At 40.6% G+C, this 109,549-nt stretch overlaps 1 protein-coding gene and 1 non-coding gene across 2 annotated transcripts; both read right to left on the bottom strand.

Annotated features, from left to right (window-relative positions):
* Positions 1–14,725: 14,725 nt before the first annotated feature.
* LOC128047117 (U6 spliceosomal RNA) lies at positions 14,726–14,832 on the bottom strand. Its single transcript, XR_008199305.1, has one exon. It is a non-coding gene; the product is annotated as a U6 spliceosomal RNA (small nuclear RNA).
* A 12,150-nt stretch (positions 14,833–26,982) lies between these two features.
* On the bottom strand, positions 26,983–83,655 carry KLHDC10 (kelch domain containing 10). The gene is made up of 10 exons (XM_052638898.1): positions 83,403–83,655; positions 51,468–51,554; positions 35,996–36,217; positions 34,474–34,628; positions 33,188–33,336; positions 31,504–31,588; positions 30,574–30,640; positions 29,899–29,946; positions 27,954–28,093; positions 26,983–27,337 (listed from the first exon to the last, which is right to left on the bottom strand). The coding sequence occupies exons 1-10, from the start codon at positions 83,566–83,568 to the stop codon at positions 27,128–27,130; spliced, it is 1,329 nt and encodes a 442-aa protein (XP_052494858.1). The 5' UTR covers positions 83,569–83,655; the 3' UTR covers positions 26,983–27,127.
* Between the last annotated feature and the right edge of the window lie 25,894 nt (positions 83,656–109,549).

Raw genomic sequence — 109,549 nt, 5'->3', positions numbered from 1 at the left:
GTAGGCGTTAGGAAAATACACAGCCAATTCCTTGTACTCTCGGGAATCTTCCTTAATGACCTGGGGTGAGGTCGATGCACTTAGCAGCAGCATATTGGCCCAGATGCTACAGGGTCCACTGTGAGGAGCTGGGAGAGGTCAGCTGGCCCAACCATCTGTCCAGGTGGCTTCAGTCACAGCACTCCTCAGGTTATAGAGACGGCCAAGCAGCAGAGGGCTGGGATCTCTAGCAAAAAGCCTTTTGGGAAGGATCTGGGAAGGGGCGGAGGGAACTGGTGGTTGTCTGGCCACTTGGAGTGAGAGCAGGTTGCACAATCAGCACCTGTGCTTCCTAGGCCCCAGTGACATTGCCACGTCTCACTGTGTATGCCAGTGGCTTTGTGCTGAGACTGCAGGATTGTTAGGCATTAGCTCTGAGCCATGTCTCTAATTTGATCCCTGAATGGTTATCAGTAATTCCATTTCCACACCAAATGAACTGCACTGGCCCGGGGAATAGGTTATGGATTCTATGGATGGTGGCACCTCAGTCAGCCTTAGGAAGAAGAGTCCAGTATGGCAGTATAGGTATGGAGAACAACCTCATGTGTGCCCAGAATCCTGTTTACCCCAGACAGCAGTGACCCCAGAGATATTACACAGCAAAATCAACATGCGAACAATCTCAGCCACTGCTAAGGATGAAATGTAGTTTTAACTAAATCCTTTCATGCCCCCAAAGCAAATTGAATATTCCACAGTCCATCTGGCTAGAAGAGCCACTGGCTTGAACTAGCTGAGACTTGGGAGGACTGAGCTCTGTCACTGTTGGGGCAGGGCAGTTAACCTTTTACACTGATTTCTGGGCATAAGAAAGATATTCATACCTCAGTGATCACTGAGAAGCTGAATGAAAATAGTGGATGACAGTGTGCTTTAGGGTAAGGGAAAAATGGACTTAAAAAGCCTTTCAGGGGACTTCCTGGTGGTCCAGTGGCTGAGATTCCGTGCTCCCAATGCAGGGAGCCCGAGTTCAGTCGCTAGCCAGGGCACTAGATCCCACATTCCTCAACTAAGACCTGGCATGGCCAAAGAAGTGTTGTTGTTTTTTTTTTAAATAAAAAAGTCTTTCAGAATAATGTTAATATAAAACTAGGGAATGGCTCTTTGGCATTGTAAAGCAACCCTCTCATTCTTGGACTGTGCTGAGATGTATATAGATCTTCATGCCTTGACACACTCACACCCACCCCTACTCTCCTAGCCCAGCCGTATCTGCCTCCTGCTTCCTCTTTTCTTCCCCGACCCCAGACCTGGCCATTCCCCAATCAGAGACAGTATTGCCCTTGTATCTTGAAGGTTGGGGTTTCTGGTCTAGCAAGAAAACACTGTCTCCCTCCTTTACCATTTCTAAACTAGAAGGAAAAAATAACAACCCTGAATCAGACTCTGCTTTCATGAACTGCATCCCACAGGAGGAAAGTCAGAAGGTGGCAATCTGCTCTGTTGGGGGCAAAATTTGTTTTTTCAGGAGTCAAAGCCAGGCATGATTCTTCCTCAAATACATGGTGTGTAGACTGGAACCAGGAGCTCTGTGATAGTTTTGGCCGGGAATACAAGCATTAACTGGCTGAGCTGCAACTCCAAAGAAAGGCCCCTTTTGTTCCTAATGGGGAGGGTATCATCCACTGGACACCCTGAGGGTCAGAGGAATAGTCCCGTTAACTTGTCAAAGTGAGACTTGGCAGAAGGGAGTCTGTACTAAAGCCATCAGTCCCCAGACCTGGTGGTTTGAAAAGGTGTTTTACGGCTTCCACCTCAAGTTAGTTAACCAACATTAAAAATAAATTCACTACAATGCTCTGCTTCCAGTTAAATGCTCTGCATGAATTCTTTAAAGTTTTTTTATGCCATCTTGAGAATTCCTGGAGTTCACTGCCTTAAAGTGGTGGTTAGACTCCACTTAGACCAAGTGCCTTGGATAGAACCTGGAGGCAAAGTCCACATCCTAAAATACAGTGTCTCTTCAATAAAACACTAGGGTTTTTTTTCTGTGTAGCCAGAGAAATGATTTTTCATTTAAACTACTGTATGTAAGTTGCTACTTTTTCCCACCTCACTGTTGTTCAGTCTCTCAGTCGTGTCCAACTCTTTGCGACCCCAGGGACTCCAGCACACCTGGCTTCCCAGTCTATCACCATCTCCCTGCTCAAACTCATGTCCATTGAGTCAGTGATGCCATCCAACCATCTCATCCTCTGTTTTCCCCTTCTCCTCCTGCCTTCAATCTTTCCCAGCATCAGGGTCTTCTCCAATGAGTTAGCTCTTTGCATCAGGTGGCCAAAGTACTGGAGATTCGGCTTCATCATCAGTCCTTCCAGTGAATATTCAGGGTTGATTTTCTTTAGGATTGACTGGTTTGATCTCTGTACTGTCCAAGGGGACTCTCAAGAGTTTTCTCCAGCACCACAGTTTGAAGGCATCAATTATTTGCTGCTCATATGCGTCAAAGAGCTCATTTCCAGCTTTCATATCCATACATGACTACTGGAAAAAAATCATAACTTTGACTATATGGACCTTTGTAGGCAAAGTAATGTCTCTGCTTTTTAATACATTGTCTAGGTCTGTCATTGTTTTTCTTCCAAGGAGCAAGCATCTTTTAATCTCCTGACTGTAGTCACCATCCACAGAGATCTTGGAGCCCAAGAAAATAGCCAATCAGTTTCCATTGTTTCCTCATCTATTCACCATGAAGTGATGGGACCGGATGCCATGATCTTAGCTTTTTGAATGTTGAGTTTTAATCAAGTTTTTTTCACTGTCCTCTTTTTCCCACCTCACAACTCTTATTTTCCCACACATCCTACCTCTCCACTCAACCAACCCCAGGCTGACTTGACCTCTTGACCCTGACCTGGCTCCTGTAATAGTGGGGCTATGCTAGAACAAGTACCCAAGGAAAATGTTGATTGGACAGAACTCCCATGAATGATGAAGCTTCTGTTAGACTGTGACTTCCTTATCATTCCTGAGGGCAGGTGCATGTCAGGTGTTCAGTAAATATTTGTTGAATTAACACTTGGGTTAAGTACACAGAATTCACTTGAAAAGCAATCTTTTTTTTTTTTAACTAGAATTTTTTTATGAGTGTGCTTTCTATGCTAAAGACCATCATTGGGAATGCGGGCAGAAGGCCCACATGTGGCCTCTACATGTGACCTGGGCTTCCTCATAACACAGTGGCTGAATGCCAAGGGCAAGTATCCTGAGAAAAAGGGGCGTAGGTAGAGGCAGAGCATATTACTTTTTACAGTCTGGGCTTGAAAGTTCTGTGTTTCTTCCACTGCATTCTGTCGATCAACATAGGTACAACTGAACAGTTTCAAAGGGAGAGGACATAGGGAGAGCTCTCTGGCCGGAGAGTCGAAGTATGGCAGAGAAGAAAGGAAGCAAGAACCTGGCAACTGGCAGTGGATCGAAACTTGTAGAAGGAAAGGCGGAGGGCCAGCTCTACATTTCCATGCATTCCTTTGTGCTGGGCTCTATGAAAATTGATTCAGTAGTAAAGAGTAGGCATGGCGGTGGGAGAAATACCATCTAGATATATATCTAGTTACACAGATAGTAGTTTCTTACTAGAAAGCAAAATTGGTGGCATCGTGCAATCCCTTACAGCTGGAGCTGTATTGGGAGTGGCTGTAAGGTTTCAGGGCTGGGAACACTCTGATCCATTATCAGAGTGGATACCATTATCCCGTTCCCTGACACACTGTATAGTTTCCTCCAAGCCTGTGTGTAATTGGACCAGAGCATGTGTTCTCTGAGCTGCTTCTCTGGAATCTGCTTTCTCTAATGAGGAAACCAAGATAGCTTCAGTCTACTACACGGTCAGACTCTGTGCTTCCTGGCCAGGACAGTGCATACCCTAGTTACGTATACTTCTAACAAATGTACAAATGGATAAACATTTACCAAGTGCCTGCTAAGAACTGAGAAGAAAAATGCAGTGATGTATCCCCTCAAGGAGCCTACAGATGAGAACCAGAGAGGAGACTTGCAGACTTTTGAGATCAATGCCCACAAAGAGGCCACACATCAGGGCTCATGAGGTTGTGGTGAACATGCAAATTACTACAAATCTTTCGGAACAACATGGGATTAACTATGTGTGTGTTTCAGCCACTTCTGCTGCATAACAAATTACACCCAAACAATAATCATTGGTATCTCTCTCTGTGGATCAGGAATTCAGATAGGATACAATGGGGATGGCTTCTTTCTTCTCCACAGTGTATGGGGCTGGATGACTGAATCATCTGAAGGCTGTTCACTCCCACGTTCAGTGGTTGATTCTGGGTATTGACTGGGGACATCACTGGGAAGGCAGGCACAAAGCCCACATGTGGCCTCTACATGTGGCTTGGGCTTCCTTATAACATAGTGGCTGAATTCCAAGAGCAAGTGTCTTAAGAAAGAGGGGGAGATAGAGACAGACCCTATTATTATAACCTGGGCTTGAAAGTTCCATGTTTCTTCCACTGTATTCTGTTGATGAGATGGTTGGATGGCATCACCGACGTGATGAACATGAGTTTGAGTAGGCTCCAGGAGTTGTGATGGACAGGGGAGTCTGGAGTGCTGTAGTCCATGGGGTTGCAAAGAGTCTGACATAACTGAGCAACTGAACTGAACTGATTCTGTTAATCAACACAGGTATAAAAAAAAATGAATGGTTTTAAAGGGTGAGAACATAGATTCCACCTCTCAATGGAAGGATATCCCACATCATAGCATGTGGGATGGGACATATATTGATATGACCATTTTTGAAAAATACAATCTGCCACAGTGTGCAAGGGCTTCCCAGGTAGCTCAAACAGTAAAGAATCTGCCTGCAATGCAGGAGACCTGGGTCAGGAAGATCCCCTGGAGAGGGGAATAGCAACCCACTCCAGTATTCTTGCCTGGAAAATCCCAAGGACAGAGGAGCCTGGCAGGCTACAGTCCATGGGGTCGCAAAGAGTTGAACATGACTGAGCAACTAATACTTTCACTTCACAATGTGCAAAGCCCCCCAGAATGTTAATTTTGTATTAAAATATTTTATATAAGATGTTAATGCTCTTTTAGCACTCTTTGGCTGGGAAAATATTCAACAGAAAAAAAGTTATGTCTAAGGATATTCACTGTGTGCATTTGTTTATTTATCCATCCACCCAATAAATACTGATTGAAGTAGTTAGCTAGGTGCTAGGAATAGAAGCCTTAAGATTTCCTTTTTACTTTGAAATAGCTTTCTAGTCTATTACTAGCTCGGCTATAACAAAACCCATCAAACGTCAGTGATAGATGGTCTTACAAATTATAGTACATCAACTCTGTAAGACCCTTGGAGGTGGTGGTTTAGTTACTAAGTTGTGTCCAACTTTTGCGACCCCATGGACTGTAGCCCATCAGGCTCCTCTGTCCATGGGGTTTTCCAGGCAAGAATACTGGAGTAGGTTGCGATTCCCTTCTTCAAGACACTTACAGAGTTATTTTGACCTCTTTTTAAAACTCCTACAACTTTGGAAAGACTGTGGAAAGATGGGGGGAATGTTGGGTGGAAGTGAAAACAAATCAGAATTGTATGTCTACTATGATTACAATTTTGTAAAAGTATGCCTGCAGGTCTCCAGAACTAGAAAAAATAGCCAAATGTGAAATCAACTTGTCAAAATAGGAATATGGATGATTGTTTTTCCATTTTCAGAACTTTTCTCCATGTTATATTCCTTTTACAGTCACAAAAGTCCTGAAAAAAAGGTGACACGAAGAGGATCCTGTAGGTCAAAGGATGAAAAAGCTCTGCTGAGCAAGGAGCTGAGGAAAGGCTTCATGAGAAAGGTGGCAATCGAATCCCAGGAGGAGGAAGAAGCAGAAGAAATCAAGACATGAAGACAGGAGAGGAAGAGCTGTCTTTGGAAAACTGCAAAGAATCCAAATAAAGATGTACTTAGAAGAGCATGGGAAGATGGGACCAGAAGGAAAGGTGGACCCTAGTGACTAGGCTAAGGATTGCAGACTTTATTTGTAGAGACTCTGAAGCTTTCTGAGCAGAGGAAGCCAAGGTGGTGCTGCAGGAAGATGACTGAGCACAGTCTTGAGGATGGACAGAAGCTGGAGCAGCTACAGGCACGGAGACCTGCGAGGAGGCTGCTGCAGTAAGCCAGGGTCTGGATGCCAGGGGTGGCAGAGAAGACTGGAGAGCATTTGTAGAAGAAAAATGGTCACAACTTGGTAATCTGATGCACACAATGCCAACATTTCAGTTTAGGTTATTATGATATGAAGATAGTGGCACCAACAGAAACAGAGGAAGAGGAACTGGTTTGGAGCAGAAGAGAAATCTTAAACATGTTGAGTTTGAGATGCTAATGGGACATCGAGATGGAGATAACAACCGATAGTTGGAAATACAAGTCTGTTTCTCAAGAGACTTCCACGTTTGGCAGAACAATTTGACTGTATCCCTTTCTCTCAAATGTTCTTACCCCAGCTATTTGTAACAGCTCCTCCTTGTCTTCACTAAGCCCTCTCCTCAAAAATCACCTCCTCAGACCCTTTCATGTTACCCTTGAAATTGCATCCCTGGCACTTATCATCCCCATACCCCACATGCTCAGTTCTTCTTCATTGCATATACCTGAGATTTTACTTATTATCTGCTCCCCCCACTAGCATCCTCTTAGAGATGGAATACTAGTCTCATCTTCCTGTTTGAGGAACTATACACTAAAGGGCACCTATGTATCAATTAGGCTTCCCAGGTGGCGCAGTGCTAAAGAATCTGCCTGCCAATGCAGGAGATGCAAGTTGGATCTCTGGGTCAGGAAGATCCCCTGGAGTAGGAAATGGCAACCCACTCCAGTATTCTTGCCTGGGAAATCCCATGGACAGAGGAGTCTGACAGGCTACAGTCCTTGGAGTTGAGAAGATTTAGACATGACTGAGCAACTGAGCACACACCACATTTATCAATTCACTCCCAAATAAATTTCTACTCTGAAATGATAACAACTGTCATGGAGAGGAAAAAAAAAAAAAAGAAATGATAACTAATAGCATGTATTTTTTCTTCAGATCCTAGTCTAAAAGTTTCAAACTTTTCTGCAATGTTACAGAAGTAAAAACACATACCAGTGCGGTGGTTGCACACACATCCCACTGACCAGCACTTAATCACACGGACAGGACTTCCCTGGAGGCCCAGTGGTTGGGACTCCATGCTTCCAATACAGGGGGCACAGGTTTAGTCTCTCGTTGGGAAAGTAAAATCCCATATGCTGCATGGCGTGACCACAAAAAACATCACACAAACATAACTAACTGCGAAAGAATCTGGGGAAAGTTTTTTTTTTTTTCCTGGCCATGGCCAGCTAATAATCCTAGCACTACAGAAGAAGCAGATGATGGGTATCAGACAACAGTAGTAGTCTTTCCCTGCAGGAGATGTCTGAATCAATCTCCAGAGCCCTGGCTGCACCTAACTCCAAGAACAGTAACTGTGGATGCAGAACTCCTGGTTCCCTTGAACAATTTAACTCTCATCAAGTGCTTCCTTAATTGCCTCACCCTCTCTGCCTTGCCCGGGTAAGTGAAAATGAGGAACTGTCCAACATTTCTGTATTCCAGATGCCACAATTCTATAAAACAAAAAACACTGCAGACTTGTCCATGGTTCTCCTTGACCAACGTGTAGCCAGCATCAGCGTCACAATTGCTGGATCCAGTGTAAAATAAAAATGTGGGGCCCTTGCACAAAACTTATCAAGACTTTTAAGACAGCCACAACAGAGCATTAAACCCAACACAGGGCCGTTCAAAGTGTGGGGTTCTGTATGACTACCCAGGTCACAGGCCTGTGAAGTCATTTCTCTATTTAGCCTTTAACAAAAGAAAGGAGTTGTTATATATCGTGAAACCCACAGGCAAGTAATGTTGGCTTTTCAGCCTGCTTCAGCTTTTAGGGGAGGTTTTTTTTGTTTTTGTTTTTGTTTTTCTTTGTCATGGCCCTGAAACTGCCCTGGGAATCAAACAGTTGGACTGTTTGATTTTACAGAAGCCCAGAGAGGATCTTGGGGCTTCCCTTATAGCTCAGTTGGTAAAGAATCTGCCTGCAATGCAGGAGACCTGGGTTCAATCCCTGGGTTGGGAAGATCCCCTGGAGAAGGGAAAGGCTACCCACTCCAGTGTTCTGGCCTGGAAAATTCCATGGACTGTCCATAGGGTTGCAAAGAGTCTGACTTTCACTTTTACTACTTTCACTTTCAGAGAGGATCTGTGAGTGCCTGGGGTGCGGCTGGGTGCTGGTACCAGAGTCCACTCTAGAAGTCTGCCCCCCACACTGTGTCCCCTGAGAGCCCTGATTGCATTGCAGGAGGGGGTCACTTTTCTCATCAGGCAGGCTCTGTGGTGTCAGGTCACAGACACAGTCAGTCTTGAGACCTCCCATTGCTTACTTGGGCTAGACTCCTCTTCCCACCTCTGGTCAAAGCAGAGAAAAAATCAACCAGAAAGTCACCTTGTTCTTGATTCCCTTTAGGGAAGTACTGCTAGTCATGGAAAGGCTGAGTGGCTGGCCTGAGAAGGAAGAGCTTGGCCACTGCGCTCCCAGGCTCCCTCCTCATATACCTCCTGGCGGTGGGTCTGTGCCCCTCTAAGTGGGCAGAGAGGTTACAGGAGGGCTGCCTGACACAGCAGAGGGCTCACCCTGACGGACACTCGCCGGGGTGAGGTATGGGCAGACAGACAGTCATCCTGGCGGAGGCTGGAGCAGGAGGCAGCAAGCTGGGGAGGGCAGTGTGGGGGCTGCGCAGAGCAGAAGCAGGGGCAAGGACAGATGAATGCGTCACGGAGAGCAGGCGCGCGAGTTGTCAGATGGGCACGCTTTTCTCCAGGGGAAGGAAGGCTGTGCGAGACGCGAGAGGGAGGAGAGTGGAGTGATTAGCAAAGCAGGGATTGAGTCACGCGTCCAGTCCCCAGGGCAGCGTGTGCAGGCTGCGGGCTCTCCCGGGTGCAGACGTGGTGGCAGGCAGCCCAGCAGGCTTCGGGAGAGGTGCCAGGCTTCCTGCGGGGCCTCGCGAGGTGGGGCCTGGAGCCTGGGGTCTGATGGCCACCTGGCTCCTGGCTGGGATCCAGAGTCCGTGGGCATCTTTGCCTCTGGGCGTCCTCGCTGGCCTCAGACACCGTCCCAGTGAGCAGGCCTGATGTCCCTCCCCCGCGCCCCCTTCCCCTCCACACTCTAAGGATTCGGGGTTTCTGAAGAGCTCGAGGGAGGCAGAAGTCCCCCTGAGGCTCCCTCCCAGCACCACTCTGGCCCAGAGGACAGAACCTGCACCCCGTGGGTGAAGGAGAGAGCGTCCAGGTCTAACACACACCGAGGTGCTGGCGATGGTGGCCACACCACCGCGCGCAGACCCTGCCTCTCCACGACTGCTAGGCCTGTGTCCACTGGGTTTCTGGCGCCCTGGGGAGTTGTGGTAAAGAAACCCCACTATTGCTCTTCCCCGGAGGCTGGAGAGCTGTGAGTGGCTCCCCATGCCACCAGGCCCCTCATCGCCCGGGTTCCCGGGTCCCCACAGCCCCGGAAGATGAACGTCGTGTGGCCCTGTTTCTAGAATTCCCTTTTAAGAGCCGATGGCCCCGCCCCCCTGGGCTCTGCTTATGGGGGCTCATCAAAGTTGGGGAGCACGGAGGGCCGAGGCCGGGGGTGACAGGGAGCCCACGGGGAGGGGCTGTTGAGAAACGCAGGGCCGAGCGCACTTCTGAAGCCGTGCCAATGTCTCCTCGAGGACCAGGGAGTTCTTCACACCCTGGCCTGGTCACTGATGCTCGCCCCTCTGCTGCCAGAAGCTTCTCTGCCCTTGCTGAGGAGGGGTGGGGATGGGGTGGGCGTCCAGGAGGAGGAGGCCACATCTCTCCGGCCCCAGCAGGCGAGGGCCAGACTCTGTCCCGGGCTTGACCCCGCACGCGGCCCTGCGTGTCCTCTCCCTCCTTTCGCGTCCCTCGCGGAGGCATGGACCGTTCTGAGGCTGGGGCTTCTGAAGCTGCTTTCACCTTCCGCTCACGTTCCCCGCCTCCATTTTCTCTGTCTGCAAAATGAGATCAATACATCTCGGCTGTGAGGTAAGAGGCCCTCCCAAGGCTTAGCTTGGGACGGAACAACAGGCCCGCAGCTCCAGGCGGTGACGTGCTTTCTCTCCAAAGACAGAGCGAGCCGCCGCGGAGCGGGCCTCATGCTGCTGCCTCGTGCGTCACCGGCGTGGGGGGGCCAACTCCCCAGCCTCGCCCAGAGGCCGGGACAGGGGGGAATGGCGCGCGCGCACGTGTGTGTGTGTGTGTGTGTGAGAGAGACAGGGGGGAATGGCGCGCGCGCACGTGTGTGTGTGTGTGAGTGAGAGAGACAGGGGGGAATGGCGCGCGCGCACGTGTGTGTGTGTGTGTGTGTGAGAGACGGGGGGAATGGCGCGCGCGCACGTGTGTGTGTGTGTGTGTGTGTGAGAGACGGGGGAATGGCGCGCGCGCACGTGTGTGTGTGTGTGTGTGTGTGTGTGTGTGTGAGAGACGGGGGAATGGCGCGCGCGCACGTGTGTGTGTGTGTGTGAGAGAGACAGGGGGGAATGGCGCGCGCGCACGTTGTGTGTGTGTGTGTGTGTGTGTGTGTGTGTGTGTGAGTGAGAGAGACAGGGGGGAATGGCGCGCGCGCACGTGTGTGTGTGTGTGTGTGTGTGAGAGACGGGGGGAATGGCGCGCGCGCACGTGTGTGTGTGTGTGTGTGTGTGTGAGAGACGGGGGAATGGCGCGCGCGCACGTGTGTGTGTGTGTGTGTGAGAGAGACAGGGGGGAATGGCGCGCGCGCACGTGTGTGTGTGTGTGTGTGAGAGACGGGGGGAATGGCGCGCGCGCACGTGTGTGTGTGTGTGTGTGTGTGTGTGAGAGACGGGGGAATGGCGCGCGCGCACGTGTGTGTGTGTGTGTGAGAGACGGGGGAATGGCGCGCGCGCACGTGTGTGTGTGTGTGTGTGAGAGACGGGGGAATGGCGCGCGCGCACGTGTGTGTGTGTGTGAGAGAAAGACGGGGGAATGGCGCGCGCGCACGTGTGTGTGTGTGTGTGTGTGTGTGTGTGTGTGTCTGGCTGTCTCCCTGTGTCGGTCCTTGGTATATGTGAGGTGTGTGTGTGTGCCCCTGGTGTATTTGGGATGTGTGTCCCTGGTATATTTGGAGTGTGTGTGAATGTGTGTGTCCCCCTGGTATATTTGGGGTGTGTGTGTATGTGTGTCCCTGGTATATTTGGGGTGTGTATTTGTGTGTTCATGCGCGTGCCCTAGTATATGTGGTATGTGTGTGTTGTGTATTTTGTGTGGTATATGTGGAGAGGTGTGTGTGGTGTGGTGTGTGGCTTGGATTAGAGGCTGGGACAGGGGTGAATGGTCCTAGTATATCTAGGACCCTAGTATATCTGGGATCTGTAGGGGGTATGTATTTCGTGTGGCGTATGTAGAGGGGTGTGTATGGTGTGGTGTGTAACTTTTCTGTGGTGTGGCATGTGTGTCTAATGTGGGACTGTGTACACAGCTAGTACTAAACCGTTTATGAAATAAAAAGAGGGCAGGAGAGACTCTTAAGAGGCCATGGGGGTCCTCTTCCCTGCGCTGTCCCCTCAGCACCTTGGTCTGCCCCCCCCTTCATTAGATGAATGTTGGAGAGGAAGCAACTCCTGACAGACCTAGAGCAGATGTGGGTGCAGCTGGGGCAGGGCAGCAGGTGGCCGTCCTTAGCTGACATGCCCTGGGTTGAGAGCCGGGTTCGGCACGCCCACTGCTGGTGGGCTGCCAGGAGCTCTTCTGCAGGGAGCAGGACCTGAAGCTGCACCCCACCATTAGACCCCCAGGCAGCAGGATTTGGGGGAGGGTGCAGCACAGCCTCAGTGCCCCCCTCCAGGATTATATGCCAGGCAACCCTCTGGGAGAGCAGGAGGAATTCGAGGTTTTCAGGGTCAAGTGTCTTGACAGGCTCTTAGCCTCCCTCTCCCCAATCTGTTGTTGTTTAGTCACTTAGTTGTGTCTGACTCTGTGACCCCATGGACTACAGCACGTCAGGTTTCCCTGGCCTTCACCATCTCCCCAAGCTTGCTCAAGCTCCTGTCCATTGAGTCAGTGATTGATGCCATTCAACCATGTCATCCTCTGTCGTCCCCTCTCCTCCTGCCTTCAATCCTTTCCAGCATCAGGGTCTTTTCCAATGAGTCAGCTCTTTGCATCAGGTGGCCAAAGTATTGGAACTTCAGCTTCAGCTGGAGATTAACTCATGTTATAGCAAACACATTTAGGTTTTGCATACAGAGCTCCAACTCCCCTGCTTACCAGCTAAGTGGCCTTGGGCAGGTTTCTTAACCAAGTCAGATTTTTAACTGAAGCCTGTGAAGCCCAAAGTCATACAAAAACTATTATGAGAGCTTTCTGGAAAATGGAGACTGACAACACTTCCTACAGGGAAGAGCTGTGAAAGTCATTCACGGCTCACCAAGCCCTCTGGACAACGAACTCCAGGGCACCTAGCCAGCAGCATCTCCATCATCTGTCCTATCTGAGTCCTCTCCCAATCCTGATCTCATGAAAAGGAAACCAGAAGGGCTCTATTACTTTGCTTCTATCTGGCATCTTGAGATTTAAGGACTTTAATCAATAGAACGTTTAAGAGTTAAATAGTTAAAATAACAAGAAAGCTGCCAGCTGGCCCTTCCAGTGACCTTGCCAGAATACGAGGGAAATGGATGGCACAATCTCAGTTTGACTTCCCTCCCGGGGAAAAGTGAGTGACTGCAACACTTTAGGATCCAAGTTTACCCAAAGATAAGCTATGGTCCCAAACAGCTTATATCTAAAGTATCATCTGCGTCCTGCATCCCAATGCCCCCACCCCACCCCAGCCCTCCTCCATGCCCTGTTCCAGGTCCACAGTTCCAACATGGCATCTTTGGGAAGGGCTTATGGCACCACAAGAGGGCTCCCAGGGAAGAAATGTGGAAAAGTCTTAAAAAGCAGGAAGTCAACAACACTGGTTGAAAAGACAAGAAAAGGGGTGAATTTTTTCCTCAAGTCCAAGTCCAGGATTTCCCAGGCCTCTTCTGGAGGTCATCCTGCTGTCATTGGGGGAACTTACAGCTAAATCTGTGAAGGAAAGATAGAACAATCTTCCCAGCGGTGACGGTCGAGGCAGGAGCGGGAAGGAGTGTTCCTTTTTTGAGGAACCACTGACAGGAAGCCTGAATTTGGAGACTGGGAGGCCGCCCCTAAACTCCCATGCCCCCCCCAACCCCAAACCTCAGCTATGGCTGACTAGCCCCTGCCCCACCTTGTCCTTGGAAAGAAGAGGCTAAGGGAGCAGAAAGAAGGCAGGATTGAAACTCCAGGCTCTGCTCTTGGAAGCACTACCGTAAGGAAGGGGCTGGGCTCTTCTCTCCCAAAAGAGTTGTAGGTGATGCGGCATTTTGGGGGGACATTTCCCCACTGAAGGACACACTGCAGCCTTGCACCGCTTGGCCAGCTTGCCCTCTCACCTCGCTGCCCCTCAACTCCTTTCTTCAGCCCTGGAAGCTTTGTCGCCTTTGACTGGTAGGACACCACAAGCCGGCCCTGGAGGTCGTCAGCGTCTCGGCCACTCATGCCCTTTCTGAAGGAACTGACCGTCAGTCATCCTCCCAGGGAGCAGCTTGAGCTACAGAGGTTGGGGTGGCCTGACTGTGGTGGGAAGAAGTGGTGGTGAGGAAGAGCTTGCTTCCTGAAGCATGAGAAGGAAACCCCGGAGAGAGAGCCTCATGAGGTCAGCAAGGGCTTGAGGTGGGAATGGGGCGGCAGCTGGATGGATGGTGCGGCTCCCGAGGCTGGGACCAGAGCTCCTCCCAGGCTGTAAAGTATGACATCAACCACCCCGGAAGAATCTAATCAGATACCTGCTGACACTGGCACTTTACAGGTCACTCTTTTTTCTTCTTGGGCTAGGGTCTCATAACCTTTGGAGGGCAGTTTCTCTCATTTCAGAGAGGAGGAAAGCAAGGTCCAGATCACATTCTAAATAGAATCATGAAGACTCAAAGTCACGTTTGGTTTAAAGCTCATGTAACTAACCCCCGGGGCCTGGCCAGCTGGGTCCAGGTGCAACCAGGGTGTCAGGGCCCACTCAGCTGCTGGCTTGTCCTTTTCAGGGCAGGCTCTCCAACAGGCGGAAATCACATGACCCAAGGCTCAGCACCACCCATGCCAGTAAAAAGACACGGAGTCTTCTTTTTTAATCCTTTAAGAGAAAGTATAGAGAATACTCTTATACTTATTACTCAGATTTGTCTAATACCTACTACTCAGCCCTGAGTTCGTGTTGCAAAAAAAATTTTTTAAGAAAAAACATAATAAACTGTAGTATATCCAGATAGAGGAATATTATTCAGCACTTAAATGAGCCATCAAACTATGAAAAGACATGGAGGAAACCAAGTGAAAGACGCCAATCTGAAAAGGCTACACCCTGCATTACCCCAACTATGACATTCTGGAAAAGCAAAACCATGTAGACAGTGAAAATATCAGTGGTTGCCAGGGGATGAGGGAAGGGGAGGTCCATTGGTAATGCACAAAAGATTTTTAGGGCAGTGACATTATTTTGTATGGTACTGTGATGATAGATACATGTAACATGTATCTCTTTTAAAATATGAAACACTTCACAAATTTGCATGTCATCCTTGAGCAGGGGCCATGCTAATATTCTCAGCATCATTCAAATTTTAGTATATGTGCTGCTGAAGCAAGCACTGTAATATGTATCTTTAATTTTTAAAAAGTATTTTTTAATAAAATACATACAAGAGTGAACCCTAAGGAAAACTGAATTATGCCTGCTTGTGACGTGTCATCCTTTGCAACAAAAGTACCCCTCTGGTGGGGGACGTTAATAGTGGAAGAAGCTGTGGCTATGTAGAAGCAGGGAGTATATGGAAAATCTCTGTACCTTTCTCTGTTTTGCTGTAAACCTTAAACTGCTCCAAAAAAAGATAATCTTGTAAAAAACAAAAAGTACAGAAACATTAAGGACAATAACACCTAAGTCTTGATGACACAAAGCCTCTACAGTGCCCCTATGGAAGTAGTTCTGTAGGTCAGTCATAACCACATACCTCAAACCTGGTGACTTCAACAGAAATTTTCACATAGCTCTGGAGGCTACCCATTCTGGATCAAGATTTGACAGGGTTCATACCTCTCTCCTAGCTCTGGTGGTTGGCTGGTAATCTTTGGTGTTCCTTAGCGTGCAGATGTATCTCCTGTTTCTGCCTTCACATTCACATGCTGTTCTCCGTGTGTCCGTTCAAAATTCCCCTTTTTCTAAACACGCCAGTCATGTTGGATTAGGTAGGACCCATCCTAATGATTTCATTTTAATTTACCTCTGTAAAGACCCTATCATTGAATATGGTCACTTTCTGAGGTACTACACGTTAGGACTGCAACATATCTTTTTTTTCGGAGCCACAGTGCAACCCATAATGCCTGCTGAGGACACAGCCTTGCTCCAACATGTGGCAGCTGGTTGAGAGCTACGTTGCTATGGAGCCATTCAGACAGTGTTTATAACTAGCCCCGGCCAAGCGGATTTTATTCCATCTCAGAGTCTCACAGGTAATTTCACAAGCAGACTGCCACTCACACCTGCTCTCCCATCAGAGCAGCCTGTCAACCTGCAGTGTGGTGAGACACATTTTCCAGGTGTCACTGGACAGTTCTACACGTGGCAGGTCAGCCTGCATTCAACAAGCACAGACAATTCTCCACCAGAGGGTCTCAGGGAACCTGGGCACTCTCAGAGCTTTTCTCTTTCCCATCTGTCTCTCTTGCACAGAAGCCATGCCAGACATTCCACCAGTGAGAATTTTCTCAAGATCTATTGCCCAAAACACACTTACTGTCTGACACAGTCGTTTTTTGTATCTTTTAGAGTCCCTTTTCGCACTGCTGACTCCAAGAAAGCTAATTAATTATTTTAGACACCACTATTAAATTGACACAGTGATTAATCTGATCATCCTCTTTATGAAATTACCTCTGAAATGCTAACTTCTCGTCTTCTGAAACTCACTGTGTAAATTACTCTGAAGATTACATAGTACCAGCTTTTGGCTCTGTAAATCTTAATAGCAGTTTTTTGTTTTTTGCCGAAAGCAATAAAAGCTGTCCCGAATTTTTCAGGTCAATCAGGAAACAGGTGGGCAGCAGGAAATTGAAGGTGACTCACGCCACAAGTGGGAGTTTGACTGATGGATTGTTAGAACCTTCTGTTGCTGGTTACCATCAGGGGACTTGGCATCAGTTGAGTCAGTGAGCAGTACACAGGCAGCCTCGTGAACCAGAGGGACATGTGGAACCCACAGTTGCAGGTGTCAGGGCTCCAGCAGGAGAGAAGAACTAGTGTTCTAAGAGTGGTCGCTCCCCCCACTCTCCTCACCCCCTCCACCGCCTTTCTTGCATTTTCTCTCAGTGCACCCACTGAGTCTCTTGGTGTCCCATTTGGGCTCAAAGCCCACAGAGAGCTGCCTCTGGCTTCCCACCCTGAGCAATCCCCAAACTCCTAGGCCTGGGGAAGGAGCAGAGAGCACACCTTAGCTACTGCCCTCCACCATGCTTTACTCCACCCAGTGGGCAGGCTCCTGGACTCCAGGCTCCATCAACGCTGCCCCACAGAAGGAATTTTAAAGCCTGCAGAGGCTCTCAGGCCTGGTAAAAATAGCAGTGTCAATCTTCATTTTTTTTAAAATCTTCATTTTTTGTAGTAAACCCTGAGCATCCCATGTGTGCCTTACCAGGAGAGTGTTAGACGTCACATTGCCAGTCCCTTCTCAGGCTGCATGTAAAACAACTTTTACTTGTTTTGAGAACAGCTGAAAGACAAAACACACTGAACCTGTATCAGGCTTCCCACTTCTTTACCAGTGGCAAAGAATCCACCTGCCAATGCAGGAGACACAAGAGACGCAGGTTCGATCCCTGGGTTGAGAATCCCCTGGAGAAGGGAATGGCAACCCACTCCAGTATTCTTGCCTGGAGAATCCCATGGACAGAGGAGCTTGGCAGGCTACAGTCCATGGGGTCTCCGAGTTGGACACGACTGAGCACGCTGAACCTGTGGCCTCATTTATCCATCCATCAGCCCATCCATCCATCCGTCAGTGTATATTGAGCAACCTACTGCATGTAAGGCTCTGCTCTAGGCTGTTGGGGAAAACAGAACGAGAACATGGCAGAGATGATTCCTGCCAGTATCAGTATCCAGAGATGATACCATTAATAGAGAAGTTGGACAATAAATAAGATAAATACTAAGTAAGATGGTGTTCCATGCTTTCGGAAGAGGATAGCGACTACTAGTGTGGGTGGCAGTCTACAGTTTTAATTAGAAGAGTCAGGGAAGGCTGAGTTGCCTCACTAACCTCACCCTAGCCCTGGTTCTGCCTCATGGAGAAGATGACATTTGAATAAAGAACCGAAGGAGGTGAGAGGCTGAGCCATGTGGAAACTGGAAGGAAGAGCCTTCCAAGCAGAGGGGAACCTTCCAGTGCCAAGGCCCTGACACAGGAGCATGCCTGACTGGTGGAGGAACAGCAAGGAGGTGCTGTGGCTGTAAGAGGGTGGCAGGAGTTGAGTCAGAGAAGTCTGGAATCCACGGGCCATGGAAAGAGCTGAGTAAACTTGCCACTCGGGTGTTTAAAGGAAGAAAGCATCTCTGTCTTGTTCCCGTGGTCCCCTGGGGTTCTGGCCTGCCCTGAAGGTGTCTATCGGCAGGCAGACCACAGCCCAGGCTAAGAGAAGGGGGGGGGGGGGGGGAGGGGGCAGCGTTTCCTGGGCTCTGAAGCCCCGCTGCCAGGATTCTCCATGTGCCTGAGGAAACTGAGGTTAGAGGGCCTCTCCCTGCGGCTCCCCCTGTAGTGTCACTAGGGCAGGCCTCGCCTCTGAGCAGGTTCCTTCTGCTTCACTGGGGCAGGCAGTTTACCACCTACAAGCTCCCTCTGTCGGGGATTTTTCTCCCATCCCTGCGCACGCAGGTTGCGAGATAAGAAAGTCCGTTCCCAGGAGCTGCTGGGCCGACTCCTCTGGTGAAGGTGAAGCGGTTAAGGATGCCCTCAGGTTGCTCCTGAGGGCGGAACACTGTGAGGGCGGGCTCCGGTCAGCAGCTGGAGCGAGGCACGGTGAAAAGCAGTCCCCGTCCTCTGAAGGCCTGAGGGGAGAGGGGGGCACTCCTCTGTGACCCCCACACCCGAAGTCCTGTGTGGAAGTTAGCCTGTTATTTCATTACTCTCACCCCTTCAACAAAAGGATGACTTTTCCAGTCATGACGCCACATTGAGGCATTAAAGCCTTCCCGGGGTCTGAAGGAGGGACAGGAAGAGCCCAGGAAAGCTTCTGAGGGGAGCAGGGCAGGGAACGCAGTGTCCCCCTAGCTCTCCCGAGCAGGCTGTTCGTTTCAGACAAACTCTTGTCTTTGGGCCTGCGATCGCATCTGTGACTGCCCCTCTGCTGAGCTGCCCCACGAAAGGATCTTTCTGGAAAGGGATAGCGAAGTGTGAATCCGGGGAGGCTAGGAGATCTCTGGCAGCTGTTTTCTGTTCAGCTCTGGGTGTAAGGATGCGTGACAGCGCCATAGCTGTGTGTGTCCCCTGCCCTCTGGCTTATCTGCCTCTTCCCCCCGGGAGGGCCCAACTCCTGCCTCTTCTCCTCCCCTCCTCCAGGCCCACACCACGTTCCAGAACAATCCCCCCCACCCCAACAGGGTGCGTGGTGGAGCGGGCCTTCCTCCCCGTGGCTTTTCTAGTGAGCCTTTCCTTCCCCCAGAAGTCACGCTCACATACCCGAGAGCGCCATTATCGACGGCCCTCAGGGTTGCCATGGAAACAGAGCATTCCTCCCGCCTCCCCTCCTCTCTGTTTACCTTGGTAAGGGACTGCGGCAAAAACCAGCCTGCGGCGGAAGGGGAGGGAGGGCGGAGGGAGGAGAGAAAGCCAGCCTGCTCTAAACCAGATCATTCCGGTTCAGAGTGGTCCCCACTCCCTCTCCCCCGCCCCTTTCCAATCCCGGGAGCCGCTCGGCCAGGCCTGGTGGGCTGCATTGGTAAACTTTGGGCCTTCCGGTAGCGTTAGTGGAGAGGGTCCGAGGCTCCTCTCCCCGGCCTCTGATCAGAGCTAGACAGGTGTTCACTACACAGGGGCGCCCTGCTGAGGGTGGGAAGGGGGGAGAATTGAAATCCAGCCCTGACCGGTGTGCCCTGGCCGCCGGAAGCGTCCTCACCCTGCCTGGACCACTACCGTGACCTCCCAACAGAGTCCTGCTTCCTTTCGCGCCCTCCCTGGGGCAAGCCAGAAGCATCCCCCTGGCTTAAAAGCGTCTCACTTGCTCTTAAATAAAAGCCAAACTATTTGCCCAGCTTTTCTTGATTTGCCTCACCTGGCTCTCCTTTCTCGCATTCCGCACCTCTGCTTCCAGGTTCCCCTTGTTCCTTCCTTCTAGAAGACTCCAGAAGGTGGGTTTTGTCCGTGTCAGGTTCGTTATAACAACATTTGATACGCTCTGGTCCGTTATAATAACATTCGTCCTCACTGGCGCTTTCTAGCTTCCTGAACGTTCAGTAGGTTCCTAGGTTTTATCTAGCTTTTCTATGTAAAACGTAAAATAGTTCGTATTTACATCAGCCCCATTCCACCCACCCCAGATGGAAGCTCCCTGAAGGCAGGGCCATAATCCCTGCTGCATGGCTCACCAGGAGGCGATTGCCTCCTCTAGGGGAGCTCCGTTGGCTTCGTTTCTGCTGAGGGGAAGAGGGGGTAATTGGCAGGGGAGCCACCCAGACAGCTCTTCAGGATGCCCGAGTTGAGCACCAGGCCACCTTTATTTTTTTTGGCCGCAGCATTGGGTTGAAGCGTCTCAATTCCCCAACTTGGGACTGAATCTGTACCCCCTGCATTGGAAGCTCGGAGTCTTAACCATTGGACCACCAGGGAAGTCCCCACCAGGCCATCTTGCTGCTGACAGAGTAACACTGCCCAGTGTGTGTGCAGCGGGCATCCCCAACCCTGCCCAATGGGGAAAAGCCAGGATGGCAGGGCGGCTGGAATCTCAGTCCTGGAGTGGAGGGGGCATGTGGGTTATCCTGCATCCTGAGGTGTAACTCCAGTGCCAGGGCTTCACCGCCCCAAACGGCCCACCCCCAGGAGGTGGGGGTGGGGAGAAATGGTTCTCCAGATGCCCTTCCACTAGGATTTTCTTGGTCATGACCTGCTGTCTGCAGCCAGGCCCTGCCTGGTGGATGACAGTTCTTACAGAAAACCTCTCGGAACTGTAGGCAGGGCGCCCTTTTTCTGGGCTTTGCAGGTCTGGGTAACTCTTGTGGCAAATCACATTAAGTTGGCTTGTCTTGGTTTCACAGTCTGTGAAAGGGGGTAAGACTTCATCCTTTCAATCATCCATTTACAAACAGACTTGGCCAGAAGGGACCCAGAGTTACAGTATCTTGAAGAACTAGATTGAAAGAGCTGCACAGGGTTCTGCATTATAAAGAAAAAAAAAAAACCCACCACCAAAAACCAAGAACACACACTTAAGGAAACAGCAGCTCCCTCTGCAGCCCATCTTATCTCCCAAACTCTCTTACAGTTGCTAGCTCGTTCGTCTGTTTTTTCCCTCCGTTTCTTCTTTCTTAAAATTTATTTATTTAGGCTGTGCTGGGTCTTGGTTGCTAGCATTTTCTCTAGGTGTGGGGCATAGGGCTTCTCACTGTAGTGGCTTTCTTCTGTGCAGCATGAACTCTAGAGTTCAAGGACTTCAGCAGTTGTGGCTCCCCAGCTCTAGAGCACAGGCTTAGGAGTTGGACATGGGCTTAGTTGCTTTGCAGCATGTATGATCTTCCCGTGGGATCGAACCCATGTCTCCTGCATTGGCAGGCATATTCTTTACCACTGAGCCACCAGGGAAGCCCCGTTTCTTCTTTACATTTCTAATATGCTTCCCTGATTATTTTTAGCTTTTCTATGTATTTCCTTCCTGACATGGAAAATGAGGATTTATCTCTCTTCCAACACTCACTCTCTCTACTACCTCAGCTTCCTCTATTTAGTTTCTTTACTGGGTTATCTTTATAATTTTAATAAGTAAAGGGACTTCACCTTTACTTCTTATTCCATCATCTCTAGAGAGTAACCTAATAATGCTTATTATGTGCCGAACATCATTCTGAGCACTTTACACATATGTTTAAGCCACACGGTAATATCAAGAGATGGGTTATAGTTATTAGCCCCATCTTAGGGAAAAGAAAACTAGGACTATTTTACTATTATCACTAGTGGTTTACCAAGAGGGAGAGGAGATAAACGTGGGTGGCCAATCTGCCACCTGTGCACTCAGTTCTAACAGGGAAAGTTTTCGGAAGCATTCATTCTGGTCTTTGCTCTAGTTCCTTGTTGGGCAAATAAGTGTGACGGTGGCAAGTAAGGTACAGCAGTCTCCTGGTCATCTCAGCCAGCAGCAGGCAGTTAGCTCAGCTGTGGGACAGGGATCCCCAAATGTCACTGATCAGCTAAAATGCAATCAACTAAGGAGTTTGTTAAAGTAACTCACCTACAAAAACAATCTTTGGGATTTGGACCTAGGAATCTGTTTTTAACAGTCATGCCTCATGCTTAGAAACCAGTGGTTTTTCCCTTGAATCATATAGACACTTGTGACTGTACGTAAAGATGCACATTTTTCCTCTGAATTCCCTGTAGCTTCTCCAACCCTTCAAAAGTCTTGGTACATCCATATAAACTTGTCTAGCAGTGATCTGGGGAATATATGGGATGAGACAGTAAAAGGGAATATGATTTGCCCCGCAGTCACTCCCTTGCTGATGTCCTGGAGGGAGCCGAGTCGTGTTGAAGGGACTATGTGTGTCCAGGAGTTCCAGAACAAGAGCAGAGAGAAGGCACACACAGTGCCTGTGGGCATGAAAGGTGGAAGACACACAGATATTACAGAGAAAAGCTGTCCCTGTGGGTGGTAAAGGACATGGTGGCGGCAGGTGGGACTGATGCTTAGGTCATACAGGTGAGCTCACATTACCATCAGACAATCATATTACCATCAGAGCATCACATTACCATCAGACAATCAAGGTGGCCTTGAACCAAATAGATCTGGATAAGATTTATTGATCAGATTGTTTTAGAAAACCAACAGCAAAACACTGACAAGATACATAAATACAGATTGGACATTTTAGGGTAAATTCACTATATTTCCTACCTGCTCTTAGGAAACCAGGTAAGGTGGAAAAGCTGTCCTGATCACATGGCATGCACACCAGACTGCAAAAGGACTTCCACACTATTTAACAGGACTGTGGCAAATAGCTTTAAGGTAAGGCGAGCATCGTGTGTGGCCTAAGCATACCCTGTACCAAGAGCCAAGCCCAGGCTCGTTCTCAGAGACTGCTGAGTGGGGGGTTCCCTTTTGTCCCACGTCCTTCCACTGAAAGCCTCACTGGCAGGTGCCACTAGAGGGAGATGCCTGGTGCTGTCCCTGCTCAGACTCTGTGTACAAGGAAGTGGCTTTAGAGAAAGTCAGTGTGTTTCTGATGCCTCCTTTGTATTCTAAATGTGCAACTATTAAAACAGCAATTACTACAGCTTGGTGAAACTGCCTCTGACTCACCCTGTACAGTGACTAAGCAGGTCCTTTTCAAAACTTATAAAAAGTAAAGAAGAAAAAAAGATAAAAACATTTAAATTATACTAAAAAGATGGTACCACTTTTTGAAGCACAATTCAAAGCTTTTTTTCTTAACACCAGATGAGGGAAGAAGTCACTTTCCAACGAATCTAATGACCTTAGAAGGGAAACACCACTGCTGGGCATGAGCTGGTGGCGACGCACAGAGGTCACGGAACTCTACCAAACCTACCTCGGGCCCTGCCAAGGCCCTGGAGCCCCAAGGGATTTGGGGAACTTAAGCAATTGAAGCCAATGGTGACTGGTTTTGGAAGCTTATGATCTTAGGACCATAAACCCTCATCCATCCTGGAGCTCAATGCTAGAACAATGAAGAAGGAAAATGGCTTATTGTGCTACATCAGAGTGCTGGCAGGTAGACAATTCAATAACCTATACCGCCTTCTAAAAACATCTGTAAGACACATAAAAACAAACTGGTTTTAGAGAATTAAGACCAACATAGTCTTAAAGGATAATTTAACCTTCCCTACAAGCCAAGCTGAATGGCTGGAAAAGGTATCTCCTAAGGAAAATGAAGTTTCCTTCAAGAACAGTGGAAAAGCAAGTGTTTGCAAAGAGAGCCAAAGAAATGTATTCAAATGATGGGATTTCTTGTGCATCATACACAGCTTTTTCTTCTAATATGTGCTAAGAGTTCTTTGGTGGTTACAGGAGAGACAGCCTAGAACTCAGGGCAGGAGACTATGCCAAAGCAGAAGAGCAAAGAGTGATATCTAAACTCAGTATTAACAGCTGTCATCTTGTTGACCAATTACAGCTAATCAAGCTGTTTTCATGTTCGCTGGTTTCTAGCCCCTCCGGAATTCCTGCTTTTCCATTTCTAACTACACATTAGCCCCACTCCACTGAAAATGAGACACTTATGGGAAAGGGGTAGGGAGAAGGAAGAACTATAAATGAATCAATTGTTTGATAGGAAAGTTGAAACACTGATTATCTATGGATTTCAATTATCTGTGCTTTAATCTGGTTACTCTGGGTAACCAAAGGTCACTGTTAATATACCTTTTGCTTAGAAATGTTAATGTTTATTATTATATTTTTAAATTAGTTCTGTATTGGACATGAATAGTTTAGAGCAAATTTTTATATCATGTTCCAGGGCCCTGAAAAAAGAAGATTCTGCCAGTAGAAAGGGTTTCAGTTTGGCTCCTGAAAAACAGTTAAAATTTCAATCTATTCTATATTGGTTTATAGATTTTCCAGAATATGGAAAATACTTTATTAAATGAAGAAAGTCATCATTTTCTTCATGTAATAAAGTATTACATTCACAGATAAATTAGTATATACATGGGAGAACTGAGAGTATTAAATATTAGGTTTTAATTCTCCATTTAAAAAACTTATTACAGGTAGACTTCCTTGTTCCTGGGCAAGGAAATTTAAGAAGATATGCAAACATGAGATTGAGTACAAAGATGACTGGGGAAAAGTCTCAGTGCTAATAAGACCAAGAAACAATAAATCTCTAATAGTTGGAGTAAGGAGACACTGGACTTGAAATCCAGGTTTGCCAAGAGTTGGCCTAAGTCAGCCAATCACATCTCAAATTTCTGGTATAATTTTAACTCTAATGTAGTAAGCTGGCTTCCCCAAGACAGATACAAAAAAGTAGTCTACCTGCTTTACAGTCACAGCCTATATATAATCTGTATATATCCATATGTGTTTCTATATATTGCACTTAAACTCATAGGACTGCAGTAAGATGGCTGGGAGTACCTCAAAGAGGCTGAGAAGCAGCAGGCATAAACTTTCCTAAATCAAGTAACAGTGTCAGGCATTCAGAGTGCTGGTTATGGATATACTAAATGCCTGGTGATCCCCTATATAAAACTCTAGTCATCTACATTTAAGTCATCATATACACAGTCTCATTTGGCATCCAGAACATGTGCACCTGTGTGGTCCTATAGCGCTCAGAGCTGATCATACTACATCATTTTCACTAGTGTTATATTAAAAGAAGACACTTTAGACCAAGGGTATGTACTTTTATGAAAATGTCACACACAAGGTCTTGGCTGTCAGGGCTCCGAAGTCCACATCAAAGAAGACTGCCTTCAGAAGGCTTTAAAAAGGAGGCTAGCAAGTGTGGATTGAACCAGTCTCTCTTTTAGCTCTCTGGTATCTCAGAAGTAGAGACCTGCTTATATCCCAAGACTATGGAAGGATAAGCACAGAGGCTGAGCATTCAGTCTTTGGTCCCTATGAATCCATGACAAAGATCTTTCTGCCACCCTGAGTAGTGTGACTTATTTATGGATAGTCTCCCCCCAGCCAAATATCCAGAGACTAGACTGGAATCATGCAACAAAGCTTTGTTTTGAACTAACAGAGCTGCTCAGACTGACTTGGTCTGGAGAGAGCTCCTCACAGGAACAAGCCTACCAGTGGGTGGTAAGAGGTTAAAAGGCCAGACCGGTCATGGCAATGTGAGGGTGAGGCCTCCAGAGGAATCGCTCCTTTCCTCCTCTCCCCTACCCCTTCAACCCCGCAGAGGACCCAAACTCACAGATGAAAGATGATAAGACCGTTCAGAACACAGGCTCCATGAACTCAGTCCCACATGGTTGGGAGATTATAATAAGGCCTAGAAGTTAGGAGTCCAAGTCCAGAGGCCACATTTTTCTCTTTCCCAGAACCAAACAATAGATAGTAACTTTTCAGCTACAACTCAAAGGTGATTTTAAATCCACACATGAGCCTAAGAGATTCCCTTCTGAGATGAAGGAAAAACAAGAATAATCTTAAAAGCTAAGTGAAAAAGAGGCACTTAAAGGAAAAATATGTCCCCAGTCTGTCTGAGTCTCCTGTTGTGATGTAACCAACGGGATGATCAGCACTGTGCCCGCCTGCACACCTTTAGCACCTTTCATGCACATAAGGACCTCCAACTGCTCGTGTCTCAGTAGGTCACTGATGGCAAAGCAAGTGAAAATTTAAGTCATTTCTGTTTTAAAATTAAAATACAATATAAAACAAACCAGAACTAAAACTTCACACCAAACAAGTGAATGATTCTCAGTTCCTTTTCTTCCGCATGCTAATTTTTAAAATGATACTTAGGTCTTCAGGAAGAATGACTTGTGGCTTTTCCCCAAGACCTTTTATCCAATTAATAGGCAATTACAGCATCATGCACATTAAAGCAGACAGAAAACGAGGCAAAAAGCTAAGAGAAAAATCAAGGGCCGATTGGTTTTCTAGAGATAGAACCCATTGCCTGAGAATATGGTAAGTGCATGGCCCAGAGTGAGAAAAGAAACATTCTAAAAGGAAATGGCCAGCATGACAGCCAAAGCTCACAGCCCAAGAGCAGAAGCCCTCCCTGCCCTGCTCTTTTCTGGCCTCTCGTGAACTTTATATGTTTAGGGTCTGCAGTTCCCCATGATGGAGTCAAAAAGATATCTGAACCATTAACAGGCAGAGGAGAATTTAAAAACTGCCCAGAATGAAGAACTTTGACCACAAGTTTCTTGATTTGAAATGTCCTCATGCCATAATTTCTAAGAGCAACAACAAACAGCACAACCACCACACACGATGAAGTCTTTAGACAAGTCAACTCTAACCACTGCTGGCACCAGAAGGATGAGAAAAGAAGTCACTGATTGAGAGTTGTTGAGCTGCTTAACTTTCCTCTAAAGCAAGTTAAAAGATGGGTTATGAGCTGCTTAACTATCCTCTAAAGTAAGTTAAAGGATACGTTTGGGTATCTAGGCTGCAAGATACCAACCACTGCTGCCATTAGATCCAGCTACTCAATTAGATGTACCTTTGAAAACAGCAAGTTAAACACTGAGCTTTCCCTATAATCTGCAGGATTCTCAAGGTTAGCCTTCTTGTTCTATCCCCAATGCTGCTTCTCATTGTTGCTGGATTTACTTTTTTTTTATTTTTGTTTTTATTGACGATGTTGATTTAATTTATAGGGCAATGCCTGACATGGTCATATGCTGAGAGTTCCTTTAACATTTTTTTTATCTTATCTTGATTCATAACGTTATGAAGGTACTTTCAGACTCTCCCTCAACTTCCATCAGGGAAGAGGGAGTATGTGAGTATGCGTGTGTACTGGGGCAGAAGGGAGAGAAGCAAAGAAAAAAGCACAACGGAAAGTGAGATTCCATAAACTTAAAACAATTTACAGAAAGGCATCTGATGTATTTTCTGAATAAGGCCTTGATCAGGGTAACCAATTCTCTCTGTAGCACATTCTACACTGCCCATAAATAAAGGAGTCTCTTTAAATTAACATTTCCAGTATCAATGAACAGTCCAGTAATCCTCATTTCAAGCGCTCGATGAGTCCCTGTGTGAGTCCAAGGTGCAGAAGCTGTGTTCGGGAGAGGTTTGCTAGGTTGGGGAAGGCCGCAAGCAGCTTCTCCCACGCCAGTTCCAGCAGGCTAGGAACCACCAGCCAGATCTTAAACAATGACCCAGTCCGTTTATTTTCGTGGATGTTCACCACTCCTCCGTGAATGTACATGCAACCAGCCTATGAACAAATGGCAGTCAAAAGAGGATAAATGACAGATACTTAAGCTGAAAATTCGGAAAAAAAATTTCATAGCAGGCTGAACTGAATGAAGTGAAATCAAAAATTTCTCACTGATACCAACACAGTGCAGAGATCAAGAAAGATTTATATAATGAATGAGTTACTAAGGGAAAAACTAGAGATTACTTTTACTTCAACAACTTTGACATCGTTAAACTAAGATTATATTAAGTACCCATCATGCCAAAGATAAAAATACAGAGATTAAAATAAAGCTCTTAGCATTCAAGAAGCTAGGAGAATCTTCAATAACACAGCATTTTGGGGGTAAAATTATTCTGCCCTCCCAGGAAACATCTTTGATATTACTGTCAGGGCCTGAATACCACATGCAGCATTTCTTTTACATTTTATGCAGCTCTTTTAAGCTTGTACATGATGGATTTTCTCCCTTTTTCTCAGAGGAAGAACTAGCTTTGGAAGAAAGGTTTTAAAAGCACATTCTTAATCCAAGCTTTGCTAATATCAGACATCTTTTTTTCTTGCTCTATCCCTAAAAGTATTTCCTTATCATCTGCAACTACATAAAGAAGATAAGAAAATGAAAACTTACTGGTGTAACAGCTGCACAGTGAAAATAAACTGGCTCCGGCATGGTAGCTGGGAGCTTAACCCATTGAAAAGTCTGCAGATTCAGCTTCCAGATATCTCCCAGGATCACTTCTCCATTATAGCCCCCACAAATAAACACATCTATCAGTGGAAGAGAAAACCACAATCAGGCAAAGGAAAAGAGCCACGGTGACAGCATGTCCTATCGTAGCTCTCATGGCTAGCTGACATGGGGCCAGTCCAGTTCCCATACCATAGGGGACTTCAGCTGGTGGGCTGCTCATTCTGCTGCCTTGTCCCTCACTAGAGTCTGAACTCAGTGTTTGGATTTTTTCTAGGGCTAAGGATGCAAGCCTCTGAGGATGCTTCATGTCCAGGTTCTTAAATTCAAACACCTTCAGGTGCCAGGCATAGGAAGTGAATGAGCAAGAAGGTTCAGGGAAAATAGATAAGCCAGGTAACAAACAGGAGTGCACTTGCTCTAACGGGGAAGATGGTGATGCAGCTCCAGCTGATGGAGCTACGCAGGACTTAAGGTCAGTCATGGCCAGACCTTCCAATTTTGTAAGAGAAGTTGGAAATTCAGATTTTTTTTGAAAAACGATACTTCTTGATTTTTAAGTATTGGCCACTAATTCAAAAACTGTAATACACACATGAGCCAAACAAAACACAACTGCAGGCTACCAGTTTGCAAACCCTTCTTTTAAATAATGTCCCTAAAAGGACGGACATTTATCTGCCCATAGAGACAAACATTCTCTATGTAGACAACTAGCCTGCAAATGTTCAATGTTTGGGGCACAGAGGTTTTTCCAAGCTTTCTTCAGCCCAAAGAGAACAGTCTGAAGCCCATGTTATCTGTGCTAGTTATTAATGTCAGGAAAAAAACCTTCCCAAAATCAAAATTGTTTTTTTTTTTAAATCGCTATTATTTTTCTGTTTATTTTTGTAAAATCAGTTATAACCAAGTATACAACATGTAACAAAGGTTACGTGAAACTTCAAACTAAATGCTCAGAACTACAGCTGAGTTCAGCTTCTATGGTACCTGGATTCAAAGAACCAAATGAACCCTTGTCTTAACTCAGGTCTAGATCAAGTTTAAGCCAATACCTAATTAAACTATAAAATACACTAGAAACATTTTTGGCTAGGATTCAAAAAAAAGTATGGTTCCATTTTTAGAGAGGCAAAGCTGAACAATGCCACTATCTATAAATCTTGCCCAAAGAGCAAAAACATAATAAAAAGCACCTCTGTACTAGAGATGGCAGCATAATCCTAGTAAAATCTGAACTAAGTTGCTAAAAGGATATAGGCTATCAAACTCGTTTATACACACCTTCTTCCTCTCCAAAACTTTAAGGCAGTATAACCAACTATAAAATAAACTGTAAATTAAAAGACAGGAAGGTTGTCCAAAGAGGAGTCATTTATCACACTTAGATAAAGTAGCTGCAGCTGCTTTCTGAAGCCATACAATGCCTGTGTTGTAATATGGCCAAAGAATGAGCTAAGAGTTCTATTTGGCATCAGACAGAGAACAGAATAAACTTTAAGAAATAACACTCTGAAGGAGTTATTACAATGTTAATACAATGTCTACCAAGGTCTCTATTGTATGTCAGGATTATTAGTGTTACTCATAATAACCACAGACATCTGTTAAGGTACAGTGCTGAAAGATTAGGTGGTATAGAAAAGCTTACTTATCGCTTATTTTTGAGTTCTCTGATAAGGAGGAACCTAAGCACATTAGTTTACTTTATGAAAATTCCTAAGAGAAGCATAACTTTATGAATTTCCCTTTAAGTATAAACTACAAGAAATAGACTCTCCCCAAAGGTATGCTATGACTCTTTTAGGGTTATCATTAAGAAATAAGATATTCTCAGAATATACAATTACAAAAATGGAACCAGCATGCTATTTGAAATCCTTACCATTTTTTATTTGAACACAACTGTGACATCTCCGGGCTGCAGGAAAACCTGCCAAACACATAAACATGGAAATTCCATTATTCATAAGATACAGCAAAAGACAAACTATGAATAAGTTATTTAAAACAATCCCTTTGTTGCATTAAGCAAACACTGACTAGTCTTTCCAACCCTCCCTTATTTCACACTCAAATAAAGCCATCAGAAGTTCCATCATAATGATATAATGTTAAGATGTCAGCAAAATAAAGTGAGGTGGCAGTGGGCAACGGTTACTAGTGGGTCTCAAGCCCTTTTACCCAAAAAGAGACAGGTACATCTTGATTTAAGTGCCTACTTCTTATCCTACCCAGATTTCCCTCTGCCACAGAATTCAGCAATCCCCATTAAAAGTCTTTGCTCAGCTGCTGAGGAAGAATAATTGGGCTAAGGAATACAAGTAATTTCTTTCTTTCTTTTTCTTAGTTCCCCAACCAGGGATCAAACTCACGTCCCCTGCAGTGAAAACACGAGTCTTAACCACTGAACTGCCAGGGAAGTCCCATAAGTAATCTCTAATACCAGTTCAACAGATATTTTTCTTGTCATATAATGCAATAAAATCACTATTTCACTTTCAGAACCAACTGTAAGGTACATTTATTTAAGATAAATAAATCAATATTTTAAATTTACCTATTTTTTCATGGGGTTTTGTTGCAATTTCCTCCCATGCATTCGTTTCAAGGTTGTATGCATGAATCTTGGAGACAGAAAATAAGAAGACACACAAATAACTTTAGCCCGAAAACTGGATTTTTCACAACAGCCTGTACAAACATATTCCTGGTTGAAAATGCTGCTTCTCCTTTGCTATTCTCTGATCTCTCCTAATTCTAATATAAAGCAAAACATTAGGTGAAGCAGTTGAAAGTTAAGCACACACATAATTTTATTATTTTTAAGTCATAGAAAAAAATGAGGAAGAAAGTTGGAATTCCGTTGCTTCCACATTTTCTGTGATAAACATATATCATTTTTATAACAGGAAAAAGCAACTGTTTGTAAATAAATATGAGAACACAGTTTTGACAAAACTTGGAAAGGACCATTAAGATTCCAAAGCAGACCAGGAGCTCTGAGGCCTATAGACTTCCTCTGGGACATGTGGATTTAGAAATGCCCCAGGGATGGATGAACAGAAGCCCTTCAGAGCTCAGCTTTCTAAGGTTAGTGATGTGTCGTCCTAAACATGCCTGTTCTTTTTAGATACACAGTACTGACAATGAGAGCAATGTGACATTCTGAGAATCCTGGTTCCAATTCTAATTAGTTGCTCCATTTGAGCTACTGTATCTTTCTTTTAGTATCTTTTCTCATCTAGCGCAAAGGGATAATTCTAATAAAGGATTTTCAGTGTGTGGTTACACAACTGTCAATGGGAAAGCATATTAGGGGCACAGAGTTCAACCTTATATTATAAAGAGCATCCAACACAAATAGGTCTTCATAAACAACCTGCTTGAAAATTAAAATGTCTACCATAACAGGACTGTTACTTATTATGCTCAGTATAACAATGCCTTTCCTCTGGCCCTCCTCCTCTCTCTCTCCTTTTTAATGTACCTTGTTTAAGGAATAAGCTGTCCAAGAAGTACCACCTCCCAAGATGTAAATCCTCTGCCCATCATGTGCAATTTCATGTCTGTACCTGAAAATATACAATAAATACATTTATAATTAAGGGGGAAATGACCTACATAAGAGTTGGCTGCAAGACTTTTAACTGCATCATTATTTATAATAATAAATTACTGGAAATGACTCAAGTGTCTAATAATAATGAATTGGTTAAATAAATTATACAATATAAAAAATAGATAAGTATGCAACCAATAAGAATGCAGACACAGAGAATGTTAATATACTGACAACTTCTTTTCACGTCATTGACTGAAAAAAATCAGTTAGATAAGAGCAGATAGGTTATAAGCCTACTAAAAATTTACAGATATACAAATAATGCTCAGAAAAATGACTATAAGGATACATGTAAAATGTTAACCCTAGTTACCCCTGAGTTTAGATTTTATTTTTTTATTTTCTTCATTTTGCTTATTTGTATCTTCTAGATTTTCTATAATCTTTTTGTGGTAACTGTATAAGGGAGGAAAATATTACGGAGTTTTAAAAAGTGATCTGCCTACATTTAATCAGAAAGTCTAGACTATGGGTTTTCAAATTAAGTTGCTTATTTAACAGATACACAGATTATCAGGAAAAATCATGCTACATAAAGCTGTGAATATAATATGAAACATCTACCAGAACTTTTATCCAAATAGTTTAGCTAAAAGCTGAAACAATTTATAATATATCCATAAAATTACTCAAAGAAGGCAACTATGTGAAAATACTTTGAAAACTTAATCTAGTTTCTCCTTTCCTGAAGGCCTTGGTGCTGATAAAATATATTACATCAAAATTATTCCCTGTACCAAGCCACCTCCCACGTCCTCCTGTGGTAGTTCTGCAATGATCAGAGCACTAAGATACTACAACAGAGATAAATCTTCCTTAGCACCCATATGCCATTTTTAAAAAGCCAACAAATAGTCTAACAGTAAATAAAAAACTGTTTACTGTCTTTGCTTTTAAACTAGAGAGGGAAAAAGAAAACCACCTCTTTAAGTTTTCTGGTGAGTTTATTTCTAAGAACAGGCAATTGCTGTTAGGAAAGAAAAATGAAAGATAGTTTATTTAGGACTGCTACTAAAAGGTAACTAAAGAGAATCATGTGATGTCTGAGTGTTTAATAGAGCACTTAAAATACACAATCTTCCCTCCCTTTCTTCCATCCATCCAACCACCCATTCAATCAATATTCACTGAGTACCACATGAGCAAGGCACTGTGTCCTTCCTGGGGATAGGTTATTAAGCAAGGGAGCCAAAGAATCCTAATATGCAAGTTAAGAAGGCAAATCAAAAAATAACTAGAAAGTAACTGTTGTGCTGGTAATATGAAATTTAGTTACAATTGTTACCACTGGTGTTTTTTTTAAAGGGCTACTACTTTCTTAATGCAGGAAAACTGAAGCATAAAAGGAAATAACGTGAAAAAAATGCTATAGTTCAGAGGGAAACATCATTTCCTCACCAGAAAACCCTTCTTTAATGCTGAACAGGGATCTAATAGCCAGTCAGCTATTTCAACCAGGGCAAAGGGCTTCTTCAAACCATACTGCCAATATTCTAAAAAAAAGTAAAATCTTAGCAAGAAAGAATATGCTTTAATTCTAGAATCTCACCTCTCTTCTGGTAGATCACAGGATAGGTTGTTTGGTTTCAATTGTGTCCACTCTCTGGTATTGAGATCTAATTTGTGCAGGTCTGTGCTGTAAATATAGCCAGTTGTCCCTCCAAATACATAAAGGGAGCCATTGATGATAGCCATAGCCTGGATAATGAAGAGATGTGCACAAGACTGCCTTGTTAACACATGATTAAAGAATGTAAACTTATTAGATACCCCCAAATCAAGTTTTATGAAGTTTTCTTGTACTTTTTAATCTTCTAAAAATCAGACCCTTAAAGGATTAAAGATTTTAGAGAACACAGAGATTGTTTTTAGAAAAATAACTTTTGCTCAACTGGAAAGCAAGTTCTGTCTAGATAGGCAAAGGGCTCCTTAGGGGTCTTAGCTAACCGAAGAATTTACAGATCATGGACATGAGCATTCCCACTGAAAGCTGCTTCACTTTTTAAGCAGTCTAGAGAAAAATGTCTTTAAGAAGAAGGAGCAGATATGAAAATAAGACCCCAGGATCCCTAAAGTAAGAAAGTTCTCAAAACTTGACATGTTCCACCAGACTCTTCTCAACGTAAGTTTGGCTTTTGCTATAGTCATTTCTTAGCGTTTAAACCTGTGGTGGGATACAGTCATCCAGTATGTGCTTCTACACACAGTCCAGAAGCTACGTATCAATATCAATGCCAGCTAGTTGAGAAAGAAGCCATTGCTTTGGCTGTTTTAAGCTTAGCCCAATTATTCTCAAAGGGTCTCTGATGTATGATGAGTTGCTTCCTACCTTTTTGTATATAACTTTTCAAACCTAAGGTCTGAAGTACTAGAACCTAACTGGAAGCTAATTTCTGTGTAATATGTGTTTTAGCGAAGATCTGTATAAAAGTCTCTTAACCAAGTGCAGGGATCATCTACTCTAAACTTAGGTTAGAAAGCTCTTCAAAGCATCAAATCACTGTAAAGACGATAGGACTTGGACTATATATAGCCCAATCTCTCACTGAGGGTAAGTGAGGTCCTGACATTTAGGAAACTTCCATATAGGTCTAGATCATTGATCCTAAAAGTTGGAGTAGGGAAAAAAAAAAGAAAAAAGAGGGGGGAAAAGAACGGAAAGAAGAAGGCAAGCAACCAGATTTAAAACTTCACACTGGAACTGAAAAATCGAATAGTAACAATGGATTTATTTTCCATTTAAAAAGTTGGTGGTAATATAAATATTCTGACATTGTTCCTGGAACTAAAGAACCTGAACAAACTCATCCACCATGACTGGCCATAGATTGGTACCTGTCCATATATACGACTGGGTTTCTTCCCCCGACAGCTGAGCAAAGCCCATCTCTTATATTTCACGTTGCAGACGTGGACGTCATTGCCATTGCTCTCACCAAATGGGATGCCAGTACCTCCAAACACTAACAGGTTGTTTCCATGCAGCACAACTGGGAAAGAAGAAGCATGAATTTCATTTCCGTACTGGCTACTTGCACGGTACTTCCACATTAACCCAGGATAGCGGAAAAACTAAAAAATGTCTGCTTTAATGCTTTCAGAAAATAGCTCAAACCACTGACATATAACTACTGTAAGTTCTACAGAAAAAGATCTAATTCACACTGCATCACATGGCTCACTCTTTGATACGTGACATGTATTCAATGCACAGTTGTGGAATTCATGAAACATTGTATATAACAATACAGAATGATATGAACTACAATCCACCACTGCTGCTTAACACAGTTCAAGTACACAGTAGAGCAGAAGAAAATGAAGGCTCATCTTTGCCTTAGCAAAGACCCAGTGGGACTCAGGATGAAGGGATAAAAGGATCATTCTGTTTTTTTCCAGGGGAATGATCTCTACATGTTAAATTATAGTTTCTGTCATCTTAATCCTACACCTGATAAAAAGAACATGAATATCCTGCTGGCAACTTTCTGTTCCTGTCATCAAATACACTTGTATATTCTTTCTCTTATGGCAAATATTCTGAAAATACAGCTACTGTATCATTTCAATGATTTTTTTTTTAAAACCAGTTCTTCAATTGATAGTGTTAGAGTCAACAGCAGGAGCTCTAGAGACAGTGAAAGCTGGGTTTTAAGTCTCATGTGACCTCAGGAAAGTTATTTAATCTTTTTAAATTAATCTTTCCAACAACCCTATGAGGTAGGAACTATTATTCTCTTCTTCATTTTTATAGATGATGAAATAGAAAGTGGTGAAAGGTTTAAATAACTTGTTGAAGGTTTTCTAAAAAGAACCTTGCCAAGCTAGGGTTCAATCCCAGGCAGTCTGGCTCCAGACCCTACACTCACAGCCACTGTCCTCAGGGCCTCTCTAAAGCCTCAATCTCCTCATCTGTACAATGGCAAGAATTCCAGTGTTGGCACCATAAAGATGCTGTGAGGATTAAACAGATACCATGTGTGAAGCACTTTGCTCAACAGCTGTAAACCCCATTTGTTGATCTTCTACTACATTTTGCCAAGCTTATATATGATACTTTATGTTGTACCCCCTGAGATATTTATCCCATTTTATGGGTAAGGAACTAGAAGCAAAAAATCATTAGGCAAGTACGTGACATACAGCTAAATTCAAACTCAGGATGATCCAACTCACAATTGATTCTGAATACAATGCTATAGTATTATCATAGTGAGTCTACCCATTAACAGGGCTTAATCATATTACTATTATGATTTAGTATTCTTAAAAATCATTAACGAGAAAAACACCTAACACTGAACCAGACCTCTCGGATATTTCATAAAGCCCAAAGTTCAGAACTGCTTGCACTCACGTGACATAGATGCCAATTCTCGGGGCATGTAGCCATCTGTGCCCATCTGGTGCCATACTCCTGTAGCAAAATGATACCTCCAAAGCTCCCTGAAGAGAGGATAGTCTTCATTATCTGGCCCTCCTGATTCATCATAATCTGGGTTATAACCTCCAAACACATACAGATTGGTATTATCTGCCACACAACGATGTCCACTTCGTGCTGGTGGAGGTCTGTGGCCTAGGAGAGAAGAAGACAGTTTTCCACAGGTGGCCCAGCAGATTAAAAGCACACACAAAATTTGGTAACAAGCATTTTATCTTTAAAAGGTAATCAGGGAAAATTTATGATGTGGATGCACTTTTTTTAAACTAGGTTATTTTTTATGTTCACACATACTACTTAGGATTTTAAGGAGCTAGTCTCCATTTCTATTTCATAGAACTATTTTCAAATTTTGATAACTGTAAAAGGATTTTTCCCACGGGAGGCAAAACAGCATCATAAACTTGAGAAAATGGCTGGTAACGGAATTTTTCAAGAAAAGGAGGAGGAAGGGTTTAAAAATACAAAAGCTAAAAGGACGAATTTTCTACTTTCTTAGAGGAGGGAAAACACAGGCCAACTAAATTAAACTGAAAGTATTAGAGAACTACATAAATATAATCACAAATGTGAATGAGTCATGTATAAATAAAAATACACATACATAAAACCTGTGATTTTTCTACAATATATAATTATACACTTAAAAAGAAAACTGGCTTCAAAGAGTTATAGCAAAGTTTAGAATTTAAACACCACTCCAGGTATTATGGTAGTTAACAAAGAATATCCCTGTACTTATCTTAAAGAGCATCTTTCATCCTATTAAGAACTTTATTAAGAAAAGCTATTTCAGGGAATTCCCTGGTGGTCCAGTGGTTTGGATTCAGTACTTTCACTGCCGGGGCCCCAGGTTCCATCCCTAACTGGGAAACTAAGATCCCACAAACCATGCAAAAAAAAAAAAAAAGCTGTTTCTACAATCTGTATTTGCAAGCTCTCTGAAGTTTAAATTGTCAACTAGTTCACTAGAAGTTACTTTGATTATTTTAGAGTTAAAAAAACCCCCAAATTTATATTATTTCTTCTATCCTTACAATTTTTGTACCAGTCTACACAAATCCTTACATAGCTATAGAACCAAAGATGATTAAATATACACTGGAGTAAGGTACTAGGTTGTCTGTTATCCTAAAGACTTATCTACTTTCATATATTACGAATGGATACTAGTATAACATTAGTATTTATGACAATGCTAGACACCTAATAAACACTGTTATATAAACATTACCAGCCTAGTACAGGCCTCACATTTTTTTTTTTTAATCAAAATCCTACTTCCTATGGTATGCTTTGAAACAAGAACTGAAATGAAACTGCACAGATCTAGAAAAACTAAAAGCCAAATGAACAAACCACGCCATCGAATCACTCAAGTCCAACCTGTAGGTCCTGAGAAGTTCTCAAACAGCAATTCAGAGCCTTCCATGCTCCTTCACACTCCTGCCTATTTAAGTCTGCTCTCTGCTTGGAAAGCCGAGTCCTTCCTTTAGCCCTTGACCTGGTCTACCTAGCCTTCAATGTCTGGTGTGGCAAGACCTCAGGGCTCAGTCCATACAGCTCTCTCATCAATAAAACTCTATGGCCCGGGGAGTTCCCTGGTGGCCTAGTGGTTAAGATCCTGGGCTTTCACTGCCATGGCCCAGGTTCAATCCCTGGTCAGGAAACTGAGATACTGCAAGCTGTGTGGCACGGTCAAAAAAAGAAAACTTGTGGCCCTTACTGTTCAGTAGCACACCACTCAAATATCAGGATAGACGTGGACAATTAATAAGATGATTACATCATAACTAGGTAAGTACATAACAAATATAATATTACACAAACTATAATCAGTTTGGAGTTTACTCATGAGCTATGATTTATCTCAAGAGCTAAATTTCTATTTCTAAAAATCTTGAAGCAGAAAATGTGGTGTGGAAGGAAGAGCGATAACTTCTATAAATATCTAGATTTGAATCCAGGTTCTAACTACTTCCTTGAGCAAGTCACTGACCCTCACTGAGTCTCAGCCTGCTTTTGTATGAAGGAATATTATTTCCATACTTCACAGATTATACTTGCTATTTTCTTAAACTATGTTTATTGGTTAATATATGTATCTTCCTAGGAGGCAATCTTTTGCCTGGAAAATCCCATGGATGGAGGAGCCTGGTAGGCTGCAGTCCATGGGGTCGCTAAGAGACAGACATGACTGACCGGCTTCACTTTTACTTTTCACTTTCATGCACTGGAGCGGGAAATGGCAACCCACTCCAGAGTTCTTGCCTGAAGAATCCCAGGGACAGGGGAGCCTGTTGGGCTTCTGTCTATGGGGTCGCACAGAGTCAGACACGACTGAAGTGACTTAGCAGCAGCAGCAGCAGGAGCAGCAGCAGCAGCAGGAGGCAATAAACTATTTGAGGGAAACAGAACGTATTTGTATTTACCTTTCTATTACCAGGCCTAAGGAACACAGGAACTACTGAACAAATTTACAAATTTTAATTTTTCTCTATTCATTTCATTAATATTTATTTTTCTTCTCCAAATAAAGGGCAAAAATCACATACAGCAATTATTTCTCTATCACCACAACATCTAAAACAGAGATGTATAACAGACACTGGAAGTCTCATTGATATTAACTTCAGGTCAAAGTTAACAGTAACAGGGATGATCAGAACAGCATACAGCTCTCAGAGGACTTTGATACTTTACTTAGAATGAGATACAATTTAGGGGAGAGGGACTGGATTATGCAATGGTCTTCTTAAAACATAAATGCTTATAAGAATTAGCAAGACAAATTTAATGAAAAAAAACTCAACAGAGTTGCTATGGTCAACAGATAGGAACTCTAAGATTCTCTATAGTATCATTTGCTTGATTAGCTGGAACCAACAGAAATTTTTGAAACTGCTTTTGAGCAGATATGAAAAGACATATAGTATATTCCAGGATTTTCTCTAATGCACAGCAGAGAAGTCATTCCATTTTATGTTTACTGCCAACTATTTTTGAGACAAATATAACTTATATGATTAAAGGTTGAGAAGTCAATGAAAGGATGACTTTATATTTTTCCATTTATTTATTGAGCCAAAAATATTATTGGGCGCCTGCTATATGGCAGGTACTGCGCTAGGTGCTAAGGATACAATGGTAAGATCATTCCTCTTTCTGTCCTCTGGGCTCAGAGTTAGCCCTGTGCTGTCCAACACGGTGCCCACTAGCCACATACGACTGCCAAGCATCTGAAATGAGGCTAGTCCAGACTGAGTTATGTTTTAACTGTAAAATACTCCCTGGATTTAACAGACTTAGCATCCAAAAATGAATGTAAAGTTACTAATTTTTATATCTGAATATAGGTTAAGTGATATTTTTGATCTCCTGATCAAATAAAAATTAAGATTAATGTCACCTGTTTTTTACTTTTTTCATAAGGCTACTAGAAAATTTAAAATTTCGTGGCTCACATAATATTTATATCAAAAGCACTGGTCTAGTTCAATTGCTGGCTTCTGTAAATAATGCCATTATCTATGCAAATTAAGCTGCTGAGTTAGGAGCATCTGATCAATGTTTGATAAACATTAAACATCCCATCAAGAAGTCCTAGGGCTGGGAGTGAAGAGCTAACTATTCTTTCTCTCTAGTCAGTAACTAAAGATTTCTTTGGGTCTGGGTCAAAGGAACTATACACTTAAAGTTGTCACAGATGCAACAGGGTTACAACTGAGCTATACTGCTTTTCAAGAAGACTGAAACAATGTATACACCCAGCAATAGTGTATAGAAGTGCCTATTTCTTCATGCCCTCTTCAACCTTTTTAGTTTGTGCCAATCTGGTGGGTGAAAGTGAAGTCGCCCACTTGGTTCCGACTCTTTGCGACCCCACGGACTGCAGCCTCCCAGGCTCCTCCATCCATGGGATTTTCCAGGCAAGAGTACTGGAGTGGGGTGCCATTTCCTTCTCCAGGGGACTCTCCCGACTCAGGGATTGAACCCGCGTCTCCCGCATTGCGGGCAGACACTTTACCCTCTAAGCCACCAGGGAAGCCCAATCTGATGGGTATCAGACCAATTTGCATTTCCCTGATTATCGGCCCATTTGTACTTCTCCTTTGGGGAACTGCCTGATCATATATCCTTTGTCCACTTTCTTATCTACTGTATTGTCTTCTCACAGATTTGCAGAAAGTATTCTATTTCTTTCTTTCAGCCTACTCTGGTCTTTTAATTTTGTTTATGGTATTTTTTTAACATATGGAAGTTTTTGTACAATTGAATCTCTCAATCTTTTAAGGCTCCTCCTTTGCAACAACAGCAACAAAAGGCTCATTTGCTTTACATCTTACATTATAAGATTCCTCGTGCCCTTGTGCTCCTGTCGAGTCGCATCTGACTCTTTACGATCCCATGGACTGTAGCCCACCAGGCTCCTCTGTCCATGGAATTTTCCAGGCAAGAATACTGGAGTGGGTTGCCATTTCCTACTCCAGGGATCTTCTTGAGCCAGGGATTAAACCTGCATCTCTTGCACTGGCAGGCAGGATTCTTTTACTACTGTGCTACCTGGAAAGTGTAATTATAAGATTACTATTTTCATTTCTAATAATTTTTTATTTTGGTTTTTCATATTCAGAACCTGAATACATTCAAAACATATTTTTGTATATTTTATGAGGTAGGGCACTAATATTTCTCACAAAATGGATAGGCTGTTGTCCCTGAACCCCTTATGGAAAGCTATTCCTCCAACACTGAACTGAAAAGGTGTCTTTGAAGCGAGAGTAGTGTGTGCATGCCAAGTCACTTCAGTCATGTCCAACTGTACCATTACCCTTAATCTTTATTGAATACTACACTGACAAGTTCTAGAGTAGAATTAGGGAAATCTCAATATCCAGGTCTCATCACCATGGACACAAAATCTATTGCTCTTTAAGAATGCATACAATCAACATAAAGACTCCACACACTCTTAAATGCAAAAACTTGTAAACAGAATATAATATTTTAGCTTAATAAGCCTATCACTTACAAGATGAAGCCACCTCTTGATGTGCTATGAAACATTTGTGGTAAGGTCATTAAAAAAAAAAATTAAGACCTTTACTTCTAAAAGCATTAACTAGTTATAAATATATAGCTTAAAGGATGAATTCCGTTTAACTGGTTGCAGTTGTGTTCAGTCATGTCCAACTCTTTGCGACATCATGGACTGCAGCACGCCAGGCTTCCCTGTCCTTCACCATCTCCCAGAGCTTGCTCAAACTCATGTCCATTGAGTCCGTGATGACATCCAACCAATTTAACTGGTTACTTCTTTCCAAATATAAAGCCTACCATTACCTTTACCTGAGAAGACAGGTCTTCTGTTGTACACTTGGAAGCCTGGACTGTGCCAGCTGGCTCCCACCCCTGACTGGCAGGCAGGCCTTTTTACTACTCCCAGAGTCCAAGCTGCTCAGGCAAAGGCCATCCATTAACAGCAGCACACAGTATTCTTGGTTATGTAAGTGTCTCGTACTGCAGGGCTTCCATACCCTGTGTAAGACTTATATATAAGATCTGGCCTCTAAGAGCAGAGTAATCTTAAGTCTAAATTGGCAGGAATGAAAAACTTGGTCTGATAGACACTGGTGTTGCCATGAGTTCGTTTCAAGTGCTGAGCAAAGCGTACTTGTGATAGCTGTCACTACATACTGGCCTGGGTTTCTGGGCTCTGTTCAGTCCTGCTATTTATTAATACCTGTACCATTACTACACTGTTTTAATTACGACAACTCTGAAGTATCTTAACATCTAATGGGACAAATTCCCTGCTGTTACTCTTTTTCAAAACTTCTCAGCTACTTTTCTCCATGTACTCTTACACTGGGTTTTAGAATCAGTATGTTAAAATCTATGAGGCCCCTTGGGCAGATACCATCGTATCCAGGTGACCAAAGTTCACATCACCAGTAATGGGATAAATTAACACCACATGCAATGAAATGAACACAATATTACTTCAGTTGGTATTTCAGCCCAAAATGTATAAGCTGAATGTAATCATGAAAAAACACGAGAGAAACCCAAACTGAAGGACATACTACAATATGACTAGTCTGTACTGTTCAAGAATATCAATGTTAAGGCTAAAGATACATGAGAACTGAATGCAACACATGATCGGGGATTTTATTTTACTATAAAGGACATTTTTGGAAGAACTGACAAAATCCAAAATGAGGTCTGTAAATCTGATAATAGTGTTAATTCAGCCCATTATTTATAGTGTTAATTTCTGTTTTAATACTTGTTCTGCAATTACATAAGAGAGTATCTGTTTTCCAGGAACAGACACCAAAATATTTAGGGGTAAAGGAGTATTGTGTCTTCAGCTCAATCTCAAATGATTCAAACAGAAAAACAATATGTATATACATATGTATTACAGATAGAGAGGGGAGAAGGGAGAAGAAAAAGAAAAGAGAGGGAGCAAGATAAAGCAAATGTGATCAAATGTTAACATCTGTGGGATCCAGGTAAAGAATACAGGAAAATTTTATCATTCTTTTAACTGTTCTGTAAGTCTAAAATTATATAAAAAGAATATAATCTCTAGCCATTTATCCTCATCTTTTTGTATCATCAGTATGCTTTCATTGTTTTCTTGTTTTCTTTCCTACATATGTTAAAATTTTCTGTACAACTGTAAATAGACATCTTCTATTTTTTAATTCAGTTCAGTTGCTCAGTCATGTCCGACTCTGCAACCTCAAGAACTGCAGCACGCCAGGCTTCTCTGTCCATCACCAACTCCGGGAGCTTGCTCAAACTCATGTCCATTGAGTCGGTGATGCCATCCAACCATCTCATCCTCTGTCATCCCCTTCTCCTTCTGCTTCAATCTTGCCCAGCATCAGGGTCTTTTCCAGTGAGTTCTTCACATCAGGTGGCCAAAGTATTAGAGCTTCAGCTTCAGCATCAGTCCTTCCAATGAGTATTCAGGACTGATTGCCTTTAGGATTGACTGGTTTGATTTTTTAATTGGTTAATATATGGTCTGTAGCCCACCAGGCTCCTCTGTCCATGGGATTTCCCAGGCAAGAATACTGGAGTGGGTTGCTATTTCCTTCTCCAGGGGATCTTCCCAACCCAGGGATAGAACCCAGGTCTCCCACATTTCAGATGGATTCTTTACTGTCTGAGCCACCAGGAAAGCCCTCAGGCAATTGTTAATATACAAGAAGGTAATTCATCTTTAAAGTTTAAATTTTATCTAACTAATTTTCTAAATTCTAGTATTAGTTATCATTAGTTAATTATCTTGAATTTTATAGTAGATAATCATCCTGTTATTAATGGCAATTTGCAGCTCTTTCTAATATACATACCTTTTTTTCCTCCATCTTTTATTGTACTGGCTGAAACCTTCAGAACAAGGTTGAATGGTGGAGATGACAATGGGCACTTCTGTCTTGGTTTTCACTTTTTCAGAGGATACTGGTAATGTTTCACCATTATATATGAAATTTGCAATTGGTTTCTTATATAGTCTATCAATAAAACACTTTCTTTTATTCCTGGATGTCTACAAATTTTTTTGATTTAAAAGTCTTATTAAAATGTATATATAGAAAAGGGCAGATATCATAACCAGGAATGAGTATGATTTAAAATAGTCATTATTAAAATGTATATATAGAAAAGGGCAGATATCATAAGAGTATAGTTTGATGGATTTTAATAAAATGAATACAGAGTATCAAATTTTATTAAATGTGTTGATAACAGAAAAATCAAATTGTTTCTTTTAACCTTTTAAAGTACTATGTTCCACAGATAAACCCAATTTGATCTTTTCTTTATATTACCCCTGCCATCTTATATACATATATACATACATATATATATATACAGTTTTTTAAAAATCTGTCATTCTTTCTTATTGTTCCATTTTCCCACTTACCTAATCTTACTGAAATAATCAAGGTTTCTTTTTTCCTCAGTTGAGCTACCTACTATTACCCCCTAATATTCTTTAAAAACCCATAAGTTTGTATTTCTATAACAATACTAAGAGTAAACGAGGCCTGGAAAGAAACTTGGCTATTAACGGTGGTTACTTCTGGGAAGGGGAATAAGGTGAGGAGTAAAGATGTGAAATGGCATCTTGCTTTTTTAAGTTCTTTTATTGAGAAATATAAAACATGTATAGACATGTCAAATATAAGACATACATAATTATAAATGTATAGTTTAACAAATTTATCAGAAAGGTAACATGGAACCATCATCTAGGTCCAAAAATAGAATATTGCCAGCACACAGATGCCCCCCTTACCTGCCCCTTTTGATTACAACTCTCTGCATCCCATTGGCTTCACTTTTAGAGAAAATCTATTTCCTAACATTTTATAGCAATCATAAAACTTGCTTTAACAGCCTGATTATACCTAAGTATGAACCTCTACACAGTCCTGTTTATTTTGGCCTAGTTTTAAAGTGTATTTGTATAAAATAATACAGTATGTTTTCTTTCTGGGATCTTTCATTCACTATTGTGTTTCTGAGATACATCCATGTTGCTGGGCTTAGAGGTGGTCTGTTCATTTCCACTGCCAAATAGTGTATGTCTTTGTATGAATACATACCACAATTTACCCAGTCTATGCTGCATGAATGGACATTTGGCTTGTTCAAATCAGTGGTTCTTAATGTTGCTATAAACACTTTCGTACATGTTTTCAGGTGTATAGAGATCTATATTTGTTGGCTGTAAATGTAGAAATGGAATTTCTGAAGTCATAAGCTACGAAAATCTTTACTAGATAAGGCCTGTTTACAAATTATTTAGTATTAATGTCTTCAGTCTTTTAAATTTAGCATTCTTGTAGACCTAATTCACCATGGTTTTAATATGCATTTATCTCATTACTGATGAGGTAGAGCACCTTTTCTTGTTTACTGGCCAACTGGATTAATCCTTTCAGGAAGTGCCTGCTCCAGCCTTTTATACATTCTTGTACTGAGATGTCTTTTTCTGATTGATCTGTACAAATTTGTTATATATGCTTGAGATATGGACATTCATTTTTCACCCTATATATTTCCATATTAAATTTTAATAAGCATACATTATACCTATAAATCCTAAAACAAAAAATTATAAGATCTTTAGTACAGTTTTACTTTCTCCCTAGTTTATTTAAATCATCTGAAATGTTAGAGAATATTTCATATATATATATACACACACACACACATACATACACATGCATATATATTTTTTATTATTCTGTATATTTAGAAATCTTTTGTTATCAATTATACCAGGTTTCACAGTCCCTGTATTTCAATGTAACTCTAAAGTTTTACTGTGTTTTTTGCACATCACCACTTCTTGTGCCCAAATCTTCCCCTTTCTTGTTTTCCATTTTACTGGGAATACCTCTTCAAGTAATTTTCTCAAAAAAGGTGTTTCCCATACTTTCAGAGTATTTTGACCCCTATTTAAATATTCAAATATTAGTGAGGCTGGGTACAGTTCTGTGTTCAAAATAATTTTCCCTCAGAACACTGAAGGCACTTATTTTCTAGAAAACTATATTATATCCCAAACCAGTCTGATTCTTAATCTTAAGTCTTTCTATGTAGTCTGTTTTCCATCTTTGGAATCATAAGTAGTTCAGTAATGTACAGATAGATGCTTTTGCTTTTACATTTCTCTAGCTTGTTCCCTGGTAGGCTCTTTATACTTGAAAATTCAGTCTTTCTTCAGCACAGGAAAATATTCTTTCTTTATATTTTCTCTTTCACTGTCTTTCCATATGTACCTCTATAAAATGACTATTGGATCACTTAAATCTATCCTAATAGCATAATTTTCCTAATGTACTTTCTCTTTCTGTCCTGTTGCTTTATGGTCTGTAAATTTCCCCTACTTTAGTTTTGTAAAAATTGGTCTTAAGTCTGTGTACTATTTGAGTTGGACACAACTGAACGACCTCACTTTCACTTTTCAGTTTCATGCATTGGAGAAGGAAATGGCAACCCACTCCAGTGTTCTTGCCTGGAGAATCCCAGGGACGGGGGAGCCTGGTGGGCTGCCGTCTATGGGGTCACACAGAGTCAGACACAACTGAAGTGACTTAGCAGCAGCAGCAGCAGCTGTGTACTATTTAACTAACTGCATTTTATTTCAGCAATCAAATTTCAATTGGAACTAATTCTTTAACCACTCCTTTTTTTCTGCACAGCAGTTACATTTTTATTTGTAAACCCAATTTTCTCTTGATTCTGAGGGAACCTGCTGTGATCAGAACTTCCTCAAGTTCCATTCTGTTTCCTTGGTATCTCTATTTCCATAGTCAGCTGTTTCATTTACTCAGCTTACTAATCTTTTTTCAGGTTTTGTTGTTGTCCAGTCGTTCAGTAGTGTCTGACTCTTTGTGACCCAACTGAGCATCCCAGGTTCAGCAGCACTCCAGGTTCCTCTGCCCTCTACTATTTCCCAGAGTTTGCTCAAATTCATGTCCATTGAGTTGGTGATGCTATCTACCCATCTCATCCTCTGCCACCCCCTTCTCCTTTTGCCTTCTACATCTTTCTCAGCATCAGGGTCTTTTCCAATGAGTCTGCTCTTCAAAATAACAGATTTCTTCTACAGTTGTATTACTCTGTCTCCAAACTTCCAAATGGGAGATATGTTTGACTGTGGGTCTCTGCAGGTATGTGGTATACTCACAGACAGGTTTCTCTTTAGAAGTGGAGGGAAAAAAAACAGTTTTTCCAAAATATTTTGATGGTACAGTCATTTAACATACCTCAGTCTTCAGTGGTGCTCACTTTCTTCTCCCACATTCCGTCCACCTCACCCAATCTGTTGTGGAGATCCACTACCTAAAGCTCTGCTTTGCGTTCACACTCTCCAATCCCAGGTCCACTGTCTGCTCAATCCCCCCTCCAACAAATCCCCTACTTTGCTTGAAGAACTGTCCTCAGAGCAAAAGCCACTGCTCTTCCTCGCTGGCTCAATGGTAAAGAATCTGCCTGCCAATGCAGGAGGTGCCGGTTTGATCCCAGGGTGGGGAAGGTCCCCTGGAAAAGGAAATGGCAACCCACTCCAGTATTTTTTTCTTGGGAAATCCCATGGACAGAAGAACCGGGCAGGCTATAGTCCACGGGGTGGCAAAGAGTTATGTTTAGTTATGTGACTAAACAACAACAATAACAAAGCCATTGCCAGGGAGGGAGAGAAGAAGTAGAGGAAATAAAAGTTTTGAAGGCAGTCTCTTAATTATTCGCCCTGATGTTCCATTTTCCCCCAACCTTCTCCTTCCTCCTACACCTGCTGGTTCTAGGCTTAGAGTTTCAGGAAAGAAGTTCCATTAAGAAATTCTGTTTCAGCATGCAGCAGGAGTACCTACTTGGGGTTGCATTTTATTCTGTTCTGGTTTCTCAATCATTATAATTCCAACTGTTTTCTATTACCCTGAAATCCCACCAATTTTCTGGTATTATAACAATAGCAAGAATGACAGCAGCTACCATTAAGTCAATACTGGCTGAACGTAAAAGCTCTTGAGTGCTTTGCACATATTACCTCTCTTGATACTCACAGCAACCCTAGGAAGCTGGTATCATTATCATTATCCTAATTTTGCAGATGAGGAAATAGAGGTTAAAAAAAAAAAAGAATAAGCAACTTGCCCAAAGTCACACAGTTGGTAAAAGCCAGAGCCTGGATTCAGACAAGAGTAATCTGGCTTCAAAGCCTCCCTTTACTGTTTTTCAATACAATTATGATTCATTCTTTTTTATATGTCTGTTTTGTAATTTTCAGTAATATATGAGAAGTATGGGAGAGGAAATGGGTATAATCAGACCATCATTTTGCAATGAAAACACAGTCTTCACTACACTGATATTGTTTTCACACTACTTTTTACATGGGTAGAAACTATCTTTTAGAAAAGATACAGGATCTAGTGAAGGAATCTAGTGACAGAAAATGAGTACCATGAAACTGTTTCATCAGAATCAAAAGAGGTAATGTGTAGGAGTCCCAAAATGAGATGCTTAAAAGTGGCAATTTCAAGAGTATAGATAACTTAAAAAAAAAAAAACTAAGGAAACACTAAACTGCATTTTCATATTCTCAGCAACTCATTAGTTTGCTGTCACTATCACCAGAAGGAAGTCAAAAATGTACTAAAATTTTAGTCCCATCCTATTCTCTTGACAGCAGCTTTACAAATAACAAATTCAACTCAAATACATATGATACACCTACCACATGCACTGTGCTACAAACTGAAGATTAAGAAATGAAAGGCAGTGTTCCACTGTCCCTGCCCTTACAGAGCTTACAGTCTACGGCAGGCACAAAACAAGTAAACACATGACTAGAACTCAGTGTGATCAGTATTATGATACAGGCAGCTACACAGAGGGTGCAATCAAAACAAAGAGGCAGGCTTCCAAAGAGGTTTCCCTAGAAATAACTCTTAGACTGAGTGTCCAAGGACATGCTTTTATTGGTTTCGGAAGTTTAAACTGAATTTATTATCTTTTCCCTCAACCTGCCCTTCCATCCATCTAATAACAACACCTGGTAAAGAGAAAATGGTCCACACAGAAAGCTGAAGCTTTCTTGGCTTTTCCCTCCTCCTCTTCAAGTGGTCACTGAGTCTAATTCCACTTCATTACATTTTAAATCCATTACCTACTCTCTAGTCCTACTATATATAACTACCTTAGTTGAAATCTCCATCATTTCTCACCTTGATAACTCTAGCAACCTTGTAACTGGTCTTCCAATTAAATCTCTTTGCTAGTTAAATAAACTGATCCTAAAAACTCCTCAGGGACGGTGCCCAACTTGATCTGGACCCTCTCCAGCTTCTATCCGCACTCTTTCCCACTCTGCTCCACTTCCTACAGTTCCTCTGAAAGACCGTACTCTGTTCTGCCTAACTGCCTCTACTCAAGCTGCTTGGTCCCCATGAGGTGAGATGTCCCAACCCTGCCCTGTTAACACCTACTCAGACTGCTCGTGTATCTCTTCTGAAAAGGCATCCTGATGACTTCCCTTCCTCTGTCCTTCCCACATGTTGAGTCAGGTACCTCTTCTTGCGTTCCCACACCATACTACCTCATCACGACATTTACCACAAAGAATCACACGTTCAAATTATTCTGTAATTATTCCTTTACCTGATTCTCTAGTATCTAGATGACTGAGATAGCACAGAGCCTGTTACCCTGGAGGCAATCAAAAAATACTGAAAGAATGAAAGCATGAATGAACGAACAAGGTTAGTTAAGTCTGTGAAATCTGATGAGATAACAGAAGGAGATAATGGAGAGGACAGAACATTGGAGTAATACCCATCTTTAGTGAGCAGGAAGAGAAGAAGCTAGTATAGGAAACGGAATGAACAATCAAAGAGGTTGGAAGAAAACATCTCAGATTGTACATCAAAGTATAACCCAAAAAGAGAGAAAAATTTAAGAAGGTGCAGGTGGTCAACAGATCAAACACTACAAACAGGTCAAAGGTGAGAAATAAGACAAGGCCCTGCGTCAGGGGCGGCCACTGGGGGGTCCTGATGTTGCTGGTGCTGAGTTTAGTCCCCTCATTCTTCTCAGCACAGTCAGTCCATCTTCCTCAGCCATTTTTTGAGGCAATTTAGGGCTTACAAAAATAACCAAAGGTATGAAACTTACCTGTACTAATCTCTTTTTTCTGTGATTAAAACATTGGAAAAGAGAGAATATACGAAAGAAAATAAAATCCCACCAACCAGACAAAATGTTATTTCACCATTTCCTCTGTTTTTTTTATGTTTATATTTGTACAAAATTAATATCATATTGAATTTTATATCCTAATTACACAATTGCTTAATTATACTTAAGTTTAGTCAGCCCAAGTTAGCTTTCTCATTATAAATCAATAAATTAGCATTTTAATCTTTTAAATAGGAAAAAGAAAAATTATGTTATAGAATTAGATGTACTGCTTGGCCACATGTACACAATGGTTTTTTGTGTTTTTTTGGGGGTCACATAACACTAAAATTACCTCTTAGTTTCTATTAATACAATTATTTTTGCTAGAAGATAGCATAGCAGGAATTCCCTGGTGGTCCGGTGGTTATGACTAGGTGGCTTCATTTCCATGGCCCAGGTTCAATCCCTGGTCGGGGAACTAAAATCCCACAAGCCATGCAGTGCAGCCAAAAAACAAAAGAAAAGAAAAAGAGAATTCTTAAAAAAGGTAGCATAGCACCCTCTGTATCTTATCTTGACCTATTTATATTTTCATGATCTGGAGCTTGGCTGCTGAAAATAGATTAGGCACTAGAAACAAGAAACATCTTTAGCTGCTGCAGGACTTTTTTCTAGACTTTTTTTTTTAAATAATCTCTTTAGGCAAAATTAGATAAATTGGCTTTTAAATAAGGTCTAAATTATAATATTAAGAATGCTTGTCTGAGAATTTTGTTATATCTAGAAAAATAGTGTGAACCAGAGTTTTCAACCCTCTTCTGAGATTTTCTTTTTTTCAGTAGGAATATGTTTTATTGAAAAAAAAAAAAAAACAGAAAGAATGAAACCTAAAAGTAAGGTTACTAGGTCAAAGGATGTGAACATTTTTAAGGCTTTTGATACATACTGCCAAATTAAATCCAGAAAGGCGGTGTTAAAATTGTACTTCCTTCAGTATATGAGTTTGGATTTCCCCATACCATTGCAACACTGAGTACTTTTATTTTTAGTCTTCGCTGACCTAATAGGCAAAAAATCTTATTATTTCAGTTATATTTATAACAATAGTGAAACATCTGCTCATATTTATTGAGCTTTTTATTATTTTTTATTTATTGTTCATGTTCTTTTGCCTATTTTTCCAATGGGTATTTGTTTTTAAACTATTGATTTGTAAGAGCTCTTTATATATTCATGATACTAACCATTTGTTACAAATATTTCCCCCTTTTATCTTTTTATTAATTGCTTCTGACATACAAATTAACAGTCATATAAATTGTATTTCTTCCTTAAAATCATATTTAGAAAAGCATTTCCCATACCCTTATTTTATAAATTATTCAAAGTTCTTTTTAATATATTTACAGGGGAATAACACTGATATCAGTGAGATGATTTTATTTCTACCATCTAATACACATGAAGTGATTCTAACTTCCCAAAACTTATAATTACAATTCCAACAGTGCTCAATATGAAATACAGGTTTAAAATTAAAATTCTAGACTTTCCTTAATCCAATTTTAGCTGTTCAGACAATTTTTAAAAACCAGAGTTTCGAGTTTAAAAAATTCAAAGCTCCCTTTAACCCATACGAAGCACATATCTCTTGCTAGTTATCACCCACCTCTCAAAAACCTGTTAGGGATCCTTATGATGGGACAGGACTGAATGAAGCGCCTCCTAACTGGGTCCCATCGTATTTTCTTCTTACCTGTTACCACAATTATCAGCAATAAGTCAGACACATACAACACATGGCAAATAATACATAGCAACTGTAGTTATAAAGACAGAAAAACAGGAAACAAAACAATACTTGAATACAGAAAGAAATGATGTAAAGTAGCATTTAACCCTGTTTTGGAAGTCAAAACAAAATCAAATTAATATATAAGCAGTGATGAAGGTTTTCAATTCATCCCCAAAAGAATATGAACAATTATGTGCACCATTTTTCAAAAGTCTGGTTCAATAGAACATGCATTCAATAATCACCAATGCCATCTTGTGGCAAAAATTTACCAGGAGCTTTATAAACAGATCAGAAACGATGACATTTTTAAAAGTCAGTGAATGTTAAAAAGGGAGCTCTTACTAAAACTAATTTGATATAACGTAGGCTCCTGTTCTTTTCTGGGTTTGGTAATTCTTTTATCAGTTTTATGGTTAACAGGATAAAGCAATGGGCATCATTCTTTAAATATGAAATAAGCTGAACTCGCTAAATTAAAATTTTATGATAGCAAACGAATAAAACAAACATTTAACATTTGACAATTCCACTGTGGGGGGAGAAAAATAAGGAAAATTTTCTATCTTCACACGAAGCAAATTAACTGCACATTAATCCCGATATAAAACTTGTTTTCTTATAATATAGAAGAAAATGCAAAGTGTTAATGGGATAATTTTGTCTCTTCTCAAAGTTTTGATAGGTCCCAAAGACAGCTCTTATAGGCAATAAAAACAATTAACATTAGTATTGAATTTAAAGTTTACAAAGAGCTTCTATACATGTTATCTCATTTGATCCCCACAATAAGCCTGTATGGATTCAACAGTCATTTCATTAAGCACCTGCTCTGCTGTGAGCCCCAGGCTAGGCTCCACGGTAGCCAGAGGAGGCTATGACTCCTAGCCTCAAGAACTCATGGTCTTCTGAGGAAGGCAGATGCCTAAACAAATAATTACATTACAGTGAGGTAACTGCTATAACAGGGGCAATAAAAACACTTCAAGGTAGATATTATCATTTTAATTTATAAGTAAGGAAGCTAAAAAAAAAAAACATTAAGTGACTTAATGCCAAAGCCAGGAGTCAAGCCTGGGCAGTCTGACTCTTAATACATGCCTTCTTTCTACTACATCACACTTAACCTGTCTCAAATTCCTTAGAAAGCATATAGTTTTTTATTTTGGCAGCTGGAAGTATCTTAGATGTAGCACTTGTATGTAGAGATACACAAATTCTGCGTAATGAAATGGCATTACCTGTACATGTATACTTAATATTGTGGAGGAAACAGACGTGTGGGCAAAGGAAATAATTATTTATTTTGCATGGAGTTTATCTGTTAATCCTCTAAGTCTTTTAAATCAGTAGTTCCCAAATGTTGGCCTATGGACCACTGCTGGGCTAAGGTAAAGATTTACCAGAACAACACAAAATGAGAAAAATATGGACAAGGCAGTGAGTTTTTTAAATGCTAAAATGTTCCATTTAAAAATCTATCCTTTTTTCAGAAATTAGCAACTTCTGTTATTAAATATTCTTTTGTGAGATGAAGGTGATAAAAAATGGTAGCTGATTTTGTTTTTTAATATCCTTTCTTGGAAAAACAGAAATTTTGCAAGCCTGTTTGTATCCCCAAATAGATACATATTTTTAAATTTATAGGTTTATGGCATCCAAAGATTGGAGAACCACAGCTTTAAATCAATACAATACTTGTCGATCACTCATAAGTCCAACATTGTAAAACCACACTATCAAAGGATACATAAGATGCATAAGAAACTTCCCTTGCCCTCAAGGAGCTTATATTCTAATTAGGGAGACAAGACAAACACATAAAACAATTAGATAGCAATACGAGACAAAATATAACAAGTGATTAGCTTAAAATTTGACATCTTTATGTATCAAAAGCATTGAAATGTACATACCCTTTGACCCAGCTATTCCACTTCTAGGAATTTATTCCTAAAGAAACAATTAATGATGCATGGAAAGATGTATGGACAAAGATACTACGGTATTATTTACAATGGTAAAAAATCTGAAACACTTTCAGATTCCAATCATAGGGAGATGGCTAAGTAAGTATGCTAAGTAAACATACTTAAATATATTCACATTCTACGCACCACTAAAAAAATACATACAAGAGTATTTACTAACATGAGAAGACATTCACAATATATTGCAAATGAAAGGTACAGGTACAAAATAGCAGTAGCGTATTATATCATATTAACAAAGAAAAAAGTATATATAGTCATGAAAAATTCAGGCAGGATATACATCAGATTTTAATTGTGGTTATCTTTGGGCAGTTATTAAGAGCAATTTTGTTTTCTTTTCCTAGTGCTGTCTCTATTTTCCAAGCTTTCTCATTGAGTAGGTATTACTTTTGGACTAGAAGAAAAACAATACCATATTACTAATTTTTTCTGAAGCAATGATAAGAAAATACCATAAAGAAACATATCAAAGTGCTAACAGTGGTTATAATTCAGGTTGAGGATTATCACTCCTTTTATATTATCCTAAACTTCTAAGACATACATTATTTTATAGTAGAAAAATATAAAACAAATTTAGATAACAGTGAGGGAGTAATACTGAAAATTACTGAACCAAAGTTGTAATCAAAAATTCTTTTTGATGTTTTTTCAGAATTTGTCATACATCTTTGGCGTGCTTCTCTGTCAGCAACCAACATAAGTCTGTCAAAGGCACAGGCTAATATTGACTCTGCAGAGGGTTATTCAGGCGAAGTAGGCACTAACTTCAGAAGCCTGTTTTCTTCCTTTAGCCAAAGAGCAGATAAAATGAGAAGTCAGCAACATACCAAATATATCTTTCCGATTTCAAGTAAACATATTCCTGAAATTTTGTTCATTGAAGCTTTAATTTTTATATATTTGAGTGTCAATCTTCATTTGTGATTGCTTCTACTCTTCAAAACAAAAACCATAATTTTCCAATCATTTCATCAAGATTTTATTTTTGGCTAGCTTTTAAGTTTTTCCTGTTTATTTACTGTACAATAAATATGATGTAGTCATCAATAATCAAGACAGTAGGCTGAGCACATTGCAAGCAACTCCCCTCTCCCCAAAACCTCACAAATAACACAAAAGCCATTTTAAAAAATATATAATCAAAAAAGAACAAGAAATGGTCTTAGTCAATCACTGAAAAATGAAAAGGTGATAGAATCAGCTTAAAGGAGGTTTATCACAGTCCTACACACCCAGAGTAGAGGGCTATTGCAAGTGATCTGAACAGCCCTCAGAGTAAACTAAATAAGCCCAAAGGTGAAAGCAGAAAGAACAGAAATAATTTACAGAATTTCAGCATAACTGGTTAGGAGTCGTTGCTTCCAGATAAGAACAATGGCATCAAACTAGAAAGGTGTCACTCCCCAGGTAGGAACAATGAGTATGCAAACACTTGGATCAAAAAGACAGGACAGAGCTCTGGGTGGATATTAAATCCTAGGAAAAAGGGGACAGACAATGGAGAAGACTGGCAATTGCGTTTTCCATCTCTACCCACAGTCAGTGGAGACTCGCTGCAGTGAACAGATGTAACATTCACAGGAAGGCTAACAAGGACTCTCAAAGAAAGACGAGTGAGCACAAAACCAAGACCCAAACATGAAAAAGGTATTAATGTTACAAAAAGAACTCACACCCAAAGAAAGAGAGCTAACAAATTAAACAGAGTAAGACCTTAGATTAGGTACAATTACTATCCTGAGATATATCAGACAGCAATACATTTATTTAAGAAGAGATAAATTGGAACTTTTAGAAATTAAATTTTGATCATTTAACTAAAAAAAAATTAATTAAGGATGAAAAAAAAGAACAAATTAAGTTACTAGTTTAAAAGATGGAGCCAAAGAAATTCACCTGAATACAGTATAGAAGGAAAAAGAGGTGGGAAGCATTTTAATAAGATATAAAAGGAAATTGAGCAATTATTATAAAAATTCCACCTGCTTTTTTTTGCAGAAACAGACAAGCTAATATGAAACTTAATATGGAAACACAAGGAACTCATAAAACCAAAACAATCTTGAAAAAGAAATGAACTGGAAGACATACTTCCTGGAGTCAAAGCTTACTGCAAAGACATAGTATTCAAAACTGTAGTTCTGGCATAAGGATAGACATGTGTATTAATGGGACAGAATTAAAAGAGTCTACAAGTAAATCCATATACATCTGGTCAATTGACTTGACAAGGGTGACAAGATTACTCAATGAGAAAAGCATGATCTTTTCAACAAATGGTCCTGGGACAACTAGATATACTTTCAAAACTAGAAATCTGTATCAACTCAAACTCTCACTCAATTCTGAGAGTGAAATTAAGACATTCTTAAAATTTTTTTATTATTTTTTTTGGCTGTACCGCATATCTTGTGGGATCTTAGTTCCCCAACCAGGGATCAAACCCATAACACATGCAGAGGAAACATGGAGGTTTAAGGACCACCAGGGAAGTCCCTCCCAAGACATTTTTGAATGCACAGAGACACAAAATTTTTGCTTCTCTCAAGAGTTCTAGTGAAAGAATTACTCAAAGATATATATCTAGAATTTTTTAAAAATTCAGTAATAATCATCAAAGTAAAAGAAAAGAGTAAGCAGAGAAGTGCTGACTTACTAAATAAGTGTTTTAGTAAAACAAAAGCTTACTAACATTCAAAAGTATACTCTCAGGTGATACTGACAGAAATAATTGTAAGGGTAAAAAGAAGGGTTGGGAGAAGGGTAAGTTCATGAATGGTTAAAAAAAAAAAGATACAGAGGGTGACTAATATAGATATTGATGAAAAATATAAACTTAAGTATTATGTAAAAATTTTAAGATGGCTTCATTCCAAACATTTAAGGCAGACACAAATGCTTATAGAGAATAGAGAATCTCATTTATGAGACTAGTAGAACCCTCATATCAAAGTCTGATAAAGATATTAAGAATCATTAAGGTCAACATCTTTTAGAAACACAGGCACAAAAATTCTAAACAAAATATTATCAAATCAAAATTACATACAGAGGATAACACATCATGACTAAGTGAAATTTGTCCCCAAAATGTGAGACTGATAAAAAATTCAAAAATCAGTATAATTTACCACAAAAACAGAATAAAGAGGAAAAACTATACAATCATCTCAATAAATGCAGAAAAAGCATTTGATAAAATTAAACACCAAGCAAACTGGGAGAAAAAAAATAACTTACACTTACACAAAAACTTGTCCATAAATGTTCACAGACCAAAACCTGACCAACTTTCCAATGAATCAGAATGGGTAAAAAAACTGTGGTTCTGTCTATACCATGGCAGACTACTCAGTACCAATCAACTATTGATGGGGGCAACAACTTGGATGGCTCTCAAGGGAATTATGCTGAATAAAAAAAGCCAGCGTCAAAAGGATACATGCAAAAAAAAAGGTTACATGATTCCACTTATATAACATAACTGAAATGATGAAACTATACAGAGATGGAGGACAGACTAGTGGGTGCCAGAGGTTTGCCAGGGGAGGTGGCTGTGCCTGTACATGAGGGGCCCTTGTAAATGGATCTGTGCCGTATCTTGACTAGGTGGCCATGAAAATCCACACGTGACAAAATTACACAGAACTCAAAGCACGTGCATAGACACACACATGAATTAGTGCATATAAAACTAAGGAAATCTGAGTGAAGTAAGTTGATGGTATCAATGTCAATTTCCTGGTTGTGTTACTATGTGATAGCAACAAGATATTATCATCTGGGAAACTGGATGAAGGGTACATGGATCTCTCTGAATTATTCCTTACAACTGCATGCAAATTTACAATATTCCAAGGTAAAAAGTATGAAAAATAAAAACCAGAATGAAGAAGAAAAACCTAACTATGTTGATATGGAGCAGACTGCATTCAAAATGACATATCAGAAACAAGAATGAATATTTTAATAATCAGAACTATTGACAGAGAACTCGATCTAAGAATTCTAGTTTAGATGATATGGTCCTACTGCCTTATACAATTCAATATTCATAACGAATTTCAAAAGAGAAGCAAATTAATACAGTATTCAGAATCACTGCATGGTTGTGCAGACTGCTTACTGCATGAGAACTCCATGCCAAGTGGACAAATGGGAGCTGAAGTTCAGCCTGCACTCTACTCCTAAGGTACTCACAGAACCATGTCTACCTGTGCCGTGGTACACTTTGGGCTGACAGTGACCAACTTGTTAAGTAAATTACTTCCTTTTAAACATAAGAGAAATGACATTTACTGAGTATACACTCTATTCCCAGCATGTACATACATTCATTTTTAAACATCTGTCTTTGCCTTTCAAAATAAGATCTGAACCTGTATCGATTCTGCTGTGCTGCCTGGGTACAGAGTATTTCTTAGGAGGCTTTGGTTCTGCCTCAAATCCTTTTTGAAACAAAGCAGTGTATAAATTAATACAAACCAAAATATGAGTTACAGTGCTATTCTCTGCTGTGTTCCGGTTTAGTCATGCATTATGTGTATGTATATATGTCTGTATGTGTGTGTGTGAAAACAACTGTATTCCTTAATAAAAACACTCTTCCAAGAACTCATTTAGTCCTTACCACAACTCAGAGACAGACAAAAATTATGATCCCAAATTTACAGATGAGGAAACTAAGACACAGAGAGATTAAGTAATTTGCCCAAGGTCACTTAGCTAAGTAAGTAAGTAAAAACTCCAGGATTCAAACCCATGCAGTCAATAATGCTCATAACCACAATTCAATTTGGCACCTGAAAAAAGTATGTGTAATAGAGGCACTCGATAAATACTTGTTAAATGAATGAATGAATACTGAGGCAGTAATTCTCAACCAAAGGTACACTCTCCCAGCTCCTTAAACAAGTTACTCTCCTCTCCCAAGATTCTCCATTATACAGTCATTCCTCAATATCAACTGGGGATTGGTTCCAGGACCCCTTACAGATACCAAAATCCAAGTATGTTCAACTCCCTTATTCTATAAAATGGTTAAGGCTTAAGTAGGCATACAACCTACTCACACATCTTCCTGTATACTTCAAATCCTCTCTAGATTGATAATACCTAATACAATGTAAATGCTATGTAAGTAGTTGTAAATACAATGTAAATTATCTGTAAATAGTTGCCGGAGTGAAGCAGATTCAGTGTTTGCTATTTCGAACTTTTTATTTTCCCCAAATATTTTTGATCCGAGGTTGGCTGAATCCATGGATGTGGAACTCATGGACAGAGAAAGCTAACTGCATCATTATACTGCCACTTAACTAAGAATAAAACCATAGCAAGCCATTCCTAACTACTAGAGTAACTGTTAATACTTTCCATCCGTTAGGTTTTGGGAGTCAAACACTGTGAGGAGCAACTGTGCTGGCAACTTGCAGCTCACTCTGACTCTTTTCGGGCCTTCAAGCAGCGTGGAAGCAGCTGTTGACTGCTTGCTGGTTTCTAGTGAACTTCCCAGATACAGGCAAAGGAAATGTATCTTTAGGGAGCTAACAATATGGAGGCAAAAGCATCTATTTGTTCCCCCAGACATCAGATGTTATATCTGCTGTTTTTTAACCACATTCCTTATTTATTTTAAATGCTCCCATTTTCACATGTATCTGCTTATAAGCCAACTCTATAAATAAATGGTAAATGAATGAAAATTGCTGGTTCTCGCCTTTTTGTTGCTTGCCATTTCTATTGGTCATTAAAACATACTCATTTCCCTTGCCATGCTTCATTTTTCTGTTTGCTTTCACTTTAGTCTCTTTGCTCTTCTGACATTACCCCTCTAACACATGTAGCAAAAGGTAGGCCTATCATAGATTTCTTTTATTCTATAAAAATAATCACAGCACACTAAGAGAAATCTTCAAAGCTTAAGCTATTCTTTGTCATTTCAGTTTATATTATTAGTTATTCAAGTACTACTTTACTGAAAAAAATTGGGCTCGTTGGATGAGTAGTTTTGTCTTCAGAGGAGGGAGGGAGCACAGGGGGAGCTGTAACTAAACTGTTCCAAAAGGTAGCCGTGAAACCAGTGTTCATAAATGATACTATCCTTCCTTAGAAATAGTAAAAACAAAAGAGGCTAAAATTTTTACAGATTAAAAATTAATCAAAAAGTACTGTAATTCATAAACTTCTGTTAGATTGAAATACTATATCCGGATCTAACAAACAAAAATTCTAGGAACACTTCTAATTTAAAATAACATCATCACAGGCTCCCAAGACTTTGAAATAAAGTTTTAAATAAAACCCCCACCCTTTTGGACCAGTTTAATCTTTTGATAGGAAGGATATAACTATAAGCACATCACCAACTATATATATACTAGATGACCTCCAAAGCTCTAAAAATTCTACAATTTTCAACAGAATCAGAAAGGCTTTAATCTTAGAACTTACCCAGTGCAATGGTTCCTGAGATGCTGGACTAGATGGTTCATTGCAAGCTTATTAAAAAATATAAAAACAAAAAGCAGATTACCAGGTCCATTCCAGTAGGTCTGGTACATTAACTTTGGTAGGGAATTGGGTTCCACTGAGACTAATAAAAATTATGGCTCTTCCCAGAAAAATGCACATATATGTTCACAATTTTACATATGATATAATCCTCTGAAGACTATCCACAGACTTGTGAATGTATAGACCCCCCAAGTTAAAAAATTAAAAAGAATTTAGACCCAGAAAGTTACAATTGTTTTCAAAGGGTAGTTAAATGAAGAAGGAATGGATTTATTCCATATTCTACCAGAAGATACAACTGAAAAACTTTAGACCCAGAATATTATAACTGTCTTCAAAGGGTAGTATTCTACCAGAAAACACAACTGGGAGAAACTCAAAGTTGCAGCTGAATTTCAAATCTCTGTAACAATTAAAGACAACACATAATCTGACAGCTCTCTCTGCAAATAGGCAACCCATTAACTGAAGAGATCAAAATAAGCAGATCTCTTTAGAGATTTTTTTAAAAAAAAATTAGAGCTATTGTGAAAAGGTGTCCACACTGGATAGAAGATAAAGCAAGATGACTTCCAAGGTCTTTTTCAATTTTAATATTTTATGATTCTAAGGCATTTTAGAGGAGGGGAAAAGGGAAAAATTAAAAGTCATTTTAAAACTTTTTTTTTACTCCTTATCTGTGTTAATGTGGCTTTTTTTTAAAATTGAAGTATAGTTGATTTACAATGTGTTGATGTGTGCCTGTCTATAGCAAAAGGATCTGTATCAAGCATATCAAATATTTTTCTACAACCCTAAAAAATAATCTGATTAGTTTCTTTGCTAACAACTACATATCTGAATCCTAATTATACTGAAATGAAAATTTATAGTAATAATTCACCCAAGAGCTAGACTACACTGTTTGGTCTTTACTTGCTCCTGGATTTCTTGTACTCTGTAACTTGAATTTACAGAGAATAACCTCTTTCCCTAAAAACATTTCTGAGAGAGAGAGAGAAAAAAGACTATGTACTCTATGAGTATAGATGTTAGCAGACTAAATATGAAAAACAGATTTTTAAATCAAATCATTTTGACAAAGCCTGCTGACCTAAACTTTTGCAACCTCCCTCCTTTAAGGAACACTGAAGACGGGTAGCTCCTTACAGACACAGAGTCGATGCTATTTCTCAAGTGAAGCTGAGGAACTCCTAAGGAGAAGGAAATCCAAAAATTCCAACAGTCAAGTGTACCCAGAAATGCCATTTATTATTTTTGCTATTCATTGTTTCTTGATTAAAACTAGAAAAGTGATCAGTTTTGAAAGTGAAGACACACTGTTTTCTATGAATTAACTTTGCTTTCTCTCAAGTCACCATTTTCTATTGGTAAATGCAGTGTCTTCCAAGAAAAGATCTAGAATTACCAACGGCAATGAGAGCCTGTGGTGGACTAAATCTGGCCAAAAGCAACAAAATATTCATTAAATAATTAATTTTTTAACACTGGATTTTTAAAAAACTTAAAATTTGATATTTAGAAACAAACTATCTGAAAAATTGGTAATAATGCTGTTATGTAATAAGCAGAGAGCCAGTATCTTAAATGCAAAACTAAAAAAATACCAGATATGAATATGGCCAAAGTACACGATTTCTAGTAAGATATTTGCATGAAGCATTATATTCAGAAATAGATATTCTTTTCTTAGAAACAAAAATTACAAAAAGTAACATTTCACAAGAACACTTGCACTGAAGTATTCTTTCTAAAAATGCACAGATAAATTTTGGACTTAACATCAAAACTGAATAGAACAGATTTTGTTACAGCTTTGAGAAGTTATTTTTCTCCCTGAATGCTTTCCTCAAAGTTTTCCTTTGTATATGCATAGTATTTAAAGCTAAAGACATTACCTCTTTCTAAGGTACCCAATTCACATTCAGCTCAGTCACTCAAGTCGTATCCGACTCCTTGCGACCCCATGGACTGCAGCAGACCAGGCTTCCTGTCCATCACCAACTCTCAGAGCTTGCTCAAACTCATGTCCACTGAGTCGGTGATGCCATTCAACCATCTCATCCTCTGTCGTCCCCTTCTCCTCCTGCCTTCAGTCTTTTCCAGCATCAGGGTCTTCTCCAATGAGTCAGTTCTTTGCATCAGGTGGCCAAAGTACTGGAGTTTCAGCTTAAGCATCAGTCCTTCCAATGAATATTCAGGACTGATTTCCTTTAGGATGGACTGGTTGGATCTCCTTGCAGTCCAAGGGACTCTCAAGAGTCTTCTCCAACACCACAATTCAAAAGCATCAATTCATCAGTGCTCAGCTTTCTTTATAGTGCAACTCTCACATCCATACATGACCACTGGAAAAACCATAGCTTTGACTAGACAGACGGCAAAGTAATGTCTCCGCTTTTTAACATGCTGTCTACGTTGGTCATAGCTTTTCTTCCAAGGAGCAAGCATCTTTTAATTTCATGGCTGCAGTCACCATCTGCAGTGATTTTGGAGACCAAAACAGTGAGGCTCTCTCACTGTTTCCATTGTTTCCCCATCTATTTGCCGTGAAGTGATGGGACTGGATGCCATGATCTTCATTTTCTGAATGCTGAGTTTTAAGCCAGCTTTTTCACTCTCCTCTTTCACTCTCATCAAGAGGCTCTTTAGTTCTTAGCTTTCTGCCATAAGGGTGGTGTCATCTGCATATCTGAGATAATTGACATTTCTCCCAGCAATCTTGATTCCAGCTTGTGCTTCATCCAGCCTGGCATTTCGCATGATATATTCTGCATATAAGTTAAATAAGCAGGGTGACAATATTCAGCCTTGATGTACTCCTTTCCCGATTTGGAACCAGTCTGTTGTTCCATGTTCAGTTCTAACTGTTGCTTCTTGACCTGCATACAGATTTCTCAGGAGGCAAGTCAGGTGGTCTGGTATACCCATCTGTTGAAGAATTTTCCACAGTTTGTTGTGATCCACACAGTCAAAGGCTTTGGAAGTAGCCAATAAGGCAGAAGTAGATGTTTTGCTGGAACTCTCTTGCTTTTTCAATGATCCAATGGATGTTAGCAATTTGATCTCTGGTGTCCCTGCCTTTTCTAAATCCAGCTTGAACATCTGGAAATTCATGGTTTACATACTGTTGAAGCCTCGCTTGGAGAATTGGGGCATTACTTTGCTAGCGTGTGAGATGAGTGCAATTGTGTGGCAGTTTGAACATTCTTTGACATTGCCTTTTTCTGTGATTGGAATGAAAACTGACCTTTTCCAGTCCTGTGGCCACTGCTGAGTTTTCCAAATTTGCTGGCATATTGAGTGCAGCACTTTCACAGCATCATCTTTTAGGATTTGAAATAGCTCAACAGGAATTCCATCGCCTCCACTAGCTTTGTGTGTAGTGATGCTTCCTAAAGCCCACTTGTCTTGGCATTCCAGGATGTCTGGCTCTAGGTAGGTAATCACACCATTGTGGTTATCTGGGTCATGAAGATCTTTTTTGTATAGTTCTCCTGTGTATTCTTGCCACCTCTTCTTAATATCTTCTGCTTCTGTTAGGTCCATACCATTTCTGTCCTTTATTGTGCCCATCTTTGCATGAAATGTTGCCTTGGTGTCTCTAATTTCCTTGAAGAGATCTCTAGTCTTTCCCATTCTATTGTTTTCCTCTATGTCTTTGCACTGATCACTGAGGAAGGCTTTCTTATCTCTCCCTGCTATTCTCTGGAATTCTGGTCTATCTTTCCTTTTCTCCTTTGCCTTTAGCTTCTCTTCTTTTCACAGCTATTTGTAAGGCCTCCTCAGACAACCACTTGACCTTTTTGAATTTCTTTTTCTTGGGGATGGTCTTGATCACTGCCTTCTGTACAATGTCATGAACCTCTGTCCACAGTTCTTCAGGCACTCTGTCTATCAGATCTAATCTCTTGAGTCTATTTGTCACTTGCACTATATAATTGTAAGGGATTTGATTTAGGTCATACCTGGATGGTCTAGTAGTTTTCCCTACCTTCTTCAATTTAAGTCTGAATTTTGTAATAAGGAGTTCATTATCTGAGCCACAGTCAGGTCCCAGTCTTGTTTTTGCTGACTGTATAGAGCTTCTCCATCTTTGGCTGCAAAGAACATAATCAATCTGATTTCGGCACTGACCATCTGGTGATGTCCATGTGTAGGCTCTTCTCTTGTGTTGTTGGAAGAGGGTGTTTGCTATGACCAGTGCGTTCTCGGCAAAACTCTGTTAGCCTTCGCCCTGCTTCATTTTGTATTCCAAGGCCAAATTTGCCTGTTATTCCCGGTATCTCTTGACTTCCTACTTTTGCATTCCAGTCCCCCCTGATGAAAAGGACATCTTTTTTGGGTGTTAGTTCTAGAAGGTCTCGTAGGTCTTCACAGAACTGTTCAACTTCAGCTTCTTCAGCATTACTGGTTGGGGCACAGACTTGGATTATTGTGATAATGAATGGTTTGCCTTGGAAACGAACAGAGATCACTCTGTCATTTTTGAGATTGCATCCAAGTACTGCATTCTGGACTTTTGTTGACTATTAAGGCTACTCCATTTCTTCTAAGGGATTCTTGCCCACAGTAGCAGATATAAAGGTGATCTGAGTTAAATTCATCCATTCCAGTCCATTTTAGTTCACTGATTCCTAAAATGTCAATGTTTACTCTTGCCGTCTCCTATTTGACCACTTCCAATTTACCTTGATTCCAGGTTTGTATGCAATATTGTTCTTTACAGCATCAGACTTTACTTCCATTACCAGTCCCATCTACAACTGGGCGTTGTTTTTGCTTTGGCTCCATCTCTTCATTCTTTCTGGAGTTATTTCTCCATTTTTCTCCCGCAGCATACTGGGCACCTACCCACCTGGGGAGTTCATCTTTCAGTGTCATATTTTTTGCCTTTTCATACTGTTCATGGGGTTCTCGAGGCAAGAATACTGAAGTGGTTTGCCATTCCCTTCTTTGGTGGACCACATTTTGTCAGAACTCTCCACCATGACCTGTCCATCTTGGGTGGCACTACACAGCATGGCTCATTGTTTCATTGAGTTAGACAGGGCTGTGGTCCACGTGAACAGTTCGATTAGTTTTCTGTGATTGTGGTTTTCATTCTCTCTGCCCTCTGATGGATAAGAAGCTTATGGAAGCTTCCTGTTGGGAGAGACTGGGGGAAAATGGGTCTTGTTCTGATGGGTGGGGCCATTCTCAATAAATGTTTAATCCAATTTTCTGTTGATGGGCAGGGCTGTGTTTCCTAACTGTTGTCTGACCTGAGACCAAACTATGGTGGAGATAATGAAGATAATAGTGACCTCCTCCAAAAGGTCCCATGCATGCACTGCCACACTCAGCCTTGCAGCAGGCCTCCAACACTGCAGGAGGCCACCGCAGAACAACGCCTCCGAGGGAGACTCCTAGACACTTACAGGAAAGTCCGGGTCAGTCTCTTATGGGGTCACTACTCCTTTCTCCCAGGTCCTGGTGCACACAAGGTTCTGTTTGTGCCCTCCAAGAGTCTGTTTCCCCAGTCCTGGGTAAGTTCTGGTGGCTCTGTGATGGGGTTAATGGCGCCCTCACCCAAGAGGGCTCCTGCCACACCCAGGTCTGGTGCACTCAGCATCCCTGCCCCTGCGGCAGGCCGCTGCTGACCCATACCTCCACAGGAGACACTCAAACACTCACAGGCAGCTCTGGCTCAGGCTCTGTGGGGTCTCCTTGTGTGCACCAGGTTTTGTTAGAGCCCTCTGAGAGTCTCTGTTGGGTCTGGGGTTTGATTCTAAACACAATTTCGCCCCTCCTACCGTCTTGCTGGGGCTTCTCCTTTGTCCTTTTCAATTCACATTAGAAAATTCACATTGCTGCATCAAGTTTGTGTACTTCCGTGTGTTTTAAGTAAATTATTTTATGTGACACCAAGATATTTGCAGCTAAGCTTTGGTTTGATCAGTTACACATCTGATTCAAATTAACTGAGTTGATAGTTTGCTGAAGAAACCATATGGCAAGAGACACTGAGTAAAAAGGGAAACAACTTTTCTAAAAAAGCACCATTCAACTCCAATGACTGTTTACCTCATCTTTTTTTTTTTTTTTTTGCTTAATTACTTCTAATTTCATTGGAGTCTCTAGATAACTCAACGATCACACCTTAGATAAAGCTTGGAGCAAACTGACTGACAGTATAGCACATATGAAAAAGAAGAGCATGAGCTAGAGCTGAATTTTAAATGCAGCAGGAAGCTACTAAGGATTTTGATCTGGGAAGCAATAATCAAAGTTATGCTTTGGGGAGATTAATCTTGTTTCAGTATATAGAATGAAATAGAAAAGGAAGACCGAGAGTGACAAAAACATTACAGGTTTCCCCTGTTATCCTAAAGTAGAGTGTTCCCAATGAAACCTTTCCTAAGCAAAATGGTGTTATGTGAAGAAGCAATTACCTTAATTACCTTTGTGCTAACTGATGTACAAAGTAAATCCTGATAAAGCCCAGATGCTCACAGACACAGTGCAAAGCTATGGTGTCTTGATGCTGAGATGCCGAGCGGAGTTTCCAGGGAAGGAGCCTGGAAGGGCCGCTCACACTGCTTGGGGTGTGTGCTGCCTCTGTACCAGCTCACTGCAAAACAAATGGTGAACCCATATTTTTGCTTTATCATAAAAGTGACAATCCTCTTCCAATTTCTTTCAGTTAGTGAAAACAGACACTAACATAGGACTTTCTTAAAAGTGGTGTAAAGTAAACTTGGAAAAGTGGGGAATACCTATATTTGTTTTGTCTATTTGTTTTCTTAGTTGCTAAGTTGTGTCCAACTCTTTAGCGACCCCAGAGACTGCAGCCTACCAGGCTCCTCTGTCCATATTTCCCAGGCAAGAACACTGGAGTGGGTTGCCATTTCCTTCTCCAGGAGATCTTCTCAACACATAGACTGTACCTGCATCTCCTGCTTGGCAGGCAGATTCTTTACCACTGAGCCACTGGCGAAGCCTTTCCCTGTCTTAATAAAGTCACATTTGAGGCAATCAACAGCTGAATTATGGCACTACTGGGAAAGACAGGCAACAGAGACGAGGACAGCCCAGTAGTTAAAAACATGGACACTGGAACCACACTGCCTGTGTCCAAACCATAAGGGTTCTGTCCCTTGTGAATTATATGGCCTTAGAAAAGGTGTTACCCTCTGGGCCTCAGTTTCTTTCTCTATGCAAAGGGAACAATAACAGTACCTATTCCTCATTAGGTTATGAGTAAATGTTTATAAAAATTCTTAGCTAATAATAGTTACTATATGTGGATAAAACACAAGGGCTTAAAGACTAGCTGGATGGGTAAGTTGAGTAAGGTAAAGAGGTAACTATCAGTGTGAGTTTTAAAATTCTATAACTTAAAAGAAAACTTTAAAAACACAGATAGTGAAGGGCAAGTCAGCAATATTTACCACATGCATTACACAATCGTTTTAAAGAGTAAAAGACCAGAAAAATGTAAATATCTATCAATTGTGTGGCTGGCACTTTGCTGTATACCTTGAAACTAACACAACATTGAAAATCAACTATACACCAGTAAATTTTCTTTAAAAAAACTGTGTAGCTGGTAAATTACCATACATCCATACAATGCAATACTTTCAGCCATGAAGAAGAATCAGATCAATCTAAATATGCTAATATAGAACAATTCCTACAACATATTTTTAGTAAAAATTTAAAAAGACAGGTGCAGAAAGAATATGTACTCCAGGTATTCTTTATGTATTGACTCTAATTTGTCCAAAAATAAAGATAACATGTCTATATGTGAAGTGAAAGTGAAAGTCACTCAGCCATGTCCAACTCTTTGCAACCTCATGGACTATACACTGCATGGAATTCTCCAGGCCAGAATACTGGAGTGGGTAGCCTTTTCCTTCTCCAGGGGATCTTCCCAACCCAGGGATCGAACCCAGGTCTCCCGCATTGCAAGCAGATTCTTTACCAGCTGAGCTACAAGGGAAGCCCAAGAATATTACAGTAGGGAGCTTATCCCTTGCCCAGCGGATCTTCCCGACCCAGGAATGGAACCAGGGTCTCCTGATTGCAGGTGCATTCTTTATCTACTGAGCTATCAGGGAAACCCCATACCTATATCTATACATATGTAAATTTTAATTCTGGAAAGATACACTAAAAACTAACAGATCTGATACCTCTGGGGAGAAACTGGAGAATTAGTGATTTAAGGAGAAGAGAGATTTGGTCTCCCTTGTATACTATTTTATCAGGCTTATAGAGTGTTTTTCAGTTTAACAAAAATAATTTTTTAAAAATGACAGGCAGGTAAGGTTGAGTTCAATAATAAGAAATCATATTTACATATGTAAGTGAGCATAACTTTTTTATGTGTTCTACAAGTTTGCCCAGTATAGATACTGGTAACAGTCTAATGATCTGGGTGTTCAAAAACACTAAAGACTTTTTTTTTTTTTTTTTTTAAGATCTTAAAAAAGCTCAAGGTCAATATACAAACTGAACCTTCAACCGCATCTGTTGTTTGGTCGCTAACTCATGTCTGACTCCCTGCGACTCATGGACTGCGGCATGCCAGGCTTCCCTATCCTTCACTATCTCCCAGAGTTTGCTCAAATTCATGTCCACTGAGTAGGTAATGTCATCCAACCATCTCATCCTCTGTTGCCCCCTTCTCCTCCTGCCTTCAGTCTTTCCCAGCATCAGGGTCTTTTCTAATGAGTCGGCTCTTAGCATCACGTGGCCAAAGTGTTGGAGCTTCAGCTTCAGCATCAGTCCTTCCAATGAATATTCAGGACTGATTTCCTTTAGGAATGACTGGTTTGATCTCCTTGCTGTCCAAGGGACTCTCAACAGTCTTCTCCAGCACCACAATTCAAAAGCTAATTCTTTAATGCTCAGCCTTCTTTATAGTCCAGCTCTCACATCTATATATGACTACTGGAAAAACCACAGCTTTGGGTGTACAGATCTTTGTTAGCAAAGTGATGTCTCTGCTTTTTAATGCACTGTCTAGGTTTGTCATAGCTTTTCTTCAAAGGAACAAGAGTCTTTAATTTCAAGGCTGCAGTCATTGTTCAGTGATTTTGGAGCCCAAGTAAATAAAATCTGTCACTGTTTCCATTGTTTTCTCCATCTATTTGCCATGAAGTGATGTGACCAGATGCCATGATCTTAATTTTTTGAATGTTGAGTTTTAAGCCAGCTTTTTTACTCTGTTTCACCTTCATCAAGAGACTCTTTAGTTTCTCTTCACTGTCTGCCACTGAAGTGGTATCACTTGCATATCTTGCATATCTGAGGTTATCGATATTTCTCCTGGTAATCTTGATTCCAGCTTATGCTTCATCCCGCCTGGCATTTTGCATGATGTACTCTGCAAATAAGTTAAATAAGCAGGGTGACAATATACAGCCTTGACGTACTCCATTTCCAATTTTGAACAAGTCCATTGTTCCATGTCCGGTTCTAACTGTTGCATACAGGTTTCTCAGAAGAGAGGTAAGGTGGTCTGGTATTCCCATCTCTTTTAGAATTTTCCACAGTGACTGTAAGTACCATCTGCATGCTAATAATTCCAAAATTTATATCCTGAGCCTCTACCTCTCCCTTGATTTGATTATATATGGGGATTGTTTACCTTAGATCCTCTACTTTGATGTCAAATAGGCATGTCAAGCTTAACACAGCAGAAAGAGAACTCTTGACTGACTTCCACAGTCCTTCTTGTCTCAGTCTGCTCCATCACATGTAATGACACCATCATCCATCCAGTTGCTTAAGACAAAAACTTTGAAGTCACCCTGATTCTTCTCTTTCCTTCATATCTCACAATAAATCCTGTTCATACTATTTTCACAATATATCTCATACTTAATTATTCTCACCATTTATACAACTATATCTTGCTCCAAGCCACTACCATCTTTTTAGGAGACTATTGCAGTATTTTTCTAAATAGCATTTATGCTTCACTTTTACCATTTCCCACAATCCATTCTCCACCTGACAGTTACAGGAAGCTTTAAAAAATGTAAATCACACATACACAAAAAATTGTAAATCACATCACATACTCCCTTGCTTAAAACTGTCCAATAGTTCCCCTGCTTAGAATAAAGAAACGTCACAAATTCCGTTTTAGACATGCTGAACTTGAGGGGTAAATGCCATGTAAGTGGAGACATGACGAAGGCAAGTATTTGGCCCTCAAGAGTGATTTAGGCAGAATTACAAAGTGGCCTGATTTCTTCATATATAACTGAAAAATGAACACCATGGATCTGGGGAAAAAAATACCTAAAATAATTTGAAAAAAGAAGGGCAGACGCATGGGACCAAGACTTGAGAACTCCAATTCCTTAAAGGCCTGGTAGAAGAAGGATCAACAATAAGAATTTAGTATGAGAGGCCGGACACAAAAAGAAAACCAGAGCTGATGCCAGAGAAGCAAAGGAAAAAGGATGTTTCAAAATGAAGAGAGATCAGGTAAGGTGGAAACTGAAAAACACCACTTGATTGACAACACATAAGTCACCTGTGACTTTAACAAGAGCTACTTCAAAGAAAAGAGGGGCAGATGTGGCAATGAAGACCTCAACTCTAGTCAATATTTTCATGAACTTGGCTCTGAAGAAAAGGGGACGACCAGAAAGATAAAACTTGAGTAAGGTCTGGAGAAGGAAATGGCAACCCACTCCAGTATTCTTGCCTGCAGAATCCCACGGACAGAGGAGCCTGGCGGGCTACGGTCCATGGGGTCACAGGACTGAGCATGTGTGCATGAGGGTGGAGGGTGACAGGTTGGTAGCAATAAACTGGTAGAAGTAAAAAAAAAAGAAGAAAAAAAACTTAAGCAAGGTCAAATGCTAAAGGGATGACTTGATCAACAGAAAGGGTCAGAAGACAGATAAGTGGTAAAAATGTAAATATTCTGAAAAGTCTGAAAAGGCAGGAAGGGGTGGAATCAAGGAAAAGACAGAAGGATACAACAACCACTGATAAGATTAGACATAAAACTGTACTTGGAAAAGCCATACAAAAACTGTATGTGCTAAATTCCTAGGTTAAAAAAGTTTATTTAGCCTTATGTAATGTAAAATAACCTAAACTCAACTCTCTGCCTGAGTAACCATAGATATTGACAATTACTAATTCATTCAATAAATATTTATGAAAAGTCTGCTATAAATGGGGCAGTGTTCTCGTCCTGTGGAAGGTGACAGAGAATAAGACATTATTTTTCCCTTTAAGAAGCCCATAGTTACACAGGGAGCTCAGTCCCCGGTGCTTTGTGACAACATAGAGGGGTAGGATGAGGAGGGGGTGGCAAGGAGGCTCAAGAGGGAGGAGATATATGTATGTATACTAACAGCTGATCCACATTGTAAGGCAGAAGCTAATACAATATTGCAAAGCAACTGTCTTCCAATTTTTAAAAAAAGCCCATAGTTAGATAAGTTCGAAAACAAATACTTGCAAAGTAATTCAGTGTAAGTACTGCGATCCTTTGTATAAACAAAAGAAGGTGATGGCACAAAGAAGAGGCACAACAGCACGGACTCTGAGTCTAAGAGACGGTCTGAACCCTACCTCTGACATTTATTAGCTATATGCATTTCGTGCAGGTTCTGCAGCTTCTCTATAAGCCTCAGTTCTTCATCACAGAAGGGAATGAGAAAGTTATGAGGATTAAATGAATTAATATTTGTAAAACACCCTGAACAGAGGCAGACACACAGTAACTACCCAGTATATAAGTAATCTATTTGTATTAAAAGAGCGAACAGAAAAAAAGCTATGTAACGTATACTTGGGTGGGTCTTAGAAGGGATTTAGGAAATGGCAGTCTAAGAAAAAAATGGTTATGTGCAGAATCATGACACAGTGTGGTACTGCAAGAAATTGCAACTTAAAAAATTTCTCCCTCCCAACCTAACTTCTTCTAAGAATTTAAAGCAACTAACTGCAAATAGTTCTATTGCTGAAATATAAAATGAAAGACCTAAGTGGTGAGGCTGTAGTGGTAGAAAAGGTCAGAAAAATTATTAGAGTAAAGAGGAAAAATTGGTAAGACTTTGTGACCAACTGTACAAGGGGTGAGCAAAAGAAAGGAATCTAATGTGATTCTCAGATATCTGGCTTGATTCACTAAATTGATGAGGTAGCCATTAAATTAATCAGAAGAAGGAACACAGAAGCAAGAACAGGTTTGGCAGGAAAGATAATGAAACTGTTTTCAGACAAGCTGAATTTAAGGCACTCATTAGTCACCTGAGTGGCACTGTCTAGTAGCCACTGGCAAACAGGCCAGGAAAAGAGCTCTGGTCTAGAGATAGATTTGTATGTTGTCAGGATATTAATGACATCACCCAGGGGAAAATATAAGAATGAGGAGGGAAACAAACAGATACACTCTTGGATATCAGTATTAAGCACTAGATAAAGAAAAACTAATGAGAAATTCAAGCGATAAAAAGGGTAACTAAGAGCTCTTTAGGAATACAGACTGTGTCTAGTTATATATTCCCAGGCTTTAGTAAAGGGGCTAGTCAAAATCAAAATCTAGAGCAACTGGGTAGGATGAAGACTAAGAGACAGCTAATGAATTTGGTGGTTAATAAGCTATTACCTTAGCAAGAAAACTTGAGTAGAACAATGGGGGCAGAAGTGAGACGTGCAATAGGCTGAAGAGGAAAAAACGAAACAATTGAGTCTATTCTTCCAAAACCTTGGCTGTGAAGAAAAGAAGTAAAATAGTACATCAGCTAGAAAAAAATCTAAACAGTTATTTGTATGATCAATTGAGGAGAAACAGAGTCTACTTGGTAAAATAAGAGAAAACATTTAAATACAGAACAGGTTTAAGAGAATCCCAAGTTGCCACTAGTAGTATGTAATGATTTACACAATATTAAATAAAACACAATTCACTGATAAAGAACTAAAAAAGCAAAATATCAAAATGCTGACACAAGTATCAAATGGAATTACTATAGATGATTTTCTCATTTTAAGTTTTCAATATTTTCCAACTTTTAATAATGAGCTGTATTCCTTTTTTAAAAATTGAAGTATAGCTGATATACAGTATTATGTATTTTACAGATGTACAATATAGTGATCTATAATTTTAAAGATTATATTTCATTTACAGTTTGTTATATTCCATAGGTTGTATAATATATCCTTGCAGCTTATTTTCTACCTAATATTTTGTGCCTCTTAGTCTCCTATCCCTGTGTTGCCCCTCCCTACTCCTTCACCCCACGGGTAACTACCAGCTTGTTCTCTATATCTGTGAGCTTGCTTCGTTTTTTTTTTTTGCTCTATTCACTAGATTGTTGTGTTTTTAGATTCTGCATATAAGTAATATCATACAGTATTTGTCTTTGTCTGACTTATTTCACCTAGCAAAGTGCCTTCCAAGTCCACCCATGTCACTGCAAATAGCCAAACCTCATTCTTTTTCATGACTGAATAGTATTCCATTGTATATATACACCACATCTTCTTTATTTATTAACCTGTTGATGGACACTTAAGCTGTTTCCATATACTGGCTTTTATAATAATGCCACTATGAGAGCTTGTATTCCTTTTACAGTGGTGGTAGGAAATAGAAGACAATAAGCTTTACCAAAATTAATGCTGCCTCAGGGGCAGAAAAGACAAGTAATTCTAACTTGAAAAAGACAAGATAACAGAGACAAAATATCAGCAGGCAGAGAACAGAAAAGAAATGGAAGGAACAAAAATGAAACCAATGCAGAAATGAACTCTTCCCTGTAACTAATACAGACGAGCACAGACACTGCTAAAAGTGGAGTGAAGCACCGGACCGCACTTCCTTGCTTGAGAAAGGCAAGCGAGACATCAATATAAACAAACTCTGGAAACCACAACACATTGTTGAAAGAATTAAAGAAGATCCAAATAAATGGAAAAATATCCCATGTTCAGGGATTAGAAGACAACATTAAAAGATGATGACATCTTCAAACTGATGTGCAGATGGCAATCCCTATGAGAACCCCAGCTGAGTTCTTCCTACAAATTGACAAGTTGATTCTCAAATTTATATGGAATTGCAGGGACCCAAAATAGCCAAAACAAACCTGAAAAAAAATAAAGCAGGAGAACTCACATTTTCTGATTTCAAAACTAGGTCCAAAGCAGCAGTAATTGAGGCATTATGGCACTGGCACACGGACAGACACGTAGATTAATGGAATAGAATTAAAAGTCCATAAATAAGCCTATACATGTTTAAGGTTGACTGGTTTTCAACAAGAATGCCAAGACTATTCAATGGCGGAAAGCACAGTCTTTTCAACAGGACAGTCAATTAAGATAACCTTTACCACATGCATTAATGTTAGAGCAAAACTATAAAATTCTTAGAAAAAACACAGGTCTTCACGCCCCTGGATTTGGTAAAAGATTCTTAGACATGACAACAAAAGCAAAAGCAAATAAATAAATAACAACAGTAAGATAAACAGGTCTTCACCAAAATTTAAAACTTTTATGCTTCAAAGAGCATAATTAAGAAACTGATAAGACAACCACAGAACAGGGAAAATATTTGCAGATCATATATCTGACAAAGGACTTGAAATACATAAAATATAAAATGTAGAGAGAGGCTGTGGTACATATACACAATGGAGTATTACTCAGCCATTAAAAAGAATACATTTGAATCAGTTCTAATGAGGTGGATGAAACTGGAGCCTATTATCAGAGGGAAGTAAGCCAGAAAGAAAAACACCAATACAGGATACTAATGCATATATATGGAATTTAGAAAGATGGTAAGGATAACCCTGTATGCAAGACAGCAAAAGAGACACAATGTATAAAACAGTCTTTTGGACTCTGTGGGAGAGGGCGAGGGTGGGATGATTTGGGAGAATGGCATTGAAACATGTATAATATATGTGAAACGAATTGTCAGTCCAGGTTTGACACATGATACAGGATCCTCGGGGCTGGTGCACGGGGATGACCCAAAGGGATGGTATGGGGAGGGAGGTGGGAGGGGAGTTCAGGATAGGGAACACATGTACACCCATGGCAGATTCATGTTGATGTATGGCAAAACCAATACAATACTGTAAAGTAAAAATAAATAAATAAATAAAGGAACTTTGAGATTATGTTAGGCCTACCTGGGGGGGGGGGGGGGGGGCGGGGGTGGAATGTAGAGAGAGCTACAATGTATAAGGAGTTCTTACCATTCAATAATAAAGACAATCCAATTAAAAATTGAGCAAAGGATCTAATAGTCATTTCTCCAAAGAAGACATACAATTAGTCAACAAGTATATGAAAAGATAAACAATGTCAATCATACCTTAAAAGAAAAAAAACTAGAAAGAAGGAGAGAAAAGGGAAAAACAAGGAAAGATGCTTGACATCATTAGTCCTGAGGGAAATGCAAGTCAAAAAGTACAATGAGATGCCACTTCATACCCACTGCTGCTGCTGCTGCTAAGTCGCTTCAGTCGTGTCCGACTCTGTGCAACCCCATAGACGGCAGCCCACCAGGCTCCCACGTCCCTGGGATTCTCCAGGCAAGAACACTGGAGTGGGTTGCCACTTCCTTCTCCAATGCATGAAAGTGAAAAGTGAAAGTGAAGCCACTCAGTCATGTCCGACTCTTCGAGACCCCATGGACTGCAGCCCACCAGGCTCCTCCATCCATGGGATTTTCCAGGCGAGAGTGCTGGAGTGGGCGCCATTGCCTTCTCCCTTTATCACTGCACCACCAGGGAAATCCTACTTAGGCATGTACCTAAGAGAAATGCAAACATATGTCCACACAGAGATCTACACACAAATGTTTGTTTACAACAGCCAAAAAGTGAAAAACAATCTATATGTCAATTAATGGATAAACAAAATGTGATCTAGTCATACAGTGGAATATTATTTAGCCAGAAAAAGGAATGAAGTGCTGATATCTGCATCAAATTAATAAACTTAAAACAGTATGGAAAGTGGAAGATGGCAGTCAAAAAGACTATGGTTCCACTCATAGGAAGAAGTCCATAACAGGGAAATATACAGAGAAAGAAAGTAGATTATGGTTACTTAGTGAGTGGGGGAGAAGAGGAGCAGGAAGATGAGGGAGGGACGACTTAAGGGACATAGGGCTTCTTCTTGAGGGGATGAAAATGTTCTAAAATTGACTGTGGTAATAATTCCACAAGTCTGAGTATACTAAAAATCACTGAATTGCACACTTTAAATAGTGAACTGTACAGTATGTGGATTAAATCTCAATAACACTACTAAAGCCATATAAATGGATATGTTAACGTTTAAGAGGATTAACTACTCTTGTGCTAAAGAAAATAAATCAAAAATTGAACTACAAAAATATTCAGAAAGTAAACACAAGAAACCTATAACTTACAAGACACATCTCAAGTACTGTTCAGAAGAAAACTCAAAATTTAACACCCAGGTGGTGCAGTGGTAAAGAATCTGCCTGCCAATGCAGGAGATGAAGGTTCAATCCCTGGGTCAGGGAGATTCCCCTGGGGAAGGAAATGGCAACCCACTCCAGTATTCTTGCCTGGAAAATCCTGGATTCTCCGTGGACAGAGAATCCTGGTGGGCTACAGTCTACGGGGTCACAAAGAGTCAGATACGACTAAGCCCACACACAAACATACACAACACAAGAATGAAAAGAACATTAAGGATTCCACAGAAGAAGACAGGAAAACAGCCACAAAATAAACATAACAAAAACTAAAGGAAGGATTTAAAACAGTGAAAGAAAAATATAAGTAAGAAAAGAGAAAATAATAGAACTAATATTTTTAAAAAATCCAAGACTTGGTTGCAAACAACAAAAGGGCAAGGCCTCACATATACTAAATAAGAAGTGATAATGAGTAAAATGACAGTGTAGTCACAGACACAGGAAATTTTTTTTTAATCATAAAAGAGTACCTTGCTCATGTTACCCAAATAATTTTGAAAAAGTGGGTGAATCAGATTGTTTTGTAGGATAATACATATTGGCAAAGCTTCCTCACAAAGATATAAATGATAAGCAGTCAAATTATCATAGAAGTAAAGAGATAACTGTCAAAGAGCTAGTCTCCTCCCAAAATACTCAAGGTCCAATAATCTCACAGGCAATTCAACCAAACATTTAACTCGAAGGCCATTTAACCAGAGAGGAGAAAAAAGCCTAGAAAAATAAAAGTTTGAAATTATTTTTATGAAAGTGGCATAATCCAATAAAGATAAAATACATAAAAGAAAACTACAAAGCAATTTAGCTTAAGAGGAGTGATGCAAAATTTCTAAATAAAGTTTAGGAAATAGAACCCAATAGCACATATAAAATAATACACAATAACAAAGTGAATTGATTTAGGAAAGCAAGGATGGTCCAGTCACAGTAAATCTATTAGGACAACTCACCACAATAGTAAACAAAGGAGAAAAATCATGTAATTCCCACAGAGGCTAAACTTTTAACTTCCGTATTTTAAAAAATCTTTGTAAAATGTTAAGAGCTGACTACTTTAACATAGTATGTACACTTTAACCTAAAGTCAGGCTTAATAGGAAAGCATGAAAAAACTAGCATTTAAGTCAGGAAGACAAAATCCACTACTATTTTACTGTTTAATATTCTTGGAAAGTACTAACCAAATTGATTTGCCAAAAGAAAGAAAGAAGTATAAAAACTGGAAAAGAGCAGATAAAGTTATCTTTATTTGCTAACAATATTGTGTGCAGTCACTCAGTCATGTCTGACTCTGTGTGACCCCGTGGATGGTAGCCCGCCAAGTTCCTCTGCCCATGGAATTTTCCAGGCAAGAATACTGGAGTGGGTTGCCATTTCCTCTTCCCAGGGATCTTCCCAACCTAGAGATCTAACCTGCGTCTCCTGCATTGGCAGGTGGATTCTTTACCTCTGAGCCACCTGGGAAGCCCAATGATATTATTTAACTGCAAAACCTTAGAAAAACAACTGGGGAACCATAACAGATAGTACTGGGATTCCAAAGGTGGCCAAGTACAAAATTAATACTCAGAAATTAATAGCATTACCATGTTCAAAGAGCAAGATAAAAGTATAACAGCAATAAAAGCCCCATTTACAACAGCAACAAAAAAAGGTAAAATACCAGGAATACATACAAAAGAAATGTAAAAGGTCTGCATGAAAAAAACTTTAAATTGTTGTCAAGGGATACAAAAACAAATTTGAAAAACAAGAAATGAATGTACACCCTCTTCCTGAACAGGAGACTGAACCTCAAAAAGAAGTCAGTCATCTCTAACTCAATCTTCAAATATAATGCAGGATCAACAAAAATACCAAAAGATGTGGGGAGGGAGCTCAATAAACTAAGTTTTATACAGAACAAACAAAGAGTATGCAGGAAAACTCCAAGAAGTAGAATGAAAGAATTATAATCAAAGAATGATGTCATTAGGTGTAAATAGGTAATCTGATCAATGAAATAGAATAAAAGTCTAGTAAAAATACCAAATTTATATAGAAACTAAGCACACCTATAGATAATATTTCAATACTGTGATAACTGGGTAGCCATCTAGAAGAAAAGTGAAGTTAAATCCTACCTAAATACTTTACCTAACTAAATTTTGTACCAATAAGTGCATTTAACTTAAAAATAAATTATAAAGTTACCAAGAAAAAAAAAACAAGAATTTTACTTTTAATTGGAAATATCAATAATATTGAAATAGGAAAGGCCTTTCTTATGATCCAAAAAACCTAAAATCAAAAAAAGATTAATAATTAAACTACACAAATATTTTAATTTCTGCTGAAAAATATATTGTAAACAAAGTCAAAAGCTAAATGAAACTGTGACAAGCATCTGCAACACATAACTGAGACAAGGAACAAATTTCTGTAAAACAGAGCTCCTACGAACAATATTAAACATTCCAACAGAGAAAAAAATATAACCAGGTAAATAGGAAATATAAGCAGATGTTATAAATAAAGGAAACAAATATGGCTGTATGGTTTTTATACCTATTGAAAAGATGAAGAAAAATATACCTTTTTAAATTGGCAACATAAAAAGTTTAATAACCCACTCTGTTATTAAAAGCTACGGGAAGCCAGAACTCCAACACCAATGAACACAATCTGGCACAACCTCTATGAAAGGCAATTGACAATATCTATCAAAATTTAAATAGCACATATCCTTTGACCCAGCAATTGTACTTCTAGGAATTTATTCTAAAGACAGACTCACTAATGTGCAAAATTATATACATACAAAAATATTAACGGTATCATCCTTTGTGTTAGTAAGACTGTAAACATCTTAAATGCCCATCCAAACAAAGAAATGCTACCATTTTTCTTCCCTCCAACACACACACTCACACACTTTTCTGGAAAAGATACATACAAAATCAGTTGCTTCAAGAGAAAGAAGCCAATTATTGGTCAAAGGAAGAAGGAAAATTTGCCTTTTACCATTTGTGCCTTATATCATAAACATATATCACAAGAAAAATTCTCAGTTAATATTTTCGGTATTATTTTTACCCAGCTTTACCAATTGTTACATTTTTCCTCCTTTTTCTTTGTCAGTTTTCCAGTCCCCATATTAGCAACATCGTTTAACTGTTTCCCTAGGTAACACATGGCATTCACTCAAATTTACACACTTAAATCACAATAATAACGTGGGTTCCACTGTCCCCATGATCTCCATGCCCCTGAGCTCTATGACTGCGCGAGTACTGCCCCTGTTCTTTACTGCACATATGGAAAGATTATGAGTAGGGAGAAACCCAGGTCTAAGAAGCTATGAATTTCTTGGCCTATGGGGCAAATGTATAACCACTACTGTATTTAGGAGACAGAAAAAAGGTGAGAAGCTGCTCAAACAAGGTTTCACAAAACATTATTTGTGCCACCACCACAGATGCAAAGTCTAGTCCACTATCTTTATGTTCAAGAAACTGATTGTATCCATTTGTCCAGAGTCAATGGGGCAATATGGAACTGAACCACACTAATTAATCACATTCACAAGAATTTAACTGTTTACACATAATGCCAATGTATTAATTTAGAGTTTTAAAATACATATGTGTGTCTGTATATGAATACATGTATATACACATATATATTTGATGTATGTGTGTGTAAATATATGTAAAAAGTAGCAAATCATGCATATCAAAGAATTACATACAAATGGAACCACATGGGGCTACTAGTGTGTATGGAGAAAACAAATAAAAGGTCAGAGATGACTTTTCTGAAAAACAGTGTGATCAAGCTGAGATCCAATGGGAGAGAAGTTTAAAAAGAGAGAGAGAGAACAGAATGAGGATTAAGAGGGTTGCTAGATGATGGAATAGCAAGTACAATGGTCCTGTGGCAGAAGGGAGCACAATCTAAAGATCGTGGGAAAAGATCAAAGAACAAGACAACATGATGCAGGGTTATCTGGAGAGCTAGAGAGGGGCCAGACAACTCAGTGGCTTTTAGGCCATGTTGAGGATTTCTGCCTTATTTTAAGAGGAATGAAAAGCTAGTAACGGGTTGTAAGCTGAGATGAAAACAGACTTGTGCTTGCAAAAGATTAGTGTGCTGTACAAACTGGAGGGCAACAGTATAAGCAGGAACACTGCTTAGAAAGCTAGTGTAGGAGACCTACGGCAGGGATGATGGCTGCATCGACTGGCACAAATAAAATAAATAGGACTTGGTGACTGATTACACCAGAAATGCAAGGAAGAGGAAACCGTTAAGGAGGACGCCCAAGTTTCAGGCTTGCATAACTGCAGGGATAAAGATGCTATTGGTGAAAGAGAGACAACCCCAAGACCGGATAGCTCTGTTTTTGTTTCATTGGTGGATGGAGGAGGGTGTACTGTGTGCATGCTCAGTCGAGTACGATTCTTTGACCCTATGGAATTGGAGCCCGCCAAGCTCCTTTGTTCATGGCATTTTTCAGGCAAGAACACTGGAGTGGTTTGCTATTTCCTCCTCCAGGGGATCTTCCTGACCCAGGGATTGAACCCTCATCTCCTGCATTGGCAGGTAGATTCTTTACCTCTGAGCCACCAGAGCTCCCTGGATAGAGGGCAGATACGCAAAAAAGTAAGGAGGGTTGCTCAGTGCCCGGTACCTGAAAATAGAGCAGGTAGAGCAGGAGGAAAAATGTTAAATGGGATTAGAAATCAAAAGTGGGGGAAAGTTACCTACAAAGATGTATTATTACTATTATTTTTTAATCTCCAGGGTCAGCCATAAAAAAGCCTAGATATTTCTACCCCTCCCTTTCACTTAATATCTTGTTGAATATCTCAAAATAAAACCTTTCAATCAAGGGGAGAGGTAAGGCTTAAAATGAAATGCTTGGGGAGAAAAAAAAATAATTGGTGCGAAAATCTCAAAGTATATATTGAAATATCAGATGTTTCCAATTTTTGAGAGTCAAGAGAAGACTGAGGCTTTCTGCTTGGGGAAGAAAGAATGAAACGCCAGTCAAGGGGGAAAGAAAGCAGAAAAAAGAGCTGATGGCCCCATTGCATGAATTTTCACAGTTTAAACACCTTTATCTTTACCTCTGGACAAATGGCTGTTACTGGTCTTGTGTGCAAAGAGAATGCAGAAATAGCTCCACACTGAAGCCCCTTTTCAGAAACCAAGGCTTCCACTGCCATCGAGTGGTGGCAGTGAGGAAGTGCACCAACCAGTTTCTTGGAGCCTGGGAATGCCAATATGAAGACTATGGTATAATTAATCTAAGCTCAAAGATTTAAGATTGCAGTAATAGAGGACAAACTAGTTACAGTCTTTGGTATCTTCTAACCTGTCAATATACAAAAATGAAAGTTTTTGCTATTACTTTGGGGTTAAAAAAAAGATTTCTCCTTTTTCCTTTTTGATGTTAAAGAGTACATATTAAGCAGTTTTAGAATACCCAGTCTGATACGATCATCTCAAACCCATCTCCTGGTGTATTATATATTTGACTAAAACTGCTTCACAGTTAATTTTAATGGTGCATATAAACGGATTAATGTGCATTTCTAGCATAAATCAACAACCTTATCACAACCATAAGCAAGTGTCGCACTCAGTATGCAAAATCCCCTTTCTCTTCAAATTAATCAAATAATTTTTTTTATTACTTAGTACAAGGCATGGTAGTAAACACCCTCATTCTCAAAACTCATCAGCTAAACAAATACAAAATCACTGATAAAATCAACTTCAATCTTATTCACAAAAAAAACATAGTGAATGATTAACACACATTCTTGATAGTTCTCTTCATGGTAAAAATAAGCTTGCCTAACATAATATTTGACATTCTGGGCAGTACACCTTCATTCTCTATACTGAATATTCACCTACAAATGTAGCTCTTTAAAATTTGCTGCACACACACATCGATTTGATTTGTCTTTCAAGGCATCGGAACACAGGGATAGTAAATTTACACAAAAACGTTAAATATTCACACTGGGTACATTTTCCAGTTCTCAATAAGCTGTTTTCATATGGGGGTGTGTGTTTAGTCGCCAAGTAGGGTCCGACTCTTTCACGACCCCCTGGACTGTAGCCTGCCAGGTTCCTCTGTCCATGGAATTTCATATGGTAGACACAGCATAATTTTGTCACTAACGATATTCTTGATTTTCATTTTTTCCCGTTAAAATCCATACACGCTATCCACTCTATTTATATTCCAAAATATTAATAATTCAACTAGTTTTCCTTAATTCTCTTGGTTCTGTTTCCTACCCACCTCCCTCCCACCCCCTTCTTCCTCCTTTCTTGCTTCACAATGCCTAAATCTTACACACTCGAGGTGGTTTTTACAAAAATCATTCCTTGGAATGCTCTTCCCTCTTTCTTTCTTTAAAAATAATTTCCCACAGCTAGGCGCCAATGTCTTTCTTTTACAAGATCAAACTGCGGAAGAGGACGAGACTGGGAACCGAGTAAGCGAAACATTTGGGAATGTCAATGAGACGACGGCCTCTCCTTTGAAAAGAAAACACAACAACTTTCAGCACAGAGCTTTCAATAGATCAAAAATACTTTTTTTTTCCGCCGTGCTCCTGTTCCCTCCCTGACCTCAAAGACACCTTTCCTTTTCTCTAAGCCCCCCATCGTTCTGCTGTGCGTGGGGCCTGCCTTTGCTCCTCCCAAGGAAAAGAAAGGCAGGGAGAAAAGAAAAGGGAGCAGTCACCTTCCCACCCCGCCTGCGAGCTGTCAGGACCGTGCCCCACCACTCACCTGGCAGGTGCGGCCGCCCGGAGAGTTGCACGAAGCGGTTGAGCTGACCAGTCCCCCGACCCCCGTTGCCCCCACTGCCCCCGCCGGCCCCGCTACCTCCGCCGCCACCGCCGGCTGCGCCTCCTCCCCTCCGGCGGTTCCTGTCCCAGCCCTGGGCGGCCGACATGACCGGCTAACGACTGCCGCAGCCTGGTCACGGCAGCCCGTGGCCCGGCGGCACTAGCGGAGCCTCCTTCCTGGGCTCCTCAAGAGACCCGGGAGACCGGGGAAGGGGGAGCGCCCAGTCTCATCAGCAGCCAATGACTGAGTAACTTGGTGACAGATAGCCAATGGCCAGTCGTCTTCTTGGTAGGTGGAGGGAGGCGGGGAGAGACGTGGTAACCATAGCTATGGCTTAAAAAAAAGAAAAAAGTTGGTGGGGTTGGAGAAAGGCAGAAGCAGCCACTCATCACTCGAATCCACCACGCTAAGCAAACCCGCGGCGCGGTGACTCCTGAGGGGTCAGGCGGGCCAATCGAAGGCCGAGTGAGAGAGGCCACACCTGCAGAAAGAGTCCCGACGATAGCCGGGAATCCAGGCGTGTTCAGGACTCAGGAGCTCTTCCCCCATAGACACTGAAGCCAGAAACAGGACGCTGACGAAATACACATATTTTGAGGCAATACAGTGTTCTGCAGAGAGCTCTCTTCGACGGAGGGGGGGGTGGGGGGGGGGGCGGGGGGGGGCGCCGCGGGGAAAAGAGGCAGAGTCAAAGCTTAAATGTAAGAATGAGATCTCATTTGTCCTGTCTTTCAGTCCACTGGGGAATTCCTCCCTAATTCAATACAAGCCACGTCTCACGCAAACGAACAATTTTAAACCTGGTTAACAAATGTGGGAAGATGTTCGAGCTCACCAATAACTGTAGAAATACAAATTGAGATCCCAGTGAGAAACCATTTCAAGCTTATTACGTTACATTTCTTAAATAACATCCAGCAGAGAATTAGAGTGCCAAGAAAAAGGTTCTTTCGTAGATGACTGACGGCACTGTAAATGTTTTTCTCAAACTTCTTTTTGCTCGTAGAAAATTCGAACCAGCTGGAAGACAGGAACAGGTACAGAGGATGAAGATCAAAGAAAAATGTAGATGCAGAGATCAGGAATTCTACTGTTCCAAAATTAAATGGAAATTTTGACTTTGAACTTAACTGGGCACAGTGCAAAGTAGGAAAATAGATTGTTCACTGATGTTTATGAATGGTAAGAGAAAACCATATGAATTCCTCAAGAGAAACAAAACTTTTCAAGATTTTTAGATCAGGTGACTTTTTTTTTTTTTCATACAGGAGAACCTTACGTGATGCGGAGAAAAAAGAAAATCTGCTGGAGCTGAGGATGTGTATCCTCTTGGTGCATGTTGGGAGTTTCACTGTCCCCGCCTCCTTTTGTCATTTTCAGGCCCTGTGGACAGATAATTTTTCCCATGAAGCATTAGATAGCACTATATGAAAATGTTTGAGATCTGAGGGGAAAAAGTCTATGGCTCTAAAATATTAAAATTAACAAAATGTTAATATTTATAAAGAATCTGTACCACTGAGTAACCAAGTAGCAGAAGAAGAAAATTTTCTTTTTATAGGAGTATTCCAAGAAATAAATGATGAGTGATAAGACTATCACCATTTTGTAACTTCTAATGAACTGAGAGATCAAGCCATTGAGCATCGACTACATTATCACAAAAAGCTGAGACATATGCCTCTAGAATGGAAACATGACTGTACTCTTGTAGAAAAAAAATTGAACTGGAATCCCATCAGACATCTATATCTAACTACCAATTTATAAGAAATATGGAGGCCAGAGAAACATTAAAAAAATACTATAGGGATGCAAAAAGCAAAATCTAGACTATGAATATTCTACAGGATAAAAAAGCAATTTCTTCAACAAAAATTACAAAGGAAAAAGATTTGGAGATTCCCCTGGTAATCTGTGGTTAAGAATCCGCCTTCCAATGCACCAGACCTGGTTCAGTCCCTACTCTGTAAGATTCCACATGCCTCTGGGCAACTAAGCCCAATTGCCCTACCAAACCCACACCCTGCAACTGCTGAAGCCCCGGTACCTAGAGCCTGTCCTCACACCACAACTAGAGAGTAGCTCTCACACAGCAGCAAAGACCCAGTGCAGCCAAAAATTAAATACATAAAATTTTTTAAAGAAAGCAATAAAGAGAGATATGTAGGGAAAAATATCTATAGACTAAAAAGAGATTTGTGATTGTTATATAACTCTGTAATATATTAGAAATCACTGACTGGTGTTGGCTGCACAACTTTGTGAATATATTAAAAACCACTGAACTGTACACTTGAAAAGAGTGAGTTTTCTGGTATGTGAGTTTTATCTCATTTAAAAAATTTAATAATACAACAAGGGAGAAGTGGATGGGGAGCTGGCCCATCTTTATATATATTAAAATTCTTCATGAAAAAAGGAAAAAAAGAATCTTCAAAAATAAGGTGATATTAACCAATCAACTGAAAACCATCTCATATAGTCACATAAATAATCAATTTAAAATTTCAGTAACAAAATGAAAATTTTATTCTGAACTAAATTTAAAATTATTAAATTGATTTAAAAGTCTTTAAAAATGGTTATGGTTTAATTTTTTAATGTAGAATATGGATACACTGATGAATACAGACATGATTTGGAGAGGGGCCTTCAAAATAAGTGCATCTAAATAATATGTACCTGCTCAAATGATGTACTATGAAGTACACAAAATCACTTATGAACTAATCATGCCAAAAACATTAACTTGAATTAATGAAGATTTAACTGCTACTGTGGGCAGGAGGAGAAGGGGACGACAGAGGATGAGATGGCTGGATGGCATCACCGACTTGATGGATGTGAGTCTGTCTGAGTGAACTCTGGGAGTTAGTGATGGACAGGGAGGCCTGGCATGCTGCGATTCATGGGGTCGCAAAGAGTCAAACACAACTGAGTGACTGAACTGAACTGATCCAGTTTACAGGAACTTTCAAGGGTCAAAGTAACAAGTTAAATGGCATGTGAAATGATGTAATAAATCCAAGGAGACAGTCTCCATAATATCTAGACTGATCTTGTCTGTAAGTCAATGTCACGAAAAACAACATTAAAAAAATGAGAGGATGGTAACCCCTTATAATAGTCCTACTCAATGATAACCAGTGGCTGCTAGCATAACAAAAATAAACAAGACATTATGTTGGTGAATATTTGTACCAAAAAAAAACTGAATAAAATCAAAAGTTTTAGCCCTAACTACCTGGTGGCTCAGACCGTAAAGAATTTGCCAGTGACCCGGGAGACCTCGGTTGGATCCTGGTTGGGAAGATCCCCTGGAGGAGGGCACAGCAACCCACTCCAGTATTCTTGCCTGGGAAATATCCCATGGACAGAGGAGACTGCCAGGCTACAGTCCATGGAGTCATAAGAGTCAGACACAACTTAGCAATTAAACAACAACAACAACAACAAAGAGACATATCAGCCAAATGCAGTGTTTGAGCCTTATTTGCATTTTGATTAGAATAAGCCAACTATTTTTAAAGGGAAAATATGCTTGGGCATTGGATTATGTTCAGGAATCATTGTTAATTTTTTTTTTAGGTACTATAGTTTCTCTATTTTTTAATAACTCAACTTTTGTAGAAGCAGACTGAAATATGTACAGGTAAAATGCTATGATGTCTAGGATTTGCTTCAAAATAAGCCAGGAAGTGGGGCATGGGAAAGAGGATGCAAATGAAGGTTAAACAAGACCGTCCATGAGTTGATGCCTAGTGTTGCTAGGTGATGGGTACTTGGAGTTCATCCCACTATTCTCTCATTTTTGTTTTGTTTTGTTTTGTTTGTATATTTGAATTTTTCTGTTGTGAAATGGTTTTTAAAAAATAGTTCTTGGAAGGACAATTCCAGATTAAAGGAAATTTACAACAAAATGTATGTGGTCCTCTTGAACAAATCAACCGTAAAAAACTAGTGGGGGGACAGCTAGAAAAATTGGAATTTGGAGAGATTATTAGAGGCTCAGTTCAATTCAGTTGTGTATGACTCTTTGCAACCCCATGGACTGCAGCACACCAGGCCTCCCTGTCCATCACCAACTTCTGGAGTTTACTCAAACTGACGTCCATTGAGTCGGTGAAACCATCCTACCATCTTACCCTCTGTCATCCCCATCTCCTCCTGCCCTCAATCTTTCCCAGCATCAGGGTCTTTTCAAATGAGTCAGTTCTTCCCATCAAGTGGCCAAAGTATTGAAGTTTCAGCTTCAGCATTAGTCCTTCCAATGAATATTCAGGACTGATTTCCTTTAGGATGCACTGGTTGGATCTCCTTGCTGTCCAAGGGACTCTCAAGAGTCTTCTCCAACACGACAGGTCAAAAGCACCAGTTCCACAGCACTCAGCTTTCTTTATCATCCAACTCTCACATCCATACATGACTACTGAGAAAACCATAGCTTTGACTAGACAGACCTTTGTTGCCAAAGTGATGTCTCTGCTTTTTAATATGCTGTCTAGGTTGGTCATAGCTTTTCTTCCAAGGAGCAAGTGTCTTTTAATTTCATGGCTGCAGTCACCATCTGCCAGTGATTTTGCAGCCCCCCAAAATAAAGTATCTCACTGTTTCCATTGTTTCCCCATCTATTTGCCTTGAAGTGATGGGACCAGATGCCATGATTTTAGTTTTCTGAATGGTGAATTTTAAGCCAACTTTTTCACTCTCCTCTTTCACCCTCCTCAAGAGGCTCTTTCATTCTTCTTCACTTTCTGCCTAAGGGTGGTGTCATCTGCATATCTGAGGTTATTGATATTTCTCCTGGCAATCTTGATTCCAGCTTGTGCTTCATCCAACCCAGCGTTTCTCATGATGTACTCATCATATAAGTTAAATAAGTAGGATGACGATATACAGCCTTGACTTATTCCTTTCCTGATTTGGAACCAGTCTGTTGTTCCATGTCCAGCTCTAACTGTTGCTTCCTGACCTGCATACAGATTTCTCAAGAGGCAGGTCAGGTGGTCTGGTATCTCCATCTCTTTCAGAATTTTCCACAGTTTATTGTGATCCACACAGTTAAAGGCTTTGGCATAGTCAATAAAGCAGAAGTAGATGTTTTTCTGGAACTCTCTTGCATTTTCAATGATCCAACAGATGTTGGCAATTTGATCTCTGATTCCTCTGCCTTTTCTAAAACCAGCTTGAACATCTGGAAGTTCATGGTTCACGTACTATTGAAACCTGGCTTGGAGAATTTGGGCATTACTTTGCTAGCATGGGAGATGAGTGCAATTGTGTGGTAGTTTGAACATTCTTTGGCATTGCCTTTCTTTGGATCGGAATGAAAACTGACCTTTTCCAGTCCTGTGGCCACTGCTGAGTTTTCCAAATTTGCTGGCATATTGAGTGCAGCACTTTCACAGCAGCATCTTTTAGGATTTGAAATAGCTCAACTGGAATTCCATCACCTCCACTAGCTTTGTGTGTAGTGATGCTTCTCAAAGCCCACTTGACTTGTCATTCCAGGATGTCTGGCTCTAGGTGGGTGATCCCACCATTGTGGTTATCTGGGTCATGAAGATCTTTTTTGTACTGTTCTTCTGTGTATTCTTGCCACCTCTTCTTAATATCTTCTGCTTATTTAGGTCCATACCATTTCTGTCCTTTATTGTGCCCATCTTTGTATGAAATGTTGCCTTGGTATCTCTAATTTTCTTGAAGAGATCTCTAGTCTTTCCCATTCTATTGTTTTCTTCTATGTCTTTGCACTGTTCACTGAGGAAGGCTTTCTTATCTCTCCTTGCTTTTCTCTGGAACTCTGCATTCAGATGCTTATATCTTTCCTTTTCTCCTTTGCTTTTCATGTCTCTTCTTTTCACAACTATTTGTAAGGCCTCCTCAGACAACCATTTTGCCTTTCTGCATTTCTTTTTCTTGGGATATTAGGGTATTAATGTTACATTTGGTAGGTGTGATAATGATATCAAGATGCTGTAAGAATATTCCTTTTTTTTTTAATTTTTTAGACATGTGTTATAAAATATTTAAGGTTGGACTATCAGTATGCAAGATCAAAACAGTCAATCCTAAAGGAAATCAACCGTGAAAGTTTATCGGAAGGACTGATGCTGAAGCTGAAGCTCCAACCCTTTGGCCACTTGATGCAAAGAGTCAACTCATTAAAAAGAAAAAAGAAAAACACGATGCTGGCAAAGACTGTGCAGGAAGTGAAGGTGGGGACAGAGGATGAGATGGTTGGATGACATCACGGACTCAGTGAACATGAGTTTGAGCAAACTCCAGGAGATGGTGAAGGACAGGCAAGTCTGGCGTGCTACAGTCCATGGGGTTGCAAAGAGTCGGACACGACTCAGGCACCAAACAACACCATTACATCTCTATGCCTTCAGGCAGCAGGACCATCTCTACTCACCTGAGGCTTACCCATGATCATGATATGCAGGTAGAACTTGCAACAGATTCCAAATCAGAAAACAAGTCAGTCGGAATTAGCAAGAAATCTACATTGAGAACACTTTCCAAGAAATTGTTTTATAATGTTAAATACATACAGTGATTCAAACAAATTTCCAGAATTATTTTCCAGCAGAGATTCGATAACTACAACATTTGATGTAGTGAGGAAGCAAAGGACTGGGTAAGTAGTGACAAGTACTTACTATATATGAAATCTAGTTTTATTTATCATATTGGGGTCTTAAACTCAACACTGCACTGGGAAACCCAAAGACTGTCAACACTGACTGCATTTTGGACTAACCTTAGACCATTTTGGAAAATACTGATATTCAGGTTCCATTTAGATCAATTAGATCAGAATCTCTGTAGCACAAACATTGGCCATACTTTAAAAAAATTTTTCATTTTATTTTGGTTACTTATTTTATTTTTTATTGGAATATAGTTGATTTACAATGTTGTGTTAGCTTCTCCTGTACAGCAAAGTGGATCAGCTATACCTATACATATACATATAACTCCTCTTTTTTGTATTTCCTCCCCATGTAAATCCCCCTGTGCTAAACAGTAGGTTCTCATTAGTTATCTATTTTATACATAGCATCAATTGTGTATGTGTGTCAATCCCAGCCTCCTAATTCACCCCACCCTCGCCTCTCTTGTTATCCATAAATTTGTTCTCTACATCTGTATCTCTATTTTTGCTTTGTAAATGGCCATGTTTTTAAGTTCCCTGAATTATACTCATCTACAGCCAGAGTTGAGGAAACAAATGCAATCCTTTGAACCCCAGTTTTATTACATGCAAAATGAGAGTAATATCTTCTGTTTTAGCAATTTCTTAGTGTTATTGTGAGAAATCAATAAAATAGCATATGTGAAAGTACATGGAAAAGTATAATGTTTCACCTGAATATAAAGTCATATTACCATGTTAACAATCATGGTACAGCAATTCTTTAAAAATGTTTACTTCTTGGATTGTTGGTTATTGTCATAGATTAAATATAATCCCGGATCATATGAATTCTTTGGTGAATAGGCAAAGGTGACTAACCACCCATCATTGTACCATGCACTGTGTGTTCAGTTGTGTCTGACTCTTTTGTGACCCCATGGACTATAGACCACCAGGCTCCTCTGTCCATGGGATTTCCCAGGCAAGAATACTGGAGTGGGTTCCCATTTCCTCCTCCAGGGGACCTTCCAGAGCCAGGGATCAAACCTGCATCTCCTGCATTGGCAGGTGGATTCTTTACCACTGTGCCACCTGGGATCAAATGGGGCATTAAAACTAAGAAGCCCAAAGTAATGAGTCTTAGTTTACTTAATTATGAAAAATTATAAGCATTTACACATACAAGCTGGAGTAGGAAATGGCATGGGGGTCGCAAGGAGTCAGACACAGCTGAGTGACAGAGCATGCATGCACACATACAAGGGTCACACACACATACGTCATAATTGTATAGATGTCATAGAAACACAAAGTACAAATTTTTTAATATTTTATTTATTTATTTGGCTGCTCTGGGTCTTAGTTGTAGCATGTGGGATCTAGCTCCCTGACCAGGGATCGAACCTGGGCCCCCCGCACTGGGACCTCAGAGTCTTAGCCACTGGACCACCAGGCAAGTCCCAACAAAGTACAAATTATAGCTAAGACTGCCCTAGGGAAAGAAAGAAGAGGGTTTCCAATTGTTGGCCACCTTTTGTGAACTAAGTACTTTTGTGTATTATCACTATGGTATTTTTTGAGACATTAAGTCATGAAATTAGTTTAGTGGGTTATGACCAGTAACTTCTTTTTTTACAACTATAAGTCACCATTCAAAGATATTATAGTGATTGACTATATTGCCCACACTGTACATTTCATGACTCATGACCAGAATGTCTTACATGAAATACAGTGGAAAAAGAAGAATAAAAATATGAACAGGAGAAAAGGACCCAGGAAATCTTAAAACACCTTATCTAGGGACTTCCTTTGCTCCTTGGAAGAAAAACTATGACAAACCTAGATAGCATATTAAAAAGCAGAGATATTACTTTGCCAACAAAGGTCCATATAGTCAAAGCTATGATTTTCCCAGTAGTCACGTATGGATGTGAGAGTTGGACCATAAGGAAGGCTGAGCACCGAAGAACTGATGCTTTTGAACTGTGGTGTTGCAGAAGACTCTTGAGAGTCCCTTGGACTGCAAGGAGATCCAACCAGTCCATCCTAAAGGAAATCAGTCCTGAATATTCATTGGAAGGACTGATGCTAAAGCTGAAGCTCCAATACTTTGGCCCCCTGGTGTGAAGAGCCGACTCATTTGAAAAGATTCTGATGATGAGAAAGATTGAAGGCAGGAGGAGAAGGGGACAACAGAGGATGAGACAGTTGGATGGCATCACCGACTCAATGGACATGAGTTTGAGCAAGCACTGGGAGATGGTGAAGGACAAGGAAGTTTGGCGTGCTGCAGTCCATGTGGTCACAAAGAGTCAGACAGGACTGAGTGAGTGAACAACAAAGGGACTTCCCTGGCAGTCCAGAGTTTAAGACTCTGCACTTTCAATGCAAATGCCACCGGTTTGATCTCTGGTCCAGGAACTGGGATCCCACATGCTATGGGGAGAGGTTGAAGAAAACACCTTATCTATAAGTATTCTCATTTGAAGAGCCTATTGGGAAAGAACAGGTAGACTCTACAGCTCTTACCCTCCCCTCTCATGATTCTCAGGCAGGTATTTGATCAACATTAGAGGTGGCAACTAATATGTTTAGTGAAGTTTTAGGTTCTCAGAAGCCCTGTCTCAGAAATCAATCTGCAAATTGTGAAGGCGACTCTTTGTCTCTCTCCTACACCCACTTAAAACAAAACAAGGAAACAAAATGAATTTCAAAGCTCTCATGTTTCTTTGTGTAGCTCTGTGGGTAAAAGCCTGAATTTGCCATTGAGGTTTGGAAAAACTGTGTTGGGCTTTGCAAAGGTAAAACCAAGATTTCTTTCTGGACTGGGGAAGGAGTTAAACAATTCTACTTGAGATGACATTGGAAAGGTAAGCCTCATCCAAGAGCTTAGACTGAATCCTAATGGAGCGGGAAGCCACTGAAGGCTTTAAGCAGAGAGGTGACATGATCAGATTTATGTTTTCAAAGATCACTCCAGTGAATTGGGTTGAGGATTTATCCTGGAGACGGTCTACCCCTACAGGTGCACCTGCCTATAGGCAGCAGCCTCAGGGAAAAGACCTCTACTCCCAAATATCCTCTACCTGCCTCACTAAAGATCTATCAGCTTACATTATGCATGTCTGCAAGCAATATAACTAAAGATTGGAATTCTTGTTTAGGCTATGATTTAAATGCAATAGTGTTCTAACGCTGAGCCTCAAGGTCTTATAACCTTGAATTATGAAGACAATATTTTTGTAGTGGTGTTCTGTAACTGAAAGCTGAACAGAATTAAAATTCGTTATTTAATACATTGGGTTTTTTACTTGTCATCAGGAAAATGACATAATGTAATGCTCTGCCGTGCTTAGTCGCTCAGTCGTGTCCAACTCTGTGTGACCCCATGGACTGTAGCCCACCAGGCTCCTCTGTCCATGGGGATTCTCCAGGCAAGAACACAGGAGTGGGTTGCATGCCCTCCTCCAGGGGATCTTCCTAGTCCAGGGATTGAACCCAGGTCTTCCGCATTGCAGGTGGATTCTTTACCATCTGAGCCACCAGGGAAGCCCAATGTAATGCAGTAATATCTTACTTTAATTGTTGCAGGCTAATGAGGACAAGGGCTGATATATAACATGTAAATGTTCACTCTTAACAAATGAAACTATCTGACATCACAGCCCCAAAGCAAGTCAAGTCCAATAAAAAGTATAAGATTATTTTAAAAAAACTGTATAAGAGTCAATCATTCTTAATTATGCAAATGAGTCATTTGAGTGTTTACTTCCTTCAATAATCTAATACAAAGTTCTGGGCTAAAACTGGACAATTTTTTCTACCATCGGCAATATTGAACTTGAAGTCCAGATATTACTTCCTGTTCCCAGTTCCAGAACAGTTGCCTTCTATACTCATTTAATGCAGATTTAAAAAACACTAACTCGACTACAAGGGAACAAGACACTTTTACAAAGATGTGAACTGACATCTCATTAAATTGACCTTTGAGGAATGCTGTCTGGCACAGATTTCTGAAGTATTGAGTCAGATGATCCTGAACAAGTAAACAAAGCATTGAAATTATTAATATCATTTTGTATTTTTGATGTGACAGGCTTGCATGAAAAACTAAATTACACAAGCAAATTAAATAGAGAACCTACACTGGGACATATTTTTCTACTTTTCTCCAGTGTTGGTGATCGTAGTTCAGCAAAGCAACATCATTCATCAGAGTCATTTCATTAATATGAACTGTTTTGAGCTTATGGTTATTTACTTTACATTTGTATTCTGATTTTATAAGTACTCTGACTCTGCAACCCCAGGGACTGTAGCCTACCAGGCTCCTCTGTCCATGGGATTTTCCAGGCAATAGTACTGGAGTGGATTGCCATTTCCTTCTCCAACTATAAGCATAAGGAACTTTAAATAATTTATGTGTTTAAGTAATATTCTGACAAAAATAACTTGTCAATAAGTTGAGGAGGGGACTTTTTCTCTGTTTGAAACAAGAACAAAAAACATGGACTGAACATTACTCAATTTTAAGAAATACTGTTCTACCAAATTTTCCTTCTCAAGTTAAATTAGGTTTGTTACCTGAAGTCAGTAAAATCCTAATTAATACACTGTCGCTAGAGTTGTGAGAAATGGATGCAAACGATAAAGTAAACAACAAATGTGAGATATTTACTACTCAAAGTAGATTAAGAAATGCTTTTTAGTTGGCCAGCTAAGAGAGGCAAATATTATTCGTTACAGCATCGGACTTTACTTCCATCACTGGTCACGTCTACAATTGGGTGTTGTTTTTGCTTTGGCTCCATCCCTTCATTCTTTCTGGAGTTATTTCTCCACTTATCTCCAGTAGCATATTGGGCACCTACCAACCTGGGGAGTTCATCTTTCAGTGTCATATCTTTTTGCCTCTTCATACTGTTCATGGGGTTCTCCAGGCAAGAACACCGAAGTGGTTTGCCATTCCCTTCTCCAGTGGACCATGTTTTGTCAGAACTCTCCACCATGACCTGTCCATCTTGGGTGGCCCTACACAGCATGGCTCATTGTTTCATTGAGTTAGACAAGGCTGTGGTCCATATGAACAGCTTAATTTTTTCCGTGATTGTGGTTTTCATTCTGTCTGCCCTCTGATGGATAAGGATAAGAAGCTTATGGAAACTTCCTGATGGGAGAGACTGACTATGGGGGAAACTGGGTCTTGTTCTGATGGGTGGGGCCATTCTCAGTAAATGTTTAATCCAATTTTCTGTTGATGGCCAGGGCTGTGTTCCCTAACTGTTGTTTGACCTGAGACCAAACTATGGTGGAGGTGATGAAGATTATGGCAACCTCCCTCAAAAGGTCCCATGAATGCACTGCCACACTCAGTGTCTCCAACCCTGCAGCAGGCCACCGCAGACCCATACCTCCACCAGAGACTCCTGGACACTTACAGGCAAGTCTGGGTCAGTCTTTTGTGGGGTCACTGCTCCTTACTCCTGGGTCCTGGTACACACAAGGTTTTGTTTGTGCCCTCCAAGAGTCTGTTTCTCCAGTCATGTGTAAGTTCTGTAATCAAATCCCACTGGCTGCTGAAGTCAAATTCCCTAGGGGTTCTCAATCCCTTTCCCAGATCCCCAGCTTGGGAAATCTGTTGTGGGTCCTAGAACTTTCTTAACAGTGTGAGCATTTCTTTGGTAAAATTGTTCTGCAGTTTGGGGGTCATCTGCTCAGCAGCTCTATGGTGAGGTTAATGATGACCTCCTCCAAGAGGGCTTATGTCACAGGCAGTGTCTCCAGGTCTTCTGCACTCAGAGCTGCTGCCCCTGCAGCAGGCTATTGCTGATGCATACCTCCACAGGAGGCACTCAAACACAGTTCTGGCTCAGTCTCTGTGGGGTTTCTGGGACCTGGTGCACACAAGGTTTGGTTTGAGCCCTGCGAGCATCTCTGGAGGGTATGAATTTTGATTCTAAACGTGATTTTGCCCCTGCTACCATCTTGCTGGGGTTTCTCCTTTGCCCTTTGATGTGGGGTATCTTTTTTTGGTGGGATCCTGCATTCTCCTGTCGATGGTTGTTCAGCAGCAAATTGGAATTTTGGAGTTCTCACAGGAGAAGATGAGCACACATCCTTTTACTCCACCATCTTAGTTTCTAGAACAACATTGCATAGGAACCTGGAATGTTAGGTCCATGAAACAAGGTAAATTGGATGTGGTCAAACAGGAGATGGCAAGATGACATTTTAGGAATCAGTGAACTAAAATGGACTGGAATGGATGAATTTAACTCAGATGACCATTGTATCTACTACTGTGGGCAAGAATCCCATAGAATAAATGGAGTAGCCATCATAGCCAACAAAAGAGTCCAAAATGCAGTACTCAGATGCAATCTCAAAAACAACAGAATGATCGCTGTTCATTTCCAAGGCAAGCTATTCAATATCACAGTAATCCAAGTCTATGCCCCGACCAGTAATGCTGAAGAAGCTGAGGTTGAACAGTTCTATGAAGACTTGTGAGACCTAGAACTGACACCCAAAAAAAGATGTCTTTTTCAACATACAGGACTGGAATGCAAAAGTAGGAATTCAAGAGACACTGGAAGTAACAGGCAATTGGCCTTGGAGTACAAAGTGAAGCAGGGTGAAGGCTAATAGAGTTTTGCCAAGAGAATGCACTGGTCATAGTAGACACCCTCTTCCAACAACACAAGAGAAGACTCTACACATGGTCATCACCAGAAACCATCACCATGGTTAATACCAAAATCAGATTGATTATATTCTTTGTAGCCAAAGATGGACATGCTCTATACAATTAGCAAAAACAAGACTGGGAGCTGAACGTGGCTCAGATCATGAACTTCTTATTGCCAAATTCAGACTGAAATTGAAGAAAGTAGGGAAAACCACTAGACCATTCAAGTATGACCTAAATCAAATCCCTTACGATTATACAGTGGAAGTGAGAAATAGATTCAAAGGCTTGCATCTGCTAGATAGTGACTGAGAAACTATGGACAGAGGTTCATGACATTATACAGAAGGCAGTGATCAAGACCATCCCCAAGAAAAAGAAATTCAAAAAGGCAAAGTCGTTGTCTGAGAAGGCCTTACAAATAGTTGTGAAAAGAAGAGACATGAAAAGGAAAGGAGAAAAGGAAGATATACCCATTTGAATGCAGAGTTCCAAAGAATAGCAAGGAGAGATAAGAAAGCCTTCCTCAGTGATCAGTGCAAAGAAATAGAGGAAAACAATAGAATGGGAAAGACTAGAGATCTCTTCAAGAAAATTAGAGATACCAAGGCAACATTTCATACAAAGATGGGACACAAATGGTATGGACCTAATAGAAGCAGAAGATATTTTTTTTTTTTTTTTTCAGGAACAGATGGTTTATATTTAAGACCTGCCTCACATTTACAGATCTTACACAGAAGGCTTACTGTGGAGGTAACCCTTGACTGCCTGACAGTCTACCCTGAGTGACCCTTGGTCAATCTCTCTTTTCCACATGGGGCTAGTATGAATAGTATATTAGTTAATACATACATAAAGAGGGGCTTCCCAGGCACTAATGGTCAGGACTCCACTGAGCAAGGCAGTAGACATGAGATGATTCAGACACGACTGAAGCAACTTAGCATGCACGTATGCATAAAGAACTTAATAATAGTTGGCATTTAATAATCCCTCACTAAATTTTGGATGGAAAATGAATAATAGTTAAAAATTAATGTATAAATTATGTCATGTCTGATATATTTATCTTGATTTCTTTTTTTTTTTTCTGAATTACATTTGTTTATTTTTTTTTTTAATTTTAAAATCTTTAATTCTTACATGTGTTCCCAAACATGAACCCCCCTCCCACCTCCCTCCCCATAACATCTCTGTGGGTCATCCCCATGCACCAGCCCCAAGCATGCTGTATCCTGCGGCAGACATAGACTAGCGATTCAATTCTTACATGATAGTATACATGATAGAATGCCATTCTCCCATATCATCCCACCCTCTCCCTCTCCCTCTGAGTCCAAAAGTCCGTTATAGACAGCTGCATCTTTTTTCCTGTCTTGCATACAGGGTCGTCATTGCCATCTTTCTAAATTCCATATATATGTGTTAGTATACTGTATTGGTGTTTTTCTTTCTGGCTTACTTCACTCTGTATAATCGGCTCCAGTTTCGTCCATCTCATCAGAACTGATTCAAATGAATTCTTTTTAACGGCTGAGTAATACTCCATTGTGTATATGTACCACAGCTTTCTTATCCATTCATCTGCTGAGGGACATCTAGGTTGTTTCCATGTCCTGGCTATTATAATCAGTGCTGCGATGAACATTGGGGTACATGTGTCTCTTTCAATTCTGGTTTCCTCGGTGTATATGCCCAGCAGTGGGATTGCTGGGTCATAAGGGAGTTCTATTTGCAATTTTTTAAGGAATGAAGCAGAAGATATTAAGAAGAGGTGGCAAGAATACACAGAAGAACAGTACAAAAAAGATCTTCATGACCCAGATAACCACAATGGTGGGATCACCCACCTAGAGCCAGACATCCTGGAATGACAAGTCAAGTGGGCTTTGAGAAGCATCACTACACACAAAGCTAGTGGAGGTGATGGAATTCCAGTTGAGCTATTTCAAATCCTAAAAGATGCTGCTGTGAAAGTGCTGCACTCAATATGCCAGCAAATTTGGAAAACTCAGCAGTGGCCACAGGACTGGAAAAGGTCAGTTTTCATTCCGATCCAAAGAAAGGCAATGCCAAAGAATGTTCAAACTACCACACAATTGCACTCATCTCACATGCTAGCAAAGCAATGTGTAAAATTCTCCAAGCCAGGTTTCAATAGTACGTGAACCATGAACTTCCAGATGTTCAAGCTGGTTTTAGAAAAGGCAGAGGAACCAGAGATCAAATTGCCAACATTTGTTGGATCATCAAAAAAGCAAGAGAGTTCCAGCAGAACATCTACTTCTGCTTTATTGACTATGCCAGAGCCTTTAACTGTGTGGCTCACAATAAACTGTGGAAAATTATTCAAGAAATGGAAATACCAGACCATCTGATCTGCTTCTTGAAAAATCTGTATGCAGGTCAGGAAGCAACAGTTAGAGCTGGACATGGAACAACAGACTGGTTCCAAATCAGGAAAGGAGTACATCAAGGCTGTATATTGTTACCCTGCTTATTACATCATGAGAAATGCTGGGCTGGATGAAGCACAAGCTGGAATCAATATTGCCAGGAGAAATATCAATAACCTCAGATACACAGATGACACCACCTTTATGGCAGAAAGCAAAGAAGAACTAAAGAACCTCTTGATGAAAGTGAAAGAGGAGAGTGAAAAACCTGGCTTAAAACTCAATATTCAAAAAACGAATTTCATGGCATCCAGTCCCATCACTTCATAGCAAATAGATGGGGAAACAATAGAAACAGTGACAGACTTTATTTTGGGGGCCTCCAAAATCACTTAAAATGGTGACTGCAGCTGTGAAATTAAAAGACGCTTGCTCCTTGGAAGAAAAGCTATGACCAACCTAGACAGCGTATTAAAAAGCAGAGACATCACTTTGGCAACAAAGGTCTGTCTAGTCAAAGCTATGGTTTTCTCAGTAGTCACGTATAGATGTGAGAGTTGGACTACAAAGAAAGCTGAGCACTGAAGAATTGATGCTTTTGACCTGTCGTGTTGGAGAAGACTCTTGAGAGTCCCTTGGGCTGCAAGGAGATCCAATCAGTCAGTCCATGCTAAAGGAAATCAGTCCTGAATATTCATCGGACGGACTGATGCCTAAGCTGAAAACTCCAATACTTTGGCCACCTGATGTGAAGTACTGACTCGTTGGAAAAGACCCTGATGCTGGGAAAGATTGAAGGCGGGAGGAGAAGGGGACGACAGAGATGAGATGGTTGAATGGCATCACCGACTCAATGGACATGAGTATGAGCAAGCTCTGGGAGTTGTTGATAGACAGGGAGGCCTGGTGTGCTACAGTCCCTGGGGTTGCAAAGGTCGGACATGACTGAGCGACTGAACTAAACTGAAGAGAGGCAAAATAAGATAATAAATATTAGAAGGTGTAAATACTTCTAAGATAGCTATATTGCCCAAGAGCTATATGGATAACTATACTGTGTCTTTAAATTAAACTTAAAATTTTAAAATAATGAATATAAACTTATTGTATAATCTTCAATAAATGGAAGAAGACATAAAAAATATGAAACTCTCCCCTTTACCCTCCACTCAATCCTACTCCCTACTCCAAAAGACTGTTAACAGGTCAATGTCTAGTCTTCCAGGTTTTCTTCTATGTATTGACATATATGCACATGTGGACCCTGGCATCTATTCTATTTTCAGTTCAGTTCAGTTGCTCAGTCGTGTCCGACTCTTTGTGACCCCATGAATCGTAGCACGCCAGGCCTCCCTGTCCATCACCAACTCCCGGAGTTCACTCAGACTCACATCCATCGAGTCAGTGATGCCATCCAGCCATCTCATCCTCTGCCGTCCCCTTCTCCTCCTGCCCCCAATCCCTCCCAGCATCAGAGTCTTTTCCAATGAATCATCTCTTCACATGAGGTGGCCAAAGTACTGGAGTTTCAGCTTTAGCATCATTCCTTCCAAAGAAATCCCAGGGCTGATCTCCTTCAGAATGGACTGGTTGGATCTCCTCGCAGTCCAAAGGACTCTCGAGAGTCTTCTCCAATACCACAGTTCAAAAGCATCAATTCTTCGGCGCTCAGCCTTCTTCACAGTCCAACTCTCACATCCATACATGACCACAGGAAAAACCATAGCCTTGACTAGACAGACCTTAGTTTTAGCTCCTTACATAAATGGGACCTTACAGAATGTCTTCTGCATGGCTTTTGTTCTTTTTATACAATATGTCTTGGGTACATTGGATACATTTGTATTCATTAACAGGTCATTCTTTTTTTTAAACCTGCAGCCATTCTTCTGTCCCCTTTGGTGGAAAAAAAAAAAAACAGCCAAGACCTTCAAGCACCAAATCAGCATACTGTCTTTTGGAATGTAAGTTTACAAACACAGCAAAAACAAACAAGAAGGTGTTAAAGAAATCCAAGGATTCCAAACAAATCCAAGCAAAGTTAGAGCTGCCTTCAGCACCTGAAAAATCATTTTCTTCTTCTTCAAAAAAAATATTAGGGTTGGGAGGGGGAATTTCTCCAAATGAGAAATATAGCTTTCAAGATCTCAGAGGATCTGGGAATACCCTTGTTGACTGCATTGCACAGTAGGTTGAAAAGCCCCACTGACTTTCATTTCCCTGAAAGACTTGTTCACAGGACAATATTCTGGTTTCTCCATGCAAAATTCACTTACATTGGGGGTTTTGAACCTCTTTCAGTCTGGTGATGTCTGTGGATACTTTTATAGAATAATATTTTTAATGCATAAAACAAAATTTTTGACCAAAGAAACCAATTATACTAAAATGTAGCTATCAAAATATTAAAAGAATTAAATTTGTGATATAGCAGTTCATGTACCTCCCTATCAACACATTAAATAACAAGGTCAAATGGGAATCTAATAACTACTATAATTTAAAATAGAGCATAACAATACCTCAGGATGTTTGCAGTAAGTGTAATGGTGACAAAGTCAGAGTACAGTTAACACCATTGTAGTTTGTTGCTTACATTTATAATTGATAGATGGGACCAGATCACTTCATGGCAAAAAGATGGGGGAAAAGTAGAAACAGTGGCAGATTTTATTTTTTTGAGCTCCAAAATCACTGCAGGTGATGACTGCAGCCACAAAATTAAAAGATGCTTCCTCCTTGGAAGAAAAGCTATGACAAACCTAAACAGCACATTAAAAAGCAGAGACATCACTTTGCCGACGGAGGTCAGTATAGTCAAAGCTATGATTTTTCCAGCAGTCAAATATAGATATGAGAGTTGGACCATAAAGAGGGCTAAGCACTGAAGAATTGATGGTTTTGAACTGCAGTGCTAGAAAAGACTCTGGAGAATCCCTTGGTCTGCAAGGAAATCAAACCAGTCTATCCTTAAGGAAATCAACCCTGAATATTCATTGGAAGGATTGATGCTGAAGCTGAAGCTCCAACACTTTGGCCATGTGATGCGAAGAGCTGACTCACTAGAAAAGACCCTGATGCTGGGAAAGATTGAAGGCAGGAGGAGAAGGGGACAACAGAGGATGAGATGGATGTGACTCAATGGATGTGAGTTTGAGCAAACTTTGGGAGATAGTGACGGACAGGAAAGCCTGACACGCTGCAGTCCATGGGGTCGCAAAGAGTCAGATTCGACTTAGTGACTGGACAACAACAACATAATTGATGTAAATGCTAACTTTCAGTTAGAGAATTTTTAAAATAATGGTATTTTTGCCCTATCTATATTAGTTTTTTTGGTATATTAATTTGATAGGCTCCATAACAAAATAACACATACTAGAGGACTTAAAACACAAAAATTTATTTTTTCTCACAATTCTGGAGGCTAGAAGCCTGGGACTTCTCTGGCAGTCCAGTGGTAAAGATTCCGCACTTCCATTGCATGGGGCAAAGGTTCGACCCCTAGAGGGAGAACTGAGATCAAGCATTTCCAAGCAGTGCTGGGAGGGGAGGAACGAAATGCTGAAGCACTGGAGGCTAGAAATCTGATATCAAGCTATCAACAGGATCAGTTCCTTCTGGAGGCTCTGGAGGAATACCTGTTCTGAGCCTCTCTCCTGTATTCGGGTGGGGTTGCTGGCAATCCCTTGCCTTCCTCGGCTTGCAGCTGCGCCTCTCTAGGCTCTGCCTTCATCACCACATGATGCTCTTTCTGTGCGTTTATGTCCAAATTTCCCTCTTCTTATAAGGATGTCCGTAAGGACAGCCATATAGGATTGAGGGCACACCCAAATCTAGGGTGATATCATCTTTACTAAGTCGGCCTGCAAAAATTCCATTTCCAAATAAGGTCACATTCAGAAGTTAGAGGTGGACATAAATTTTGGGGGGACACTATTCAACCCAGTGTACCATTCAAGTTCACAGACTCCCTAGATTAAATGGAATCAATACTATGTTTGCAAGAGAGAAATGATGGAAAATTCTAATGATTATCGTGTTGGAGAGTGAAATTATGGAATTTTTTCTTCTTATCTCTACTTTCAGAATGTTCTAAAATATGATTATATTAAAGAATAAAAAGTTAATAAAGAAATAATGATGGTATTGATTCTAAGCATTGGCAACTTTTTAGATAATTTCTCCTGAATTCAACCTTGGATAATTTCAACAGCCTAAAGACAAAGGTACCTGGACAGCAAGAGGAGTAAGACTCCTGATTTTATACATCTGTGAAGTTTCAGAATAACCTGAAAAATCTCTCTCAAAGAAAAAATATGGTCATGTTTAATTCTTTTAATATAAGAGAAATGTTACCAAAGTCTCCTTGGATAAAAACAAACTACAATTGCCATGTAAAAATGAGATTAAAAACCCTAGTCAACATACCTGGTTAGAAAGAGGCAGGGAACCATGTATTTATGGGCAATTAACTTTTGACAAGAGTGTCAAGTGCATTCAAAGGGGAAATAATAATCTCTTCAACAAATGGTGCTGCAGTAACTGGATTTCCACAGGCAAAGGAATCAAGCTAGACCCCTAACTCACACCATATACAAAAATTAATCCTCAGTGGATCAATGACCTACATATAAGTGCTAAAACCATAAAACTATTAGAAGAAAACAGAGGTGAATCTTCATTCTCGGATATGACACCAAAACATAAGCAACAAAAGAAAAAATAGTTAAATAGGATTTCATCAAAACTTAAAAATGTTTATGTGTCAAAGGACATTATCAGAAAAGTGAAGAGACAACCTACAGAATAGGAGAAAATAATTGATGTTTGCAAATCATAATAAGGGTTTAATATCAAGAATACATAAAGCACTCCTAAAACTCAACAACAAAAAGACAACCCAATTATAAAAATGGGCAAAGGATTTGAATAGGCATTTCTCCAAAGGAGATACACAAATGGCCAATAAGAACATGAAAAGATGCTCAACATCATTAGTTGTTAGGGAAATGCAAATCAAAACCACCTGAGATACCACTCCACATTCCCAAGGATAGCTAAAATCAGAAAGAGAGACAAGAATAAATGTCAGGGAGGATGCAGAGAAATTAGAACACTCATACATTGCTAATGGGATTATAAAATGGTACCACCACTTATATTTTTCAGAGTTAAACATATGATCCCAAAATTTCACTCCTTGATTTCTATTTAAGAGAACTGAAAACATATCTACACAAAAACTTGTACATATTCATAGCAGCATTATTCACAACAGCCCCAAAGAGTAAACAAACCCAAATGTCTATCAACAGATAAAAATAAAATATATCTTTACAATGCAATATTATTCAGCCATAAAAAAGAATGAAGTACTAATACATGATACAACATAGACGAACCTTGAAAACATGCTCAGTGAACAAAGCCAGACACAAAAAGCCACATATTGTATGACTTCATTTGTATGAAAAGTCCAGAACAGGCAAACTCATAGTGACTCATCAGTGATTGCCAAGGGCTGGGAGAATCCCAGGGACGGTGGAGCCTGGGAGGCTGCCATCTATGGGGTCGCACAGAGTCGGACATGACTGAAGTGACTTAGCAGCAGCAGAAACAGGGGGAAGGAAGAAATGGAAAGTAACTGCTGTTGGGTATGGATAGAGATGGATAGGGTTTCTTTTTGGAGTAATGAAATGTTCTGGAATCAGATAGTGATGATGGTTGCACAACCATGTGAATACACTAAAAACTGCTGACATGTACACTTTATTAAAGGGGGAATCTTGTTATTTTAGTTATATAATAATAAAAAGTAGCTCATAAGAAATCACCACCTGATTCGAAGAGCCGACTCATTGGAAAAGACCCTGATGCTGAGAAAGACTGAGGGCAGGAGGAGAAGGACAGGGAAGCCTGGTATACTGCAGTCCATGGGGTCTCAAAGAATCAGACAAAAAGTCACAAAGAGTCAGGCTTAGTAATTGAACAACAACATAAGGCATCAAAATGTTTGATAAAGTGTGCCCACTTAAAAAGCCTATGAAGTATCATGTTTCATAGAAACTAAATTTTCAATAAAAATATAAATTTTGCTGTTTGGTATATTTTTCTACTTCATGAAAGAATGATATGAGCAAACGTAGTATGTTTGACATATTCCTGAGAGGAGAGGTCCTACATAGCAGAATAGGCTTATCCACATACATTTTTTGTATATTCTCACCACCCAAAAAACCCACAGCAAAGACAGTGTGACAGCTGGAGCTATTAGCAGAGTTGTTAACTTCACAGGGACAAAAAAAATGGATAAGCTGACCCTGAGAGGGTGATTAGCATGATGCAAGTTTTGGGGGAGAGCACATGGAAACAACACTATGGTAAGGAGAGGGAGGAACCAGGATGGCAGGCAGAGAGGCGGGACTGGGATCCAGTCTTAAGGGAGGCCCCAGGGGCCCCTACAGACAACTCTAACGCTTATGGCCCTTCAGCATCATCCAGAGTTAGGAAGAGGTTAGGCCTTTTAAACATCTGTCTTGGCTAATTTCTGGATTCAGGATGTCCTTGGGAAGGAGTATTAGGTTGAGTATATAAGGTTGGTCTTATGTAGAAATGGGCTTCCCTGGTGGCTCAAATGGTAAAAAAATCCGCCTGCAATGTGGGAGACCCGGGTTTGATCCCTGGACTGGGAAAATCACATGAAGAAAGAAAGAGCTACCCACTCCAGTATTCTTACCTGGAGAATTTCATGGACAGAGGAGCCTGGCAGGCTACAGTTCATGCGGTTGCAAAGAGTCAGACACACTTTGGGTCTTCACGACCCAGATAATCATGATGCTGTGATTACTCACCTAGAGCCAGACACCTGGAATGCCAAGTCAAGTGGGCCTTAGGAAGCATCACTACAAACAAAGCTAGTGGAGGTGATGGAATTCCAGTTGAGCTGTTTCAAATCCTCAAAGATGACGCTGTGAAAGTGTTGCACTCAATATGCCAGCAAATTTGGAAAACTCAGCAGTGGCCACAGGACTGGAAAAGGTCAGTTTTCATTCCAATCCCAAAGAAAGGCAATGCCAAAGAATGCTCAAACTACTGCACAATTGTACTCATCTCACACGCTAGTAAAGTAATGCTCAAAATTCTCCAAGCCAGGCTTCAGCAATACATGAACTGTAAACTTCCAGATGTTCAAGCTGGTTTTAGAAAAGGCAGGGGAACCAGAGATCAAATTGCCAACATCCACTGGATCAAGGAAAAAGCAAGAGAGTTCCAGAAAAACATCTATTTCTGCTTTATTGACTATCCCAAAGCCTTTAACTGTGTGGATCACAATAAACTGTGGAAAATTCTGAAAGAGATGGGAATACCAGACCACCTGAACTGCCTCTTGAGAAACCTGTTTGCAGGTCAGGAAGAAACAGTTAGAACTAGACATGGAACAGACTGGTTCCAAATAGGAAAAGGAGTACATCAAGGCTGTATATTGTCACCCTGCTTATTTAACTTCTATGCAGAGTACATCATGAGAAACGCTGGGCTGGATGAAGCACAAGCTGGAATCAAGATTGCCGGGAGAAATATCAAAAACCTCAGATATGCAGATGACACCATCCTTATGGCAGAAAGTGAAGAGGAACTAAAGAGCCTCTTGATGAAAGTGAAATAGGAGAATGAAAAAGTTGGCTTAAAGCTCAACATTCAGAAAACTAAGATCATGGCATCCGGTCCCATCACTTCAAGGCACATAGATGGGGAAACAGTGGCAACAGTGGCTGACTTTATTTTTTGGGGCTCCAAAATCACTGCAGACGGTGATTGCAGCCATGAAATTAAAAGATGCTTACTCCTTGGAAGGAAAGTTATGGCGAACCTAGACAGCATGTTAAAAAACAGAGACATTACTTTGTCAACAGAGGTTCATCTAGTCAAGGCTATGGTTTTTCCAGTAGTCATGTATGAATGTGAGAGTTGGACTATAAAGAAAGCTGAGCACCAAAGAATTGATGCTTTTAAATGTGGTGTTGGAGAAGACTCTTGAGAGTCCCTTGGACTGCCAGGGACCAGTGGATGCAACCAGTCCATCCTAAAGGAGATCAGTCCTGGGTGTTCATTGGAAGGACTGATGTTGAAGCTGAAACTCCAATACTTTGGCCACCTGATGTGAAGAGCTGACTCATTTTAAAAGACCCTGATGCTGCGAAAGATTGAGGGCAGGAGGAGAAGGGGACGACAGAGGATGAGATGGTTGGATGGCATCACCGACCTAATGGATGTGAATCTGGGTAAACTCCGGGAGTTGGTGATGGACAGGGAGGCCTGGCGTGCTGTGGTTCATGGGATCGCAAAGAGTCGGACACGACTGAGCGACTGAACTGAACTGAATTCTTTGTTGTAAGAGGCTGTCCTGTTCAGCAGCAACCCTAGCCTCTACCATCACCCCATTGGTAGTAAACTAAAATGTCCCTAGAAATTGCCAAATATCCCCTAGAAGGCAAAATTGCACCCATTTGAGAAACACTGATCTACAGTAACAAGAGGAAAGGTAAAGTACTATCAGAGGATAAGCCAACCTTTCAGTATATGAAAAGACAAGACAAAATGAAATTTTTATGACCAACCTAGATAGCATATTCAAAAGCAGAGACATTATTTTGCCAACAAAGGTCCATCTAGTCAAGGCTATGTTTTTTCCAGTGGTCATGTATGGATGTGAGAGTTGGACTGTGAAGAAAGCTGAGCGCTAAAGAATTGATGCTTTTGAACTGTGGTGCTGGAGAAGACTCTTGAGAGTTCCTTGGACTGCAAGGAGATCCAACCAGTCCATCCTAAAGGAGACCAGTCCTGGGTGTTCATTGGAAGGACTGATGCTAAAGCTGAAACGCCAATATTTTGGCCACCTCATGCGAAGAGTTAACTCATTGGAAAAGACCCTGATGCTGGGAGGGATTGGGGGCAGGAGGAGAAGGGGACGACACAGGATGAGATGGCTTGATGGCATCACCAACTCAATGCACATGAATTTGGGTGAACTTCGGGAGTTGGTGATGGACAGGGAGGCCTGGCATGCTGCAATTCATGGGGTCACAAAGAGTTGGACACGAATGAGTGACTGAACTGAACTGAACTGAACTGATAAGCAGTGTGGCACAAGCTCAGAAAAAAACCAAACTGCTACTCTTATACTGGATTTTGAGCAAGTGGGGAGTTCAGGGATTGGTGACCTTTCAGAGGTTTAAGGGTGTTGACATTCTCCCTACAGGTGATAACTTGGGTGAGACTATTATTGATTGGTTGGCATTTGGTGGCTTATTTATTGAAGTGAGCCTGCGATTGGCTGATTTTCAGAATCAATGGGTTGTCTTTGGGTTTGCAAAAGCTCCTTCACTGGGATGAGTTATCAATTGATTGAACTTAAAACTGGTTCTGATTTCTGGCTACTACCATGAGAGTGAAAAAAGAAAAAAAAGTGAAAATGTTAGTTGCTCAGTCCTATCTGAATTTTTGCGACCTCATGCACTATATTCCACCAGGCTCCTCCATCTCTGGAATTCTACAGGTAAGAATACTAGAGTAGGTAGCCATTCCCTTCTCCAAGGGATCTTCCCTGACCAGATCTCCTGCGTTTCAGGCAGATTCTTTACCATCTGAGCCACCAGGGGAGCCTACTACCATGAGAATATGGGAACTTAAAAAAATTCTCAGTACTCTATATGCTAGTGGGTAGATGCGGAGTGGAAATTTGTGAAAGTTTTCTTCTGATTGCTCAAGTTTTTTAAGTGAAATAGGAAATAAGGACATTAGCAGACAGGGAGGATGGATTTGAAGAGATGTGAAAATCACCTATGAAGGCAGGAGAGGAGGTACACTAGGGAAATGTAGAATGATTACTGGGCAAAATTAAGGGCCCACTTGAGGTCGAAAATAAAGAGAGACAAATCAGCATGTCATTCATTTTTCTTTAACCATAGTCAGCTAACAGAGTTCAAGAGCAGAGTGGTGGAACACTGAATTCTATTGTGATTGAGGTTTTGCCAAATGAGAACTACAAATCAAGAAAGGTTCAAAGAAACTGAGAGTACATTCAAGAGAATGCATGCTTTTTAACTTATATATTTTGCTTTTTATTATGACATTGTCAAAAATACCCAATAATATAAAGAATAATAAGCCCTCATCTATCACCCAAAGACAACAATTCAAAGCATTTTGGAAAACAAAACAAAACATTTTGCCATCTTTTTTCATCTATTCTTACATTTCCTTTTCATCCAGAATTTTAAATTCCAGACATCATTCTAGTTCACCCCCAAATACCTCAAAATGTACCTAAGGACTTTTGAAAACC

Source organism: Budorcas taxicolor, chromosome 4 (assembly GCF_023091745.1).
Source record: "Budorcas taxicolor isolate Tak-1 chromosome 4, Takin1.1, whole genome shotgun sequence".
NCBI classification, from domain to species: Eukaryota; Metazoa; Chordata; class Mammalia; order Artiodactyla; family Bovidae; genus Budorcas; species Budorcas taxicolor.
The sequence above is the reverse complement of the archived record's forward strand: the minus strand, read 5'-3'. Positions and strand labels throughout refer to the sequence as shown.

Excerpts from the sequence above, each read along its gene's own strand:
- KLHDC10 (XM_052638898.1), bottom strand. The coding sequence starts at position 83,568 with ATGTCGGCCGCCCAGGGCTGGGACAGGAACCGCCGGAGGGGAGGAGGC. Across the intron at positions 51,555-83,402 it reads CGGGCGGCCGCACCTGCCAG|GTAAGAAGAAAATACGATGG; the intron begins GTGAGTGGTGGG and ends TTGTGGTAACAG. Across the intron at positions 36,218-51,467 it reads CCCTAACAGGTTTTTGAGAG|GCCACAGACCTCCACCAGCA; the intron begins GTGGGTGATAAC and ends CTTCTCTCCTAG.